The sequence below is a fragment of the Equus quagga genome, chromosome 7 (assembly GCF_021613505.1).
Source record: "Equus quagga isolate Etosha38 chromosome 7, UCLA_HA_Equagga_1.0, whole genome shotgun sequence".
Classification (NCBI taxonomy): domain Eukaryota; kingdom Metazoa; phylum Chordata; class Mammalia; order Perissodactyla; family Equidae; genus Equus; species Equus quagga.
The window spans coordinates 128,104,057-128,248,235 of NC_060273.1; the positions used below are offsets into that span (position 1 = coordinate 128,104,057).

The following is a 144,179-nucleotide window of genomic DNA, read 5'->3' on the forward strand; positions in this document are numbered from 1 at the left end:
CCTTTGGCACGGCCAGTGTTTTTTACAAGTTGACTGTGAACTCCTTCTGTGGCGCCTTCCTGTTTGCCAGTCTGCCCCCTGCCCCCCGCCAGCTATCCTGCACTCTTCTGGTTCACATCTCCACCTTACCCTGCAGGCATTTGAGTGGTCACCTTCTGCCTTACGTAGAAGGCATGTTTGGGGGTATCAGATGCCTGTGGGATGTCCTTTGCTCTGAGTTCTCCCAAATAGCCCCCAGAATGAAGGTTTCACTCTCCTTGTATTTTCCCATTGCCTCTAATCCCAGTTATTTTTTGTTGCCACTGCCCGGGATCATAATAAAGGGATGGCGGAGATGGACTTTTCATCTCAAACCCTCTTCTCTGGCTGTGCAGCCTATCCTCAGTTTATCTTTTCTGGTAGTCCTTTGTCCCCTCTGGCCATTACAGTGGCCACACCCCACATTTATCCCAACACCCCAGGCACATCAAGCCACATCACACAATTACTCCCCTTTTAAGGGCCTTGGTTTCCTCAGAAGTAAAATTCAAGTTGAAGCTAGGTGACTTTTCAGATTTTTTTGCAGTTGGTTTGGCATAAACTCAGACCATAAAATAGCCTTTTCTGAGGGTGCTCTCTTTGTCTTCTCCTTGTGTCAGCAAGCTCTTCCTTAGGCTGTCTTAGAGAGTACCTCTGGCTCCTGTTTGTGCCTCTAACTTCTGCTCACTCCTAGTTCCTGGAGAAACAGCATCTGAGCTTCCTTCCACCACAGGTAAAAATGCTTCCATCAGAGCTCGCACATCTGCCAGCTGTGCAGTCTCCTGGATCCCACAGGAAAGTCCTCTAGCCAATGTTCCTGTGAATTCTGGATGCCTCCGGTTTCCCAGCATGGTAACTGCATCTCGAGTTCTCTTTCCAGCGCTGAAATTTTCTCTCCTCCTTCAGCCTTTCCTTTAATGCTCTCTAACAGGATAATTAGCCTGTCTGCTGCAGTCCTGGGTCCTTTTGCTTCTTTTCTTTAAAAAACATCAGATAACTCTAACTTTATGAACAGAGCATGTGGAGTTTGCTAAGGGCTTCATTGACATTATGTAATCCTCACAGTAACCCTAGGAGGTAGGGACTTTGCCGTCCCCATTGCAAGGATGACAGTACTGAGGCACACAGATTAAATGATAACTTTCCTAAGATCACTTCGATAGGAAGAACAGAGCTGAGCATAGGAATTCATCCCAGCCTGAGTGAAACCGGAGAGCACGCTCTTTAGAGCTACTTGATAATTCATTTTCAGTCTACCATTTTTCTAAGAAAACTTCCCAAACTCATTATAACCTTATCCAACTCATGGCCCCTCCCACTCACCTGGCCCAACACAGAGGTCCCTTCTCCTGGTCAGGAGAAGTTCAGATTCACTGGACATACAATTGTTTACTAACAGGACACAGTCTTCCCCCTTCCAAGTCATCGCCCACCACATGTGCCGGGACTGTTGTGTTGTGTGTAACCCCTGGGTTGTCCAGTCATTCTGAAACTCTGTAGTTGTTTTAAATGGGTATTGGAAAAGAAAAGCCATCAATTTCTGGGATAGCTAATCAAACCTTGCTTTCCCTTATCTTTGTGAGCTGCTGATAGATGAACCAAGACAGCTGTTGCTTCTTTGAATGGGAAAAGGTGGAGTAGAGGCTAAAGATCCCCTTTTTCCCATGGGGCCAGCGCATGATGTCCATGGGATCCATCAGCTCTGGTGTGTAGCTCCTGATATGGGGAGTCATACCCCACAGACAACCCCGTGTCCTGGTCTGGAACCTACCTGCAGGGGAAATACACACCGTGTTGGTGGGTGTGTGGTGTGAGACGGGGGAGGTGGAGACATAAAGAACAGACCAATGGCAGCTGAGGAGCACCTGGTTATGCTGGGTGAGGTGTGGTTTCCAGCCAGGGAACGTCAGACACGAGCGCTACATCGAGAAGCGTACATGTGATGGGAAACTCACTATTAGGCTGGAACTAAAGATTCCTCCTCCTCTTTTTCTTTCTCACAAAAAACTTGCTGTTTTCTCATTTCTGTTTCCTGTTGGTCTGCACATAACTGTTTTCCCAGTCAGCTGCATCTGAGGAGTGTTTATGGAGGGCTTTTAGTTTTTTGATGATGGTAGAAACCTTTGTCCATGTGAAGCATTTCCTGGGGGTGGGCTGGTATATGACTTTAGTACTTTAAGATTATTACCAGTGCACAGCCCTCAGTGACTTAGAAAAGTAATAACACGTTTATAAGCAGCAAAACTGGCAACATCCACCAGCTTCTAAACCTCAAGAATATAGGAACATTTATATTTTTCAAGTTAATATGTGCATATAATAAGAACCCGAAAGAGTGAAAAAGGGATACATAAAAAATAAGGTTCTCTCTTGAGGCCGGCCCTGTGGCCGACTGGTTAAGTTCGCGTGCTCTGCTTCGGTGGCCCAGGGTTTCGCCGGTTCAGATCCTGGGCACGGACATGGTGCCGCTCATCAAGCCATGCTGAGGCGGCAGCCCCTGTGCCACAACTAGAAGGACCCACAACTAGAATATATGACTATGTACTAGGGAGATTTGGGGAGAAAAAGCAGAAAAAAAAAATAAGGTTCTCTCTAACTTCCACTTCCCCAGTTTCAACTTTTTTTGGTATTTATAATCTACCCAGCTTATAGAATTTCTGAAAGAAGTTGTACTTTCAGAAACCAGCTGCCAGTGATACGCTACATGTCCCCCAGGGTAACTAAGATGAAAAATATGAAATGTTGGGGATGTTGGGGAGCAACTGGAACTCCCTTGCTGCTGGCAGGAGCGTAAATTAGTGCAACTGTTTGGAAAAAACTATTTGGCAGTATCTTCTAGAGTTGCACATATCTGTCTGAAGCAATTCCGCTTGCGGGTGGAAACGTGTTCCTCAAGAGACATATACAAGGATGTTCACTGCAGCCCATTCATAAATGGCCCAAACTGGAAACTACCCATATGCCCATCAACAAGAGAATGGATAAATGCACTGTGACATATTTACACAATGGAATGCTGTGAACAATGCGAATGATTGACATTTGACTGCATGTAACACTATGGATGAATCTCACAGTGTTGAGTCAAAGCAGCCAGACATGAAAGGGCAACACTAAGATTTCATTTCTATAACGTACAAAAACACGCAAACTAAGCTATGCTCTTAGAAGTCACAACATTGATTACCCTAGGGGGAGGAGGGAGTGACAAGAAAGGAATGGGGGGCTTGAGGGGTGCCTCGAATGTTCTATTTCTTAGAGCTGTGTGCATGCATGTATTCAGTGTATGAATGTCCACCAAGCTTCCCATTTACAATGCATGTATTTTTTGTATATATCTTATACTCAAAAAATTAAAAACAAAAATAAAAATGACATAAAACAGCTTCTTCCAATGAATTAAAGTAAAAAAACTGAAATAAGCCAGTCTAGATTTTGGATACAGTCCTTTCACTGGTCGTAAGGAATGATTTAGGTAGACAGTGTTAACTCTAATAGCTTCCTTGTTATAAAAGTAATCCATTTTGAAAAATAAATTCCATACTTAACCCATACATAAGGTACTCAAAATTCAAAAGGTCGTGAATTGTTAATGAGATTAACTGTAAAATCGTGATCTAGAATAAGCAATAAAAATGAAAAATTAAAACTCTATTTCAGGATGTCAGTTGCAATTTAATTTTAAATGACTGTTAGACCGGGGCTGGCTCCATGGCCGAGTGGTTAAGTTCGAGGGCTCTGCTGCGGCAGCCCAGGGTTCAGATCCCGGGCGCGGACATGGCACTGCTCGTCAGGTCACGTTGAGGCAGCGTCCCACATCCCACAACTAGAAGGACCTGCAACTAAGATATGCAACTATGTACAGGGGAAAGATTGGGGAGATAAAGCAGAAAAAAAAATTTCCTTTAAAAAGAAAAATGACTGTTAGATCAGCATTGCACAATGTGTGGAAGATCCATTTTTTTTAAAGTTAATTAATGTCATTTAAATTAGTTAATAATTAATTAAAATAGGTAAGACATTTATTTGGTTCAAAATTCAAAAGTTGAAAGAGTATCCTGTCTCTCAGGCACCCAATTCCTCCAGTCAACCAATATTCCAGTTATTTTGTGTCCCTTCAGAAATATTTTATGCACATACAACAAATATGTATGAACATTCTTTGCCCCTCGTTTAACCAAGTAGTAGTGCACTGTGGACACTATCTTGTTTTTTAACTTAATAATACATCTTTGCAGTCATTTCATATTAACAGACAAGGAGCTTCCTCTTTTTTTTTCTTTTCTGAAGAAGATTCACCCTGAATCTGATCTTAATCTGTGCCAGTCTTCCTCTATTTTGTATGTGGGTCACCACCACAACATGGTTGCTGCCAAGTGGTGTAGGTCCACACCTGGGAACTGAGCCCGGGCTGCTGAAGCAGAGTGCACCAAGCTTAACCACTAGGCCATGGGGCTGGCCCAAGATGCCTCATTTTTTTGAATGGCTTAATAATATTTCATTGTATAATATGCCAGGATTTATTTAGCCTGTCCCTGCTAATGGACAGTAATATTATTTCCATGCTTTGCCGCTTCAATAAGGCTGAAATGAATAGCTTTCCACACACGTTATTTTGTACATTTAGATAGATGTCTGTCTGGTAAATGTGGAAGACTAGTTAACTTTGTGTTAGACATACATTTGCTTCTCCACTGGGTCATTTTAGTTTTGAACTTGGAACAATCGAAGTGAGTTTCAGAGTTACAAGTCGTAAAGATTTTCAGGTGGAAGAGAGTGAGTGATCTGTGCATTCATTTATTCCTTTAGCAAATACTTGCTGAGCCCCAGCTTGCTCCCCGCAGTGAACAAAAGAGACAAAATTCCCTGCTCTCATGTTTTTACATTCTGGTGGGGTGGGGTGGTGGGGTGAGGAGAGGAGACAGACAATACACAAAGTAAATATGTAAATTGTATACGTGTTAGGAAAGATTAAATGGTCTGGAGGAATGTAAAGCAGGGGTGGGGGACACGTCGTTCCAGGAAGAGTGTTGCAACTTTAAATAGGGCCACGGGCAGCTGTAAGGATTTGGCAATGATCCCGCATGAGCTGGGGCTATGGAGAGTTTTCCCTCCATTGTGTTTTCTTTTCCTTTCTTTTAAAAATAACATTTTTATTTGAAATAGTTTCAGGTTTATAGAAAAGTTGCAAAGATAGCACACATCATTCAGTTTCTCACCCGATATAGGTCCTAGCATGAGCACACAGCTCTTTATAACCTGACGATGAGGACTTCTAGAAGTTGTTGGCCTCACCCCGTTTGCTTCCTTGATGTGGCCTTCTGACATGACTGTGGTACAGCTCTCAAAACTAGGAAACCAACATTGGTGTACTCCTATTAACTAAACTCCAGACTTTAAAAAGTTTTTGCCAGTTTTTCCATTAATGTCCTTTTTCTGTTCCAGAATCCAATCCAGTCTACCAGATGGCACTTATTTCTTATGTCTCCTTAGTCTCTTCTCATCTGTGACAGTTTCTCTGTATTTCCTTGTTTTTTCATGGCCTTGACAGTCTTGAGGAGTACTGATCAGGTATTTGGTACCATGTTCCTCAGTCTAGATTTGTCTGACATTTTCCTTACGGTTAGAGTGGAGAGATGGATTTTTGGGAAGAATATTACAGAAGTGAAGTGCCATCTCGTTACATCATATCAGGGCCGTATGACATCCACCTGAGAAGGTGACGTTAACCTGAGCACTTGGTTCAGGTGGATCTGCCAGGCCTCTCCACTCTAAAGTTAATATATCCCCTTTCGGTTCTCCATTCTTTGGAAGGCAGTCACCAAGTCCAGCCCACATTCAACTGACACATTTTAGAAGCTGTCCTCTGCCTGTTGGGTTGAGATGAGATCATAGGAGGACGAGAGCAAAAGCAATAAGCCAGGTGAGTCGATGGAGGCTGGAACAGTGTAGCCACAAAGGAGGTGATGAGAAAAGCTGGTTTCCGTTTCCAACTTCCAAGCTGGGGAGCCTGAGCCAATTCTGTAGGGATGTGGGATAAACATGGACGTAGCAACAGACCGCGTGAAATCACTTCATCCTTGCCCCTCGGGGCTGGGCTTGGGGTTTTATTTCCTTCTCTTTGCAAGTTACCTGAGGAAGGTTTTGGCTGTAGATGAAAAGAGGGGAAGTTTGGTTTACTCACTAAATTAGACAATTTATATAAAGTGCAGGGGTATAGAAGTTCTAAATACGGGTTACTTTTGTACTTGTTACTAGTTTTCATTTGTTGTGCAACAATTATGAATTGAGTCTATTATCTATTTCTAGATGTAAGTAAATAACAATTCTTAGAGGAAAACATAGCACAGTGTCTGGCTCTCAGTAATTACTTGTTGAATTAGCCAGAAGAAACTAGGCAGCAAGTGAGTTACGAAAGAATGGCCATGCCCACCTAGTGACCCTAGGGGGCCATGAGAGCTGGTTTTCTACCCCTCTCCAGGCCACCACTTGGAATTTCCCCTCTTCCTTCTCTTTTTTTTGTTTTTTGTCTTTCGTGAGGAAGATTGTCCCTGAGCTGTGCCAAGCCTCCTCTATTTTGTGTGTGGGGCGCTGTCACAGCATGGCTTGATAAGCGGTGCGTAGATCCGTGCCCAGGGTCTGAATCTGTGAAAGCCTGGCTGCCCAATCAGAGCGCATAAACTTACCCACTGGGCAGTGGGGCCAGCCCCCCATCTTCCTTCTCTTTCTCCTTCCAATAGCTGCTTTCTGGGGCCATCCCTTCCCCTCACCTTCGCCCCATGCAGGTCAGCTTGTTCAGCCACAGAAAGCAAAAAGCCCTGGAGAAGTTAAACCTCCATACAGCTTCCCCCAGCCAGTCTTATTTCTTCTGAAAGATGTGAGAAGCTGAGACTATGCTGTTCCTTCCACCTGCAGTGTGCTTCTTGTCCTTGCGTTCTTGGTTATTCTTTCAGATTCAGGTCAGAGTTTTCCCTGGTGAATCCTTCTCTGACTACCCTTTCCCACTTCACCCCAGAGGAGGAACTTTGTGCTGGCTTGGGAACCCAATCACCTTCCAAAGTAGGAAAACGTGTTTCGAGTCTCAAAACATTTACAAAAGTGTAAACATACTTGAGAACACAACTCTGAACTGCTTATGTCTAAAGAAAAAATTTAAGCTATACAATATGAAAGAAATTAATATAAAATTCAGAATCATAACGTCTTTAACTGGGTTTCCAGAGATCTGGGTTTGGTTTCAGGTAGATCATCTGGGACGTGGCTCCAGGAAGCCAGAGTGAAGAAGTGGATAGAGTAAGACAGGGAAGGGGTGAAGTCCACAGGTGGTGCCCTAGAGAGGGTGCTAGCTGTAGGCAATGAGGTTGCATTGCCTCTGCTGTGGGACCCTGTGAGGATTATCCAGAATGTCTACTGGAATTGTCTACTTGGAAGGACAGGATGCTGGAGCATTAATCTACCGGGTCTGTCCTCCATTGAACAGGGCTGCCCTGAGGACGTTAACTCCCTCACACTTTCTGTTGTTTGCCTGTGGGGAGAGAGGTCTGCAGCTGCACAGGAGAGGGCCCTGGGTCAGCAAGCAGGGTGACTCGGGTGGCACTAGAGGAGGGCACTGTTGGTGCCAGGTGAGTCTGAGCCGCAGGGAACTGGCCTCTGCAGCCATGGGTGAATTGCCGTCAGAGCTGTGGAGGGAATGGGACACGGGGCACCTGAGCTCTCTGCTCTAGTTATACGATGAATTGAGTAGATAAAACGGTGGGCACTGCTGTGGTGTGAAATTCTGGTCTGGAGCTTCTTATAAAATCAAATAGGGGAACTAGTTCTGGGTGCTTATTACTATTGACTTATTTGTACAAGGCCTCAAATTTGATTGCATAACAACTCCGTGAGATAGTCCAGGCAGATATTACAGTCGTGCCTCCGTATCTGGTAACCAAGGGGGTTGGTTCCAGGATGTCTGCAGGTACCAAAATCCATGGATGCTCAAGTCCCTTATGTAAAATGGTGCAGTATTTGCATGTAACCTACGCACATCCTCCCACATACTTTGTCATCTCTGGATTACTTATAATACCTAATACAATGGAAATGCTATGTAAATAGTGGTTATACTATATTGCTTAGGGAATAACGGCATGAAAAAAAAAGTCTGTACATGTTCAGTACAGATTCAGCCCTCATAGGCCTTTGAATCCGTGGTTGGTCGAATCCGAGGATGCAGAACCAGGGACCCAGGGGGCCTACTGGATTCTCCTGACTCTTTTTTTTCTTTTATGGTGGTAACACTTTTAGCCATTTCCACGTGCACAGTTCAGTGGCATTAAATGCGTTCACATTATTGTGTAACCATCATCACCATCCATTTCTAGAACTTTTTTTAACTCCCCAAACTGAAACTCAGTACCTGTTAAACACTGACTGCCCATTCTGCCCTTCCTCCCTTTCCTGGAAACCACCATTCTACTTTCTGCCTCCGTGACTTTGACTACTGTGGGTACCTTGTACAAATGGAATCCATACAGTACCTGTCCTTTTATGACTGGCTTATTTCCATTAGCATAATGTCTTCAAGGTTCATTCATATGTAGCATATGTCAGAATTTCCTTCCCTTTTAAGTCTAATAATATTCCATTGTACGTATATACCACCTTTTGTTCATCCATCCATCTGTTGACTTACCCTTGGGTTACCTCTACTTTTTGTCTGATGTGAATAATGTTGCTATGAATATGGGAGTACAAATATCCGTTCGAGAGACTGCTTTCAACTCTTTTGGGGTATAAGAAGTGAAATCATATGATAATTCTATTTTTATTTTTGTAAGGAACCACTATATTGTTTTCTGCAGGGCCTATACCATTTTACATTCCCATCGAGTGACCAGGGTATCAATTTCACTACATCCTCACCGACACTTATTTGTAATGTGTGTGAGTTGATATCTCATTATGATTTTGATTTGTTTCCCTGGTGATTAGTGATGTTGAGCATCTTTTCATATGCTTGTTGACCATTTGTATATCTTCTCTGGATAAATGTCTATTCAAGTCCTTTGCCCATTTTATGTTTTGTTTTTTTGTTGTTGAGTTGTAGGAGTTCTTTATATATTCTGAATATTAACCCTAATCAGATATATGATATACAGATATTTTCTCCCATTCCGTAGTTTGCCTTTTTTCTTGACTCTTTGTTTGCTTTTAAGATGTGGGGGTTAGAGTGATTTAGTGACTTGTGAATATCACAAATATCTTAACTGGGGCCTCTGGGACTTGAATACTGGTCTCCTGCTCTGTACCCAGTCTCTTTTTTTTTTCACTATCTCGTCGTACTCCTTAACGTCTGGTCACATCAACATAAAAAGTAGTTTGTCCTACGGCAACTGATGCTGAAAAGGCAGGGTACCAGGTAATGGAACTGTACCTGGTCCTTCGGATGGCCCGGGCCCTCGCTGCTTTCCGCTCTTAGCTCTCCTCTGCCGTCATCCAGTGCTGACGCTTACAGAGACACAAGAAGCACCTGGGTGCCTTCAGTTACATTAATTAGCTAACTTATTTATTTAATTAATTTTCTCCATCATATCCTCCTTAAAATGTTCTATTCTGTTCCTCGAAATGTCTTTAAGAATCAGAATGTGTTTTCCAAAGGCTGTTTACTCCAACAACTGCTCGCTATTTTATGGTGATGAGAGCTGATGGGTTTTTCTACCACGTTTTAAAGAAGAGACTCTTGTTAGATGGAGCAAGCTTCCTTGCTCTCCACATTTGTCCTAAAGCGCTGATGCTAATGGGTGCAAGCCACTCCCTGGTGTAATGCCTGACACAGAGCAGGCCTCAAGGAATATTCATCAAATGAATGCTGTGATGCCACAACGAAGGCAGAGGATTTGTAGGGAGAGCCGGCTCAGTGGTTTGATTTAGCAGGGAAAAAGGAACGGTGTTTCTACATCATGACCTCTGTGGAAATTGGTTTTATTTGTCTCGTTCTTCATGTCTGAGGCTTCGGGACACAGCATACCAGGGAGAGGGCGGGAATAAATCTCTCTGGAAGAATGCAGCAAGCTGAACTATGCTTTCTGGCTGGATGTTGAAGGGAGTGAAGACTTGGGTCCTTTTGATCAAAGCGCGCTGCTCCCCCACTGTACTGTGGGAGGCTCTGAAAAGGACTCTTGGAAAAACAATGAAACTATTTGGCCTTTCAGCGTGACTTCTTTTCAACAGTGACCCCTTGAGTAAGTCACTGAACTTTCCTGAGCCTCCATTTCCTCTCATCAATAACAATAGAATTGAACCAGAAGAGTTCTTCTCCTTGGGCTTGAAAATGCTATATTTCTATGTTAGTATTCAATTTGAAAGAAAATCTGGAGAAATAAATTGAGCGGGTCTAAGAGTTAATATGAATACTCTATTTTAAAACTTCACGGTCATTAAAGTTCCTGAAAAACTTAAACAGATTTTTTCCCCTCTTTGTAGTTTTCATTTCAATTATTATCTCTAACTTGAAATCTCAACTTATAACCTCAATTATGCATTAAGTATCATGTATATCTCATTCATGTGATTAGATTCTAATATGATGGCACCATAGGGGTATTTCTAGTCAATTGAATATTTTATTTCTGTTTGTTAATGTGGTCATGTTCTCTGGCTGTCTCGTAATCTTTGAGTGTCCTTCTTATGTTTTGGGACAATTTCCCATTCTAGGAGTCTTGCCTTCCCAACGTAGAAGTCCCCAAACTCACTTTCCCGGCTTTGCTGACAGCTGGGATGCGGTAGGCCTGTGATATCCTTGGGGCAACCCTGTTCAATCTTCTCCAATTTCACGATTTTGAAGAGGCCAGCTCATCTGGATCCATATCATGAGAAATACAACTTTCATTGCCACTTTTCTCCTTTCTGCTTTGGCCAACCAACAGAATGAAATGAAGTGTGACTGCCAGAGTACCAGCAATGCCGCGGTCAGCATGCCCCATCCACTTTGCTCAAGATTCTTTAATAAAATGACTCTGACGTCAGGCAAAATCGCACCCTGCTGAAACTCTTCTCAGCTGTTTTGTTATTGGTTAAACAAAACATGTGCTCGTCTTCAAGGCAGCTGACTACACAGCCAAAATGGGTTGCTTAACTTTGCTTATGATTTTGCATAAGGTATCAAATCATGGCTGTGTTCATTGCAGAGCCAGAATTGTTTTTCCACCTGAACTTCGCCCTTTAGTTTCAGCATGGCTCTTCGATCCCTTTCGCTGGTTTCCATGCCAGCTATTTGCTGGTCTGCATTGCTGATTCTGCACACAGCACAGCAGAGTTTATCAGAGGGCCATCTACTCTTGCTACCTCCCTAGTACAGTAAACACCCGCTGTGGAACTGGAAAGAGCTGGTTCAAACTAGTTTTTCTTAGTTTCACTGATCATTCCCAACTTTTTACAATCACCTTTTTCTCAATTTTCCCCTACCAAATCAGGACCTGTAGAAATTTTGCTTTTTAAGAAAATCCTCATTTTTATATGTTAAAATATTTAAAGTAAATTATAAATAGCAATTTAACATTTTAGTATGCATATAGAAAATTTGTATACATCTCTAAAAAGAAAGGACATTTTCCTACATATCCAAAATTAATTCTGATTCCTTAATACCCAGTCTATATTCAAATTCTTCCAATTTGTACCCAAAAAGGTTTTTTTTTAATGGTATTTTTGGCAGGTTTGTCAAAACTAGGATCTGATCCAGGACCATTCATTGCATCAGTTTGTTATACACAGATGAGCAATCTGAAGTCACTGACCTGTGGAATGGACCAGGCCAGCTGTCCTGTAGAATATGTGATTCTCTTGATTGCTTCCTTGTGGTGATGTTAATACCGAACCTGAAGTGAGTTCGCTCACCCGTTGCGCAGCAAGCCAATCTCTGACACCGGGGGTGGTGGAAGAAAGTAGGAATTTTATTTTTGCACAGCGCTGAGCAAGGAGAGAGGTCAGCTAACGATGAAATCCCAAACTCCCCGAAAAGCTAAAAGGAAGAGTTTTTATTCGGTTTTAGGTAGGGGAGGGGGAGCATATGGCCTTGCTGGTCGGAGCTTTCCCACCAGCCTGTGTTTGGCCTTGAGACTACTTGCAGAGAGGAGGGAGGCCGTGACCTTGCTGGTCAGCAGCTTTCCCACCAGCCTGTATCTCTTTGCAGGGTGGAGATGATCCAGGTGCTTGTCCTTGACGGTGTCTGTCTCCATGGAGGGTAGTGGATTCTGGGGCCAGGAAGCCAGAGAGTAAGCAGGAAATGAGCGTTTTGGTTTTAACCCCATATATGCTGGGTTTAATGTGGGGAAACTGATATCAGGGCCTGTATCAATGTGTACCTGGTTCCTATGTCACTTGTATTTCCTCTAAATTGGAAGTGAAATCTAAAGGCTTGATTAGATTCCACTCAAGCACTTTTGGCTGGTCTGTACCATTGGTGATGCAGTGTTTGTTATTGTGTATCACCACGGGAAAATCATAATATCTGATTTTCCCTCTTGCAATCAGAAATCTTGATGTAAAATTTAAAACTAATTTATTTCATTGAAAAAGTAATAACTATGCATATTAATACATTTACATGCCAAAAAAGATATCAGAGAAAAAGAAGTCTTCCTTCCACACCAAACTTTCAATCACTCGTCTCCATTTCAAAGGAGGGAGGCATTCCTCCTGGAAATACTCTATGCACACACAAAGGGAGCATACTTTCATTTAACAACATGTGTAGGAGGTCCTTCTGTTTCAGTACATGTTGATCTATTTTTTTTAGTGGCTCCATGGTTTATCATCCTGTAGACATTCCATAATTCACTTAACTAATCTTTCATTGATGGATATTTTGCTGGCTTCCAGACATGTACTTTTGCACAAATAACAAAATACTTGGGGCCGGACCCATGGCCAAGTGGTTAAGTTTGCATGCTCTGCTTTGGCGGCCCAGGGTTTCTCCAGTTCGGATCCTGGGCATGGACATGGCATCCCTCGCCAGGCCACACTGAGGTGGCGTCCCACACGCCACAACTAGAAGGACCCACAACTAAAATATACAACTATGTACTGGGGGAATTTGGGGGGGGAAAGCAGAAAAAAAAAAAGAAGATTGGCAACAGTTGTTAGTCCAGGTGCTAATCTTTAAGAAAAAAAAAAGGATTGCTTAGCTTTAAAAAACAAAGAAAATACTTATAGGTTACATCTCTAGAAATGACATTGCTTGTTGAAGGGTGTGTGATTTTTAAATTTGGTAGTTACAGCCAAATTGCTTTCCAAACAGCTTGTGCTCATTTACACCCCTACAAAAAGAATATGGATGATGCTATCTTTTCCCTACACCCTCGGCATATAAAGTATTATCAATTTTTTGGTTTTCGTCAATGATAGGTAAAAAAAGGTATCTCGTTGGTTTGATATGCATTTACCTAATTCTAAATGTGTTGCTTATCTTTTCCTATATTTAATAGATTAAGGAAATCTATTTCCTAATTTATAGGTGAGGAAAGTCTCCTTTAGTTTATCAAATGTATGTAAATTTTGTGGCAGGATATTAGCATTCAGATTACTTTAATCTGTAAATTTATTATTCTTTCCCTCTCTTTTTTCCGCACTGGAAAGATAAAAAGCAAATATTTTCCCCACTTCCAATAAAGGTGCCTTTTAGGAAAGTGGATCTCATTTTTTCATTGCTTTGGCCTAAAGTCCTGCTACAACAACAGAGCAAGAGGAAAAGAGGGTTTTTCAGAAAGTCTTAAAAGGTTGTGGGCATTGGGGGAAGTGAGGGAGGAGGCAGTATGAGGTGCATGTAGGGGACCCAGAAGTCACCCAAGAAGGGAGAGGACCCGCTGCCTGGAAAGGGAAAAATCAAATTGGGCCTGGCAGGTACCACATTAAGGGGTAATGTGCCCCAGAAGCTGCCTGAACTCTCTGTCAGTGCCTGCAGACCTGCTACCCAGCACCTCAGGTCATCTCTACCAGGTGCACTGTGCTTCCTGGAGCACTGATTCACAGCATCACATCCTACAGTGGATTAGTGACTGTCAAGCAGGGGTGATGATGCTAGTGCTCACCCCAAGGCTTTGCTTGGTCCCCAGCTGAGTATATGTCTCTCTCGCAACTCCTGTAAGCACAAGAAAATGGGGTATAGTGGAATTCTGAATGCCAGGCACATACATGAGCTCCCCTCACAACATCTGCACAGGTGGGAGGAGGGTTGAACTAAAACAGATCCAGATTCTTTTGCCGGAATAGTGGTTACTAACCCTCATTACACATCACTGCTGTTTTACCTAACCTCTGTTCAGAGTATTTTGGGTTTTGTGCATGTATTAAAATTTTTTATATGGTAAAATTTATCAGTTTTTTCTTTTATGGCTTTTCTTTTATGGATTTACGTTTAAAACTTTGATCAACTTTGAACTTATTCTAAGAGATCCAACTTTTTCTTGCTAGAGGATTGACCAAATGTCCATCACAATTAAACAATCCAACTTTTCCTCACGGACCTGAACTGCCCCTTTATCATACTTTAACTTCATGTATATATCTATTCATTCTCTCTGGTGAAGTCATACTTTCCTCACTAGCCCTCTTTCTAGTTTTCCTATAAGCCCTACAGTTTTTTCCCTCATATTCCCAAATTTAAGGGTTTGCATGTCTATTTTCCCTCGATCCTGATGATATTTTTCATTGGGATTATATTACATCTATTAATCAATTTAGAGCAACTTTGCATCTTAAAATATTGTCTTTTTCTCTATAAACACATGTGTAGATTTGTCTTATTCTGCATCCTACAATAGCATCTTCAAATTTCCTTCAACAGCTCTCATGCATTTCTTGTTCATTTTATTTCTAGATATTTAATCATTTTGCTGAAAATGTAAAATAGAGCTTTTCTTCCATCATACTTTCAAAATAGTTGTCGAGTGCTTATAGAAAAGCAACGACTTTTGTGTGTAACAATTTGAACCAGCCACTTTACTGAATACAATAGGGGTATTTCCAGAATAACTTCTTGGGATTTCCAGCTACATAACCATTTCATCTGCATAAAATGATAATTTTATCATTGCTTTTCAAATTTTTCATTTATCTAACTGTATTTTCTAGTATTGTCAGACCAAGGTAAGTAAGATTGGGGGTACTGAGCGTACTTTCCTGACTTTATTTTGGGACACAATTAATTAAACTGGAGTTAGAACTACATGATTTGAAATACTTTCCCCCAATTTGTTTTTATTATTATCTAAAATGAGATCCAATCTCTACATGAATTTTGGAGTCTTTCAATGCAGGAAATCTTTCTCTTAAAGACTTTCCTTTATTGGTTACCTGCTTGTCTCCTGAAAGTTTTACCAGCTTCCATCTCATGAACATTCTATTCCAGGCATTGCACTTATGACACACAAAGTGAAACCTGTGTGTTTAACAAATCTAAGGCGACTTTTGTCTTATCAATAGTACTCAGAACACAAGTCATCAAAGCAAAGCAGCACATACGACGAAGCTATTAAGCACTCTTCTTGCACACAACCTTCAGCGGCCGCGCACTGCTTCAGTACGTGGACGTGCCCTGAATTGCTCAGGCCAGTCTTTAAGCCGTCTCATCTTCTCTTCCTGCTCTCAGTCTGCGTATTGTCTTCAGATTAATTTTTCCGTGTTATTTTCCTTATTCACATCTTTCAATCCATGTCATTCCTGCGCCTAACAAAATCTGAAGAACATATTTTAATTTTTTCTTGGGTGTCACAACTGGTAATCTGAAAAGATGAATACCTTTCCTCTTTCTAAAAGTCTAAAGGAGCTGCTCTTAGCTAATGTGGACCTCAAGTGATTTTCAGTTTTTATGGGCCGAGGGATCTGGATTTAAAAACACTTCTTTATACCTACCATGTGTAATTCATGTTTGTTACACCACTTCTAAACTGTATGGTATGAAACAGGATGGGGGTTTCAGTTCGTGCTCGTGCAGACCCAAGAAAAGGATTCAGAGTGAAGGACAGCTCTCTCTCCACTGCAGCCTCTTAGCTCTTGCTCTTTGCCCAATGCCATGCACTGCTCTTTTCACATAATCTTAATCTACTAAGCAAGCTGTTATTATACAAGCATCCACTCCTGGAGTGGGGCATCCAGGACCAGGCACTAGACTTCAACAGAGGATTTGATGCTGGAGTGTGGCCAGAAGAGCATCACCGTGAGGGTGAGGGGATTGAAAACCAAGTCTCAGTGCCTCCTATATGCCAGGCACTATTCCCAAGCACCTCGTTATCTCATTTAATCCTCAGAGTGCCCCAGTGAGGATGGTTCTGTTATGGCTTCATTTTGCAGATGAGGAAATTAAGATGAAAATTAACTGTCTAATGTCACACAGCTAGTATATGGCCAAGCACATCTTAAAAGCCTATGCCTTCGGCTGGAGGAAATGACGAAGAGAAAGTACAGGGAAGCCATAACACCCATCTTTAAATTTCTGAAGAGCTGTCATATGGAAGAAATGATAAATTTGTTCTACAGATGCTTGGAGTGTACTATTTGGATCAATAGGTGAAAGTTATTGATAAGATTTCTGGTTAATATATAGAATAACTTTCAAAGAATGAGATGTATCTTAAAAAAAGAATAAGTGATCTTCAGAGGTAGGGAGTTACTATTGGAAAAGTCTAAACAGAGACTAGATGGCCCTGGTTGGGGATGCTGGCAAACATATTCAGGCATTTACTTAGTGGTTTGCATTAATCATTCTCAGGACCCCTAAGGCCTTGAGATGATGGTAAATGATTTACTCTAATTGCCAGCAGTGTGGAATTGTGTATTATGGGTAAAGTGGCAACATTTAATGAATTCCAGGTTGTCTACATTAAGAAACAAACATATCAGGATTGAAGGGTTGATTTATATAAAGCAAAGTTGATAAAAATACCTTAAACCCTGCAACAGAAAAATCTGGATAGACTCTGATAGAAGCAGCAGCTGTGTACATAATAGAGGTCACGCAGTATAGAGGTTGTGAACACGGATTCCAGAGCCAGACCATGTGGGTTCAAATCCCAGTTCTACCATTTACTAATTGTGTGACCTCAGGCGACTGACTTAGCTTCATCATACCTCAGTTCCCTCATATGTAACCTACTATGTTAAAAACTATCTCATTTTTAATCCCTGTGAGGATCAAATGTGTGTGTGTGTGTCTCTCTCTCGAGGAAATTAAGAGAGAAGAAAGAGCCTGGAACATAGGTAATAAATATTTGTTATTCCAAAGAATTTCCTTGAAATTTTAAATATTCAAACACTATAAAAGGTAAATTACTTTTAATTTTATTAATTGTCACAAATTGATACATTGTTTTGAAAAGACAGAGAAATCAGCTCTAGCAAATAACATAAACACAGGTTAAGAAATTATTAGGCCAAGATAGATTTGAACTCTGACCTGTATAATGGTCTTCTAAAACTGTTTATCTATTTTTATTTATTTTAAACAATCAACAATAAGTATTTCATTGAGCATCTATTATTATACCTAGCACAATACTAAATACTTGAGAGAAAAATATAAGCAGCACATCGCATGGTCCTTGTCCTTAAATAGCTTATAATCTAGTTGTGATTATAAAGACACATTTAAAAAATTCTAGGACCTAACACCTTTATGTAAAATCACTTTTGAAAGTAATCACTTTGGAAAGTTATACCCTTATTTCAATAATCCTGCCATTGCTCAAAACATTCTTTGCATCGTTTCCTTTGGGATTGCTTTGGAGTCATTACAAAAATCACTTAAGGAAATTGGACTCCTTTTGGTTTAGAACGCCGCTCCGTCTTAAGCACGTGGGTTAGTTACCCGAACTAAGTCACCTGGTGCTCAGTGACTGCTGGTTGTTTTAAAATCTCAGATGCACCCTAAAAGACAAAGTTTGCTATTCTTAATGACTTCAAAAGAATGTACTGCAGCATTACCGCACAGTGAGTATCCAGAACAAGGGGCCTTTCTCATCATCTTTGCTCCTCCCGCAGCCTCCGCTTTCGGTGCTCAACCGCAGCAGGAGGGCTGTGCCCTGTGCCATGTGCTCACTGAACTGAAGGGCCAGCAGCACGGTAGCTGTTCAGCAGCTGGAGATCTCAGGGTGGGCAGAGGACAAAGGCGAGGAAGAGTTCCAGAAGGGCTCGAGGGGGATTTCTTCCTGTTCTATTATTCTAGGGTTTTCTTTCACGACTTCTTAGGCGTCTGGCTTTGACAGTGCAGGACAGAAAGGTCTGCCCGAAGCTGGCAGCAGGTTCTCCCAATACTCCCTTCTAGCCCTGCATTTAAAAAAATATATAGTCAATTAATTAAAAGACACACCTATCTTATAAGTCCAATACATTATATATATATTTGCTAAAATATACATAAGTTTGGTGGAAAATCAGGCTAAAGTAGAACTTGAGTTTCAACATATGGACAGAAAAACTACGTCCGTATCTATTAATGCCAGGGGTCTTTCTCATATTCCTATCCTCCATGACAATCACTGGGTTTCATACCACCTTTCAGAAAAACACAATGTGTTTGAATTTTACATGTTTTTGTGAATTACATTCATTCTGCAATTTCTAGCAGTCCTTCTAGCTATCCTCAATATTTTAACATAAGGACAAATATATGAAGGTAGTTGTAATGAGAGCAAAAAAGTAACTATAAACAGAATACAAATTACTTCGTAAGTGTTTGTTCCTTGTTTATAGACAAAGGAGACTACAAAAGTTTCTGGTCACAGACTTTTGCGTTAAATATATTTTTACAGTTTCTTCCACTTTACTATGAAAATGAATAAACCAATATTTTTGGATGATGAAAATGTCAGAAATCTGGGGTGTCTACAGGTTTCTGTGTAATCACTAATTTTTGTGAACATCAGTGTGTTTGGGAGCCCAGAGAGGAAGGAATGTTTGGTTTTATTGTACAAAACAATGTTCTATCTTTAATTGCTGATGCATTTTAAGGCTCTCTAAAAAATGATAATTAAAATAAGCCATTTCTCACTTATTTGAACCATTTTAATCAGCACCAAAGTATACTTTCCTTACCTTTTAATTATTATATTTATTTTTAATACCTTCTTTCTACGCATGACACCCATAAAAACCATCTTCTCTGATTAATATCCATATGTCCCAGAAGAAATGTTTGGCTAAATGATTTCTTGCCTACTTTCACAGTCTAAATAAATTTACATTAGGAAAGTTGTTCCAGTTGAAAGTTGTTCCAGAATGAAGACTGTTCTCACTATAAAATGGGTTAAATACATAACAGATAACAGCACTGAACAGAGAAGAGGAGAAAGCAGAGGCTGGAACTGGTTTCTAGAAGATGGAAAAGGGATGGCATTGTATTGACAGACGAGAGAGAGAGAGAAAGAGAGGCAATGATTCAAAACAGAACAGTCATTTAAGAGGCTCCCAGAAAAATGTCTTCAACAGTAAAGTGATTGATCATAACAAACACAGTCACACGTTGCAGAACGACAGGCATACTTTCTGAGAAATGTGTCATTAGGTGATTTCGTCATTGTGGGAACGTCATAGAGTGCGCTTACACAAACCTAGATGGGATAGCCCACCACACACCCAGGCTACATGGTACTAATCTTATGTGACCACCAAAGTATATGTGGTCCCTCGTTGATGGAAATGCCGTTATGAGACTCATGACTGCAGTATAATGTAGATACTGGGAGACTTTAGAGTAGGCCTGTTCTTCTTTCAACAATGTAAAAAGAAATTAATTAGAAATTCCTAGAAAACCAAACGTTGTACAAAGAAAGTCACAGTCAAGTATGAGGCAAATGAAAATATGGCATGAGTTTGGACTAAGGATGAAATGTAAGAAAAGAGAATCAATTTGACCTTATTGCTTGGAACATTCTCCTATAAGTAGCTCAAGTTTTTAAAAATAGGATTATTTCTCTTTCTCCATAGTTCCATGCTTACCACTTGGTTCTGCAGTGAATAATGTTTAGAAAATCCTTACCAGGTACCAGGATATTACATTGGAAATTTTATCGAAGGCACCAAGATATGATAGATATCAGGTATCAAAGCAAGACGACACTGCAGTTTCAAAGTAGGTGGGCAAGAGCTGGTCAGACGACTCAGCTGAATGTACACTGGAAAATCTAGACCCCAGAGACCAATGGGCCAGCTACTGTGCTTGTGAGTGAAGAGGGTGCAGTTAAACTGGGGTCAGAGCACACTCTCAGAGTTTGTCTGCATGAAGGAAGGGTGAAAGGTCCTCTAGCCAGTTTTCAGCCTAATAAGAGAGAGAGCGCCAGCCTGGAGGTATTCAAAATCTGGAGGGTATTTAGAATCACCAGGAAGGACAATGGGACCCCCCAAATAGGGGATATCTTGAGTGATCTGCTGAAAAAGCCAGGATCTGAGGTGGAAGCAGCAGTCAGAGAAAAATGCAATGCCTGTGACATGAGAAGTATGGACAAAAGTTTTCAGTGGCAACCTCTGAAGAACCATGACAGTCCCTGTTAAGACCTGCCAGGCCTAGAGAGTGCCATCTTCCTATTAGGGAGCCTGTCAAGTAATAACATTTTACTCCCTTTTCCATCTTCTCTCCTCTCACTCTGAATCTGAAGGGGTAAGAAACCACGGTTAGCAAGAAGGGAAGGGAGGGCTGGAAGCATCAGACAGAGAAAGAAAAGGATCAGGCTGGCCTTCCCACCATGAAAGGAATCTACTGGAAAACAGGAGAAGATTTAAGTGGGAAACGTTCTAAGTTTTGATTTCACATGGAACTGAACACTTTTAACTACTGAATTAAGACTGTGTTTGCTAAGTCAACTGTTCACGGGGCTTTCTATTGCCTAAGAGTACCCGAAGAAGTTCTGGGGCATGTCAGTATTTTCAAACAAGGACAGAGGAAAGGATTCACTCATTGGGCAGGTTTAAACAGACAGAGGAGACAAAAATAAAGTTGCATTCCGATTATACTTCACGAGTCTTGCTTGTTTAGTACGACAATTAAAATAATATTGTAAATGTTATTTACTAGCTTTACATTTTTATAACAAACCTACAGACAAGCTTGGAAGATCGAATTATAATTACAGAGCAGAACACAATGGTTATAAACCTTGATGATGGAAAAGTAATGGTATAACTTAAAGACGCCGAGAGGCAGATGGGGGAGGAAAAGCAGAGGGAGTCAGCTTTTATATTAAAGAGTCGAATGAAGAGATACTGCCTCATATCGATGGAATAAGAAACAGTGGTTACACGTGAAATTCAAACTTAGAAAAATAACCAACAGAAGAAATAAAAATGTAATAAAATTGGGAGAAGGAGAACGGGGGGAAAAGGGGAAGATTACGTGATTTAAATCCGTCAGCTTTCATAAAGGATTATCAATAATTCCTGCTTAAAATTGATAAACAAGAAATGGAGGAACGAGACTTCAAAACACAAAAGCAAACAGATAATTCCCTCTGGGAATGGGACGGGTGTCAGGAGGGGCAAGTTGCATGCTTCATTTTACACACTTTTCTACTGTTTGAGTTTTTATTGCCATGTCCACGCACAGTGTTTATAAAAAATAAGTAAACTGAGATTAGAGGAAAACAGTCATGTGAATTAAAAATTCCTACCTGGCTCGAATCCAGGGTTTGGTGTGCATATTGAGGCCACTTCCCCAGCTGCCATGTTTGTCTGAAGCCGGAGGCCAAAAGCCCCTTTCTGGGGCCAGCTCCTCTGCAATCGCCCTGATGTGGTAGGGCTCAAATCCACAGCACCCGCCAATGTACCTGACCCCCAGGTTGTAGGCCTCTCTGGCGTAGTTTTGAATGTCCCATCTCGTTGCAAGTCTGGGCTCCAGTGCTGTAACAGCAATTACGGCGTTTCTATTACCATCCCCATTTTCAAATGAGGGGTGCTCTGATGGGCATTTTTTAAAATTTAAAAACAATGAACTTTAGATTAAGTGTTCTTCGGATAGCTCAGTTTTGGTTAACCTTGAACGTTTTTGTCTTATGCAGTCTCCTATTGGAAGACTGGACCATAATTGTTCACGACAGGCGTTTCCATTTTGTCACAACCAGAAATCACAAGGACCTTGGATACACGCCGGATCTTACCAAAGGGATATTCTGGGAGATCCACAAACCCTCCTTTGCCGCAGTCGGGCGTGTGGAACCCCAGGGACTGCACCATCAGGTGCGCCGTCAACCCGGCCGCCTGCAGGCCCTCCTTCATGAGCGTCATCGTCTTCAAGCTGGTCCCGGGCCCAAACCGGCAGTTCACGCCGACGATTGCAGCCCCTACACAGAGAAATCAAGAACGCTTACATTTTATTCACTTACTTGTTTATTTTATTTTTTAATAGTTGGAAGGTGCCTTAGAGGTTAGCTGTCCCCCTCTACCTCCCTAGTTTTAGGAATAATGAAACTGATTCCAGTTCATTCTTTTATTTCTAAACTGCTCTCACGATATTAAGCAAACGTTGCTAAATTTCATAAAAAGTAACGGAAGTACTTATCACATTATGGGTGCCAATCACCTGCTCTCACCAGCTTCGCAGCGCACTCTCCAGGGGGCACATCATGCATGTCTCCCTCCGGGCCTATGCACATGGTAGCTGCCACGGGTTTGCCAGATTCTTTTAAGACTTCCACAGCCCACACAGCTTCCTCAGCGTGCTCAAAATACTAAGAGAAATTTCATTTTTCTTATTGGTCCAAATATAAAGCAGATTTTAAGTGGTAGAACGCACATAGTTGTGAAACAGTTATAAAAATAACCGAATATATAATATGTGGTAGAACTTGCTGAGGAATGTGTCTCTATCCGTCTGACCACAGAGGACCATTCTGAGTAAATATTTTAGTTCCTTTAACAATAACACATAGATTTTCACTCAGAGATCATCAATTCGGTGAGACTATGGCTGTTAAAAAGTAATTGAGTATTTAAAATCATAATTTTGAAGGAACAGAAGTTTTGCTAATAAATTTTGGCCTCATCTTTTATGGGCCTGGGTAACCTCTGAAAAATAAGGAGTAGTTTATCATGCTTTATACTTCAGAGTTCCTTTATATCCACTTCTAGTTGGTATTCATAAGGGCTCATAAAGTAGGAAGAAATATGATTATTTCCCCAGATGAGAACACTGACACCCGGGGTGGAAGGGAGAGCTACTCAGCTTCTTTGCTGATCGCGGCCAGGACTCTTGTCTGGTAAACCCGTGCTATTTGCAGGGGTGCTTCCCAGGAACCCCCTTAAGTACCACAATTAAAAGCAGAACTTAAAGAAGTGGAGAAAAGTCAGCAGAAATCTCCCTGTTTCTTTCCTTCTTGACTTAGATTCTGCAGAAGCAGTGTGTGAGGAATGACGACGGAGTCAAAAGAGAGGTTCTTAAAAAACAGACGTGTGTTCTCGTCCATCTGGAGGACACATAGGGTGGCGTCTGTGCTCATCTCTGCAGGTGAGTGTTCCCCGGTGAGCTAGCCAGGCTTGGGTGGCCCTCAGTCTCGGGAGGGTGGATGGAGCAAGCTTTTCAACAGGTTCAGTGGAATGACTGGGGAAACGGCAGTTGCAAGGCTTGTACTTGTTCAGGGTAAAGACTTGGGTTGAGGGCTCAACTCCAGGTGGCAGCAATTGTGATGGGAAAAGGGGAATGAGGGCTTTTTAATTCTTGAAAGTGGAAGGAAGAGAATGTTCTGGGCCTTCATGTCCAATCAGCGACCAATTCTTACTGACTCTTCAAAATAGCACTCACATGTTACAGCTTGAGTGAAAGCACAGTGGCAGGAGTGAGCAAGGCATGCACGGAAGAGAGCAAGGAACAACTCGGGACTGAGTATATTGGTGGGGCCTGGACGGGCCTGAACAGCCACCTGTGTCCTAGGCTTTGCTCCCTCAAGTCTCTAACCCAGACAAGCAGCTCCTTCTAGCCTGACCCTCCCAGAGGAAAGGATGCTCCCTGAATCATTGTCCCTTTCCTCCCACCCCACATTGTAGGGGGCCCCAGAGTCTGCACCCACCCAGACCTTAGAAACCCACAGGCAACAGTCGGGTCTCTCCTGGGTCTGTCCTTTGGCTTCACAGAGAATCTTGCGTACAAGTGAGAGGATGTTGGCCTTGACTAGAGTGCATTCAAATAAACCTCTGACCATCTACGTGGAGGAACAAGGGCATAAGGCAGTCCAACACTGTCGCGAAAGCTGAAAACTATGCAGTTAGACTTGTCAAAGTAAGTTTATTCCTTTCCCTATGGTGCTACGCTTACCTCTGCAATCAAGAAGTCCACATTTTTCCTGGCAAAGACCTCTAATTGTTGTCGAAAAAGTTTTTTAATTCTAGCTTCATCCTTGAGGTGTTTGTACATTGATGTCTGGCAGATTCCCCCTGCTACCAAAGCATCACCTTTGCCAGCCACTTCCCTGGCGAGGTCACAGGCAGCGGCGTTTACATCTTCCCACTGGGGTTAGAGAGCAAGAGTTCAGATGGTGGCATTTTAAAGGTAAAATGTGAGAGAAAACAGGGAGCAGTGAGCAAGTAAGATGAGTACAAGTCACTGGTTTAAACTGCAATTCGAGGAGACCAGCAGAGCTGGGTGCCATCTCCCCTACTACCTGTGAGCTTCTATTTCCATTATTGTACTCACCACTGGGTTTTAGTAAAGGTTTATTTGTTGGCCCCCCACACTTGACCATGACCCACTTCAGAATAGGGTCAATGCCTTTGTGTCCCCTTTGTATCCAGCACAGAGAACGGACTATAACTGGTACTCGGTAAAGGTTGGTTGGTTGAATGAACAAATGGGCATTAATATTCACGAGTATTAATGCTTTACATTTGCAGAATATCTCACAATACTTCCACATCCTTCACCTTTACTACTTTTCTCAACACCCCTATGTGTCTCAAGCATAAGTTGTCTCCATTTTGCAGAGAAGACCAATGGTCCATGCAGGTACGTGTCTTGCACAAAGTCACACAGCTAATAGGCTGCAAGGTTGGGTATCAGACCCAATTCTTCTCATTCCTAGGCCAGTGCTGTGTTCCCTAGGACCGCTCTGTCTCCAGATGGGCAAGTCAGAAAAGAAGAACGCGAAATGAGAAAGTAAAAAACACATCTCTAAAGTGTTCTTTCTCTACGAAAAAATAGTACAGGATGGCTGTGCACTTCCAACGGCCTGTTCTTTCCTCGTTCTATCCCCGCCCCCTCCCCTAGCTAAAAAGACAGAAAAAGCTCATTTATTTAGTATATACACATTTACATAATCATTAACTACTTAATAGATATTTTATGTGGAGTTTGTAATAGAGTGTAGTCACACATCCGGTCAATAGCATAGCTTCCCATCAGGAGGTTGTTTTTCTTGTAGATGATCCTTGCCCACCCTCAAGACGCCCCACCAGACTGCCATTACAGCTTACCTTGCTTTCCATATTTTCCTCACTCGCAGAAAAGGTGAAAGTCTGCATGACATTTGATCCTGCTCTCAAGAATTCCATGTGAAGCTGACGGACTACAAAGTAGTTGTTTTTTTAATTGAAATTAAAAAATTAAAAACCACAGAAGCTATCATTTTCAGCAGCAGCAGCTCACTCACTCACATCTCTTTCAGTCATACACAATTTCTTTTTTTGTTTTTTGAAGGTATGCTTTTTTTTTTTTTGGTGAAGAAGATTGGCCCTGAGCTAACGTCTGTTGCCAACCTTCCTATTTTTTTCCCTATTTTCTCCCCAAAGCCCCAGTACATAGTGTATATCCTAGTTGTAAGTCATTCTAGATCTTCTATGTGGGGTGCTGCCACAGCATGGCTTGATGAGCAGTGTGTAGGTCCGCACCCAGGATCCAAACCAACAAACCCCGGGCTGCTGAAGGGGAGTGCGTGAACTTAACCTCTTGGCCATGGGGCCGGCCCCTCATACACAATTTCAAACCTAGTACTTAAAAAAAATTGCAGATTAAGGTCTTTAGCATTCAAGGACAGGACACGGCAGAGTCCACACCAAATTGGGACTGTTTAGAGTTGCCTCATATCATCCCGCTGACGGGCCTCATGGCCTGGTGCAGTCACATGCAGAGATTAAGGCCTGGCTGGCCAACTGTCCTTTGGTCTCTTGGTCTAGAGGGTTTATTCACTTGCCAGTGTAGTGAAGGATGTACCGGGTCTGCATGCAGTCAGCATGGGGAGCCCTCAGAGCAGAAGGAGGAAATTCTCCTCGCGGGCAGAATGTACAGGGGTGGTACCCCCAGCAGACGGATTCAACAGCAAGCAGCTGGGAGACAGTCAGCGGGCTTCCCTGGCCTATCAGAAAATCCTTCTTCTCTCTCCCCTCTCCCCCCGACCCCAACCCTTAGCCTTGCTGTTTCAACACTTTCTTCCTGGTTTAGCCAAAAGGTCTTCTCAAATTAACAACAAGTTCTTCTCAGGCCGGAAGAAAACTTCCTGCTAAGCACCAGAGAGACAGAACTTTGTCCCTACCACATAACTGTGGGAGTCCGATGCAACAATAGCACCAGCCATCGGGGACTTCTGCAATGTGGGCATTTCATGCGGGTTAACTCACGCATCCTCACAAAACGCCCGGGTCACGCCCCATGTGACAGATGGAGAAACTGACCCTCGGAGAAGTCAAATGACTTGTCCAGGGTCACACTGCCGGTCAGTGCAAAACCGAGACAGGATCCCAGGCTTCTGGGGTACACTGTGCATACACGAGTAAAATCTGAGTGAATCAAAAGTTCCATCCATGTCTTGTACCCTGTTTCATCCACTTCGTTCTTGGCTGTCTTTCCCACTTTAACTTAGGAGAACACACACAAGAAAGAGTAAAAACAGAGTTAAAGTTCCAAATTGATGTTACTAACCAATCCCATCACAGTTTCTGCCTCCACCTCTTTTTTTTTCAGCCAGAAGGATGAGGTAAAACCATGTTTAGTTCTTCATCCCTCCCCTTCCGGCAACAGAACATAGTCTATCATCTATGCTCCGTTAAGCTGGTGGTTCCCATTAGTCACCCTTACCAAACACACTGTTATAATTGAATACGCAAATTAGCCAGAAGGATGAATCTGAAGCAATTACAGTTTTACTATGTTAAGGAAACTCTTCAACATCCACAAGGGAAATATTCATGGAACAAGTATTAGGATGTATATTTTAGCACTCCCTGAGTATGAAGATGCAAGTGTCTGTGTGTGTGTGTGTAGGCAGGGGGAGATAGGCCATTTTCTTCTATTCGCTTCAGCCCATGTACAGTCACTGTCACCACACTTTGGCAAGTGATAGTCCTTAGAAAACACTCACTAGGGGCCAGCCCTATAGCCGAGTGGTTAAGTTTGCACGCTCCGCTTTGGTGGCACCAGTTTTGCTGGTTCAGATCCTGGGCGCGGATCTAGCGCCGCTCGTCAAGCCATGCTGAGGCGGCATCCCACACAGCAGAACTAGACAGACCTACAAATAGAATACACTAGTATGTACTGGGGGACTTTGGGGAGAAAAAGAAGAAGAAAAAAAAAAAAGATTGGTAACAGATGCTAGCTCAGAGCCAATCTTGAAGAAAAAGAAAACACTTGCTATTATTTTTTTTTTATCGTCTCTCAGATTTAAGCAAACCATCACCCAGACAAACCCTCGCGGGATGCGGGCACCAACCGGCATCCGGGTGCTCAGCAACGGCTTCTGGAGTCCAGAGTCCAGCTTTCACGCAGCCCCTCTTCTCCAGAGTTATGAGAAAGCTGCCGTCTCCAACCACAATCTCCCCACTCTCCAGACGTTCCAGAATACCCTAGAGAAACGAAAGAACAACCACCTAAGACCCCTCTTTTCTTTTCCTAAAAGCAGTTTGTAATTTTAGGAAAGGGGGGCTATGTTCTTACAGCTCCAGTTCTGTCAAAATCGTCAGCGTCTAACAGCGTTTGAGCAAGATTGAGTACGTGTTTCTTGCACAATCCAGGTACTTGTTTTGTGCAAAGTGCTGTGACTGTTTTAACAACATTTAATCTGAATCAAATTAGAGAGAAAGTGCTGATTCTATGATAGTTATTTTGGTTTTTCCACATGTTTGTGGCAGACACTGCTAGTTGCCTAACTAATAGGGATTTTCTCTCTTCTTCTTTGCTAGTGGATTTTGTTTGGGGAAAAGACGTCCTCAGCTTACAAAAAAATTTCTCAGGCTCTCTTGCAGCTGGAGGTGGCCATGTGACACAGTGCTGGCCAATGACACATAGGTGGAAGTCTGCTGAAGATTTCTGGAAGAGTTTTGCTTTCCTGATACAGATGCTCATTCCCTTCCATCTTGGCACTCTTTCTCCTTCCATGACTGGAATGTCAACATAAGCCCTGGAGGTTTAGCAGTCATCCTGCAGCCATGCCATTGAAAGCCACATGCTAAGGTTGGGGAAGCCGACTGATAACAGCAGCCTGGTGTCTTAATGACATCCTTGAGTGGCTGCAGCAGCCATGGACCGCTAGACCTCTTGCTAGGAGAGAAAAATAAACCTCATCTTTGCATAAACCATTGAACATAATGGCCACAACGTTTCATAATTATGCCCTACACTTTCCAGCATGTTCATGTACAAGTTATCATTTGGCACTCTCAACAACTCTGTGAGCTAGGCAGGACAGCGAGATTTTATTCCCATTTTATAAGTGAGAAAACTGAGGTTCAGAGAGGCCAAGTGACTTGACCAAGATCACAGAGCTAAGTGGTAAAAAAGCAGGGTTCAGATCTTCTAAATTCCAAGTCTCTTTCTATTTTACCACCTTTCTATTCAGCCCAACCATAACTTCAATAAACGTTGTATCCAGAGCAGTTACCCAAGGGCTACGGTTTCCGTCCCCCGTCGTCTAAAACGGGCCTCCCCCGGGTCCCTGCATGGCACACCCTCTCACTTCCTTCAGGTCTCTGGTCAAGTGTCATCTTTTCAGAGGCCTTCCCTGATGACCTCATAAAAAACTGCACACACCCCATGGCAATCCCTGTCTCTCTTGGATAGACTGCATTCGTTGAAGATACAAGCTTTTATTGAAAATACAAAGCCAGTTCAGTCCAGCCCTGCGTACAGCTGGACACAGAGCAATGCACAAACGGGGGAGAAAGCCTCCAGCAGCCCCCTCTAACCAGTCGTATCCGCAGTCCCGGAAGGTGCACAAGAAGGGGTTGCACTGGAGGCTAAGTACCGGGCCACCACAGGTGCAGCATCTCCATTTTCCTGGCGAGGGACATTTTCATCTGTTCTCTAGATGCTTGTCCAACATTTTAAATTTGCCAATTTTCTAAACAGCCATTGGCAACATATCTGTTATCAAGCTTTGAATTCAGAGCATGTTTTAGCCCCTCCTTCACTGCTATACTTACCACCTGCATTAAGGGCTACCCCAGGTGATCTAAAGACCATTCCAGAATGACAGAGGACTGTGTAAGGTAAAGGGTGCTGTAAGCTAATTTGCAGTACCTTTATATTTCCATCCCATCCTCCCTTTCGGTCTGCCAGTGAGTCCACCTAGGATCTGGCAGTGAGCTCTGAGAGGCATTTGTGCCCCCCTTTTGCAGATCCCAGTAATCAGATCTCTAGATTTAAGATCTGGCTTCAGGGCACCTCTATCCACACGGAGGGGAGAATGACTGCAGGCATGGCAGAAGGCAGCCCGACATCCAGGCTGCCTACAGTCTCTCCCCACCTGCCTGGAATTGCCGCCTGGACTGCTCTCTGGATTCAAGAAGCAATTAGAGGTGTTGTCTGCGGCAATTAAAGGAATTCTTAAAATGTAGCGTAGCTGAGAAGGGAGGCAGATCGGCTCCTTGCCGCTGACGTTTACCCTCCCAGGTGCACAGTAACAGGGCTAGTGGACGATGATCTCCGTGTGGCAAGAGGAGAGAGAGTGAAGAAGCTGAACAGGGGCAGCAAATTTTAAAGGCCTTTTAAAAAAAATGAACTTGTAACAGTGAACACAGTATTAGAGAAAGTTAGAGAAAGAAATCAGCACAATGTTCTTTATCTTTTTATTACACTCATTTTCTTCAACGTCTATATTTTACTTTTATGGTCAGAAAAACATGTCCCAAAGTATTTTTTCTTGTTTTTGAATCCATTTTCCTATCTTATGTAACTACTACCATTATTGTGTCCTCCCTTACAGCATGTATATAAATATTGTCATATGGTTGGGATCAGTCTGTGATGTACTCTATCTCCTTTTCTAACTGAACATGGCCAAAGCACTTTGCCTGTTCCCATACTTAGCTTCCTAATAACTTATTAAGCGGATGAACCTTAACTTATTCAGGGATCCCACTATTGTGGCCATCTTGGTCGGTCCTTTTTACTACAGATAAATCGGTGGTGCTCATTTCCATGTCTCTACCGCCCCTTCCTTCCCAACCCTCTCTTCTGAATTATGGGACGCAGGTGGGTTGCTCTAAGGGGTCCGGGAGGAGTCCCACGTCCAAGTTCATGCCCTTCCTGATTTTGTTTCGTCACTTCTTCTCCCCACCACGCACGCACCCGGCGTAGAAATGGGGGACGAAGCCGACTGCTGGCGACCAAATGGGGAAAGGAACCCAGAGAAGGAGCCAGGTCACGGGGACTGCCAAGTGGAATGAGGCAGAGGGGTCCCCGCGCACCGTCCACCCTCCGCTGCGGGACCAGCAGTGTCCGCGCCGGGGACTGGTTTCGGGCCAGACTGCGGCCCTTCCCAAAACACGAGAGAACCGATTGGCGGGGCGGGATGAGCCGGAGGGCTGTGGGTGCGCGTCGGTGAGGGTGCAAAGTGTGAGCGCAGCCTCTGAGTCCGAAGGCTAGACTTCAAATCCCCGCTCCCCCGGACTAGATCGGTGACTCTGAGCCACTCGCCAGACTCTCTGAGCCTCAGTTTCCCCATCTGTGAAATGGGGATAACTGTGAAGAGGAGAGAATTTGCGTAAAGCCCTCGCGCAGTGCTGGGCACCGAGTCAGGGCTCAATAAACGGGACGCAAGATTATCTGATCCTCCCAGCGAGGCAGTGTCGTCCTCCCGGCTCCTCGCGCTCGGGTAAACCGAAGCCCAGAGCTCCTCGGGACTGAGGCGGGATCCGGACGCCGGCGCGGGGAGCCCAGGGCCGGGCCGGCTGCCTGGGGACCCGCGCGCCCCGCACACTCACCTTCTTGGCCCCGGGGCCTCCTGCCGCTGCCATCGCGCCGCGGGTGTGCGGACGCCGACCCGGGGGCGCGCCGGCCAGGAGCCCGCCCCTCGCCGGGGGAGGGCCCAGTGCCCCGGCCCGCGCCGTCGGTGGCCTAGCGCCGGGACTGCGCCCTCGGCTGCGCCTCGCCATGCTCCGCGCGGGCGCGCAGCGGCTGCGGGGCCTCCCGCTGCCCGGTCTCCCGCTGCCCGGCCTCCTCGGGCGCCCGCGCTCCGCCTGCAGCCGAGGGTGAGTGGGGCCCGGCCTGTGGCTGCGGAGCTGCGAGCCAGGGCCGGAGGGTCTTGGGGTGAGGGGCGCTGCGGCCTCCGAGAAATGGGCGCTCGGATTTCTTCTTGATTATCTGTGTTTTCTTTTCCATGCACAACCGTACAAAATGAACCAGTGTCAAGGGGTTCCCGGTGCAGTCTTTCCCGCCCCAATCCCTTCCCTGCACCTGTCGCTACTGTCTTCTGTATCTATCCAGAGATGGCCTGTGTGTAGGCAAACACAGGGGTGTGTGTGTGTTCTTTTTTGCCTGACTTACACGTTGCTCTTTACAATATGTCTCGGAGAAGCTCACGGTCCAGCTGGGAAGACAGCCATGCAAGTAATATATTCAACCGCTGTGTAATAATTATAATCAGAGAAGCATCTCCACCGTGAGAGGAAGAACAGGTTACTCCATCTGGCTCTCTTCAGCCTGGAAAACGTTGGAGGGAGGAGATGATCCAAGATTTATAGATACTAAACTTGAGGATGATTATGGTTTTTCAGGTGGTGTTCTTTAAGTAGATTGAGAAAAATTATTCTCTAGATTCTTTGAAAAAAGAAGTCACCTGTTCAGTTCTTTAGCTATGTTAGTTATCAACAATGGAGCAGAATTCATGGAAAGGGACTCCCAGGCCTCCTCCTTCTTCCTGGGACCAGGTTGCCTAAGTCAAGGTTTAGAAGCCCCAAATGATTGCATCAGCCTCATGCACATCCCACAGGCACTGCGTGTTAAGTATGAGAGAAACAAGGACAAGCACATTAGTCAGAAAAAAACTATGACTGCTATAGCCTAGTAAAGCTACCGTTTTAAAAAAAATTGTCTTCCAGAGAGGAAAACCCACCCTTATCTGCAGAAACAAGATGGAAAGACAGAGCGGAAACAGTGATCATTGGAGGTGGCTGCGTTGGTGTGAGTCTGGCTTATCACCTGGCCAAAGCAGGGATGAAGGATGTGGTCCTCCTGGAGAAATTGGAGCTCACCGCTGGATCCACCTGGCATGCAGTAAGAAAAGCACCTCAGAACTGTCAGATGCACTGACTGGTGCAGGAGCACCATCAGTTTCCTTCCCATTCGCAACTCCACACTGTGAGCTCTTTAGGTTGAGTTCCCTTTGAATAGTGTTGGAAAGTGCCATTTCCCCTTGGTTAGTGACTTCTTCGCCGTGATCAACATTTATGATGTCTTTATCTTGAACCTATGGCTTCTGGATTCAGATCCTTCCTCTGCCATTTTCTGTCTGTGTGACTTCTGGCAAGTTAAGTTTCCATTTCCTGATGTATCAAATGGGAATATTAATAGCACCTACCTGCTAGGGTTGTGATGAAAATTGAGTTAATATGTGTAAAGTTGTTAAACACATGGTAAGTATTTGGTCTGTTAGCTCTGTTGGAAGGATAGTGGCTGGGTGATCCTGATGCTGCCCCAGCCCGTCGCCTGTACTCTCCCATCTGCTTTTAGTGGTCCTTTTACATTTATTTATTTCTGATTTTAATTTTGTGCTGTGAGACAACAGCTTGGCTTCATGAAGACTTAACTATGAGAACTGAGAACATGTGACACAGCCTGCATCTTGTGTTAAATAAAACACACCACCAAGTCAATCTCGCATATTTAACGGTATATGTAATTGTTCCAGTGCTGCACAATGATTGGGCTTCAGTGGAAGGCTGCTCAGGTAAATGAGGTGATTGACACTGCTTTCATACTGCCAAGCCAGTTATTTCTGAAGTCTGCTAAGGACGGGAGAGGAAATTTTCATGACTGTCGGTACACATTTCTCTTGGAGGAAGAGTTGGGCATCGTTAGCCATGGCTCATCATCCGTTTCCTTCATTCGCTTTCCTCTATTGGGACAAGAGGAAACCCCGCTGTTAGGGGCCTTTGGACATCCAGAACCTGCTCAAGGTATGGGGTGGAGGGTCGAGCGCTAAAAGGGCTGCCTGCCTCCAGCTGAGTGTGTGGGAGGGTGTGGCCCAGACTTAAGCCCAGTTGGTTCCAGAGTCCCAGTGGTCAAGTAGTCAGACCACACACACCGATTGGGTGGATGGAGGCTCCTAGGAGAGTTGCACCAAGCCCAGCTCCTCTTGCCTCTTTCCTCTCCCTCCAACCTACTCACCCCTCAGCCTGGGAGGGAGGCCAGGGTCCCTGGTCCTCCCTGGGTGTAATTTCAGAGTCTTTGCAGGCACACTTGCCTCTTGTTTCACCAGTTCTCTCTCAGCTTGCTTCCTCCTACCTGGAGAGAGCAGTGAGAGAAGCCACCAACACTCCTGGCTCTCCTCCCCTCCCTGAACTAGATTTTCTACACAGGTTTCCCATTATCCTGTCAAACAAAGCCTGCCTGTCTCCTATAGCTTCTCCTTAGTGGACGCTCAGGCACACTGTCAGCAAATACTTACTAGGGCCCTATTTTGTGTCCGGCCAGCACCATTCTAAGAGGTGAGCACATTGCAGCGAACAAAATGATGTCCCTGCCCTCATGAAGCCACATTCTGGTGGAGTAGACAGAAAACACACAAACAATGCCAGGGTCGTCAGTGCCCTGAAGAAGAGCCAGGCGGGGTAAAGGGATGAAGAATGAGGGGGATGGAGGAGTCAGGGGGCTGTTTTAAAGAGGTCACACATGAGCGGAGACTGGGCAGAGGTGAGGGAGCAAGGGGGCCACGAGGCTGTCCAGGTCAGAGCCTGGAGGCAGAGGGCAGTTTAGGCAAGTGGGACAATCCCCAGAGGGAGGCCTTACATCCTTTCAACACTTCCAGGCTGTTGAGGAGGGTATACACTTTGACATTTTAACGACTTTTTTGCTCATTTATGTTTGATTGATTTGATGTGGTCTGCATATTAGAATAATTACTGGATTCCCTGCAATATTACTGCTTAGACATCCCATGAATTAAAAAAAAAAAAAGATGCAACATACCCTTAACCCAAGTTCTTTTAAGAAAAATGGGCAAAGTTCTTAAGATGATAGCTCTTTGTTAAAGGTGCACAGTAATTTTCCCTTAAGCAAAGATACCAAAGGGAGTGGAAAAGGCATTCTCCTGCTCTATGCACAAGGTACGAAACTTTTAGATGAGATCCACACAGGGGGAGCCCAAGATGGACTCAGGCGGCAGAAGCTGGGTTATTTGGCCTCCTATGAATAAAGGAAAAGAAAAGAAGGTTGCCCTAGGAAGCTGATTCTAGGACTTTTTGCAAGTCAAGGAGGCCTCCCTCTGAGGAGCAACGTGAAGAAATTCCACATATGAGGAATTTTTAACACAGAGAAATTTTTGGAGCATATATGAGAACGTGGAAGCTTGGGGAGCCAGTTGAAGGAGCAGACTGCAAAAACAAAGGCAGTCTCACTGGAGTATAACACGTGCTCAGGGTTCAATGTGTCTGGAGAGGGCAGGAATCAAGTGCGTGGGGAGGAAGGCACTGCTTGCAAAGTGAATATTCAAAATGGAGTCACTAATCCCTAAATCTTGAGGTTTTGCTGCATTTTAATGAGACTCCTTTGTCAGCACTCGACACTACTGCTGATATAGACCACGTCATGCAGGATGGAGGAACAGGGGAGAGGGTGGAGTGAGAAGCAGTTTTGGAGCATGAGGTTCCCAGGGGATGCTGCCCCTGGGGATGGTGCAAAGTGGATGTTTTGGAGGGCTGAGGACTAAAGATGCAAGATGATCCATTTGAGGTGTAGGAAGACAATATTAGAACTTTTAATTTGTTTTTACCCGAAAACATGAGACAGAGATTAAGCTTTCCTAATCTTGATAAATAGCCTTCCCCTTTGATGTGGGTGACGTAGTGGGCAGGACTCCACTGTTGAGTAAGGGGCAGGTGGCGCCCTCCAAGGGGTGAGTCCTCGTTCTTTCTTTGTCTTCAGTCGTCTATCATGACATGTTGCAGATCACATGTTGGAGGATATCATTGTTGTGACTGACTTTATAGAACCGGGGCTTTAAATAATATAACTTGTGATGAAAGGGAGAGGGAATGGCCTAGAGAGTGTTGTGCTACATGGAAGTTTGTTGGTTATCTCGTAACAATAATTAAAAGAGTTGTGAAAAGTTTTTCCTTTGCAAAAAGACAAGCATCCCAAATTTGGTGACCTGTGTAGTGGTGGAAATGGCTACCAGTCATTTCCAAATGGCAAATACAAATAAAAAAATAGATGCAACCTATCTCTTCAAAGTAAAGGTGATGCTTAGAATAAGTGAGAAGTAATTGTTTTTTGCAAAATAGTCCTGTTGGGAAGAGAGCGTTTTGAAAAGGGATGTTTAGATATGTCGGTATCATTATTAGATTTTTCTGGCCAAAATGATATGTATGTAGAAAAACTCTCATATATGCAAGAGAGAAATTTTTTAACTCATTTAAAATTTTTCCAAATGAGGATTTTTGGTGGGATTTGTACCTATTTATTTAAAATATAAAAATGCAGTATCTTTCAATTGTCTTGTAACAATAACTGATGGACACTAGAACAGGAAACGTTAATAGGCAAATTTCAGCAGAACCCTTTCCGCAGGTGGTGGCTGGGATGGAGGCAAGGGTGTCAAGACACAGAGAGTGCAGCCACGAGACCACACTGCTCCCACCTAGATCTTTGTGTCAGTGACGGGCAGCTTCTTCAGCTGTCACAGCCACTCCAACTGCTCTCAAAATAAGACAAACCTAGAGTCAGGCCTTCAAACTGCTGTTTTACCAAGGTTAATCCAATATATATATTGTAGTAAGAAAGTATGTTAATCTCATAGCCCTTGCTAAAATATTAATCAGCTTAACATTCAAAAGCTTTTCTACACAATAAATAAAAATTATTTAAAGTATTTAATTCATTTCAAGTCATTTTTGTATGTTTTATCTCTGTTAATATACTAATGCATATTTATATATCGTGAAAATAAAGAAATACACGTATTTTAGAGGATATGCTCACACGTCTTTATTGTATGTGAGTGCATGGAGCCACTGGGACGTAGGATGGCTGGAGGTCAGTCACTGGGCTTTTTGAAGCTGTAGAGGCTCATGAAAGAGGAAGAATGATTATTGGGGGGAGAGGGAGAACATCACTAACTTCAGCATCAATTGATGACTTTTCTAACTCCATCGTTCCTTTCATACTTATTAATTGTCAATCTGCTTTAAGGAAGAGCTTTCCCTTCTCCCTATTTATTTATCTATATCAGCAAGGATTCATAAATTCTTATTTTATTCAAAGGGTTATAATTCTTAATGATGATTCATGTCTCTGTTTCATCTTCCCTCTTTTATCTTCTCCGCCAACTATAATCATTTTCTTTCTTCAAAGCAAAGGTGAGCCCCTTCCTGATCCTCCTTGAAGATGTCTTTGACCCTCCAAGCATCTTCTCTTCTCTCAGTTCCCTTAGTGCTTATCTTTTTCTATATGCTCTGGCACTTAATCGTAGGCTCTTGATTTCATTGTTTCATGTATGAAAGTTTCATGACCTCAGTCAGACTATAAAATCTTGAAAGGTAGGAACAGTGTTTTCTCCTTCTTCAAACTTCTCATTTAATATATACCTCCTGAAGCCCAGGGCAGAAAAACAAGGTAACCTTCCTACATCCCACACCACAAGACTGGCTTATAACAATAAATACCATGCCAGATAGTACAATAGAAGCACAGATATGGTTGACCTCAACTTTTAAACACAAATTAAAAGATGAAAACTAGTTGATAAAAAATACATAGGATACAAAAAAAATAAATAGCATAATTTTGTACCTCACTTCTGACTGTCCTAGCAGCAAGGAATCTAGGGTAGTATGAATCGGTCTGTGGAAATAAGTGTACTCTTTCAGGAAGGGAGGCTAGCTTTTCCCTAACCAGGAATTCCTAGAAGAGTTTCTTCCCTAAACAATGGACATTGGGCTAAATGTTTTGAATAACAGTTTTACAAAAATGAACCATGTGACTCTTTCAGATGAAAGACCATTAACTCATTCTATGAAAATAGCTTTCTGGGGTAGGGAGGAAGGGGTTGATGCAGTGTGTGTTTATAACTTTCTGGTGGTCTGGTTCAGCCTAGGTTAAGCTTAGGGGATCTTGTGGAGTGAATGGTGAACAGAAGCCTAGGCCAGTGCTCGTGGCTCTCAATCTTCTCATCTGACAGGAGATATGTGGAAGATCAATTGAGTTCCCTGTCAGATACCTGAAGGCCAGGGATTCTCTAGAAAAGTTGCCATGCACACGAGATACCAAGCATGTAAAGGAGAATGGGATGTTTGCTTGAAAGTTAGGGAGCCTGACTTGCAGTTCTGTTGTAATGGGGCTGCACTATGAGAGGACCTAAAAGCTGGGCCAGGATTTTTCTGGCGTGTGTCCAACCGCTTGACCACATAGTTGATGGAAATCCGAGGATTCCAGTCCATCAAGGATGATTGATGAACTTTAAATGGAATTGTTTGAGTTCAGGAGAATCAAATACCCACTACTACCATAGAAGAACCTTATAAATCCTCCTAAACAGATTTTATTTTGAACATGTTGTGTTCTGATGAGCTTTCCAGGATAAATTAGCTGCAAAATGGGTCCTCAGGCGCTTCATTGAGAGAACCTGCTTCATGTACTTGCTTAGAATTCTTTATCTGGATACTACATTGCATCTTTCAGAGTTGATAAAAGGGGTTTGGGCATGCTAATATTTAGATATTTTTCCTGAGAGTAATTATTCAATATTTACACAGCAGATATTTGTGGGGTACAATTTATGTGCTCATCACACAGGTTAAGCTACCACAGAAGTCTGTTCACCAATTCGTCAGGCTCTAATTCCCAGGTATTTTCCAATTCCTGAATTTTGGAAGTTTTAGGAAAGGGGAATGGAGGGCTGCTCCCCTGAAGGGAATGGTGGGGATTGGGTCAAGGAAAACTCTTTGCTAGTCCATACCCCTGCTTAAGGAAACACACCTGATTTGCTGGTTTGAGTCCACATAAGCCATACCTACATAGTCTTGCTATTACTAGCATATTTTCTTAAACTTCCCATCTAAATATTCCCATTTCTGAATCTGCAAACAACCCTTTCCCTAATAACTTTTAGGGACTTGATGTGTATATTCGTTGGCCGGCTCTCTCATTACTTGTATGGTTCAAATTGGTTCCTATAACTTATGCTCAGGCTGGTGCTGATGTGTTCTCATCCCAAAGGACTGGCCGCTGCTTCTCTGTTTCCTGCCAGCAGTAAATTACAGCTTAACAGATAAACTGGCAATATTTTGAGAATGTTAACTTTTCTTAATATTTTCTTTCCTCCCCACTTTTAAGGCAGGTTTAACAACTTACTTTCATCCTGGAATAAACTTGAAGAAAATACATTATTATAGCATCAAACTTTATGAGAAACTGGAGGAAGAAACTGGACAGGTAAATGTGTTTAATTTGAAATTATCTTTTGGTCAGTTTCTCAGAAATATGTAAGGTTTCCCCAGGATTTTGATATCGTCGTGTACAGCTGTGTGTAGAGACATCAGTCACTTGTGAACTGTTTAATGTGGTAGAGAAATCTGATGAGAGTTTAAGGAAAGAACCCCCAGAGTTTGCTTTATAATCAATTTAATTTCTTGAAGTGTATCACCCATGTAATCACCTGCTCTTCTTGATTTTTTAAACGAAAAAAGAATAAATAGCAACTTTAAAAATATCTTTTTTGGGGGCTGGCCCCATAGCCGAGTGGTTGGGTTCGCGCCTCCGCTGCAGGTGGCCCAGTGTTTCGTTGGTTCGAGTCCTGGGCGCGGACATGGCACTGCTCGTCGAGCCACGCTGGGGCAGCGTCCCACATGCCACAGCTAGAGGGACCCATGATGAGGAATATACAACCATGTACGGGGGTGCTTTGGGGAGAAAAAGGAAATAAAATAAAATCTTTAAAAAAATATATCTTTTTTGTCAGTTATTATATCTAGAAACCAGGAAATCAGAGGCTTTCAGCCACTGGGTTGCAAAGGATCTGATAATGTGCGTGCCATATTGTCACATGCCTTGGAAAAGTACTTCACTCAAAGCCCCTCACTTTTATTTTTATCTCTTCTCATATTTATTAGTACTTTCAAAATAGAGTGGCAGGCAAAGAGTATCCATAGGCTAAGACTGAAGTGTACTGTGAGCAATCTGAGGGCAAAGGCTGCCGGCTGGATCTCTGTAACCCAGGGCTGACCTGAGGGCTTGGCCAACTGAAGGACTTCAATACATGTCAAATGCATGTTTATTTCAATTCACACTTAGTCTCATCACTTCAGCATTCTGATCCTTCCTATTCCCTCCTCAAATCCTTTGTCCTTCTCTTTTTCACATAATTTTATTTCCCTCTGTACATTAACACTATTGCATGTTATTGTAATGATGCGTTTAACTGTCTGCCTTCACTGTAGACTGTGCACTCCATCCAGGCAGGGGCTTTGCCTCTCTTTCACTACAGCATCCCTGGGGCTTAGCATCCCTGGGCACAGAGGAAACACTTAGTAGACAGTTGCTGAATGAATGTCTTTTCATAAGATGCAAATACGTTATTTAGTTATCTCTTTCACTGCATAGTAAATCTCTTTTCTTGTACACCTGCATTTTCGTTGTGCTGGAGAAGAACCATGTTTGAGTGCCAAATAATGATTTGTTTATGTGTTTTTATTGACATTATTGTCACAGGTGGTGGGATTCCATCAGCCAGGTAGTATCAGAATTGCTACAACTCCTGTAAGGGTCGATGAATTTAAATATCAGATGACTCGGACGGGCTGGCATGCCACGGAACAGTATATTATTGAGCCTGAAAAAATTCAAGAGATGTTCCCTTTACTCAACATGAGTAAGGTATTTATCTTAAGGGCATTTCCACCATGTGCTAACTTGAATTAAGATTAGAAAAAGTTATTTTAAAAAGTTAATTAAAAATAGAAAAATTTTGTGCACACATTTCAAATGGCAAAATCAGATGATTAATGCTGGAATTTGGGTAAATTACAAGGTGGGCTTTTGTGTATGCTAAATGAAATATGAAAAGCTGATTAAAAATCTGATTAGTTTTCCACTTATGACCAATGAGGAAACATTATCAATACCTTTCTGTTGCTGTGCCCCCAGAATTAGGGATTCCCATACATAAACCTTTGTATGAGAACTGCAGAGAAAACAATAACCTATACGATAAATATGTGTATAGAAAGACTGTGTTATTGAATGGTGCTCAGTAGATTTTTGTTGAATGAGTGACGCCTAACTAGACTCCTTCCTATTGCTCTCTCCTTGTCTCATCTGAGTCCCATCATTCTCTCTTCCCCCCCAGGACCTAGCCTCAATCCCTAGCACAAAGCAGATACTATTCAAGAATTAGTTGTTGAATGACTAAATCAAGTACGTACACATTTACCTGACACCAGATATATATTTCACATATGAATTTGTTAACAGTATTAAACAATTAAATATAAATAATTGATCAGTTAGTATTAGATTTCTGACTGCAAATGTCAGAAACCAAAATAATAACGCTTAAATAAGATAGAAGTTTCTTTCTCTTTCATTTAGGCAGTCCAGGTCTTGGGTGGTGGCTCATTTCCAGGAAGACTTCAGAAATCCAGTCACCTTCTAGATCATTGCTCTGTTGTTTCTAGAGTGTGACTCTTGTATTCTTATTCCAAGATGGCAGCTAGAGTCCAACCATCATGTCTGCATTCCAGACAGCAGGATGGAGGAAGGGACAAAGATGAAGGGACAAAGGGCATATGCCAGTTATCTTTTTAAAATGGTTCATGGAAGCTGCCACATGACACTTTCATTTGAATTTCATTGACTAGAACTAAGTCATAGTTTTAGCTACCAGCTGGAACTAATAGCTGCCAAGTACTGGAAACTCTTTGTTCTTAGTGGCCATGTGTCTAAATTAACATTCGGTTTCCATTGCTCTGCAGGGGAGGGGAGAATGGATGTTGGAGGCAGTTGGAAGCCTCTATCAAATAGTCTGTCCACTTAACTCTCAGTGTGAGTCCTGCCTAAGTTTGAGCTTTGATACAGGAAAAATAAGTGCAGACTGATCAATCTGATGCCGGGATGCGCTTTTAATGGCCAATTTTATTAAACATCTGCTGGTAGGATGCAGTTATACTCTGTACTGAGTATATACTCTTTTGAATGCTGACTCTCTTATGATGGATTTAGGTTTTAGCTGGACTGTATAATCCTGGAGATGGTCACATTGATCCTTACTCTCTAACCATGGCCCTAGCTGCTGGGGCTAGGAAATATGGTGCCCTTTTAAAATATCCTGCACCGGTGACTTCTCTGAAACCCAGGTCAGATGGAACATGGGATGTTGAAACACCACAGGGATCTATGAGAGCAAATCGAGTTGTGAATGCTGCAGGTAAGCATCACGTCTTTTTTTTAAATTAGTGAGCTTTTCTTAAGTGGCAAAGAAATAAGGTATTTAGCCATGAAGTAACGTTATACACTATGAACAATGTTGTGAAACACTGTGATGCTCCCAAGGAGGATGTTTTATCTGTTTCTAAGCTACAGAGTCCTCCCTCCATTACTCTGCTCTGAGTGTGACATTCCACTCCGTCCTTGGTTATCTGTAGAAAGGTGGTATTTTTCTCCATGCTGTTTCTTCTCATGATCTGCTCCAGACCATGTTTTGCCAAATTATGCTTCTTTTTCCTTCCTATGTTCATTCTTTCTTTATTCTAATAACCAAATTCTAGTGTTCAAATTCATGAGCATCCTCTTTGTTCTCAATTTGCTTTTTAGAGCAGATTTGATCATTTGGGTTCTCTCTCATCCATTTCTGATTACTTGACTCTAGTCAAAACACTTTTAGCCCTTTTCCTTTCAGAACATTATTAAACCTGTTTCATAGTCTTTTCTTTAGTTTGCTCTGCTACAATTTAGACTCAGAGTAATGAAGCCAAAAGGGATATTGGAGATAATCCAATGAGCCACTCATTTTCCGATTGTGGACCAATGTCCAGAAAGGTCGTGGTTCTTGGCAAAGTGACATCGTTATGCCAGAGCCAGGAGTTGGACCTGGGTCTCTTGATTCTTGGGTCAATACGCTTTCTAACAGGTCATTTGCCTGTGAAGTTGTTTTCAACTGTCACACACACAAAAATAAATTCTTGTGCAAATGAGAATGCTTGTGCAGTCTAAACTGGGCTAATAATTAATTTTTACCTATAGTTTGTAATGGTTAATTTAAACCCTAAAATAAGCGTGAAGCAGTAACTGATTTTCTTGGGGTCTGTTCTTTGAGGCATTGCTTAAATTATAAAATGAAAACAATCTTTATTATTTATTAGATTAAATCGCATGCCGTAAGGACATACCAGAAACATGTACTCTTAAGATTCTTTCCTCCAAATTGTGACTTCTGATTGATGTTATTTTTTAACAAAATATTGTTTAGTGGTCCCAGAAAAAGTCATGTCTTCAGTATTTAAGAATTTAAATTAGTATTTCTGAATCTTTCTCACCCATGCTTTACATTTCAAAAGCATAGATACGTCATATCTTCTTTGATATCATTTAAAATTTAAAATAATGTAAAATGACTTTCCTAAAAAATAAAAGCAAAGGCATAAAACATGGCTTAGTTTTTGAACTTCACTGGCCCCCCCACCTCCCCATCTGATTCCCCCCACCCCTCGCTGTCTTGGGGTACCCCTGGTCTAAATTTTGTTAGGTCTAAAGAAATGATATTGTTCAGCCTTTTTTTCCAAGTAGCAAGGATTCTTTGTAATCTTTCAAATTTCTTTCCGATCTCATGAATTCCGCCTGTAAAAACATTTGACTGTTTTCACAGTGATAGTGATGACCAAGTAAACATCTCTGGCTTCCATATCCAGCGCTGGTGGCAGACATTGCCAGTCAACCGCTGCCCTCATTGCAGAGGGGCTTGCAGGAACGCCATTTTTCTCAACACCGTGCTTCAGGCAGCCACACACTCCCAACTGGTATTTTGAGAAATAACATAGACGACCTTAATTTAACACATTTGTCTATCGTTTTCCTAAAATGGATAAACTTTTATTTGCATAATTTATTGCCATTATCATAATTTTTTTCCTAAACCACAAACTGTGAGGTATAAGGAATCGCTGAAGACAAAGAATAATTTCCGAGGAGCTCTGACCTAAACCCAGGACATTGGTTACCAGAGAAATATTCTCTGCAGCTGTGAAGTCTGGCCGGGTGATGGGGCCAGGGAGGCCAGGGGCAGGAGGCCCAGGGCAACAGGTTTCCTGGTGCTGGCCTGGGAAAACGAATCCTAATTTAACGGAATTCCTGGGATTTGTTGGCCCAGGCCAGCACCAGGCAAACTGCTCTCCAGGGCGTCCTTCTACGTCCTTTGTTCCTAGGCCTTTTCCCCAGCCAGAGGGACTCCCTTTCCCACCCTCAGCGCTTGGTAGCTGCAGGCAGCTCCTTGTTGAAAGTTGTGTGAAGAACTATGCTCTCTCAGCCCTCAGTTCTATATCTCCTTCAGATCAGATCTCTGGCACATATCTTTTTCTTTCTTCTCCTCCTCTATCTCTTCTCTTCCACTGGGCAAAAGTTACTAGAGAAAAACCTAACTGATTACATATTAGTACTCCGTGGAAGGTGTGGAGGGCTGTGTGGTGAATTATTTGTAAGTCTGTTTTCTAAAAAACCTCATTTAAAGTGTAGGCGCTCCTCCAAAAATAAGCTTCAGTAACTGGGGGCAAAGTTTTGGATATGCCCCCTTCTAGAATTAAAGCTAACAAAAATCAGTTTTATGAATAAAAGCAACCTCTGCAGAAGGCGTCAGGCTAACATGCTTTGGGAATGTGTGTCTGATGGGATGTTTCCCAGGGTGACTCAGTGAGACCCGACGCCTCACAAATTCAGGCAAGGCCCTCAGACCAGCTCTGAAATCCACTTAAAGTAACCAGGATACAGACTTGGACATATCACCAAAATGTAAAAGACGTCAAGGCCACTATTACCTACTCAACTGTACCATAACCTGCTAGGAGTTCCTTATGCGGAGCCATAACAGAAGGCTGCTGAGTTTTCCGGATATCCGTGAAAAGGAAAGTCTGAAAGTAGAAACTTGTCAGTCTGCTGATGTGTCTCCGGGGTTGTGCAGGGCAGTGGGGCTCTCCTACCAGACACACATGTATTGCCAACCTCATTACCTGGGCAAATTACTCATTTGTAACATGGAGATAATAGTGCCCATCTCAAAAAGTTATTAAGGGGGCTTGTCCAGTGGCATAATGATTAAGTTTGCACGCTTTGCTTCAGTGGCCTAGAGTTTGTGGGTTCTGATCCCTGGTGAGGACCTACACACCACTCATCAAGCCATGCTGTGGTGGCATCCCATGCATAAAATAGAGGAAGATTGGCACAGATGTTAGCTCAGGGCCAATCTTCCTCACCATAAAAATAAATAAATTTTTAAAAAGTTGTTATGATCAGTAAATGCTCTAATAATATAAAGTACCCAAAACAGGGCTAATACCACAGAAAGCACTAAAAAAATTAAGTTTAATGATAATAATAATTATTATGATTATTATAAATTATTTCCTTGAAAGTCTATGCCCCAGTCTTGGAAACACTAGCATCGGGTTACCACAGCATCTTGGTACCAGCCTTAAGATTACCCAACTCCTTTCAATTGCTCTATAGTCATCCAGCACCTGTTCGGCTGGTAAATTGACTTCTTAAAGAGCTTGGTTCTCAAGCTAGTGTGCATAGAGTCATCATGGGAAGTTTCCCAGACTTCAAAAAGATTCTCATTCTGGTGGTCTGGGTGGGAGCTGTATTTTAAACAAGTACTCCAGGTACTATACTGTCTGTACCAGATGGTCTGCAAAATGTCTTTTGAGAAACACTCCTGTGTAGGTGTTCCTACAGGAGAGAGAACGTAGTAGCCTTATTCTTGAGCAAGCAGAGCAGAGGAGTGTTCCTGACCCTCCTGGCTCTTGGTGGGCAGGGGGCTGGCGTGCTTTCAGTGCTGCTTCATTGTACCCTCCTTCTCCCCTCCCCTCAGGTGCCCCGCAGGGACTCGGGCAGGGGCTGTTTATCACGATCCAAGCTTTTTCTTTGCATGGTGATGAATGTTTCTCTTGACCTCATTTCCAATTGACTCATTAAGCCTGAGATAACTTTGTAAACTTCACTTGAGAATTTTCCTAATATGGTAAATCAGAAATGTGATCGGATCATGCCAACATGAAGCCCAGTGTTCAGCCAAAAAGAATTGCTTAATTTTGCCTGATACTCTGGGTCAGAGAATGTCACTGTGTAAACCATCATTGTCACAGTATAAACCATCTAGTAGAAGTAAACTTGTCCACAAACCTGCATCCTTCATTTTAACTCCATTTCTATTAATTACCCCATTTTCTGTTTTAAAAAAATGGAAGACATTTCCAATGATCATTTTTATTGACTCTTCTCTTCAGTGTTTTTCAGCTAACAGTGGTAGATTGTAGATGATTTCTCCACATTTGTCTCTCTTCCCTTTGAACTTGGAGGGTGGGTGATCTAGCAGGGGTTGAAGTGTAATCCTGGCTAGCTTTAGGTTGACTTGATTGACACTTAGAGGAAGAGAATGCCCACGAACACCACCACCATAGGGTAAAATGGTATAGAGCTTGCTTTGGGGTTTGGAGTAATTTAGTTACATGATCCTTATGTATATGTTTCCACTTTATTTTAATGATGAAGTGCATTAATAAGAAAACAATTAGACTCAGAAATGCATAAATATGTTTGAATAGGACAGAATTTATTTTCTTCAATTTATGTTTTTAATTGAAACAAGTATATTGAGGATACTGCAGTGGTTTGAATTGCTAGGCTAAATATTTGGGCTTTTTAAATTTTAAGACTGCTCTAGTGCATATAATTAGAAAAAGTAGCGTTTCTATATTTTCCTACAAAGTCCCGACATTGGTAATTCACATCTTCCTACCAGAAAGAATAAATTCTCTAAATTATTAAAGGACCAACAGACGGCTCTAGTGCCCACAGGTAAGATTTTGGGTTTGCAAATGAGCACCAATTTCTGGGGCTATTGTACTAGTGTGACTAACTTAGCCTTTAGGTCAAAACAAAACAACAAACACAAGAGTGATGTGTAGATGGTTAAAATAGAAATAAACTTTGGCACGCAGGCGCACGCAATCTGGGTCTGAGGACTGACTACTTAATGATTCTGTGTCCAGCTCTGACAGAGACTTCTGGACTCCTTGTTAGATTCTGAGAAATGCAGAAACAGATATGGTGAAAAATTTGGAGAACACAACCTCTAAAGAAATAACTTAAATAAGATTCTCTAATCATTTGAATGATTGCTCAAAATTATTGTGAGACAAACAAGCAAATAGCATCTCTTCCCCCCGAATAATCCATTAGCGGGGCGGGCCATACCACATCCCTGCCAAATAATCATTTTCATCATTTTGGGTTCTAATATATCTCTATACACGTGAATGAGCCTTAGATTTTTAAAATAAAGTCTTTCTGCAGCAAGAAAACCAATGAGATGTGACGATTCCAGCATCTCCAATGTGCCCTTGGGCACGTTTCTTTCCCTCTCTGGACTTTAACTCCACGTCTATAGGCCAAAGAGTCTCCTGGTAGAGAATCAAGGGTCCTTTCAACCCAAGTTATCTGGTTCCATCTTTGCAAAGGAGAAAATAACGTTCATTCCCACCAATCAGACAGTGCCCGTGCACACCGTGAAGTGACAGTACTGGTCATGGGAACCCCCACACCTATTTACGGTCCCCTCCCCTTCGCTGTGGCAGCTCTTCCCTCCTGCTCTGGACTCTTGGTGCCTTCACGCCCTTCGCAAGAAAGCATCTTACAAACATATTCAAGCTAAACTTTTTAAATAACAGAGAAAACTTAATGTGTTCTCTCTCCAAAAGTATATACATTTTCAATTTTCAAGTTAACAGAACCACTCCGTATTTGTGGAATTTTCAACATTGACAGTTTGTGGGGAGGAGGGCCTGGGGACGGAGGGACTGACTTATAGGGCTTCACGATGGACGGCTGTTCTGTGCTACGTGAATCACATCTACATGGGGCCGCTTCCACTGCCCGATCATCCCTGTTCCGCAAGTAGAGCCAGCCTGTTATTGTCTTTCTTACCAACACTTGTATATTTTACATATTTGAATTATTTCTTTTTTCCTTCAAATAAATTGTTTGGGTTTTTTCCTGCCCACCTTTGCTTATGGGCAAAATACTCTCCCAGGAATGGAGTTCTCTTAGATTATAGATATCTTCAAAACTCTGGGACGACGTAAAATATTGTCTTGTCTTCTCTTCCCCCATTCAATTTTGCAATGACAAAAAATTTAAAGTTGTTATGACATTCTTTAGACTTTGCCATGGGTACTGAAGTCTTCTCAATATTTTATTGTAACATAAGTTGCTTTATCAGTGTCAGATGTGGTGTGTTTATATATGTGGTGACATTTTTAAATGATTTTATATTTAAGGATTTTGGGCCCGTGAAGTTGGTAAGATGATCGGACTAGAACATCCTCTCATCCCGGTCCAGCATCAATATCTTGTCACATCCACTATACCTGAAGTGAAAGCTTTGAAACGAGAACTCCCTGTGCTCCGTGACCTGGAAGGATCTTTTTACCTCCGACAGGAAAGGGATGGGCTTTTGTTTGGTCCATATGAAAGTCAGGAGAAAATGAAAGTTCAGGACTCCTGGGTCACCACTGGAGTCCCTCCAGGTAGGTTCAGGAAATGGAAGTGTGTGCATGTCAGATATAGGCATTTTATCCTCCCTGTGGCTGGGGGCTGGCTACAGGATAAGATGGCACCATAATACTGACCAGCAGAAGCCTGGGACATTGGAGGCAAGGGGTTTGAGGGAAGCTCTGTTCTCACGTCCCTTTGAACAATGACAGCAGGGAGTAAGAGAAAAGAGAGAAGAGGCAGTTGGTGGTGGAGAAGCTGAAGAAACATATTCCCCCCGCTTTGGAAGTTTCCAGGTAATGTTTACCTGCCCACACCAACCTCCTGCCTCCTCCCCGTTTCCTCACTCCCCACCTGCTTGGTCTGGTTTCCAGATTTGGGTAGAGCTGCTATTGTGCTTTGGCAGTTGGAAACAGGACAGGATATCCAGCCTGCTAAGAAGGCAAGCCTGAGGGTCTATCACAGGGCAGGGTAGGTTGGCGCTGCAAACGGAAGCCATCCCCCACTACGTAAATGGATGTGGAAAGGGTGTAGGCCTCTCTGCTAAAGCAGGAGGTACTATCGTTTCTCTTCCAAGTTCTGTAAGGGAGAAGGACCTGTTTCTGTTTTTCATGAAACATTTCCGCAGAGCCAGATTAAAGATTGGGTCACATAAGGAGGTACCTCAGGTTTTAATCTATAAAAGGAGCTGAAATGTTCTTGGGACACTGAAATATTATAGAGGATATAAAGAAAAGTAGGAAATTGTACTTTCCAGAATTATTCTTTGATGAGCTACTTGGGATAGGGACGGAATCCCTCCGTCCTTCCCCTCAAGGAACATCTCTGCCCACGTCACAACAGATGATCACTCAAGTGCCTTCCACGGAAGCTGCGTCAGCCAGCTGAGGGCTTTAGTTCTGCTGAGTGGACTCTGCACATTTGGGCCTGAGCGAAACAGCTCCTGATGTCAGAGGGAGGGCTGATCTGCCACCTCAGAGCCTCCCTCTCTGCTCTTCCCCTTTGCTGGCAGCCTTTCCTCCAAATAAATGTTGAACAAATATTTAAATGATTCCAGTTGGAGGGAGAGCCAGATGGTTGGCTGGCCCTGGGCGCCCATATGTCCTCGTCCAACCCTGCTGATCTGCAGGCCTCCGTGCCACTGACCCAGCGCGCAGGCCACAGGAGGAACAAGAAGCAGCTGGCTGGCTGCTGGGTGGGAAAATCACATGTATAGGCAGAGACATTCTTCTAGAAGCTCATCTGTGGCCCTGCCTTCAATCATGGTGCCTTTTAGGACTGAGAAGATGGTTGTACTCCAAGACCCCGAATCTTTTCACAGAATTCTAGCCCTCCGATATGTGTGGGAGCAGTCTTGAGGAAGGATGCCTCTGTGCCATTCCTTCCCTGCTGAGAATTAAGAGGTGTCTGGAATCCATCATCCTAGATCCTAGAGGAGTTTTCCGTTTATGCCCAATGTCCTGACATGACTTTGTAAACTGCCATTTGCCCCCGCCTGGGAGGATGAAGCAGACTTGTACAGTTAATTGAAGGACAAAAGATCTCTCTTGACAAACCAAATTATTGTTGTTTGCTTTTTAAAATTGCGATTGGGTTAAATATTGGGAACTGTTAATATGCATAAATTTAAATGTTCTATTAATTAAAAAGGTTAACTTTCATGATTTTATTCTTTCAAGAGATAGCATTGCTGTCACTAATATAATGGGTACCATCTATTGATGGTGAATATTAAGTTTGAACTTAAAAAAGACAAGAGGAAGTACCTTTATGACGTCCATCTTTAAAGGCCATCTTTAAATGTCTGCTGATTCAGAGGGTTAAGTCACTCCAGAGTACTTGTCAGTGCAGATGTGGCGTCCTGACCAGAAGGGTGTGTCTTTTCAGGTTTTGGAAAGGAACTCTTTGAGTCTGATCTAGACCGAATCACGGAACACGTTGAAGCTGCTATGGAATTGGTTCCAGTCTTGAAAAAGGCGGACATCATCACTATTGTTAATGGTCCTATCACCTACTCTCCTGACATTCTGCCTATGGTGGGGCCCCATCAGGGGGTCAGAAACTACTGGGTGGCTGTAGGCTTTGGGTGAGTATTTCCATGTAATTCAACATTTGTTGAAGAGTCACATATTTTAGATAAGTATTGTCCCATTTTTCAGACCAAAAATGGAAAATGGGGGGGGGTAGAAACTGTTCTCCTTTTCATGACCCATGAAATTGGCGGAATGAAAAATTTCAGTCTTACAACCCAGGCTATATAATGCTTTAATCACTTGTATAGGTTTTAATGAGTCACACAAAGTAGGGCAATGATGTCCTGAAACTCTCTTTGCATATTTCTTGCCATTTCATTATTTGTGTCTCTTTTCATGCTGTGTATGTTCAGACAGGTCAATTTGCTGCAATTTTACAAGGATGTTTTCACAACACAATGTGACAAAGATAATTCAAAATATCAAATGTGTAACATATCTGATGCAGTTTTCACCATAATTTCTGTTTGTCTAACATGATTTGCTTCTTTGTGATTCCTTGGGTTGCTTACTATTTATGATTTCATTACCCATTTGATGTTTCATCTCTAATATTTGTGCCATTAACTTGGTGAATATTAATATCAAGCCCACTTTACTATCATGTCACAGCTTCTAATATTCTATTTTTGTTCCACACTTTATTTGGCCATTTATTCAGCTCATATTTAATGATTGCCAGCTCTGTGGCAGGTCTAGTGGTAGGCACTGGGCTACAGCTGGGAATAAGGCAGTGAGGTCTGACTGGAGGCGCAAGGCTGGTTGGGGTGCTCTTCTGCCAAAACAGTAGAGAGGCTAGGGTCTGAACTAAGGAAGCAGCAGTGGGGTCTGAGAGAAGGAGGTAAAATTATTTAGATTTGGTGATCGATTGCATTAGGTCTTGAGGGAGAGACAAAAATGGCAAAAGATGGCAACCTTTCTAACTTGACCCCTGGTTGGATGCTGGGGCCATGGGGAGAAAGAACCAGGAAAATAATGAGTTCCATTTATGACAGGTTGGGTTTGAAGCGTTGAGTTTAGGTCTGTAGGACATCTAGAGGGAGAAAACCAGATGGAGACAAGGGGCTGGAAGGTATAATGTAACTGAGGGCTTACGTAATCACCTACAGAGTCCACATGTCATCATGTGCACGTGGGAGTGTTTGTCTTGTACATCACTTGTATATCTTCTTTGAATAGTGTCTATTTGTATCCTTTGTCCATGTTAAAAATTGGATTATTTGTCTTTTTATTGTTACGTTTAGGAGTTTTTTATATTTTCTAGATAAAAGATCCTTATCAGATACATGATTTGCAAAATTTTCCTCGCATTTTGTTGGTTTTTTCGCTTTCTTGATGGTGTCCATTGAAGCAAAAAAGTTTTAAATTTTGATGAAGTGTAGAATGTGTATTTTTTCTTTTTTTATGTAGTTTTGGTGTAATATATAAGAAACCATTGCCTAATACAAGTTCATGAAGATTTCCACCTATGTTTTCCTCTAAGAGTTTTATAGTTTTAACTCTTACATTTAGGTCTTTGATCAGTTGTGAATTAATCTTTGTATATGGTGTGAGGTAGGTGTTCAACTTTATTCGGTTGTCCCGGCACCATTTGTTGAAGACTATTCTTTCCTCATTGAATTGTGTTGACATCTGTGATTTTTTTTCTGGCACCGCTTCTGATACCAACATCCAATTCTCCAATTCTCTGACACCACCTGAGTGTCCAACAATTCAATTCAATTCTGATACTAACTCCCAGAGTTAGTGCAGACTCCACTGGTTAAGGACTCAGTCCCACAAACTGCCCCAACTTTGGACACCAGTTGCAACTTCCAGGGATCACCTGTACTTCTAACTGACCAGCTGTAAGTTTGGGGGTTCCTACAACCTCCTCCTGAGATTTGCTAATTCAGTAGAATGGAACTCAGGAAAACACTACTTATGTTTCCTGGTTTATTATAAAGGTTACAACTCAAGAACAGCCAAATGGAAGAGACGCATAAGCCAACGTGTGGCGGAGGGTTGTGGTGCAGAGCTTCTGCGCCCTCTCTGGCACACTACCTTCCTAGCATATCAATGGGTTCACCAACCTAAAAGCTCTTTGAACCCTGTTGTTCAGGAGTTTTTATGGAGGTTTCATTACATAGGCACAATTGATTAAATCATTGACCATTGGTGATTGGACTTCTGGTGACCAGCCCCCATTCTGAAGCTAGCTAGCCCCCCTCCATTCCTCTCCCATTGAGCCATCTCATTAGCATACAAAAGACTATAAATTCCAAAAGTTTTAGGAGCTCTGTGCTAGGAACTGAGGACAGACACCAAATATTTATTTACTTTTATTATACCACAGCATCCTTGTCAAAAATCAATTCACTATGTGTTTATGGGTTTATTTCTGGACTCACAATTCTATTCCATTGATCTATTAGTCTATCCTTATGCCAGCACCACACTGCCTTGATTACTATAGCTTTATATTAAGTTCTGAAATTGGGGAGTGTGAATTCTCTAACTTTGTTCTTTTTCAAGATTGTTTTTGCTATTCTGGGTCCCTTAAATTTTCATGTAAATTTTAGGACCAATTTGTCAATTTCTGCAAAGAAGCCAGCTGGGATTTTAACAGGGATTGCATTGAATCTGTAGATCAACTTGGGGATTATTGCCATCTTAACAATATTAAGTCTTCCAATTCATGAACATGGGATGTCTTTCCATTTATTTAGGTCTTTTAAAATTTCTTTCAACAATGATTTGTAATTTTCAGAGTATAAGTTTTGTGCTTCTCTTGCTAAATTTATTTCTAAGGATTTTATTTTTGATTCTGCAATTGACTTAATCACAGAATTATTGACTTAGTAAACAAAGATTTGTGAATCATTGACCGTAAGCCATGTTCTGACCTGTGAACAAGCAGACAGTATCCCTGGCCTCATGATATTTATACTTTAATGGAACACCTGTTACTAATTGCTGAGGAAATTAGGAAGCTGCTTTCTTTAGAACACCAATTATTTATTACCTAGAAATTGTATCTATTTGCACAGGGCTGATATCGGACTTCTGCTCTGATCGCTCTGGGTAATTTTCCCAGGTTGTAGACATTGGAAGGGGAATGGGGAAGATGACAGGTGTGGGGTGGGCAAAGTGCCTCACTCCCTTTGACCGAAAAGGCCTTCTTGTTATCTAAAAGTTGAGATTGCTAAAATACTTCTTATGTAAGTTGATGGAATGCTCACATTGGCTGCCCCTCCCGGCTTGTAACAGTGATCCATTGCATGGTTCTGAAGGCCAGTGGCTCCCATACCTGGCTGAGCACCAGAGTCGCCTGATGGGGATGTTAAAAAGCAGACTCTCAGCTTTGGGGTTAGTCACTTGTGTGTGTTTCATTCTCCTTGACATCTTACCTGCGAAATTCCCATTATTTGTCACTGGGACCCGTGAAAGATTTGTTGAGTTGGAAAACCAACAAGCAAACAGATTCGCAGATACCAGGCCTGTGGATTCTGATTCAGTCGTCTGGAGAGGGGCCCAGCAATCTGCATTTCCACGTTGTCTGTTATTCTGGTACAACCAGTCCAGGGAATAGGTGTTTGCAAACTGTCGATATATGCACCAGTGCTCATTTATCTTACTCACAGATCACCCGCAGTCAAAGCTGGTTCACTTTTGTTTTGTCACAGTTCTAACAAGTTTTTCTGCTTTGAAGTGACTAACACAATACCCCCCAAAATGTTCAATGATTTCTATTGACTTGAATCTAGTTTTCTTGGGTTATAACAGATTATAAACAGCAAATTTCAAGAGGGGAGAGTACAAAAGATGTAACGTCTGACAGTTTAACAGAGTTATCTTAAACAGCAGATGCAAACACTCAAAAAGACAGCAGCTGGGCCGTTCAGAAGAAGCGGGGTCTGCAGATTAAGGGTAGACATAGAAGAAGAACCTGACTGTCCCCTCCTCAAGTTCCCTTCCACTTCCGCTTCACACATGGCTTCCTTGCGAAAATCTTATCGACTGGGCACAGGCAGACTCTGTTGGTTATACAAGGGCCCAGCCGCCACCAGGTATTGCTTGTCTACTATGGGCCTTTAAATGCTGTGTCCATTAATTCTCCTCCAGCACTATAAAGAAAGTGTGCACAAGAGAATACTAAAGCTCAGGGTGGTTACACGACTTGTCCAAGGTCACATAGCTCGTAATGGCAGAACAAAAGTCGCACCCAGATCTCTCTTACTCCGTGCTTCCATAGTTTTAGCTACTAAACCAGAGGCTCTCGATAGATGTTTCATAACACTCAGCTGTGTGGCATTTTACATATAACTTGTTAAAGGTTAGAGAGCTGAAGTTTGTAAAACATTTACTTTTTAAAAATAAATTAGATTTGATTCAGGATTATCCTCAAATAACAATACTCTGCCCCATGCATTTGCTCGTGTGCATTGTTGAAAGGGAAAGAATGTGGTGGTGTAGCAGTGAGACCACAGAAAACGGAAGTACAACCCTGGCTATGCCCAAGGAGTCTGCCAAGGATGTGAATTCTATCTGTCATGTGTGTCTACACTGAAAAAAGATTGAGAACCTTTGAAGAAGTAAGGTCCAATAACAGGGAGTGTACACTGGGGTCAGATGACTGAGTTTGTATCCTGACTCTGCTCTTTACTGCTGTGTGACCTCATTTTACCCCTGTGTGCGGGTTGGTGTTCTCACTGGTGAAACAGAATTGCTAAAGAATGTCAGCTGGTACATGTTAGATAGAAACAATGCCTGGTAAGTGGTATGCACTCAATAAATGTCAGTAAAACTTTATACAGTTTCAAGTCTTGTAAACAATATTCCTGCTCTCAAAAATGGCAGCTGTTGTATGTCATGTGTTGGGCTTCGTTAAGTGAATAAATATTTTAAGCATATATTTCAAATTATTTTAAGCATACATTTAGTAATTTTTCTTGCTTTCTTGAAACTTAGATTATTGGTGGGTAATTTGGATGACCCATGTCTTTTTTTAAATAAATTAACCAGAGACGTGTAAGTTGCTGGCTTTTTATTCTGCTTGAGTAATATCCTTGTAACAAATTTAGGCGTTTACTTTTATAAAATATCAAAACTGGTATCTTGTTGTGGGAAAAGTTAGTTAACATTTCCAGGCTTTGCTAAGGTCCTCCAAGCTCTTAGAACCTGTGATTCTGGCTGTTAAGCTGCTGTCATTTGGGGTACTAGAATTTCTTGCATTTTGAGGCCTGCTCACGTAGCTCCTTTTCTTGGTCATCTTGCCTTGACTTCCTGCTCATCCAGTTCCTCAGAAGCTTCTCTTGACTTAGCACAGATAAACCCACAGTAAAGTCCTTCATTAGACAAAAGTGGGTGGACAGAACTACATATGGCCAGTGTTAAACTGTGACCCCTTCATCTGATATCAAATTATTTGCCACAATCATGTTTTTGGTTTTAAATCATCTTCATATGGAAATAGAAAATAAGCTCACCCTCCCCACCAAGTGACCCATTAATTGCAAAATATGGGGGCCAGTGTTCCTTTCCCCCGCCTCCCCACAAGTTCCTAGGTGAGTGCCTCTTTGTCTGAATGCTTCTAAGATAATGGCCCAAGATCCTTGCATGAAGGCCATCGCCTAAGGGGACCTGAACTAAAGTGAGTCTGAGAAGAGATGGGCGTGCCCCTCTACAGTGTCCATATTTCTCCTGCAAGGCTCCTATCAGTCAGGATCATCGTAGCTCAAGAGGGCTGATAAGGTGCCAACCAAAACTGCCTGTTTAGTTCCTTTCTCCCATTTTCCTAAAGTGAGCATCCTTACTAGCTAAGAGTCATAGGCTATTTTGCAGGTATGTATCTCTTGAAGCTGTGGGAAGAGACTAGCTATCAAGTCAGGCACATTTAATTTGGATGCCTAAACATGTATTTTTTTGAGGGAAAAAATCATAAAGATTATGTTGATTGTGTATTCTGAATAGCACAGAACGCTCCAACTTCGAGGGCCTGTAAAGTGCTTGGATGTATTTCATTATTTGAAAACAACACATGTCAGTAACAGGATATTTTATCTCTGTATTTGAAAGATACGGCATAGTCCACGCTGGTGGGGTAGGGAAATATCTCAGTGACTGGATCCTACATGGAGAGCCTCCTTTTGATCTGATAGAATTGGATCCCAATCGCTATGGCAAATGGACAACAACTGAGTACACTGAGGCCAAAGCAAGAGAGTCATATGGATTCAACAATATTGGTAAAGTGCAAATTTACTGCTGTCTACAAAGTGTGCACAGAATTGACTGGCAGCGCCTCTGACTTTAGCTGCTTTTTATTCTGTACGTGGTGGTGGGAGTGGTTAGGGATTCTGAAAAGCATTGTTCCTCTAAGGCACAACCGGGAATGTATATATTTAGTGTGTGGCGTGCATCAGTGATTTTAAGTTTTAAATCTACTTTTACTTTACCATTTGATGATCAATATAAATGACAGCTTTGGGTTTTTTTTTTTTACATAAATTTAATACATATATATGCTTCTGGATTTTAAGTACTATGTTTTCCATTGTCTGAATCCCTTCAAAGTATCTTCAGTTTGGTTAGATGCTCATTAGAGCACCGGTTTTGCTTTTCTAGTTGGTTATCCTAAAGAAGAACGGTTTGCCGGGAGGCCAACTCAGCGAGTCAGTGGCCTTTATAAAATTCTGCAGTCTAAGTGTTCCATGGGGTTCCATGCGGGCTGGGAGCAGCCACACTGGTTCTACAAACCCGGCCAGGACACTCAGTACAGGTAAGTGAATGACTTAAGCTGCCGGTGGCTCTGACTGCAGAATGAAGTTCCGGACCTGGAATGGAGGGACATGAGGGGAGTGCTGGTTCCCCTGCCGCCCCATCGCACCACCCCATTCCAAAGAGCATTGAGCCTTTTCCTACGAAAACTATTTTCTGGCAGGAGAGGCATTAGTCTATCCCACATGACATTGGCCCATATCTAGGAACCACATGGCCCTGATAGTCCTACAACCAGCCCAGGTGAAGCCTCTGTTTGGTATTTTCCGGGAGCTCAGAGGAACCTTCCCCACCCCTCCAAATCCACACATGGCTGCCATTGGCTCCAAAAGATTTGTCCTGGTTTAGGGTGCCTAGTTGAATCCCCAAATATGGAAATAGTAAAAAAAATATGGATTTTTTAATCAAGGAATAGCTCAAAGCAACTGCTTTGTAGTGTGTGTGCACTGAGTGATGCAAATTAAATGCACTGTTGATACATTAGGGGAAAAGATCATTTACTTAACGTTTTAGGTTCAGCTGAAACATAAAGCGTGTCAGTAAAACAACTCTGAATTGTCTAAATTTATTGCCATTGTTGTACTTGGATTACATGCCATTGTTGTACTTGGGATTAATAATGATTATATGTTTTCTCCTGAGAATCCATAAACCAAGAGAAAACAAATCAGAAATCTAGAAATTGAGTTACCTTCTTTTTGACCTGTCATTTTGCTTATTTAAACAGGTTGTTATGTCTACTTTAAGACCCTATCTAAATGGTGCAAAGTCTCGTAGAGGGCCAGTTGTTGATTGATGTATTTGGGCTCTGCAGGTAGCCAGTCTGGATTATCTGGGGGCAGCATATGGGTTTGGTTTTCCTAAATGACTCGGATAAATGCCAGACCTAGTCTTCACCTTGTGCTCTTTGGATCTGGCCTGTTTATCCTACTATTTTAATCATTAAACTACTGAAAACTCATTTCACTGACTTAGCATCCTGCTCTAAAGTTCAAATACCACATTAGCAGCCCGCTTGGTAAAGTAGAAAGGACCCTGCAAATGAGGCAGGAGACCTTTGTGCCAGGCCCGGCTCCATCGTTAACTAATGCAAAGGCCTTGTAAGTCACTTTGTGCCTTTTCTCTAAAAAATGAAGCTGTTAGACCAGTTCTTGCTTACCCAGGAATGGGCCACAGCATGAGCATCACCTGGGAGCCTGTGAGAAGGCAGGATACAGGGCCCCACCGGAGACCTGCTGCATCAGAGCCTGCATTTTAAGAAATGCAAGTGACTCATATTTGCGTTACTGTTTCAGGAGTACTGAACACGATAGCTCCACCTCCTTCTATTCTGATTTAATTAGGTTCCAAAAGACTGGTATTTTTTAAATGCTCCTTGGGTGATTCTAATTTGCAACCAAAGTTGAAACCCATATGACTGGTTGACTTCTAAGCTCTTCAGATCTGAGTGCCCATGCGTCCTATCTTATTTTCTAGTTAATTAATACTTCACTCACTATAAAGTGGGTCAAAGAGATAGATAAGTAACTTTAAAAAATCAGATTCCAACATATATGTATGATTTACAGAACAGAATTTTAGGTTGCGTTCCCCCCCCCCCGATAATGGGATTTTCTACATGAATAGGGCTTATGAAGATATCCTTATTCTATAATTTTCTGAAACTATTCAAATGACAGTTGTTTTATGACAAACATTGTGTTTCAGGCCAAGTTTTCGCCGCACAAACTGGTTTGAGCCTGTGGGCTCTGAGTATAAACAGGTTATGCAAAGGGTAGGGGTGATTGACCTGTCGCCATTTGGCAAGTTCAACATCAAAGGCCAGGACTCTATTAGACTGTTGGACCATCTCTTTGCAAATGTCATTCCAAAGGTAAATAATCTTACAGGGATAAAAGGTCCAGGATTCTGGCCTGCTTAATTCTCTATCCTCTCATTATTTTTAAAACACCAATGTGTTATTTTCGTCTACCTAAAGATTTCTGTATGAACACTAGAACTATTCATCTGACCAAGAGTATTCTGCTAATTTTCAAATTTAAATTTTTGGTGAATGACTTATCCTCCCATGACCTTACAACTTTGCTTAATTGTGTCAATAGGAACTGCAAAATTGGAGTGTAATTTTTATGACAAATAATTGTAATGACCATTTAATCTGAGAACTTCAGAATCAATCTTGGGTTTAGGTTTATAGATAGTTTATACAATTGATATAAATGATAAGATTCAGATGTTTTTCATTGTTGGCACCCATATTTTAATTTCCATGTTGTGTTAAAAGGATACAAAAGATTTTTACTCTATCCTGAGGTCATTTTAAATTCTTTTGTGTAGGTGGGTTTTACAAATATAAGTCACATGTTAACACCCAAAGGTCGGGTGTATGCTGAGTTGACTGTTTCCCATCAGTCTCCTGGGGAGTTTCTGTTAATAACTGGTTCTGGATCAGAACTTCATGATCTTAGGTAAGTGCACACCTAGTCAGAAAATTTTATATGGACTATGTTGACTCAATCTTGCACTGAGTTTTTCTTTTACCAGTAGTTGAAAGTACAACTTTAATTCTTAAACCTTATTGTTTCAAATAAACATCATGTCTTTTATAGGAAATTATTGGAAGTGAGGGGCCCTGTCCCCACTCCCCTCAACAAGGTAATCCATCCATAGGTTTTACTAACTCCCACTTATTAGGCATCATCGATATGTCAGAACCCTTTTTATACATTATCTCAATTTATTCTCTTAAAAGATATATCTGCGAGGTATATATTATTCCCATTTTCAGATAGGAAACTGGAGTTTGGGTTAAAGTAAGTTGCTCGAGCCAGTCTTCTGACTCTGATGCCGTCATCCGGTCCACTTCAGTGAGCTGCCTTCCTGGGCGTCTTCTCCGTTTTCCATGCTTTGTGCTCTCTGTCCCACAGCTAGATCTAAGCCATTGACCTACCGAGTCAATCCTTCACATGAGCCTTTAGTCTACCATCTCGTCTCCTGTAAAGTCTGTAGTCTTTGGTCTACTATTCCAAAAATATTTGAAATATTATTGTTTAATCAATGTCTTACTCTGATAAATTCTCACTCTGGTTGTAAAACAATGTAAATAATGTGCTCCAAATAATATGACTGCAAGTGTTGGGAGTGAGCTTAGCTTAGCCTTGTGAAAATCCAGAAGGTCATTTTATGTTAGACTTATGTACCTCCAGGGACTGCTCAATAAATTATAAACAAACCCTATAACTGGGTTCCAATGATTCATCAAGACTTAGAAATTGATACTTGTCATTAGAATTTTTATCTTTTCCTTATGATTGTCAAAGCAATTGTGTGACTGGTGGCAGGCACACTACTAACCTTTAGCCACACAAGTGTGCCTCCTATGTACAGGTATTAGAGAAAATTGGGGTTTAAATTAATTTTTGAACATTGAATCATTAGTTTAAATGCAATGGGTCTGTCACTATTTAAAAGAATTGTGTGGTAGAGCCCGTTTAAATAGAAGGATCCTTCTGTACTGTGAACAATTATCCCCAAATTTATAAGGGGGAGGTTAAAGAGGATCACTTAATGTCTCTGGGACTCAGTTTCCTCAACCTTAAAAATTAGGTGATTATATGAAATAGCACTCTGGGGACTTTCGGGTAATTCTAGACACAGAGAATGTCTTCAGAGAGATAATATGTTACCAACATGCATTATTCAAGAAAGATTTAACACAATGTTTATGACTCAAATGCAGATGGATTGAAGAAGTGGCAGTCAGAGGCGGATATGATGTTGAAATTAAGAACGTAACCGATGAGCTTGGAGTCCTTGGAGTTGCAGGGCCACAGGCAAGAAAGGTCCTTCAGAAACTGACCTCTGAAGATCTTAGTGATGATGTCTTCAAGTTTCTTCAAACCAAGTCTTTACAGGTTTCCAACATTCCTGTCACTGCTATTAGGATATCTTATACTGGTAAGAATTGGAAAACAACCTAGAGTAAGTCTCTAAAATTTAAAATAAGCGACTAGAAATGCAGGCATGTGCATACACCCACACACAGCTGCTTCTGTCAATGCAACTTTGGAGGGAGATTTCTCCTGCCCAACACTTAGGACAAGTCTGTCTATTCGCTCCTACTCTGAGAGAGTCATTCCATAGACTGTTGTTCCAGTCCCAGAGCTGCCTATCATTTGGAAGCGTGGATAAGAAAGTGGGAAGAGGATGCCTGTTGGAATAGTTGGAAGCGTTGACAGAATATTCAGGCCAGCTGACTTTGAATGGGAACATTCAAGATGGTCTCCCAGAGGTAGAGTCTCCCACAGAGACCATCTTGAATTTATCAGGCACCTCTTCAAGCATTACCACTGTCCATCTTTCCTTCTAGATTCTAAGTGCTTTAGAGAAGTCTTCATATAGCACCTAACCTTCTGCATAGGAGGTATTCAAAACAGAGATGCATGAATGCTCTTCAGTCCCCCGTTGGTGCTCTGGGCTTCTAACTCCGTCTAGATCTAGCTGTCCCTCCACAGAAGGAGTACTTGGTGCCCAGGCATTCATTCAATCACATGTTGCCCATGTTCTGGTGGTGTCCTGGAAAAACATCACCAGCAGCCCTCGACACTGGGGAACAAGGAGAACACACAGGATGAAGGCCACAGCTCTTCCCTGGGCCTCTGCTGTGCCTCTTCCCACCCTTCTTCCACCTTCCACCTTCTTCCACCTTGGCAAAATGGTGACCAGAATAAAACATAAGCAGAAGAAAAAATAAGAAGACTATTTGGGTTGGGTTACACTTTCTTTGGTTTTGGCCCACAGCTCTAATGGTGAATGATATGATCAAGTGGGGAAGAAGTGAGGAGTAGGGGGGCATTACAGACTATGGCTATCCCACAATGAAGATCATTTAAATAATTGTGAGTTGTCCATATTTTTAAGCCTTGTGATTTTGGGGCAAAGAGTTGCGGGTTGAGGTGTCTAAACCTTGAACCCCTTATCTTGGTAAACTATGGCATGCTAATTACTCATCTAACGTTATGAAGCTGAGGTTAGGGGTCAAGATTAACTTCTGCATTACAGTCTTTCTGTGTCATTAGAAGAGGTGTCTTCCTTACCAGCCCCTGTGTGGGAGACAGGATTGGGCACGAATGCGTCTGTGATATGGCGGGCTGCTTTGCAGTGGGTTTGGTTGCAACTTTTTTGTGAATTGGTCTTTTAAAACTCAACAATGTCTCTGTTGCATAAATGGAATCTCTCCCTTTATTTATGTGTTTTAGCTGATGCACATTAGACCTGGTCATCATTGCTCTTAATCTGGCATGGCACTTGTGGGTTTTTTTCAGGTGAGCTGGGTTGGGAGCTGTACCACAGACGAGAAGATTCCGCCGCACTTTATGATGTTATCATGAATGCGGGCCAGGAAGAGGGAATTGACAATTTTGGAACATATGCCCTGAATGCCTTAAGACTGGAGAAAGCTTTCAGAGCCTGGGGGTCAGAGGTTTGAAATGCTAGCATCTTCGTTAAAATTTTGTGTTTATTGTATCTGATTTTTATATAAGGGCTAGTTTTAAGTGTATTAACATTGGTTCTGGCTGTAAGAGAAATTGTGTATTATTAGATAACTTTACTTAATTAGGGGAAGAGGTTTTTCCCCTCAATTTCCCAGTTGAAAGTTCAGTGGAATTATGACATAATGTTTATTCTGCCTTAACTCCTCCTGCTTGGCAAGGAGCCCTGGACATCCGTCTCTGACTGTGTGGGGAGCTGTGACTGCTCCAAGGGAGCCTGCCTAGCACAGGATTGGAGGACCACCTTTCAGATTCTTCCTCCCACTCTGTCGTGCTGTCTATCCTCATTTCCTTCTTATAACGCACCTTTTGGCGAAATAACAATAAAAGGTGTCTTTCTGAGGGGCAGGGTGGATGGTGTGGGCTGTGTTGGTCCAGCCTACTCTCACCATTAATAATGAGAACTAAGGGTTTCTATTTGTATGATTGCACACCATTTTCATATGCCTGATTTCATGTACCCTCTCAACTCTCCCTGGAGAAGGTCTTGGTGATTCTTGCTCAAGGGGTTGGGAGTAGGGGCATCTAAATTATTCCTATTCTAGACACAGTTACATTAAGAAACAGTGAGCAACTTGGTCCAAATTACACAGAAGTGGCCAACTCTGTTCTCCTGTTTTATCTCCAAAGTGGCAGGGTATCTCAAGACCTCTTAATTTTTTCGGATTTGCTAGTTGTTTCTTGGAAGACTTTGAGGTTTTAGGCCTGGAGGTGAGATGAGGGGTAGTGGTAAAGGCGGACTTCGGAGTGGGGACTCCTGGATTTGAATTTATCTTCTACCACAAAGTAGCTACATGGCCTTAACCCTCCAGAGCCTCCGTTTACTTTCCTCTGAAATAGAGATAGTCTTTATCCTACAGAATTATCATAGATGTTAAATAAGGCGCCTCGCACATAGTAGAATGAAGTTAATTGGAGGGCAAAGTGTGTTTGAAAGCGCAGGCAGGGCCCCTTGGGGAGAAGCTTAAATGGGCTTTGAGCTGGATGGGCAGCCTCCTTGGGCAAGCCATCATTTTGCAGGGGAGGTGGTGCTCTGTTGAGGGATTCTCAGCCTCCAATGGGCACCTTAGACGAGGCTGCTGCAGGGAGAAAAACAGAGGACGGCTGTGTCCACATCCCACAGGAAGGCAGGGCAGGAGCAGCCTTTGGGAACGAGGCCCTCTCCACCCTCCTGCCTTTCGTTTTCTCGCACCTCCTCTCCGGGAGCCTCCTCTTCAGAGCTTTTCTCCATCTCTGGTCCCTCTGATTTCCCAGCAGTGCCAGCACGCCCTCTGGTGTTATTACAGCAATCAATCTTCTGTGCTTTGTTTTAATTTTTTTTTCATGGAGAAATTCTGAAACTTTGAGCAGATAAAAATAATATTGGAGTTACTCAAATTGATTAGGAAATATGAGACCAAATTTTATATCTTGTAAAACAAGTTCATGTTACTCATCTTGTTTATACAAGGGCTGTGATGTCTTTTTTTGAAAAGACTTTGGCTACTTTGTATGGGATTTAGACCAATTCTCTTGGAGCCAAAGAGACCAATAACAACAAAATAGACAAACAAACAAAAACCATTAACTTCAGGGCTAGTCCCAAATAGTGGCTTTAGCTCCGACTTGAAGTATATTGTAAACCTCAACTGTATTTGACAAGATTTTCAACCTCTATTTTTTCCTTTTCTCTCTTCTGAACTCTGTAGAAGCCATTTTCCTACCATCTGCTTTCTCCTCTACTTATCCTGATCCCTGGATAATTGTGAGATATGTAGATTACTTAATAACTTTTCAAAACCTAACTATGTAAAATTATTGCATAAAAACATATGAAAGTCTTGTTTCTGAAAGGAACTTCATGTTGTGGTATCCCTCGCATGTTTATTATAATAAAAGAGCCATGGAAACAACTGTGAATTTTAGTTTCTAATTTGCTATTCAAATAGCAGTATTTGCTGAAAGGCTACATTTGAATTTTAGATTTAAAAAATTACTTCAGAGACCAGTCTATAATTTTCCTTTTTCAGATTCTATATTCAAACTCAAAAAGTGTTCTCTTCTCTAAAAAAATAATATATGAAAGCGATGTTACTGAAATGATTTGCACTCGTCCAAGATTTAAAATATGTGTTTCCCTTTTAGATGAACTGTGATACAAATCCCTTGGAAGCTGGACTGGAATATTTTGTAAAGCTAAATAAGGTACGTTTACATTCCAAAGTATACTTGAAGTAAATCTGAAAATTATGCTGTTCCACGACACAACCATGCTTTAAAATGTAACTAAGTGTGATCGCAGGACAAATGAGTTGAACGTCAATAGTAAGCCTTGCTGAAGGGCTTCATATAAAGCTTTGTCAAAATTTGATATCAGTTCAGGCCATTGCAGTGTGCTTGTAGATATAAGATAGCAGAATCCAGCAGCTTTAAAGACTAAATCTAAATTCTAAGATAAAAATTAGTAGGGGTAAGATGTCAGCGGACATCCTTGTAAATCCTGGTGACTTGTGAAGTCACACATTAGCTCATGAAACATACTGCAGTAATTGACTCTCCCTGGGGGCTCACAGCAGGAGGCGGCCTTGCCTCAGCAGATCTTTCCATCTGCTTATTAAGCATCTTTGTGTGTTACTGCAACATCTGAGTATAACCAAATGACATATTTCAAATGTGTTCAGCATCAAATGGGTATTTACTGACAAGCCAATACAGGCCCATGAATCGTAACCGATACTAACATTCCAAAGGGAACCCCTCCATCAGTGGTTCTCAAAGTGTGGCTCTCAGCCAGCATCAGCATCACCTGGGAGCCAGTTAGGAATGCGAATTCCAGGTCCCCCCCTGAACCTACTAAACCAGAGTCTCTGGGGGTCGGGCCAAGAAATCTATGTTTTAACAAGCTGCAGGGGATTCTGATGCGCCTAAAGTTTGAGAAGCACCAACTGATGTAATTATTGTGGAAAAGCATATTATGAAGCCAATTTATTACAGCTAGCTCATCTATACAGTCCTACAAATATAAATGAGGTTACCCCATTGTTGTGGATTGAATGCTTGTGCCCCTCCCCAGACTCCTATGTTGAAGCCCGAACCCCTACTACCTCCTCTTTGGAGGTGGGCCCTTGGGAGGTGATCAGGTTTAGATGAGGTCATGAGGTGGGGCCCCATGTGCTCTCGTGAGAAGAAGAGAAACCAGAGCTCTCTCTCAGTCCACCATGTGAGGTCACGGTGAGAAGGCAGCCGTCTGCAAGCCAGGAAGAGAAGACTCATGGGGGAACCGAATTGGCTGGCATCTTGATCTTAGACTTCCCAGCCTCCAGAAGTGTGAGAAATAGATTCCTGCTGTTGAAGCCACCCAGCCTGTGGTGCTTCGTTGCAGCCCGAGCTGACTCAGACACCCACTGGGCGGTGTCATCGTTACCATGAGAGGCTTGATAGAGGTGCGGTTAGTGGCAGTACCGAAGGATAAGGACAGCGGCTGCTGCTCTTCAGGATTCTCGTTAGAATTCCAGAAATAAACTGGCCTGCCTTAGGGCTAAGAAGCTAAAGCAAAGGCTGTTTTCCCATCCTATGGAAGTATGTGAACACAGGCACATGAATCAGCCTAAGAAAAATTTTTAATGCCCCTGCATCAGTTCCCAAAATTCTAAGCTAAGATAGTAACATAAACATGTATATTTATAGTATTAGATTTTAGGAAAAAGAACCTCCTAAAGGGTTTTAAAGGGAATATCTTTCTGCACATTTTCCCCATGACTTTTATTTTTATGATGTGCCATCTGCCTCCAGACCAGAGACAGCAGGTGCTTGGAATTTGGGCAGACCCTAGCAGCAGACTGCTCCTTCTGATAGCAGAAGTCCTAGCTGAGCAGTTTAAAATAAGGATGAAAATGGCCAGACTCTTGAAAGCACTAAAGTTCTGTTGTTGGTCACCAGTAGGTAAATAGATGACTGACTCTTGCTTCAGTGTTTGGCTATTATTGTTTGGGGATAAGGCGTGATAAATGATCTCTTCATATTGACAATGGATTTTTAAAACTCCCTTTATGATTATAAGCAGGTGTGGATTGTGCATTTATTAGTTCCTTGCAATTATTTCAATAACCAAAGCTCAGCTCAGAAGTAAGTTGTTTATTAGATAATGACTTTGATTTACGGTATGTTTTTATGATTTCTGAATCATTGGTTCTCGTTCTGGTGTCACACGGTTAATTCTTCATGCTTTTATCGGGTGAACGTTGATGTAGCACAAGGACCTGGCCCTAACCGAGCCAGTCTTTTTCAATCACGTTGACTCGGTGGTTAGTGGGGATCAGCCTAACCCTAGGGTTGCTTGCTAATTTCCAAAACAGGTGAACAGGATGGATCAACTTTGTCCAGATCCTATTTGGTGGTTTCACAGCAACTTAACCTGGTTTTGTAGCAGTAACGTGGCAACTATATAACTGTAGCTATAATGTGAAACTGATTCCTGAAAAACTTACGTACATTACAAACTAAATTCTGTAACTTGATAGTTCAAGTTCTATGCATACGAACCAAAGTGTTACCCAAGCTGGCTCCATAGAACATTTTAAAGAATAATATAATGCAAGTCCATATTGCTTTGGAAAATTGATGGGATATGAAAAGCGAAGCAGCAGCTAATACAGAAGATTATTTCTATTCGATACAAATAAAAACAAAACAAAAAACCCCCCAAAATCCTGGCATTTTACAACTGTTTAAAATCCACTCTTTCTTTCCCTTCAAAGCAGATATGTAGAGTCCCTGCTTGGCCTGGGAGAGTTAACGCAGTGATGGTATAAGCCATAACATGAAGAAAATACAGAGATGCGGGCTGTGTCCCAGCTCGGAGGGCCCTGGAGTGCTCAGCACCGCCCCCTCATTTGAGGGCGAGAGGGGGAAGCACAAAGAGGTCAAGTGAGCTGGCTGCAGTGCTTTGGGTAGCCAGGTTGAACTCTGACCTCACTGTGCTTTCTCACTCACTGCTTTCCCAGCAAGGTCCTTTCCCATAATGGCTTTATCAGCCTTGAATAACTGCTCCGGAATTTCTTTTCTGGCAACATATAGCGTAGAATTTGCATGGACTATGTTTTATTAATTGATACCTCCCACAGTCATGTTTCTGTTACAACTAACTTTGTGTCCTATGGTAAGATCAGAATAGCTGCTTTGCCCATTTTGAGAAGGAAAACCCGTGGGTGAGGAGATGGGCCACCAGGCCCCATTAGGGTGAACTATTTTCTTGTCAAAACCGGTACAAAAGTAGGGAAAAGAAAAATGGAATATTGAAGAAATCCTAGGTGGCAAAGGAAGGTGGCGTGATGGCACTTGCTCTTCCTGATTTCTTAGGGCTGTGGGAGCCTCGTCCCTCCATGGTGCTGGCTCATGTGCAGTAGATACACCTGTGCATGCATTCATTTGTCCAGTCAACATTTGTTAAGTATCATTTGTTAAACATCTTGCTAGGCCACAGGACTAAGAGGTAAAGATATAACTTCTGATGGCTGTGAGATCTCAGAAAGCTTGAAATAAATGGTATTTCAGGAACTAAAGCTGTAGGAAACATTCTTAAGGTTAATTCTGAAGACGTTCTGCGTTAAGGAGAGTTGTCTAGAGGTACACAACAGTGCCATCTTGTGGAGAGTGAGCAGAGGGCCGGAAGAGAGAGGAAGCCTTGACCAGAACTGTGATGCAGGTAAAAATAGCTGAACATCGACTTCTAAATCTCCTGAACTAAAACGACTTTACCTGAAACAACTCATATCATTGTTATTAATGGCGTTATAATTTGTTCCAAGGAAAATTCCTTTTTGGGAAAAAAATTAGTGGCATTTTTTTTTTTACTTGGAAATGAAAGAATTGCATCAATTAAGAGTAAAGGAAAATCAGCTGCCTTGAGATGGAGTCGTGAGTATTCTTGGAATTTTCCTCTTGGAATTACTGAGTCCTTTTCCATTTATGGAGGACCCCAACCAAGATTCACAGAGAATCGAGTACTAAGTGTAAAATGTTTAAGCAGATCAGAAGAATTATTTTTTTTTATAAGATCTCTCTCCCGACCCTCCTCTTCCTTTCTCTCCATCTCTTTTCCTGTCTTGGGCTTGTAACCAGCAGAAACAGGATAAATGTGATCCATATTAGCCACAAGTTAGAAGACAATGTTCATTCTAGAAAATACAGTTTCTCCCTTGGAGAAAGGATTTTTTAAAGCATAACTATTCAGGAAGCAAAACAAAACCAAAAAAACGGAGTACTCACCACCAGGCCACTACATCCAAGAATACAAAAATGCTAGCATCATTAAAACATCGAAGTGGAAATAAATCATTGTGTATGGATGGCAAGATAGAAAGGAACTTCTGATATGTCACAGTGGCAAAAGTACCCAACTCCATTGGAGTAATAAGAATCGAGGAGGCAGAAGATTTTCACTGACTCTCCGTCTCAGCTGCACGTTGCAATAATCTGGAGTGTGAGTCTTTTAAATCATATGATGCTTCAAAAAATCCCAAGGCTCAGGCTGCATCTCAGGGCAATTTAAAAAGAATCTCTGGGATAGGGACTCAGGCATTAGTATTTTTTTTTTTAATTCCCCAGGTGACTCCAGAAAAGATTGCAAATGATTGCTTTAGACCAATGCTTTTCGACAACTTGGAGAACTTATATTACCCAAAGCCCTCCCTGGAATGGTTCTCAAAGTGTGTTCACAGACCAGCAGCATCAATGTTACTTCAGGATTTGTTAGAAATACAAGTTGTTGAGTACCGTCCCAGACCCCAAAAATCAGAAACTCTGGGGCCCAATAATCTGGGGGGTTTTTTTGAGGAAGATTAGCCTTGGGCTAACATTTAGCGCGAATCCTCCTCCTTTTTGCTGAGGAAGATTGGCTCTGAGCTAACACCCGTGCCCATCTTCCTCTTCTTATGTGTGGGACGCCTGCCACAGCGTGGCTTGGTAGGTGGTGCCTATGTCCACACCCAGGATCAGAATCAGCAGCCCGCCGAAGTGGAATGCGCGAACTTAACCGTTGCACCACTGGGCTGGCCCCCGAGACAGTCTGTTTTAACAAGCCCTCCAGGTGATTCTGAGGCACGCTCAAGTTTGAGAACACTGACCTAAGCAATTTGATCAACTGGGGAGCGGGGGCCTGGGATTCTTGATTTTATTACACAATGAAGATCGAGAACCACTGTCTTATTTCTAATCTCATGCCTGTTGTGGTCCTGTGAATAAACAGGAAAGCAGAAGAACAGGTGGGCTGGTCAGAGGATGGTGCTATGGCGTCTGTGGTGGATTGGAAGTGAATCAGTAGATGTGTGACCTCTTCCGGCTACGCTACTGATTATATTCTGCCCCAAATCTCTCTTTTTTTTTTTTTTTGAACTGGGCAGTAAGTGAATTAAAAAAAAAAAGTCATGAAATTCTAGCCGTGTGGCCTCGAGAAAGCTACTTAACTTCATTTTGCTCCTGAGATTGCTAATCTGTAAAATGAGGGCTCCCTTGCATGTCTACAATCCTATGAAATACCACCTAGCAGAGTGCTTGAAGACATTGGTACTATGTATAACTGGGTCATTTTAATTAAGCTATCCTTATTCTCTTACCTGTTTCTGTTGCTGAATGATAAAAAAAGAAAAGAAAAAGGAAAGTAAAACCTAGGCTGAGACATAGTTTATCATTCCTGAAACATCTGTCAGAGTATATTAAACTAACAGCCATTGAACCATTATCCTCAAATATATCCAATTTCTGTTAAGAAATAATACTCTAATTCCAGCCTAAAAGCTCAAGTGTGCTGTTTAGCTGACTGCTTTATAATTTGTAAGTCCGTGGAAACCCTGGCCCAGGCATGAAGTGAAGTAATTCTTTAGATTGCTTGTACTTTATTTTTATTTTAAGAGCTTACCTAAAAAGTGCAATAAATTGACATGTTTAAAGTGAACCACGTGATAAGTTTTAATGCACGCGTACACCCATGAAACCATCACAGGGGTTTCACGATGAAGATTGTGAGCATAACCCACACCCTCAGGAGTTTGTTCCTGCCCCTTTGCAATCCCTACCTGCCAACCTTCCCTGGACTCCCACCTGCCGCCAAGGAACTTTTGCTCACTAAAGACTATTTAATATTTTCTAGAGTTTTATATAAATGGAGTCATACTATACATTCTGGGGTTTTTGTCTGGATTCTTTCACTCAGCATAATTAGCTCGAGACTCATCTGCAGTGTTATGTGCACCAATAGTTCATTCCTTTTTATACTAAGTAGGATTCCATTGTATGTATTTACCACAATTTGTTTAAATACTCCTTGAGTTTTGGGTTGTTTCCAGCCTAGGGCTATTGCAAATAAAATGGCTGTGAACATTTGTGTACAAGTATCTGTATGGACACATGCCTTCTTTTCTCTTGGGTAAATACCTAGGAGTGGAATGGCTGGGTGAAATGGCACATATTTATTAACTTTTTAAGAAACTGTTTTACAAAGTGGTGTACCATTTTATGTTTCACATTCCCACCAGCAGTATATGAGGGTTCCACTTCCTCCACGTCCTCACCAAACACTTGTCATGGTCAGTCTTTTTAACTTTAGTTGTTCTAAGAGGTATGTAGTGATATCTCATCATGGTTTTAATTTATTTCCTTAATGACGTGATGTTGAATATACTTTTATATGCCTGTCTATAATTCCTACCTCTTCTTTTGTGAAGCGTCTGGTCAACTCTTTCACTCATTTTTGTGTTTCTTTCCCCTTGTCTTTGAGTTTTGAAAGTTCTTTTCTTACTGAGGTCACATTAGTTTATAAGATTATATAGGTTTCAGATATACATCATTATATTTTGACTTCTGTATAGACTGCATCATGTTCACCACCAAAAGTCTAGTTGCCATCCATCACCATACACATGTGCCCCTTTACCCCTTTCATGCTCCCGCCACCCCCTTCCCGCCTGGTAACCTCCAATCTGTTCTCCATATCTATGTGTTTGTTTATCTTCCACATAAGAGTGAAGTTATGTGGTAATTGTCTTTCTCCATCCGATTTATTTTGCTTAGTATAATACCCTCAAGGTCCATCCATGTTGTCACAAATGGCAAGATTTCATCTTTTTTTTATAGCTGAGTGGTCTTCCGTTGTATATATATTCGTCCCTTATTGGATATATGATTTGCAAATATTTTCTCCAAGTTGGTGGCTTGTCTTTTCATTTTCTGGATGGTTTCCTTTGCTGTGCAGAAACTTTTTAGTTTGACATAGTCCCATTTGTTTATTTTTCTTTTGTTTCCCTTGCCTGAGGAGACATGATATTCAAAAAGATACTGCTAAGACCAATGTCAAAGAGCATACTGCCTATGTTTTCTTCTAGGGCTTTTACGGTTTCAGGTCTTATATTCAAGTCTTTAATATATTTTGAGTTAATTTTTGTGTAAGGTGTAAGAGAGTAGTCTACTTTTATTCTTTTGCATGTGGCTGTCCAGTTTTCCCAACACCATTTATTGAAGAGACTTTCCTTTCTCCATTGTATGTTCTTGGCTCCTTTATCAAAGTTTAGCTGTTCACAGATATGTGGGTTTATTTCTGGGCTCTTGATTCTGTGCCATTGATCTGTGTGTCTGTTTTATACTACTGTAGCTTGGTAGTATATTTTGAAACCAAGGAGTGTGATGCTTCCAGCTTTGTTCTTTTTTCTCAGGATTGCTTTGGCTATTCAAGGTCTTTTGTTGTTCCATATAAATTTTAGGATTTTTTGTTCTATTTCCATGAAATGTATCATTGGGATTCTGATTGGAATTTCACTGAATTTGTAGATTGCTCTAGGTAATATGGACATTTTAACTATGTCAATTCTTCCAATCCACGGGCATGGAATATCTTTCCATTTCTTTATGTCTTCTTCAATTTCTTTCAATAATGTCTTGTAGTTTCCAATGTAGAAGTCTTTTACCTCCTTGGTTAAATTTATTCCCAGGTATTTTATTCCTTTTGTTGTGGTTGTAATTGGGATTGTATTCTTGATTTCTCTTTTTGCTAGTTCATTGTTAATGTATAGAAATGCAACTGATTTTTGTATGTTGATTTTGTACCCTGCAATTTGACTGTATTCATTAATTATTTCTAATGGTTTTTGGTGAATTCTTTAGGGTTGTCTATATATAGAATTGTGCCATCTGCAAATAGTGACAGTTTTACCTCTTCCTTTCCAATTTGGATACTTTTTATTTCTTTTTCTTGCCTGATTCCTCTGGCTAGGACTTCCAATACTATGTTAAATAAGAGTGGTGACAGTGGACATCCTTGTCTTTTTCCTGCTCTTACAGGGATAGCTTTGAATTTTCATCATTGAGTAATGATGACTGTGGATTTGTTGTATGTGGCCTTTATTATATTGAGGTACTTTCCTTCTGTACCCATTTTATTGAGAGTTTTTATCATAGGTGGGTGCTGTATCTTGTCAAATGTTTTCTCTGCATCTATTGAGATGATCATGTGATTTTTATTCTTCATTTTGTTAATGAGGTGTATCACATTGATTGATTGGTGGATACTGAACCATCCCTGCATCCCTGGAATAAATCCCACTTGATCATGGTGTATGATCCTTTTAATGTATTGTATTTGATGTTAATATTTTGTTGAGGATCTTTGTATCTATCTTCATCAGTGATATTGGCCTGTAATTTTCCTTTTTGGTGTTGATCTTGTCCAGTTTTGGTATTAGGGTAATGTTGGCCTTGTAGGGTGAGTCAAGAAGTGTCTCCTTCTCTTCAATTTTTTTGGAAGAGTTTGAGAAGGATAACTATTTGATCTTCTTTGAATGTTTATTAGAATTCACCAGGGATGTCATCTGGTCCTGGACTTTTGTTTTTTGAGAGGTTTTTGATTACTGTATCAATCTCCTTACCAGTGATTGGTCTATTCAGATTCTCTATTTCTTCTTGATTCAATTTTGAAAGGTTGTATAATTCTAAGAATTTATCCACTTCTAGATTATCCAATTTGTTGGGATGTAGCTTTTCATAGTATTCTCTTGTAATCCTTTGTATTTCTGTGTTATTCATTGTAATTTCTCTTCTTTCATTTCTGATTTTATTTACTTGAGCCTTCTCTCTTTTTTAATTGGTGAGTCTATCTAAAGATTTGTCAATTTTGTTTATCTTTTCAAAGAACGAGCTTTTGGTTTCATTGATCTTTCTATTGTCTTTTTATCTCTATTTCATTTACTTCCACTCTGATTTTAATTATTTTCTTCCTTCTACTGATTTTGGACTTTGTTCTTCTTTTTCTAATTATTTTAGGTGTATTGTTAGATTGTTTATTTGAGATTTTTCTTGTTTCTTGAAGTAGGCCTGTATTGCTATATACTTCCCTACTAATATGCTTTTGTTGTATCTCATAAAAGTTGGCATGTTGTGTTTTCATTTTTCATTGGTCTCCAGGTATTTTTTGATTTCTCCTCTGATTTCTTCTTTGATCCAATAGTTGTTCAGTAGCATGTTGTTTAGTCTCCAAATATTTGTGACTTTTCCAGCTTTCTTCTTGTGGTTGATTTCTAGTTTTACCACATTGTGATTGGAAAAGATGCTTGATATGATTTTAATCTTAAAATTATTGAGAATTGTTTGTTTCCCAACATATGGTCTGTTTTTGAGAAGTTCTATGTTATGAGAAGAACGTATATTCTGTGACTTTTGGCTGGAATGTTCTATACATATCTAGTCAGTACATTTGGTCTAGTGTTTCATTTAAGGCTAGTGTTTCCTTGTTGACTCTCTGTCTGAATGATCTATCCATTGATGTTAATGGAGTATTAAAGTTCCCTACCGCTATTGTGTTGCTGTCAATTTCTCTTTTTAGGTCTGTTAATAGTTGCTTTATATACGTTGGTGCTCCTACGTTAGGTGCATATATATTAACAGATGTTATGTCTTCTTGGTGGAATGCCCCTTTTATCATTATATAATGTCCATCTTTGTCGCTTATCTTTTTTGGCTTAAAGTCTATTTTGTCTGATATAAGTATGACTAGACTAGCTTTCTTTTGGTTGCCCTTTGCTTGGAGTATCATCTTCCACTCCTTCACTCTGAACCTATGTTTGTCTTTTGAGCTGAGATGGGTCTCCTGGAGGCAGCATATTGTTGGGTCTTGTTTTTTAACCACTCTTTGTCTTTTGATTGGTGACTTCAATTCATTTCCATTTAGAGTGATTACTGATATATGAAGGCTTAATACTGCCATTTTATCTTGCGTTTTCTGGTTGTTCTATTTTTCCTTTTTTTTTCCCTTTTGTTTCTGTCTACCATTTTAGTTTGGTGGTTTTCTGTGATGTGTTTCTCAGTTTCCTCTTTATTTATGTTCGGTGACTCTGCTCTGAATTTTTTGTTTTGTAGTTACCTTGAGGTTTGTATAAAAGCTCTCGTAGATGAGAGTCCTTTTTCTGCTGATAGTGTCTTATCTCCATTAGCCTATGCAGGTTCTGTCCTTTTCCTCTTCTCCTTCTATATTTTTGTTGTCACAAATTACCCCTTTTTGTATTGTATCTTTGTTACCAAATTGAAGTGATTATAGTTATTTTTGATGCCTTCTTTTCTTTTAGCCTTTATGGTATAATTGTTTACTAACCTATTCTAATATAGAGTTGCAATTTTCTGGTTCTGTCTATTTATCACCTTGCTCAAAGCTTTGTATATCTTTGCCTTTTTGTTTCAGGTAGGAGGGCTCCTTTCAACATTTCTTGTAAGTCAGGGCTAGTGTTGATGAACTCCCTCAGTTTTTGTTTGTCTGACAAAGCCTTTATTTCTCCTTTATATCTAAAGGATAACTTTGCTGGATAGAGTATTCTTGGCTGATAGTCTTTATCTTTCAGTATTTTGAATGTCATTCCACTCTTTCCTAGCCTGTAGAGTTTCTGCTGAGAAATCTGCTGATAGCCTAACAGCTGTTCCCTGATAAGTTATTTTCTTTTCTCTGGCCTCCCTGTGTATTCTTTCTTTGTCATCAACTTTTGACAGTTTAAATATACTGTGCCTTGGAGAAGATCTTTTTGTGTTGAGATAATTAGGTGTTCTATTAGCTTCATGTACTTGTATATCCAGTTCTTTCCCCAGGTTTGAGATGTTCTCAGCTATTATATTTTTGAGTAAGCTCTCTGCTCTTTTCTCCATCTCTCCTCCTTCTGGGATACTCATTATCCTTATGTTGTTTTTCTTAATTGAGTCAGATGTTTCTCATAGAATTTCTCCATTTTTAAAGAATCTTAGTTCTCTTTCCTCTTCCACCTGAATCATTTCTAGATTTCTGTTTTCAAGCTTGTTAGCTCTCTCTTCCATATCGTCTGCTCTATTTCCAGTGCTTTGTACTTTATTTTTCATTTCATTAATTGTGTTCTTCAGCTCCAGAATTTCTGTTTGGGGTTTTTGTTTTGTCTTTTTAGAGTTTCAATCTCTTTGGTGAAGTACTCCTTCTATTCATTAATTTTATTCCTGGCCTCATTGAACTGTCTTTCTTTGTCTTCTTTTAACTTGATGAATTTTTCATGGCAGCTATTTTGAATTCTCTGTCAGTTACATCACAATCTTTCATGCCTTCAAGTTTGGTTTCTGGAGAGTTGTCGTTTTCTTTTTGTGCTACCATGTTACTATAGTTCTTCATGGTGCTTGATGAGTTGTTCCTCTGCTAGCAGATTTGTAGTAGTAAACACTTTCTTATTTGGGTAAGGCTTTGGTTGTTTTAAAATTCTGAGCTGCTTCTGGTTGTATTTAAGAGCCTGCTCTTTCCACCTTCTACTGCATCTGCCAGAGGCATCATCAGTGTCCTCCTTGTGCTGCTTATGCCTCTGAGCTTGCTGGTACCTTGCTGCTTATGATGTCACTGCAGTCATGGGTTTTGCCACTGGGGTCACCAGGTTGCGAGCACCTCAGCTGCTCCCAGGGTCACCTGGGTCTTGTGTTCACCACTGGCTTTCTGTGGGCTCTCCATGGGCTTGGGTGCTGCTGCTGTGTGCACTAACTGTCCTGGGGCTCCTGGGTTATCTGGGGGTGCTGGCAGCACCACTGCCAGGAGCATTGGGTTCACAGGTGTTGCTATTGCTGCCAGGGGCCCAGGATCTTGTATGCAGCCCCTACTACTAGTAGGGCCAGTGTCAGGGGTGCCACCACTGGGGGCTGGGTTACAGGTATTATTGTAGCCCCTGAAGTCTTAGGTCACAGGCACCACCTGTCACTGCTAGGGGAGGAGGGGGGACGGAGCTGTGAGTCCATTGCTCCTTCTGCAGCCTCTGGTGTCCATTGCCCATACCATTTGAAACCTCAGTTCACGGGCATTGCTGCCACTGCTAGGGAGAGATTCGTGTCTTGGATGCAGCCCCCACTGCTGGATGGGCTGGTGTCAGGGGCTCTGCCACTGAGAAAGAGTGAGGGGCCTGGGTCACAGATATCTCACGGTTCCCAGAATCTCTGGTCACGGGCCCACAGTGTTCCTGAGACCTCTAGAAGTGTGGGCTGCCTGGATTCTTGGGGCCTCTGTTCACAGGGCTTACCTCAGTTCCTGGGGCCTCTGTTCATGGGAACAGCTACAGATCCTGGAACCTCTGGTCTCAGGAGCTGCTGCCGCTGCTCCCCTAGTCCTACCACCTCCAGGAGGTCCAGTCCACCCACCTTCAGATGTATAGGTGTATGGATCTCTCAGGCATTCTCATGTACTGTGCAGGGACTCCTCTGTTGGTCAATGAATGTCCTAGTATTTGTAACTTAGAGGAGAGAGACAATGGAAACAACCCACTCTGCCATGATGCTAATGTCACTCTCCTGAATACATTCTAGGTACAAGTCCTTTATCAGATACATGCTTTGCAAATATTTTTTCCCAGTTTGTATCTTGTCTTTTCATTTGTCTAATAGTGTCTTTCAAAGAGCAGAAGTTTTTAATTGAAAAAATTTTAAAGTCCTTATCAATTTGTTCTTTTGCAGATGATGCTTTTGGTATTATGTCTAAGAAATCTCTGCCTAGCCCAAAGTCACAAAGATTTTCTGCTGTTTTCTCCTAGAAGTTTTACCATCTTTTTACATTTAGGCCTATGATTCATTTTTATTTAGTTTTTGTATCTGGTGTGAGGTATGGATTGAAGTTTACGTTTTAGCATGTAGACATCCAGTTGTTTCCAGCACCATTTGTAGAAAAGACTATCCATTCTGAACTGGATTGCCTTTGTGCCACTGTGAAAAGTCAGTCGTCCATGTATGTTTAGGTCTATTTATGGACTCTGTTGTGTTGTGTTGGTCTATTTGTCTTTTCTGACACCAAAACCATACTGTCTTGATCACTGCAGCTTAAATCAGGTTGTGATAGCCCTGAAACTTTGTTCTTCTTTTTCAAAGTTGTTTTAGCTATTCTAGCTTTTTTGAATTTTCATGATTTAAAATTTTTTTTAATTATTTATATTTTTGCTGAGGAAGATTTGCCCTGAGCTAACATCTGTGCCAGTCTTCCTCTATTTTTCATGTGGGTTGCTGCCAGAGCATGGCTGCTGACAAGTGGTGTAGTTCTGTGCCCGGGAACTAAACCTGGGCTGCTGAAGCAGAGTGTGCTGATCTTAACCATTAGGCCATGGGGCCAGCCCCATAATTTTCATGAATTTCTAGAATCAGCTCATTGGTTTATACAAAAAACGTCTGCTGAGATTTTGATTGGAATTGCATTATATCTTTGGGTCACTTCAAGTCTTCCAACTCATGAACAAGGTGTATCTCTCTATTTTTTTAGGTAGTCTTTAATTTCAAAAGTGTTTTGTAGTTTACAGGTTTTGCATATATTTTTACAGATTTATCCTTAAGTATTTCATATTTTGATGCTATTGTAAACAGTATTTTTTATTTCAATTTTCAGTTGTTTATTGCTAGTATATAGAAAACAATTGGGTTTTGTATATTGGTTTCATATTCTGCAACTTTGCTAAATTCACACAGTAACTCTAGTACTTTTTTGTAGATTCCATTTCAATTTTCTGTATGGACGATCATGTTGTGTAAAAATAAGTTTTTAGTAAATAAGTATATAAATATGTTTTTCTTTGTCTTTTGTAATCTGGATGCCTTTTCTTTCTTTCTTTCTTTTTTTTTTTTTTTGCCATTATTGTACTGCCTGGAACCTCCCCTGAGTGAATCTTCAGCAAAGTTAAACAGAAGCAATGAGAGCTCTTGTTCCTGATCTTAGGTGGAAAGCAGTCAGTCTGTCATCATTAAGTATGATGTTAGCTATAGTTTTTTCAGAGATGGTGTTTATCAGGATGAGGACAATCCTTTCTACTCCTAGTGCTAAAAATTTGTTTTGTTTTTAATCAGGAACATTAGATTTTGGCAAATGCTTTTTCTGCATCTACTGAGATAATCATATGGTTTTTCTTTTTTATTTTGTTATATGGTGAATTAAATTTATTAATTTTCAAATGTTAACCCAACTTTTCAGTTTTGGGATAAAACCCATTTAGTAATGATGTATTATTTTTTTCTATGTTGTTGGATTTTATTAGATAATTTCTCAAAGAAATTTTGTAGCTACATCCTCCTTATAGGATGTGTTACAGCTTGCAATTATTTTGGTTTTTTTTCTTTTGAATGGAATGTAAGCATCTTGAGTACAGCTTCTGGAAATACAAAATATGTTTTGTTTACTATTTTATCCCCAACACCTAGTTCAGGACTGGCACATAGCAGATGCCAGCAAATACTCTGTTGTTGAAGGCAGTGTCAAGAGATGATGCTGGAGAGGTACTGGGATCTCGTGACAAAGGGACTCATCCGCCAGGTTAAGGAATTTCGAGTGTATCCTAGAGACATCAGGATGCCATTGAAAGATTTTGAGGAAGGAGTGATACTCTGGTGATGGAAAACAGATTAAAAGGGAATCAGTCTGGTGACTGGGAGATCACCTTCCTGATTATTGAAGAAATCCAACAGAGAGATGTCGAGAACTTCAACTAAGGCAGCGGCCACAGGATGGAGAAGAAAAAGGTGTAAGTGATACTAAGAAGGCAGAATGGAGACCACACGAGGGACTGTATGTGAAGGGAGCAGAAAGGAGGATCTAGGGTACTGTTGATGAACTAAGAGGGTTGTGATTAGGAGGTTGGAAGGACTTGTGGGCTATAGGACAGCCAAGTGGGGAGTCTCAGACAGCAGCTAAGCACATGGGTGTGGAGACATGTGTTCTGAAAGTATGAATTTGGATCATTCACATAATGGTGGTAATTAACGCTAGGGAGTGTTGGGAGCCCCTCTTCTACTATGGTGCTTATTGTACCCCACAATACTGGCTGCCTCAGCAGCCAGGCACTGAGCTCCTTGAGGACAGAGGCTAAGAATCCTTAGGACCTTCACTATGTCTGATAATTAGTAGGGACTTGGTAAGTATTTGTTGAAGGATTTGAGTCGTGGCTCTGCCACTTACTGATCCTAAAAGTAAACAAGTTGCTTAACCTATAAACACTTCAATTTTCTCTTCTATAAAGTGAAGAAAATATCCACCTCTGAGTTTGTTATAAGTATTAGATGAGATAAAGAACATTTGATACCTCAATAAATGGTAATTCCCTTCCATCTTACTGAATTGAATCTAAAATCTTTTAGGGGGAAACTGCTATAGGTAAAATCCTTTCAGTTTTTTGAAGACCCCAGCAAAAGAGATCATGGGTCCTATTGAGGCCTCATTTCTTCCTGTTTTTCTTATTTCCTTTAATAATTATTTACTCTGCATTTGGGCTTGCATGCCCTATTTAAAACATCAAATGGGCAATTGTTCTTCCCTCCAGTCTAGAGATGGAAACTATTAATGAAAAGTCTATATTGCAATTGTTGCCAATGCACTTAAACATGACAGTACATCTGACAAAGCTGTGGGTCCATTCCACCGTTTTCCTTTGAATCATTAGACTCAAAAACTGAAAACTAAATATTCCCTTTAATATTGAATCCAGTGAAAGTCACAAAACACATGTAATGGAGGTTATTCTAGTTTTGAAAAATCTAGTTTAGTTTGAATGCTAATTAACCAAATTATTGGCCTGGCTTAGGAATAATATTTTAAATATTTTCTCCAGGTTTCTATTTATCCCTGCCTTTCTTTTGGTTAATAGAGTCCCTTTTTCTAGTTATATTAAAGACTTTTTTTGAGAAGGAATACTTAAGTGATTGGTAATTTTGGTTAGAAAAATGCTAGATGAATTGTTTCTTTTAAGTTGCCAAGAGAGGCTGGCCCCATGGCCAAATGGTTAAGTTCGCGCCTTCTGCTTCAGCGGCCCAGGGTTTCGCCAGTTTGGATCCTGGGCACAGATGTGGCACTGTTCATCAAGCCATGCTGAGGCAGTGTCCCCTATGCCACAACTGGAAGGACCCACAACTAGGTACTAGGGGGCTTTTGGGAAAAGTAGGGAAAAATAAAATCTTTAAATTACCAAGAAAACAAATATGACCTCAATAAAAAAAAGAATCAGATTAAAAAATATTAATAATAAATAAATAATAAATTGCTGAGAGCAGAGAATGAAAATTATGTGTATGTGGGAGTATTCATTTCCAGCCAATAAGAACAGTGTTGAGTTGCTGAACCGGTAATTTAAAGTTTTGCTAATAAAGAGATACTGAAATTGTGGTTATTATAAACTTTTGTGGAGTGTTATGAAGCTCTGCGCAGTGGAAAAGGAAGCGACAGTTGAGAAGCCTGGGTTTGAGGTTTGGTGCTAACCCACTGTCACTTCAGGCAAGACCTTATCTATGAGACTTAATTTTCTCATATGAAAAGTGAGATTGGACTACATTTGTCTGCCTGCTTAAAAACTTCCGATTCTAGTTACGTGACTGTGAAATGAATGATGGTGTAATTTGTCTTGATGGGCTGGCAGGTCAGTCGATGCATTCCCCATAATGAACCAATCCCGTCTATGGCTTTATCAGTGTGGCTGTGAGACGAGCACGGAAGCGCTTGGCATTCACAGCTGAGTGGAGAAAGTTGAGATTTACGTAGACCGTAGACCATAGGTTAGGAACGGCCACATGCTTTACAACGGGATTCCCATCAGGATTGTTTTTAAATGATGATCCCTGAGCCCCATTTTAGATGCGGAACTTTTCAGGAAGGTATTGAGGGACAGTGGCAGAAGTCTGTCACCTGGATTTTCATCTCTGCTCTGCCTCTTGCGGTAACTGGTGGCCAGTGGGTCTCTCTGGACCTCTCTCCATGCCTGTAAATGCAGGAGCACGACTCCGCAACCAGCGCTGCACCTGGTTTCTAAGGGGCTTTCTTGGGACCCAGGATATTATGCTGATTCTCTTATGCCTTTGGAAACGTTTGATATTTAGGTTAAAAGGATTATGGCTAAACCATTAAATCAAACTGATGACTTCCTTGAATTTTCTGATGGGTTATGACTCCAAATATATGGAACAGAAAAGGTCAAAACCTGGGTTTTTATAGTTTCTCTCCTGGTCTGAGTCCATTACCCTGACTCTCCGTATCAGGACCTTCCTTCCTCCCAGTGCTGCTGTCAAATTCGGCTTTAGCTACACATCTGAGAACTCTCCATTGCCCTGAGAATCACAACCAAAAATATACTGGTTTAATTTATTTCATTTCCATGGGCTTTTAGCTAATGTATGTGCTTTTAATAGGGCTAATAAGAGATGAGTAATTACATTTCACTTAATGTTTTCATCTATGTGGATGTTATCGTTGGTATGTATTCCAGGTGGCTGTTTTAATGGCTCTTACTGCTTTATAAAATTAATAAATTAAAAAAATATAAGCCAAGACTATTTTTAAGCTGTAGTCTCAGTGCCCAGAAATTTTGTGTTTCTCAAAGACATTAATAGCTATCTATATAGTTAATTTGGCAGTGACTCATTAAAGAAATATATTTCTGTTCTCAAGTCATCCTGAAAGCACTAATTTTAATCACAGCACTTACCTTCAGACACATTTTCCTTTCTCATTATTAATTAATAACTGTATAATAAGGTAAAAGCTACAGTCTTGGGAGGACAGCCAAGTAAAACGAGAATGAAATGCCATCACCCCACTTTACGTCTTCCCGTCGGGCATAGGGCTAGCTTGGGGAGGGGGAGCTGTCTCAAGGGGCAGGTGTCGCCCCTTGCCTGTGTTGTAAGTTTGTGCTCCTTACTTTAATGAGGTTTTTGTTGTCACTTGTTAGAGTATTATTTTCATTCATGTTTGAGGACAATATTGCTGACAAGATCACTTCCTAATTCAAGGATATCCAGATATGTCAAATTTCATTAACATTAACCTGTGGTGTGTTTTCAAATTTTTTGACATAGTACAAAAATATTGTGTAGTGAATGTCATTCAAAATAGGTTCAGCCTACCTAGAAATGATTTAAGAGAAACCATCTTTAGAGTGTTTACATCAGCTGTGCCTTCCAATGATGGACTCCAGGTACAGTCATTTAAGAACATACATGGATAAATCTAAAGGTGCTGACTTACTTCACCATGTAACTGAGCCTTAGTTACTGGGCCTTTCTCGTCCACAAACTGGGGATAAAATTGTCTATCTCATAGGAATGTCATGAGGATTAAATGAGCTCATGAATGTAAAGCCCTCACCATAGTGTCTGGCACATAGCAAGTGCCCAATAAATTGTAAATACTACGACTACTTTTTATTTTGTAATGAATTTATTACTTTAATTTTTCTCTCCTCAAGGAAGTTTTCTGGGGTCCTCTCCTTTTCTTATTGCTTGTGATTAGCTGATACCTTATGTTCCTGCTTAGACTTTGGTAAAATTGTGAATTTGGTGAAGATAGAGCTGGCTCCCTTTCCAGCACATCTTATCCCCCTTGCCCCTCTAGCTCCTTCCCCAGGAGTTCTCATCCAGCACCCCAAAAAGACCCATTTCTGAAAGCTTTGGTCGTGCCCAGCTTCCCCGCAGCCCCTCCAAAGGTGTAGCAGATACTGGCTGCAGTGGCTCAGGGAAGGCAGCTCAAAGTAGGCGGGGCTGGGACTCTGAGATTTGGGTTCTTACCAGTTTGTTGGTTGTCTTTGGCTAAGTTCTTTTAGACTCAAATCCACCATCTATGAGTTGTTGTGAAGGTCAAATTATAATATAAGTGCAAGGGCTTTTGGAAAAGGCCATGCAGACAATAGTTAGTATGAAACTCATCTTTCACAACTCAGTTCCGGCTGCTTCCTCTATAAAATTGCTGCCACAGAACACTGCCCCAGCCCCACTCTCCCGCCCCAGAGAGAATCCATCACACTCTTTCTTGAGCCTCCTCTGTATATATCCCATCATAGGATCTGTTTGTTTGCATTTCTGCCTCCGCACATTAGACAGTGTCTGTTTTAAATTTAGAAAATGTCATGTTTACACTCTCATAGAACCAACTTTGAGTCATGTTTCACATTGGTATAGCTAATTTTTATGTTGTCATGTGTCGTGTTCTACCATGTTTCCAGTCATCTCACATTATTCTCTTTTCCTCTGCTCTGTTAAGACATTGAGGAGATAGAATAATGTCAGGACTCGGTGTGTTGTGATGTGTTATGACTCTTGTTATCATGAATTTATCCTACATATGAACTCAAATGTATCAAGCTCTTTCTGTGGGTTTTTTGTTTTGTTTTTTCCCAGTAGTCCTGTCTTAAATAATGTGGGTCCGGTCTTCTTTGAATTTTTCTTGGGCTTCATACTAAAACTTTGTTGTTGGTTCTCACCATCTGGATCAAACTGAGGAAGGGGAAAGAATTGGACTTTCATTTTCCAATTGTTTTAACTTTGGCCAGTGGGAACTTTCTTTAGCTTCCTGTGTAGGTCAGCAATTGAAAGTTGCAATATCCGTAGAAATTGTACTTCATTGTGGGCTTATCCTAGAAGTTCTGAATCAGTCAAGGAGTGAACTGGTGGGGGGTGAGGGGGCGTGGATCAGGCAGAAGGTATGTGAGGACCCCTCCTGCTGCAACACTGAGAGGTTAAGGGGACGTATTACACCCAATCCTAAATGTTTTGTGTGCAGAAAGAGCTGCATAAATCCTAAATGGTGACAGCAGAGGACATTTTTGGCATGAAATACTGTCTTCTTTCTTCTTTGGCCAGTGAAGAAATTAAAGTTATTTCCTTTCTTTCAGAGAATAGTTCCTCTGTACGTACATGAGAACTGTTTTGAGAATTTTGTTTCCCACATTGTAATCACTAATGAAATCTCATTCACAGAGATGTGGCTTATATATCACAAGTTCCCCTCTTCCCGCCTAAGATAAGAGGTGCTTGTTTGGGCACACTTACATAGAAGCCTTGTCCCACCGTCCCACCCGGGGCAGCCTTCCTCCCCTGCCCTCACTACTCGTAGCCCCTGACCAGTTTCTCACACTTGTCAAGTGTCCCTGGCCTTCTGGTTGGGTAGAATTGTATCTCCTCCATAGGCTAAGTGTCTCCACTGGGGAGTCATTGCTCCCCTCTTTGCTGGAAGGTGTGTTACTAATAAATGTGAAAGGCCTGAAGTGGGCATGGTTCCTTTTTTTTAACATGTAAGAATGGATTCAAGTTTATGCCGTCACTGTGTCGCTCTCACTCACTTGCATCGCATTGAGAATAACCCTGAGTGTGCCCAGGGGACTGTATGAGGAATAGAAAGGTCATCTGTCATGTGCTACATGGCAGGAGAAAAAGAGGTTGAAAAGCAGTATTAGAGCATAAGCTCTTTGATCAAAATCTCTGCGTCTGACTAATTTTATAACCCACACGGGGCCTAGCATGATGCCTCACACAGAGCAGGGGCTCGATCCATTTCCTGACTGAACGAATGAGTGTGACCCAATAGGTTAATACATTCCCCAGACCATTATTCTGAAGAAAGAAAAAACCGTGTGGCATTTTGGGGTTGTTTTGGCATCACATTTCAAAGAAGTGAATTTCCTTCTTGTGAAAGGCTCACTGTAGGTAGAAACTGAGTAGCACTTTGCCCACTACCAGCCAGTACCACTGTCTAGCACCACGAGATGCAGGGTCCCTTTCATAATCCATCACTGCAATACCATGTCTTACACTGTTCTGCCCCGGTGGTTCTGGTAACATTGTTATCCCAAGTTATTACCCTGAAGTCCAACCTATTCTGAAGGAATAGGTGGCTGATATTGTCATTTGAGGACTAAGAAATATTTGTCTAGACATTTGATCCAATCTGTATTTTTATTTAATGTGTAATTGGTGAGAAAATAGCAAAGACAAATTTAAATGCTTGCATCTCTAACCTTGTCACAGTGTCTGAGCATTCATTCATCTTCATTATCTTGGCTTCCTGCAGCCAGCAGACTTCATAGGAAAGCAAGCACTGAAACAGATTAAAGCCGAGGGGCTGAAACGGAGACTGGTCTGCCTCACCTTGGCAACCGATGATGTTGATCCAGAGGGAAATGAAAGCATCTGGTACGATGGCAAGGTGAGTGCTGAGGACCTCGTGGCCAGGGGCCACTGCAACTTCTCTGCCACAGAAACTCTCCTTGTCTCTATCGGTTTCCTTTTAGAGTTTTTTGCTGTTTCTTTGTCTATGGTGGGATGACACACTTTTGATTTCTGAGCTGACATTCAAGAAACAGAATTAATTAACTGAAAGGAAAATGAAATGCTGCTCATGTTTGAAAACATAAAATTCTATATGCTTTGATTAAGGAAATAAACCCAAGGACTTGAAATACCTTGGGCAATGGGGGAAGTTTGATTTAGAGGGTAAAATGATCTATTTGCTCACCAGATTCCTATCTGTGAATGCAAGAGATGGATTTTATAAAGAATTTGGCATTCTGATTTAGCTTCTTGGGGATCTTCTGGAAGGAGGCAAATCTAACCTGAGCACATTAGCAGAAAAAAATTTCTGAATGAAAACGTCTATGACAATAGAGGGTAGAACCTTAGAAAGAAAGCAAAAAGTAGAAACCATTTGGTTATTCAGAAAAAAATGACCTTCTCACTGTGGAATGTTGCATTTCATTGTCTCTATAGGTAATCAGTAAAACCAGATATCTTACCGATAGAACTTCATTTCCTCTGCTTTTTACAAGTGTTTGTAAAACTCAATTTGGTAAAGATTTTGCCGTGTTTTGGCTGGTGTTACCAGGCAGGTGTGGGACACTCAGTTTAGACCTTGGGGCTGGCTCAGGGCCTTCCGGGCTTATCTAAACAGCTGTTCCATGTTGAATAGGGTCTGCTTGGTCAATACCCAGAGACTCAGAGATTCCGTGCCTGGGCTTTTCTCTTGCGCTGCAGCCTACTTGTTATTTGTTTCCATTTCCCCCCTCTCTTCATTGACACAAAGAACCCTGGAGGTGGGGAAAGCCAGTGGTGTCAAATCTTAGCCTTTGGATCACTAAAGGAATGGCCCTTTGGGCTGAGGCATGGGTCAGTTTGATGTAGAACTAACATCTACAGACTTCCTACTATGTGCTGGCTATTTTTCATGTGCTCTCTCATCTAATTTTACAACACCCCTCCCAGATAAGTATGACCAACCCCATTTTAAAGATGAGGCTTTGGGGCTCAGAGAGGTGAAGTAATTTGCTTGACATTACACAGCTAGTGATCGATGGAGTTGATTTCTGACCCAGGTATAGGTGGATTTTGAATTGCTTCTCCTTTCTTCTAAGCCTCGCTAAATACTCCAATTCACTTTTCTCAGTCTCTGCTGATGTCCCACTGTATCCTCTTTAGCATTTAATTATCTAGCCACAGTTCTTGTACATCTGAGTAGCAGGTGGATACTATTAGACACTAGGAAGCCAACAGGCTTCTCTCCGATCTCCACTTCTTAGACGTCTCACCTTTAATTGTGCTGAGCTCGCTCCTCTGTTTGAACCATTCCTACTCTTACCCCACTGTCTCCTGTTCCTCTTTCTGCTCTAAATCTCTGGTTCAGCCCTCTTTTCTTGACAGGCTCTTCCTCCAGTTTCGTATTTGCCCACGATTTCCACTGATACCCACCTCTGCCATTAACTAACTGCTTGTCCAGATCTTAGCCTCTCTGGCCTCAGTCGTCTCATCTATATAGTGAAACCATTGGATGAGATCACGTCTAAGGTTCTTTCCACCTCTAATTAAGTTTTTCCCGGTCATTATTTTTCCCCCACCTCATCTTTCTTTTGTTTTGCTTTTCTCACTTCATTCCCATCCAGCTTCCTCAGTCTTCCTAGTGTGGTCCATGCCCATCCTTCCACCAACATTCTGTTTTATGTGGTCATGGAGTGAAAGAGAGATTATGCTGTAATATTCTGTATGCAACCCCACATCAACCATGATCAACTGGTTGATCAAATGATCATATTTAAGATGGCAGATTTTTAGCCGTCTTAAATATGGCCATACCCAAATTAGAGTTTAAAAACTTGGAAACCTGTACCTGAACTTATACAGTATTATATGTTAATTATATCCCAACGCTGGATGGAAACCCAAGTTCCATTTTTGAATTTTATTTCCCTTGCCATATCTGTGCACTGAGATTATGTGCTATATTTTTCGTCTTTCCTACTACATGCCATCTGCTTAGAGAGCTGCTAATCCAATTGTAGTTTCTCTTATTAATATCTCTTGAATTTCCTGATATCAGTTTGTCTGCTCTTTGCTGTTTGGTAGGGTCATCCTTTTATCGTGCCCATGACCCTCTTTGATCCTCTTCATGCTCTGGAATGCACTGAATTATCTTTTGCTTTTCATTCCTGACGTTGTCTTGACTTACACTGCCTTTAGCACTTGGTATTCTATTCTTGCAAATATTTCTAGTGCTAGAGATAGGGTACAGAGTTATTCATTTATTCAACAAATATGAGTTTCTACTATGTGGCAGCAATATTCTAGATACTAGGATACAGCAGTGAAGAAAACAGACAAGAATCTGCCCCCACGGAGCTTATATTCCAGGGGTGGGAGGGAGACACAATGAACAAGATAAATAAAATAAATGGCATGTCAGAGAGTGATTAGTGCCCTGGGGAAAAGTAAAGTCCAGCTGGGAGATGGGCGTGTTGGAGGGAGGGATTGTGATTTTAAATAAGGTTTAATTTTTAAAATTCAAGGCGTAAGGGTGGACATGAGAAGGGCTTTCATTAATTATCAAGGCAGCTTTGCTGGGAAGTAAGTTTTGAAGAGGAGGTTTTGGAGAAAGGAAGTTTGGAGAGTTTAGAAAATTTTCTTTACCATTATTTATAAACTAACACACACAGGGATAGCCAAAGAAACACAATACATCATCCAGCATAAATTATGTTGCCTCCTTCAAAGGCCATTCGCCCTGCTACCTTCTTTAGATCAGTTAGAGGTGTCTTTAGCCTCGTCGTTAGGGGAGGCATGAGAGAAGGCTAAAAAGAAATGAGGTTGTTTACATCGGTAAGATGAAAGCGAATGTTTGACTTCACAAAGAACATGAGAATCTACGAGGCAGAGCATGGGGACAGGTGGTTCTTGCAATTTACTGAGCAAAAGGAAGGAATGGATTTAATTGAATCCAGAAGATTTTGAGGTAGAACAATATAAAATTGATGCCAGGAGAAGCCTTTCCCTGGAAATGAAGAAGTAAGATAAAAGGAAAGGTCAGACTTCTGAAATACTCTGGGCTGCTAACCCCTGGGCTAGAGAGAAATTAAAGGAGAAATGAAAGTAATCTAGCGGAAAGCAAAGCATTCAATAAATATTTTTAAAATGGCACTCACAAAATAAATAAAGTTACTAAAGCAGAACTAACTGCAGGCGAATGACTGGGGGTTTGAAGGGATGGGTGGACCTGAGGAAAGGGCGCGCACAGGCTCTGAAAAGGGACTGTGGGTTCTTGACCCAGTGAGTTAGGGGTTCTGGCCAAGAGCTTGTGCAGGCCTCTTCCTGGTCCCTTAAAACCCGAGCAAATCACTTTAACTTTCCCAGGGCTCCAAGCGCAGATCTCTGTTTTACAGACTGGGAACTGAAACCAAAGTTACCAAGAAAGTCTTTTGAAGAACAATGACTAAAACCCCAACTTCCCTCACCAAAATCCCGGCCTTCCACCACATCGCTGTGATCTGAGGGAGAAAGGCCGTTCTGAAACGCGTGTGAGCGCTGCAGCACCTCGGCAGTTAATCATCTGCCAGAGAGAAGCTTTTACTAATGAATGCATTCACATTGGGTTTTTTTTTTCTTTAATCAACCAGTTCTTCACCATAATAACCTCAGAAATTATACGGAGAGCTTCTGATTTGGGGTTTCAATGAGATAATTAAAAACTGGAGCTGCAGAGATGGGAGTCTGTATTTAATGACACAAGTGTGTTAGCATTGAAAAGACTAGAAATGCTATAATAAGACTGTTGACTGTAGCGGGCTTTCTGCTGAGGCAGCTGAAAGATCCCCAGGCTGGTTCAAGTCCGGGAATGTTGGTGAGCACCAGCGCGAGCAGCCGGCTGTGCTAGAGCGAGGCTGCACGGATTCATGCAACCTTGTGTAGCCGGGAGAAGCCATTCTGAGTAGGGCTATCGATCATATTTTGCTCCTATTGTCTTCCTTTATTTTAGAATGTAGCGTTTAACCTGACATTTCTGTATCGTAGTTTTTGCCATTTTACTCTGCTTTTCCTTCTCTTTCATCCTTTCCTTTAGATCTGGTTTCTTCTAATCCTCTTTTCCTCTAATCAGCCTTGTTACATGGATAGTTTTCGTAGCATAAAGCCTTTGTTTCCATCTCTTAAGTTTTGATTCCTGGTTTGCAGTCTTTAGATCTGGTTTGCCCTCCCAAGTTATCCTGTTTCATCCTCCTTAATTTTGGTCATTCACGCCTAACTCCATGTGTCCACCCATTGTGGAAAGTTTCATTCCCTTCTCTGCCCCCCTCATTCCCCCGCCTTCAAAACATGGAAAAATGCTGCCTTCCTCACGTTTATTGCCTTGGCTTCCTGGTTATCTTGTTTTGTCTCTCCACGTTAATTCCTCAACTAGGCTGGAAGCTCCTGAGGGTGGGGACCCGGCCTCTACTCATTCTCCTGAGTGTCTAGCAAAATGTTTAGTGCGTGGTAGAGTTAGCGAGAGTAAAGTTAACGTTCATTTAAGTGCCTAGCAATTGTCAGGAATTCTTAAATGCTCTATGTGTTCATATAGACTGTCCAGTCACACTGACTATTGATATATTAATAAATGGTTCAATTCAGCACGATTTTGGCAGGCCATTTATCTATACCCCAACAGAAACGGTTGACTACATTTGCATTTGGACTTTTAAATTTTTCTCCCTTGTACCTGTTATTGCGATGCTAGTTTGATGATAGAAGAGAATTTTTTTTGGTTTAAAATGAAAATATTTGATTCTCCTTCCTATCAGAGCTCTTGGCACAAAACTGAGCAAAATAGTGCCAGGTATTAAGAAACTACCTGTTATTATTTAAAACTGAGAAATTTCAGAGTAATCTAGGTATGTATTTTGAAAATTATTTTTCATTAATTTATCAATTTTCATTCATCTTCTCACAAAAGTGAAGTTTCTTTTCCTGGTGTTATCCCCACAGGTAGTGTATCATAAAACTTTCGGATTGTAAGTTGAGTCTATAGCTTGAGTGTCTCCCTCTGGGGAGGGAGGAGGACACCCAGCTGTGACCAAGATGCTGAGGATTGTTGGGTCTGGCCTTTCAGGTGGTTGGCAACACGACCTCCGGAAGCTACAGTTACAGCATCCAGAGGAGCCTGGCCTTTGCGTATGTCCCTGTGGAGCTCGGGAAAGTAGGACAGCAAGTGGAAGTTGAACTCCTCGGCAAAAATTACCCAGCAGTCGTCATACAAGAGCCCTTGGTATTGACAGAACCAACCAGAAACCGGCTTAAGAAAAAAGGTGGGAAGGACAAAATTTGAAAAAGACCTTCAGCAGGCAACTGACTGACGATTGCACTGTGCCTGTGCTCGAAATGACGGTTGATTCCTGAGGGAGTATGGGAAAACAAGAATTCACTTCAAGATCATCGAAATCTAGATTTAGAATCGGAATAAAACCTTTCTCTTAATTCTTCTCTAAGCAAAATAGAATAATGGATTAGTGATTTACATTGTTCTTTCAAATGGAGAAATTTGAAATGAATGTTTTTATTACCCTATATTGGTGTTTGTGGATCTCAATTGCAAAACTTTTAAGTTTTTGCTAATACACAATCATTATTACAGCTGAATTAGAGGATGTTATACAATTTTACGATCATATGCATATGGTTCTCGATATGTTTTACATAAAAACAAATGCAATATTGCTGATGGACTTACTTCACTGAGAAAGATTAGTCGAATAGGGGATAGTTTTAATTTTTCACAATAAATCTATGATAAAAACAGGAAAGTTTAATATTGATATATAACATTTTTATTCAATTCTCTGAAATATTTATCTTCAGTGGCTTTCCTGAAAGCAGTTTTATGGGACATCATTATTGTCCTTTCAAAGGTTGTCTTAGGAAAAAAATAGCAAAAAAGAACAGTCTTCTAAAGGAAGCAGTGGTTGCAAACCTTCTGAAATGAAGCGGAAACATAAATAGATTGTGCCAGTACAAACACAATGTGAATACTGAACACTTCTCTTTGGGAAAGAATTAATGCAAGTTGACATCACGTCATGCCGTTCCGAGTACCACTTCACAAAGCATTTGACAAAGCAGGTCAAACAAGAGCTTAAGAGCTGACAGGATTGCCCTTAGCACTGTGTACAGCAAGAAAAAAATCCATTTAGAAATAATTCTTTGATATACTTCTTGAAATTATTAGGGTTTAGTTGAGTGAATAAATCAAATGTTTTGTAAAAGGTAGTTTGTCATTTATAATTTATGTTATACAAGCATTTGTTACACATTTATTGAGTTTTTCCTAGGTATTAAAGCTAAATGTGAAGCACAATAAGATTCTGTAATTAGAAAACATTTTAAAATAATGTCTTGTAAGTTTTGCAAAGGTGCCAAATTTACATTTTAAATGTTTGATAAAAGTAATCACATATTAGGACTCTTCAACATGCCGTTCACTTCTTTTTGGTATATCCTTTTACAGGAGAAAAGGGGGAAATCCTCTTGGTAACAAACCTTTCCTAATTACCAAGAATGTACCAGACCCTCCATCTCCGTTCTGGTATCAGGTGCTGGTTAAAGCCTTAGGCTGGGGCTCGGAGATCTCGCTTCTCATTCTCTGCCTCTCTGTAGCCCCTTGACCTTAGGATACTTATTTACCATCTCTGGATTCCTCCTCTGCAAAATAGACTCTTCCAGGTTTTTTTGATACTATAATAACAAGAAGCCATAATGAAAGTGCAACATTGAATTCATGTCATACAGTTAAGATAGCACTAAAACATCAATAAAAAGAATAGAACATTTAGATGAATATTAAATGTTTAAAGAAATCCTACCCACAGTATAAAAGAAGTCAACTTCCTGATTTCCTTGCGAAGTTTCCCTCATTCCTTCTTTTCTGGTATACTGGGTGCTATCAGGTCACCCCAGCCCTCCCACTGCCACCCAGCCAGTGGTCCTGGCCTAGGTACCAGGTTTGGCATCAGCCAGTCCATAGGCTGACTGATGATCCACAACACCACTTGGCCGCGGGAAGATGGGCCGAGTTAATCGGATTTCCTCCTGTGGGAATTTGACCTGAGCCATCAGAGAGTAAACTGATTCATACTAAAAATTGGAGCTGAGAAGACGCATAGATGTAAGAGAAGCTTTGAGGCCTTGGGGCGATGAGAGCTCCTGACGAGGAGAGAGGCTCTGAGGCAGAGACTGAGAGTAAAAGACCAGTTCCTGAAGCTCTCAGTTCCTGATGGCCCATCGCCCAGTTCTCAGGTGAAAACTTTGGGATACTACCGGCTGCTGGAAAGTGGACTCTGCACTGAGGGAGGCCTCAAAGGAATGAGCTGAGGGTGAGCATCAGCCGTGAACAGCAAACACCAGCAGGCTTGAAAAGTACCCTAGAGATGTACAGAGGCCGTGTCTGCAGCTTAGAAAAAAGTGTGCTCAAGAAAGTGGTGGTGAATGACAGGCACTTTCTTCCCTCGAGCCAGGAAAGCCTCTCAGAGTTGCAAAAGCACTTTGCATCAACACTTTACATGATGTTTATGGATTTGGGTTGGATGTGACTGATCTGTGTCTTTCTCCTTTTCTACTGATTGGAAACGTGAGAGGAAAACAATGTTTAAGTATGCTGTGTGGATCATTAAATAGCAGACAGATTATTCTAGAATTTTACTGAGAGGATTTTGTGTATATTTGAATTGAACAAAAAGAAAGGTTGACATTATTGGGACTGTGAAAAGAAGAAAGTTTGAGATACACGAATGGCATCCTTTAACCAAGTTCTCAAAAAAGCAGAAAACCAAAAAATCAAGTTAGCTAAAAACCAAGTTAATTATACCCTTCTTCTGATGAATCTTCATGTAAAAATAAAAATTATCATCCTGCCTTTACTTATGTCCCTGCTAGAATCTTTCCCTAGAATAGTCCAGTAGCCTATAGAAGCTACATCATGAATTATAAAAGGGCAACACATATTTCCTCCAGGTATGGGTTTTGGAGGTATTACCATGTCGTGAGGCATAGAGGTGCTGGGGTGGTCAGAGGCCGCTGGGCTGAAAACCAGACTTGCTTTTCTCAGCTCTGTTGTCAGTCAAGCACAGACTACATAAGCATCTACAAAAGTCCTTTCCTGTATTTAAAGTTCTGTGAGTAATTGCTTTCCTTACTAAAGTGTTGCTGGTCTACACGTGTTTGGTGAGTACTTACTATAGGCCAGGCCTAGAAAAGTAGGGAATAGACACGGTGCCTGCCTTTGTGGAGTTCAAAGACCAGAGAGGTCAAGCATTTAACTAAAAAAAAGCAGGTTTATATTGAGCTACAAACTGAGGTGTCATGAAAGCCGAAGGGAGGGAAGATTTTGAGGAGAGGATGGCAAACAGTGTCAGAAGATAAAAGACGTCAGGTAGGATTAAAGGCTTACCCCTCAGGGTAAGCAGCAGAGTGTCACTGGTGCCACTGGCATGAACTACTGCAGGGGACCAGTGAGGGCAAAAGCCACAGTGCATCAAAAAATGATGGAAGGTAGGGAGTCGGAGACAAGGAGAGGAACCTCACTATCCAGGAGCAGATCCTAAAAAGATCGGTCGTAAACGGTATCATTTCAGAAGCTTTCAGCCGCAGGTAAGAAAATACCCCACTAACAGCAGTGCGAGCCATTATTTATTTTTATTAAATCACATAGCGAGAAGTCTGGAGGAAGCTTAATAGCATCATTAAACATCTCAGTTCTCTTTTTTACATGCTGTCAAATCCTTCTCCCCCTAAAAACACTTTTAGTCTAAATCTTTTGTTGTAGCAATTATTGATGTTTTGATCATCTATCATCTATCTATCTATCTATCTACTTCAAATTAGCACATTTTTATTACTTCCTTTAATATAGTCTACATGGGAATTAATTTGGAAAACTCCTAGTTATACCATAGGCCCCTGCTGCTCACAGACCCAGCCACACGTGTTCATTTCGAGAGGAGGTTCTTCACTGCTGGAATCATTCAAGTCTACTTTGGGCAATCCCTGTGGAACTAATTATCCTACGTTTAAACAGTAGGTTTGAAATAAACAAGGATAGCAGAGTGATTGTAAATACAAAGAAGCAGAAGTTGAGTTTCTTCAGTTCTGTCGTTCTATGTGGTCATTTAGTTTCTATTTATGTTTATTATAAATATTATGAAACAGGGCAAATTGTGACGTATAATATTGTGTTCACTAAGTGCAAATTTTAGGTCATACATGAAATATCTTACTGATTTTGAATGGTATCTTTAAAATTCAAATGTCTTCTTTTTAAATTGTTAATTGTGTTAAAACTAAAGAAAGAATTAAGAAACTATAATTCTATATCAGTGGTACCTACGTTATAACATTTCAGTAACTTATTAGTTACTGGACAAATTATTCACATAAAATATTATATCAGACTCTAATCAAAGGAGCAGTACACAGAAATTGTGAAGAAGGCAATTAACTATGCAATAACGAAATCTAAGGAAATGGTCATCTATTCAGAATAAATAATCAAATTTCAAAGAATGCCAGAAGCAACAAAAGATGCTGGTCTTACATTGCTAGTCGAAATCAGTAGAGCAGTATTTGAATGCCTTGATCTTCTTCACCAGTAATTGGGCACTTGCTCTAAAGCAATAGATCAAATAATGTCAAAGTTTGTTATCATTCAGCCATTTCCTCCAATTTTAGCAGATGGAGAAAAACTTCAGAAGTTTTTACTGTATATGATAGAAATGTATGATGAATTTTCTGATGAAGTTATTTTAGTAGAAAATTTTCAAATACAGAGGTATTTGAAAGCCACTATAATTGTTCCTAAAGAAACAAAGATAGTATTGCAGTTTCTGGAGTTTTTTTGAAAGGAGAGTTCTATACTGTCTATTAAACCTTAATATGTGAAGATTAATTTCAGTGAAGTCACTGCAAAGCTTAAGACTTAAAAACAGAAAAGGTGACTTCATTACTTACAGACAACAGACCAATTTATTACAACAGACCAATATATAGGTCTAAATGTTTTCCTTTTGCAAAAATACAATAATTTTAAAATATTAACTCCTTGCTTTTTTATACTATAACATTTATTTAACTTCTATTTTTCTTATTTGTTTCTAGCTGGCATGATTATATATGCAAAGTCATTATTATTCATTTTATCTCATGATTACTACTAAAAAGTAATTTTGTCATATAAAATAGTCAGGGTTTTTTTAAAAAAATGACTCTCACTGGTTGGTCATCCAAGATGGCTTCTTCACTCACATGTTTGGCACCTCACCGAGGATGACTGTAATGGCTGGGGCTGGCAGGGGATCCTTCTCCAGGTGGCTTCTCCATGTGACTAACTTGCTAGGTAGTTCAAAAGAGGGAACTTAACATGGAGAACCAGTGAGGGAGGCCCTGAGGGGGCTGCCAAGCTAACACTAGGACGATACAAGGAGGGGCTGCCAGTGGGAGCTGGAACCCCACAGGAGATACAGCCATGCTGCTGAAGATGCTACCCAAAGCAGAGAGAAGGGAAGAAACACCTAGCTTCTCTCTTCTTCCCACCCTCCGGTATCTCACCAGTGGCTCCATTGGCTGACCCTAGCTGGGAGCCAAGTAGGTAAAGGAGCCTGGGATATGTAGTTTGTAGGGTTTGACCTCCCTGTGTAACAGAGCAGAGCAGAGGAAGATCATGAAATAGATCGCATTGTAATAGACAATGAATGGCATACAACACCAATGTAATCTGTCCAGACCTGGTAAAAGGGGCCGGGTCAAGAGATGCAGACACAGCTACTAGGATGGAGGGAGGCTGTGGGATGGGCTAACACATTTAGAAGGACTAATTACATTATTATTTAAAAAAATTATGGTGTATTACAATATGCAGTGTGCTATGATTTAGGTTCAAATAGGACAATTTAAATATTTAAATTGTATTTATATATGAATAGACTATCTCTGGAAAAGTAACATTAGTATTTCTGGAGAGAGGTTGACATTACTTCTCACAGTGTGCCTTTTTAACTTAACTTTATTTTTTTTAAACTATATACATGTTTCACTTTTTAAAAGACTAATAAATATACATGTATATATGTATATGTATGCTAATATATATATTGAACTTTCTTATAAGAGTAGGTTCTTATTTTTTGTCATACAATATGACTATTTTTATTTTTTAACATGATGTTCACCTTGATTTCAGATATTTAAGCAAGGTTGGAAAGAGTTGGCTTAGAACTGCTTAAGAAATTGGTATACGGGGCTGGCCCCGTGGCTGAGTGGTTAAGGTCACCTGTCTGCTGCAGGTGGCCCAGTGTTTTGTTGGTTCGAATCCTGGGCGCAGACATGGCACTGCTCATCAAACCACGCTGAGGCAGCGTCCCACATGCCACAACTAGAAGGACCCACAACGAAGAATATACAACTATGTACTGGGGGGCTTTGGGGAGAAAAAGGAAAAAAATAAAATCTTTAAAAAATAATAATAAATCAATATGCACTAAGTAATTAAAAAAAAAGAAATTGGTATACAATGTAAAAAGTTCAGTACAGAAAAAGCGAATGCAATTCAGTTGTTGTATATAATGAATATTGTGTGAACACTAAGGCTCAGGCTGTGTGAAAGGCAAGAGAAAGGAAAGAAGAAATGAGACAAAAGGCAATAACAACATCCTGTTTCTTTACGTGGGTGGTGGTTACATGGGTGTTGTTCACTTTGTAAGAATTCACTGACCTGTGTACACTTTGTCTGCTATCTTATGCACAAAAAATGCTATGCAAAAATCTTTGTACATGAATGGTACTATTTTCCACTCTGTACTCTCATCCAGTTGGTTTTGAGGAGGTAGGAGGTGGTAGTGGGAAGGATGAGGGGATCGAGGGAGTTTCATTTTGAGTTGGCTATAGCCGTTCTTATCCAGATTACCAATTTCAGAAGTTTGGAGAGTTTTAGAGCTGAGAGAAATCTTTCTTCCTCTTTTTTTAATCTGATCATTTTCCTCTCAATACACACACGTAAATAACACACAAAACAAATCAACAATAAACTGAAGATAGTTCTTATAAAGAATTCCCTTCCTATATGCTTGGAAACTTGATGATTCTAAAGATTTTATTTTTTTCCTTTTTCTCCCTAAAGCCCCACAATACATAGTTGTATATTCTTCGTTGTGGGTCCTTCTAGTTGTGGCATGTGGGACGCTGCCTCAGCGTGGTTTGATGAGCAGTGCCATGTCTGCGCCCAGGATTCGAACCAACGAAACACTGGGCCACCTGCAGCGGAGCGCGCGAACTTAACCACTCGGCCATGGGGCCAGCCCCCCTTGATGATTCTTAATGCAGTGAGAGTAGTCAGCCCTGAAAGAAGTTAATGCATGTAACTTGTGCATGTAACCACTGGCAATAGAAGGAGGGTAAAAGAACCTTAGGACCACCACCTGTAAGTCCATACAGGAACTCCCAGGCCTTTAGAAGACCCCCCTCCCTCACTTAGACATGGCAGAAACAAATCCATCCCAGATCAATTTCCAGGACTAAATATTTGTGAAAATAATTTAATAGCTGACATCTAAAGTAACAAAGTTTGGATATTCTTTCTGATGTTCAAGTCTATCTCCTTCTGGACTATTCACGGTAGTAACGGGGCAATGAGTAACACCAACCACAGCTTACCACATTTAGTGAGTGAACTTCAGGTTTCCTCTCTGAAGAAAGACCTCTGCCACTCTTATCTCTATCCCAACGGTTAAACTGTGAGATAAAGTGTTCAAAACTGCTTAACCTTTATGTGCATTATTTATTATATCCAAAGGCATTGAAACAAAACAGGTAGAGAGAAGCATTGAAACACAGGTAGTCTGACTTCTGAGCATAGTTTATAGCCAGCTAGCATCAGGCCCAGAACCAGGGGCTCTGCAAACCAGAGAAATCATAGGCCAGAGCATCTATGTGACTTTCTTAGTGCACGGCCTTTGGGCTTTACAAACATGGTCATTGGGGGTATTTATTCTCAGCACTCTGCCCTCACTTATGATGAATTTCACTTTTTGTTTAAACACTTATTTTATTACTATTATTATTAATAATTATGTTATGTTATTACAATTATTATTAATAATAATACCCTTAGAAATAGATACTATATGCACAGAGTTTACAATTTAGAAGACATAAAAGATATAAGGTGAAAAGTTAGTCTCTCTCCCATCCCTGTCCACAGTCAACCAGGCTATCCGGAGACCACCAGTGCTATCATTTCTTCTGTGCCCCTCTTGAGATACTCTATAAATATGTAAGCATCTGTCTCTCAAATATGAATATAAATATATATATGCACATATATACATATACTTTTAAGCAAATGAAAGCATACCAAGCATAATATTATTTGCCTTTTAAAAACTAATGGTATATCTTGGAGATTATTTCATATCCTTTTAAATGACTCCATAGTTAATTAGTATTAATTAACTTAGTATTCCATAATTAATTTGACCAGGCCCTATTGTTCACTTTTTTCTAATAAAAATAAGGCTAAAGTGAGTATCTTGAGGCTTATGATATTTCTCAGACAGAATACTTCTGAAGGATAAATTCCTACAGCTGGAATTGCTGGATTAAAGCCTATGTGCATTTTGACAGATATGCACAATCGTTCCCCTTAGAGGTTGTACCAAATTTCACTTCTGTGATTAATGTATGAGAAGGCTTGTTTCTTTATACTATTAAAAACAAAGACAAAAGGCCCAAAATGGAGTCACTTGTTCTAAGGCCCATGTCACCAAACCAAGACTGAATCCCTAACTTAATTGCAGCTTCAACCTCACCCAGGAATGCAAACTCAAGCCAGTCAATCTGAAATCTCCTGGGCAGCACAGGTGGGGTCATCTGCCTGAAAGACCCCTGCTGTCCCCTAAAGGAAGGTGACCTTGCCACAAACAATCCTCTCTTTGCCAGTATAACTTCGTTATCCCGCCACCTTCTGCCTATAAAAGTCTTTCATTTTGTACAGCTCCTCGGAGCTCCTTTCTATCTGCTAGAAGAGATGCCGCCTGACTCATGAATCATTGAATAAAGCCAATAAGATCTTTGAAATTTACTCAGTTGAATTTCTTTTTAACAGAATTGATGGCAGCGATGGGATCTGAAGGAAACTTCTGATGGCTTCAGGGACAATGAGAAACACAGGCGCTGGTACCCTTGGAGTTCTCTGTCTCGCCATTTCCGAGGGCTGTGGGTAAGTTCCTCTCAGTTCTGAGCTCTGCTGTCTTTGCATCAAGCTCCTGACCTAACTGGCTTTCCAGTCCAGGGTTAACGGGTGAGTCTAGACTGAGAGGAGTCTTTAAGAGAATACCAGTCCCTAGCCCTTGGTTAGTCCAAGGTCCCCAGTCCAGGGCTTAGTGGGTCAGCCTGAGCTGGCAGATGGTTCCGCCTGGACCCCAAGTTCTTAGCTCTTGGTTAGTCCACAGTCCACATTTGTCAGGGTCTGCTGGTTCAGTCCATAGTTCCATGTCACAGAGTGCTGGTGGTGCGTACCTAAATCCTTCTTGGCCGGGCTGCAGTACCATCTCTTTCATTACTGCTGGTGTCCACAGTCTCATCTCCTTGGTTGCTGTTGGTTTCTGTTAATGTGCACATGAGCTAAGGAATAACAGATCTATTGCTAATGGGAATCTTGGAAATCTAAGCTGAAAAATTGGCGGGCTAGGGTGGAACCCTGAAAAACCATCAGAGTGCTCGCCACTTAAATTTCAGATTTCTGCACAGGATAAGTTGGTCATGGAATGGGTTAGATTGACTCTAGGTCACCTGTCAACATCAAGAAAATTTCTGTGCAACAAGGTAGACTATAAAACACCACACAACCTCCAAACCAGTGGCACTTCCCTCTTAGGCATTAATTGGGCTCCGAGAGACCCAAGGCTTTAAAGAAATGGGGTCCTTAAGTTCCAAAGAGTTGAGTGTGCCACCTTCCGGCACACCTGCTTATTATATGTCTAAGAACCACGGTCCTGGAAGCTCTAGGTATCTAGAAAAATGGCGCAATCTTGCTAGAGACAACCAAGAATCACAGCGGCCACTGTGGGGACCGTTCCAATTATGTAAGATCATTTAAGAAGTGACTTCAAAGCAAGGGCTCTCGGATCAAACAGAATGGATACCTGTTTTCACTGGCTTCTGCCTCCAAAAGGCTTCCAAGTTCCAAATTAGCTTCATTGAAAAATTCATTACAAAAGGCTAATGAAAAATTAAAGACATAAGAGTTACCTAAAACAGAAGACGATAAGACTGACGTGACCCTGACTGCTCCCCTCTCCTCCTTTACCTGAGTACTCACATTGTGCTAATTCTCTGACTGAATTGCCTTTCCACTCTGAAGACACGTAAACAGCTACCTTTTAAAATAAGACACTCAAGACTGCAGGCGATTCTCTTCAGGTATCTTCACTCCTTGGCCAAAGACCAAACTAAGGGCCGTAGTTAAAGAATGTCCTAAATTCAGGGAGCATCCCCAAAAGTTTTCTGAAAAATTTAGAGTCCTGTGGGCCCTATGATCCCTGACTGCCAGATCTTTATCACCTGGTGTACAAGCTGGTAGGACCTGGTGAAACCCAAGATGGATGCAGGAAGCAGAATGGCTTAACCCTAAGGATATTTGAGATCTCAGTCTTCAACATAGTCCCCTTATGGACCAGGAAAAGTTTGCAAAATAGCAACCGATATTTTAAAAGCTATTCCTACAGTCTTCCCTGCCCACACTGACTGGTCTATCATTCAAACACAGAAATAGGGGCCGGCCTGGTGGCGCAGCAGTTAAGTGCGCACGTTCCGCTTCCACGGCCTGGGGTTCGCTGGTTCGGATCTCAGGTGCGGACATGGCACTGCTTGGCAAGTCATGCTGTGGCAGGCGTCCCACATATAAAGGAGAGGAAGATGGGCACGGATGTGAGCTCAGGGCCAGTCTTTCTCAGCAAAAACAGGATTGGCAGCAGTTAGCTCAGGGCTAATCTTCCTCAAAAAAACCCCCAAAAACCACAGAAACAAAAGAAAGATGAATCTGTGGTCAACTTTGAAGCCCGTCTGGAAGCTCTCTTCCTACAGCATTCTGGGTTTCACACAATAAATGATGTCACGCAACCTGCTCTAGCCGCCCTATATGTAAATGGATTATCTCTTGAGAGCAGTGGATTGAGTAAAAGGCAAAAAATAGGAGGGGAAGTCACCAGTCTGACTGAACTCGTTCGTAACCATAACTAGCACTTGGCATGGACTTTGGAACAAGACCGTAAACAAGAGTCCATCAAGCTATTAGCCTCACAGCTGCAACAGCTCTGAGGCCAAAAACCTAAAATAATACCTGGGTCTCCCCCATTCCACCCTCCTGGGGGTCCATCATCAAAGTGCTGGCTCAGCAATCAGTGTCTCATTCGTAATCAAGTGGGATATGGGAAAAAAAGATTGTTCTCAAAGGTTTTATGCAAATTCTTTAATATCAATCCAGACACCCCCATACCTACCTTCAAAGGAGGGACCCTGTATAAGCCCCTCCCAGAGCTGATGGGGCTCTTGTTACAGGCTGTTACTTAATACTGGCCCTGATATCCATTCCCCTACACTGAACCCAGCATGTATAGGGTTAAAACTAGAAGCATTCATCCTCTTCCCGGCTTCTTTAGTTACACTCATATGTAAATATCTGTTTCTTTAACCTTTGACTCCCTGAGCTTTACAACCAAACAGAAGTTACAAATTGTTAAAGCCAATGGCCTCACGCTCACACGAAAGTTGTGGCTAATCATGGGCCTCCAAGTTTATTACAGGGAAGCCGATGTCCAGAGAATATCAAGACACTGAAGTTTCACAGGGCCAACTCCTCAGCTTCCTGGCGCCAGGGTCTACCACGGAGACAGACAGCCAAGGACATCCCGGAATCCTTTATCTCCCTGTGCCAGCCAACAAGGTCACAGGCTTCCTGCTCCCCACATCCCTCACAAGCCTTTAAAACCCTTCACCTATTTCTTAATGCAGAGCTAGCAATTCTTAAGGCATTAGCCGTTGCTTTGCTCCCTCTGCCTGACAGAGAAAGTAAAGCTGTTTTCCTTTTTACCCAAGACTCTGTTCTCGTTATTTGGATTGGCACTGGGTTCAGAGACCGAACTTTCGGTTACACTCAGGGATTTTTCAGGTAAACTGCTATGGTATTCCCTTAAAATTAAAATTAATGGAAAACCTTACCAAGTTCTGGTAGATACCAGAGCCTGCAGATGGGACCCTGGGAAAACTGGCAAAGGGTGAGAATTCTTACTACTGTCAGCTCTCCCAAATCTCTATCTACAGTGCCCAGTCACAAGAGGAAAATAAAATTTCACGTTGTCCCTTCCTTTCCAAAGCCAGAGCCATTGGTTATTGATCCTTTCTCTCCCAGGGACAGCTGTTACTTTCTTGTTTGTCTTCTTTTGTATCCCGAGAACTTGGCTTGGTAATCATCAGGTTTGGGAGCCCCAAAATATGGCTGGACAGAAATGTGGGTTGAACTGTGTTTGTGGCGAGGGTCTACTGCCAGCCCGAGGAGACCTGTCAACCAAAAAGAGGAAGATTGGCAACAGACGTTAGCTCAGGGCCAATCTTCCTCATCAAAAAAAAAAAAAAAGTCCTTATGTATTAAATATTCCTAAAACTCAGAAATATATAAACTAACCCAAATATTTTTTATGTTCACATGATCTGGGATAATCTTCGATAAATAAAAGCTAGTTTAAGCTTGTTGGCTTAATTAAAATAGACATATCTTTAAAATTAGTATTAAATATAACACAGACATACAACGCTTATTCTACTGGGGCTTACTAGTCAAGTAAGATATTTTAACTCTGTTACAAAACTTCTCAGCAAGAAAAGTAGCTTGGGATGATGGCTACTTTAATGTCTGATGAATAAATGAAAAGCAATAGGATATACTGGAGTATATAAGGAAGCCATAATTTGGCCTGACCTTGCTTTTCCAGAAGGGCCTGATGTGGTCTGTTGAGCACGCTGCGTACCTCTACTTTAAACATTTACAATGTCCCAAAGGCAAGAATGATGTCCTTAAAGAGAGACATATATGCCTCCCCTCATATCAGCATTTCTTTAAGGATCAGCCTGTCTTCCCAGAACCTAAGGATTAATTACTGACCTGCTTTAACTCACCTTGTGACCACTGACCCACTGACCACTGACCTGCTGGGCTCACCTTGTGACCACTGACCTGCTGTGCTAGCAAAGCATCTTGCGACAGTAGAAAAAGAGATATTCCTGTCCTTTGTGATGGATGCTCTTTGTTCCAAGACAGTGTCTAACCACTCTGTACATCCCACTTCTTTGGAGAGCTCCCTTCCTTGGTGGAAAAGTTCTCCTGCGTTAGTCCTCAAATTGGCTCATAATAAGCTCACCCAAATTTTGATTTATAGATTTATTATGGACTGTTTATGTCAGCATGTCTCACAAAGTTTTTATGAGCAGTCTAAACATAATTGTTGAGAACAAGCAAATTAAATAGATATAAATGGGTATGTCTACTTAAAAAAGTATCCCAAATCTCTGGTAACTTCTACTCTGAGAATTTTACTAAGTTAAATTAAGTGATGGAAATTCATTTAATGTTTGGATGACTTCCAAATAAAATAAAATACTGAAACATTAATTGCTAAATCAGTCTTTATCTACTTTTGAACTCTTATTATAGAGGAACTAAAGATATTTGGGTCTGTTAGAAAACCCATCTTGAGCCATATTGAAAAAGTGAGCTTTGAGGAAATGTGTGTTTCTAGAAATTATGAAATGTATTCGTAAGTCTGCCAGTCCATAGACTGCCAGTGTAAGAGACAGTCCACAACCGCTTACTTAGTTTTCGCTAGGAATTAAGAATTCTAAACATTAAGAATTCTAATCAATATAAACAATTAAAACTACTTAGAAGTAATAAAGGTGAAAGGAAACAATTGTGTATGAGAAATAGATAAGGAAAGTAAAATGATTGAATGTTCCAAAATGAGAAAGAGGGAAAAAAAAACACAGGACAAAATTGTAGGTTTGTGGAAAAGCAATTTTGGTAAAAGAATTTTACTTGTGACCAAGCTGGTTAAGGTTGGAATGAATTTATTTAAGTTTTTAAAAATATAAGTTTTAATACAATAAGTACATTGGTGCAAAATTATAATCGGTTTTCTCTTTGTTAAAAGGATGAAGTTCTCTTTTTGGTCTAGTAGATTTTTGGTCTACTTTTGATAACAGATTGCAAACATTTCTTTACCTTTTAAATAATCTGCCTGGACAGTAAAGATTTTGTGTCTTACCAAAATAATTTACTGTGCTTCACATTGTCTTTATCAGGTCTTTGATTACTCAAGAAAATCCAATCTTATCAATATTAAAGGAGCTAAGTTTAGCTTACAACCATGTAACCTTCTGTATTTTATCTTTTACACCTTCTATTGTCACTTTGGTTAAATAGATTTATTTTTTTATCTTTTGGTGAGGAAGATCGTCGCTGAGCTAACATCTGTGCCAATCCTCCTCCACTTTGTATGTGGGATGCTGCCACAGCATGGCTTGATGAGTGGTACATAGGGGCACACCTGAGATCTGAACCAGCAAACCATGGGCTGCCGAAGCAGAGCACACAGATTCAACCACTACGCCACCAGGCTGTCCCCTTAAATGGATATTTTTGACAAACTTCCCAAAAATCAAATTCTAAATGAAGTCTTTTGGATCTTGAACTAACTTTGGGATTTTTCAGAGACCCCTGTAACATCTCAAAAGATTTGTTCTCTCTCCTTATAAAAAAAGAGATGTATTGAACTAATCAGGCTTATTTGATATGTTAGATTACATGAGAAGTATTGTGAATAAGAATACTAAACCTTCTTTATGTTGTATTTGGATAGGTATTTAAGAGTTCCAAAAATTGTATCAAATTCCTGGAAATCTAACATGTTCTGGTATAATGTCATCAGTCATAATTCCAGTTATTATCTTAAAATGTTGTATATCACAGAAATAACTAAATTTCTTTATCAAATTAACTCTCATCAGATCTCTAACAATGGACATTCTTAAGTCTTTCGTCATTTACAGACAGTTACTGTTTTACTCTGATGTTTTTGGAGAAGTGAGACTCAGAGAGAGGAACTTACCAAGTGCTCCTGACACTGACACTGCTATGAAACTAGAAGGCACTGAACCCTGGGTACACATCTCACAGCTGAGGAAGGTTCCACCTGACATCTGGTCCTACGCAAATGCTGGAGACCTCCACACCACATTGACCAGGAAGAGAAGCCGCTGATGTTAAGATAGACTGCTTTCACCCAAGATGCCAGCTCAAGACTTCATACTTTAACTAAACAGGAAATCCTTTCTTCTTTTTCTTTCCTTTACTCTGGCACTGACCTGGAAAGATAACACCATCATTCGTATCTCCCAGACCATTGCTAAAGGGGGTAATCTGCTGCTGGATTTGTCATCAAAAACTCTGATGTGTCCATAATTCTAGAGACCCCTGGTCCTCCTTGTGACCAACTTCTCTTCTATTCCCAATGTCCTCATAAACTACAATTGACCCGCCTTAGAAGTCACTTACAGAGTCCAACTTTTACACCTGGAACATCCAATGCCTTGTTTTCACCTTTCTCCAATTATAATTGTACTTGCTCAATTAGACACAAATGCCAAGGCAAATTATAGAACATTTGCACCCCCAAGTTCTTATGATTATCTAAATCAGATCTGCCCCCAATCACAAAAAGATCTCATCAGCAGCATGCATCTTTGCAAGGAATTTAGAACAACTTTTTATTTCAGGCTAGAAGATTTACTTCCAGAATTCACTAAAAAACTAACTGACTCCTGGCTTGAATGGACAAAAGCAACAATCCCTGGAAATGAATCCATTAACAGTGCTACCTTAGCAGGAGTGGTTTGTTCCTGACAGGATTTATCTTTGTCTGTGGTGGTTATCATTCTCCTTGGGCCTATGAATGCCTAGTTGGCTGTTGCATAACTAGGCAATGCCTCTTAGGTTACCTAACTGTGTCCCTAACTGTTCACAAACTGAGACACCTCATTGGTTAACTTGAATTTACATCACTGAGTTAGAAAGGACCTACTAGGAGGCATTCATGATTCAAGATTTGCTTCCTTTGGCAGGTCCCTACCTCCCTGGGTAGGAGTGAGTACAAATGAGGATATGATCAGGAACTTGTCCTTAACTCTTGAAGATATTGCAGAATCTGCTGCTAAAGCAATAGATGCCCGACAAAAATCCTTAGACTCTCTGGCCAAGGTTGTTCTTGATAATAGTATAGCCCTTGATTATCTTTTAGCTGCACAAGGAGGTGTCTATGCTGTGGCCAACACCACTTGTTGCACCTGGATTAACACTTCTGGGGAAGTTGAAACTCAGCTACATAAGATCATTGAACGAGCCATTTGGCTTAAGAAAGTGATTCCTTCAACAAGGTCTTTCTCTGGCTTATTTGATGTTGATTGATTTGGGTCTTGTGGACTATGACTCTGAAGCACCCTCCAGATATTGGGAATTATCTTGCTTATAACATCATAATAGTCTCTCTGGTGCAATGTATTGTCTCAAAGCTTTAAATGCATGTTCGCAGCCACTAACCACCATGCAAATGATCTCCCTAAGACTGGAACTTCAGAAAAGGAATGAAGAGAATGACTGACTTAAAAAATGTGAAGCTGAAGTTGTGACCTGTGAATACCACACAGAAGATCAACAAAAACGGCAAGAACTTCAGAGTGGTAGCTAGGAGTTGTGCTAATGCCTTAAATTTTGATTACATCTTTCAGTTAGGCTGAGAGTTTGATCAAAAGGGGTGAATTGTTAACAAAAGAGACAACAGGTCCCAAAATGGAGTCACTTGTGCTAAGCCCCATGTCACGAAAACCAAGACTCAATGCCTAACTTACAGTTTCAACCTCTCCCAGAAATAGAATCTTACACCAGTCAACCTGAAATTACCTGGTCAGCACTAGTGGGGTCATCTGCCTGAAAGACCCCTGCTGTCCCCGAAAGGAAGGTGACCTTGCCACAAACAATCCTCTCTTTGCCAATATAATTTCCTTGTCCCATCCCCTTGTGCCTATAACATCTTTCATTTTGTACAGCTCCTCGGAGCTCCTTTCTATCTGCTAGAAGAGATGCCGCCTGACTCATGAATCATTGAATAAAGCCAATAAGATCTTTGAAATTTACTCAGTTGAATTTTTTTTTAACAATACTGTGATAACTAGTATCAGTGGTATGTTATTGAAGTTTCAATTTGTATTTCTCCTTTTGAGTGAGGTTGAACATCTATTCATATATTTAATAAACACGTATTTCCTTTTCTGTAAAATATTATGTTCCTATATTTTGCCCATTTAAAAATGGATTGCTGGTCTTTTTCTTATTGACTTTAGGAGTTGATAGATTTTAACTATGGGTTAAATAGGTTTTGTGGGGATTAGAATGCAAACCAGGTGATGATATATAACATCTTTTCTACGGAAAAATTTTGTCCCAAGTTCTAAGCACCCCATCTACCAAAGAATTAACTTTTAAACCTATTTGTAAGTTGGGAGCTGCCTTTATTTCAGTCCTAATTTTTTCATCTTCTAACTGATTGGAATAGTTTTTATTAAAATGATTATGTACTGGGAAAACCCTAAAAAAATCAATGATTAACTCAAACAATAAAATAATTCAGTATTTGGCAAACAGAAATTAACATACAGAGATCAGTAGCCTTCACGTCCACAAATAATAACCCATCATAGAGAAATGATAGAGAAAGCCCCATTTCAATAGTGACAGAGAAGATAAAATACTTAAGAACAAATTTAACAAGAAAATGCAAAACCAACAGGAGGAAAATTTTAAAACACCTCTAAAAGACACCAAAGTAGACCTTAATAAATGGAAGATAACTTTTGTTTTTAGATAGGACAACTTAGTAGCATAAAGACTTCAGTTGTCCCTGAATTAATTTATAAAGTTAATGGAATTCCAATAAAAATACCAACACACATTTTTATAGAACTGGACATGTTGATATTAAAGTTCATATAAAAAAAATAAACATGCAGGAATAGCCAGGAAAACATTAAAAATTAAACATTATGAGGAGTCACTATCCTTATCATATATTAAAACATCTTGTAAAGCTTTGACAACTGAAACACTGTGGTACTGCTGCATGAGTCAACAGAGAGACCAGTGACATAGAACAGAAAACCCCAAAATAGACCCAAACATATACAGAAATTAAGCACATGATAAAGGTGGCATTTCATATCACTGGGCAAAGATAGACTTCTTTATTTTCTTTATGAATGGTGCTGAGATAACTGAGTAACCATTTAGAAAAAGATAAAGTTGGGTCCATATCTCACATCCTACACAAAAATAAATGCCAATGGGTCAGAGATCTAAACGTGAAAACTGAAACCATAGAAGTACTAGAAGAAAACATGGTGAATTTTACTTTAACTTTGGTATAATGAAAGCCTAAGTATGACTCAAAATCCACATGCAATACAAGAAAATCTTGATAAATTTGACAACATAAAGGAAATAACTTTCACACGTCAAAAAACACCACAATGAAATATTTGACAATTGACAAACTGGGAGAAAATATTTGGGATACATATCACAGTTAAAAAGGTTATCTTTAGTATATAAAGAACTCTTAAAATTGAGGGGGAAAAAAGGCCAAAAACCCAATCAAAAATGACACAGACAATTAACAAAAATGATGTAAAAATGTCCCTTCAACATATGAAAATATGCTTAACCTTACTCATAATAAGAGAAATGCAAAAACAAAAACAATCTTGAGGTACCATTTGTCATATCAGATTGCTCAAAGTTAAAAAATATAGTACTTTTTAGTATCTGATGATAATGAAAATTGGTACAACCCATTTGCATATGGAAATGGGGGAAACAGAATTGGAAGTATTTACTGTGATTTCATGGTTTGATATCTATACATATGCATTAATATAGTATGTGGGTGTGTATATATACATACTTACAAATGTGTGCATCTGTATACATACATTTAGTTCCTATCTTTGTCTAGTGAGTGATCCTAGAAACAATGACAGCCCAGAAGCAATAAGCACACCAAAAGCACAGATTTTGGTTTCTAGATGCCATCCTCCACTAAGAGAAATCAGGGCTCCTTGGAGAAATGGCTGATTCCAGGGTTGGGGAAGGAAAGTACAAGATAAACCTAGAGTGTCTTCTTGTACCAAAAGGTAAGGGAGTGCTCAAAGATTGAAGGGGTCATGCCAAAAGAAACAAGAGCCAGACTGAAGGGGCTCCTGCTGGCCAAATCAGAGGAAACTGAGCACTTAAGTAATTATCGTAAACTACTATAGCATATTGATTAAACAAGAATCCATGAGTTCATAGTGATATAAATAAACAGACAAATAAATGGGGAAGAAGGCAAAGTTCTTCCTTACAGTAGAAAGACAACTAATAAATATAGAAGGAATGATGGAATTAGAAAATCACCATTTGGCAACCATCCTAATAATAATGGATTAAAGCAAGAAGCATCAGTAGGCACTAAAACTAATAAGCAAAAGTTTTAGGAGTAACAATATATACATATTCTCGAAGTATCTCCTCATAAAATAATTACTAATTACAAGGGGAAAATAGTAACTTTGCAGTGAAGAAATGGCTGCCTTAACAAGGTGATCAATAATAAAGCAAACAACAGCATATGCCTCTTAATATGAAGCATTGAGAAGGATAAAACATCACTTTTATGGTATTTCTGCACAAAACCATAACCCAAGTCTAATCATTAGGAAACATCAGACAAACTCCAATGGAGAGATTTTACAATAATTAGCCTGTACTGCACATCACAGGTGTTCAATACATAGATGAAAAATAGAATTAACTCTTTAATTAACTCACTTGCACATTTCCAGAGCACGACTAGCATAAGCTTTTATTTGAAAATGCAGGACGTGAGAAGACTGTGCAAGTTTAGCCAGTTTCTGGAGCAGTTGGCCAAAGAAGGAACTGTTCCTGCAGGTTAGCAGCTATCATTTAGATAATTTGATTTCTATCAATCAAGAAGACTAGAGAGAAATAGTTATGAGAGAAGGACATGCAAGGGCCACCTTGGAAAATTCTCAGGCCTTGAAGGTCTCTTACAAGGTCTTTAAATGAAATTTTCAAGCCTTACCATAATGATAGTCAAAGAGCTCCTCAAAATTATTCTTTTTGATTTAATGCTAAATTTTTAATTTTTCTTGCTGAATTTCATTGACTCCACCAGAGATGAAAAGCAGATGTAACATAAATTAATCTACTTCACCCAAAGGAAAAAAAAATTATATGTATGTAAGAGGGAAACAGTCTATGTGTTAAAGGATACTTTTCAAAAAAAGATAAAATCATGACTCTTATGCAGATATAAAAACGAATACATGTTAAAGATTTTGTTTAACACATTAATGAGGAAACTGGTAAGGTGTTAAAACCAGTTCCAAGAACAATCCAAGGAACAGATCAGGAATGTGGACTGAAATAAAGAATCTGGGCAAAGGTTGATTAAAGGAGTTTATTTGATAATCAAAGTGAGGAACTCAAGTCCAGGAAAACAGGCCAACAGAGTATTCTGAGGAACTGCTCTGAGGTCTACAGATCTGAGCGCAGTTTTTATACCTTTTAATAGAGCAGTGTATGTGCAAGAAAGGGCTGACACATCTAATAGGCATATACTTCAAGAATAACAAGAACTTCCTGGTTACATGTCAAACAAGGCTTGTCATGTTGGTGTTATCCTTGTGCGAAGGGAGGCAAGGACCAGGGTCATTACTTTTCCCCTCAATCTCTAAGAAATGTAGTTGGGAAATGTGAGAGTGAGGTACCCATCTCTCTTCCTGTTGCTGATTCATCCTGCTGGTGTCTTCAGTGATGAGGTGAGGGGTTGCAAGGTCATTTAGACACAGGCTTATGAGGCCTGCGTGGCTGCCTCACACTACGGCTTGGATTTTCCTATTGACTTTAAGTCTATGAAGCCTGCTTGCTAGATTCGCCTGTTAGAACAGGGAGAGGCGGTCTCACTTTCATTTACACTCCTCCTTTGGTCATCATCAACCCATGGTTGCATTTATGACCAATGAGGCATTTCTTTTATTTTTCTCTGAGAACCAACAAACTTAAATAAGCTTTTATTTACCAAAGATTATTTTATATCATGTTAACTTGAAAAACATTTAGGTTAGTTCCTATTACATTTAGAAATAATTTATATAAGCACTCACTTTAAGCCAATTAAATAGAGCTCTTTTAGAAATTATACCAACTGGAGGCAGACAAATATATAGAGACATACAGACATTCAGATAGACATAAACAGAGATCTTTAAAAATTTTAGCCATGTCTCAGGTACGAAACTCAAAAGAACAGTTGGATTCAAAGTGTGCTTCTGACAGATGGACTAAATTAATGTTATCTGCTCAGAGGGCTAAAGATTTTTACTAAAGATTCTTTTTTTTTTCTTGTAATGATTCTTTTTAGAGCTGCCTTTTTTTTGAAGAAGAAGATGATTAGCCCTGAGCTAACATCTGCTGTCAATCCTCCTCTTTTTGCTGACAAAGACTGGCCCTGAGCTAATACCCGAGCCCATCTTCCTCTACGTTTTATATGTGGGATGCTGACCACAGCATGGCTTGCCAAGTGGTGCCATGTCCGCACCTGGAATCCAGAACCAGCGAACCCAGGGCTGCCTGCCGGAGCAGAATGTGTGCACTTAACCGCTGCACCACCCGGCTGGCCCCAGAGCTGTTTTTGAAGCCACTTTGTCTTTTAGAAGCTCTGCATATCAATCAAAGGATGCATTGTATTGTCTCTGAGAGATTCTGAATCCTCTCTTTTAAGGGTGACCCTTAAGGTGTACTTATCTGAAAAAGTTCCCCAGAGTGGGCATTATAATTTCAAATTATCTTGAAAGTTTACCTATTTCCACTTGCTTAGTCTTAGACCTGGAATTTCAGGGGAGTTGAAGTAGAGGAGCTCAGCGAGAGACGAGACAGAAACAGCAGATTTGTTTTCATTTTTGCTAGTGCAGCTGTTATTCTCCAATTTGGCATGTCTCTCATTTAATTATTTTCTTTTAAAGAGGGAATAAGGGATTCTCGATTTTGTTTAGAAGCCTCAAAAATTAAAATAAGCTTCCCATTGGTTGTTTAATTTTATAGCTGGCTTTCTCCAATTGCGTACGCAAATACACCAGTTTGGGTAAATTGAAACTGCTCCATTTTGCCATTTTACAGTGAGATCTCCTTTAGTGATATCCTCCCATTTAGCGAGCCACTTGCAAGCACGTGCTCCATAAAATTTGTCAGAGTACTAGCAGGCAGCTGGCTGTTGGATGTCCCATAGTTTCCAGGTTTTGAAGTTTTATTTCCTACTCTGGTTTAGCACTAGCTGAACCAGTTGTCAGTTTTTAAGGAGGCATATAGGGGAAAACTCCAACTCAAGCCACCAGTTATTTTCCTAATTTTTCTTGGCTCAAAAAGCCAGAAACCCTGAGTACCAAGTTTGGAATTCCCTTCTCTGTGAACACCGAGGATAACCTGTCTCACTAAGACAAACACAAAAAATTATCAAATAAACTCAAGAACGTTCAAACATGGATCAGAAGATCCGAGACCCAGGAAAGACTCACCATGCTGCAGCTGGAACTTCGGGGAGCCAGTTGGGCTCAAAGGTCCCTGCTGGTACCATGGCACTGAGGCCTCTTGATGCTCCAGGGGGTCTCAGGCAGTCTCTCTGGGTCCCTTCACGGTCACCAATTTGTGAACTGAAATAAAGAATCTGGTTGAAGGTTGATTAAAGGAGTTTATTTGATAATCGAGGTGAGGAACCCGAGTCCAGGAAAACAGGCCAACAGAGTATTCTGAGGAACTGCTCTGAGGTCTACAGATCTGAGTGCAGTTTTTACACCTTTTAACAAAGCAGTGTATGTGCAAGAAAGGGCTTATACATTTAACAGTCATATACTTCAAGGATAACAAGAACTTTTTGGTCACATGTCAAATAAGGCTTGCAATGGTGTTATCCACGTGCGAAGGGAGGCAAGGACCAGGGTGGTTACTTTTCCCCTCAATCTCTAAGAAATGTAGTTGGGAAATGTGAGAGTGAGGTACCCATATCTCTTCCTGTTGCTGACTCATCCTGCTGGTGTCTTCAGTCACGAGGTGAGGGGTTGCTTAAAGGTCATTTAGACACCGGGTTATGAGGCCTGCGTGGCTGCTCCACAGCACAACATGGATTTTTGTACCGACTTTAAGCCTATGCAGCTTGCTTGCTAGATTTGCCTTTAGACCAGGGAGAGGGACCCCAGTTTCACTTATGTATATATATATATATTTTTTTTTTTTTTTTGAGGAAGATTAGCCCTCAGCTAACTACTGCCAGTCCTCCTCTTTTTGCTGAGGAAGCCTGGCCCTGAGCTAACATCCTGCCCATCTTCCTCTACTTTATATGTGGGACGCCTACCACAGCATGGTGTGCCAAGCGGTGACATGTCTGCACCTAGGATCTGAACCAGTGAACCCCGGGCTGCGGAATGTGCCAACTTAACCGCTGCGCCATCAGGCTGGCCCCTCACTTACAGATATATTAAAATAAATGTGCAAGTGGAGGCAAAACTGTTTTTTTCATGATGGGGAGGGATGTCACTCTACTGGATAAAATTCATTTGCAGATGTATAAACAAAAATTAATTTCCATTGCTATCAGTTGCTAGAAGTTTACAACTTATAAAGCTGTAAAATAATTCCCACGGAATCAGACTCAGAGGACCCGAAAGGATGGGGTGCATAATTTTTTCCCCTTCTATCTCCAGACATAGAATTGGCAGATAGTCTTGGGTGGCAATGGGAATACTGGTCATGAGGTTAACTTCCCAGTTCGGGGAGCATGTGGTTAAGGGAATTTTTCCTTCCATCCACAGATTATTTCAGGTAAATGAGATATTATACTTCTTTGGTTCAGTACTTGATTGTCAGAGGACCAGCTCTGAAATGAAATGTCGGACCTGGACAAGCTAATGAGCTACTCAATGGCCACACAACGCCCCAAACTCCCAGAGTAGTCGAAATACACCTGCACCTTCAAAAGGGGGCCACGCAGTGTGTATTTGGCCCCCTTTTCGCTAGTGGGGAAGAAGCGGCTTCACAGGCGCACACTATTCATAAATGAATCTGAAACGCCACCAAGACCTCTGCCTCTTCATTGTCCTCTCACCTGCAAGAGGCTGGGTTCTTTCGCTAGAAATAATTCTGCTGGAAATGGTTCTCCCACAACCTTTAAAACATCATAGCTCAGGATCTGGAGTGAGAACTGGGTTTGCGTTAGGCTCAACCTACTACAAGCTGTTTATTCTGAAAAAACAAAAGAAAAAGGATATTAATTATAATTCCTAGCTGCCAGGGTTGTTGGGAGATTTAAAGACACGAGGACTGTGAAAAATGCTGGTAAACTGTGAAGTTATTAAAAGAACAAATCTGCCCCTCTTTTAGGATGCCACGATGCAAAGTTCATCGCCGGAAAGATAAGAGGTCTCGGCTCCCGTCAAGCGTGAACGGAGCGGCCACGGAGCCGGGCGCAGGAGCTCCCCGAGCGCGCGGCTGGCTCCTCCCCCGGCACTCGGCCGGCCGGCGAGAGGCAGCGGGGGCTGGGGCGCCGGGCCTGTGCGGCCCGCGGCCCGCTGGGGTGCAGTCCCGTGCCGGGGCGGGGCAGGCGCGGCCGCCCAGTTCCTGATTCTCTGAGCGGGGCCGGGACTGGGGGCGCCACAGGCGCGGGGACGCGGGCGGCGAAGGATGGGCCCGTGCCGCGCGCCGAGCCTGCCCCGAGGCCCCGGCCTGCGGCTCCCGTTGCTGCTGCTCCTGCTGCTGCTGCAGGGCGCGGGCGCCGGGGCCGGCCGGCCGCCGCACCTCGTCTTCGTGCTGGCGGACGACCTGGGCTGGCACGACGTGGGCTTCCACGGCTCGCGCATCCGCACGCCGCGCCTGGACGCGCTGGCGGCCGGCGGGGTGCTGCTCGACAACTACTACACGCAGCCGCTCTGCACCCCGTCGCGGAGCCAGCTGCTCTCCGGCCGCTACCAGGTACGAGCGCCCCGCCTGCCGGCCACTTGGAGGGGGGCCCAGAGGCCGGGGCGGGCGCTGGCGAGCCGGCGACAGCACCCCGACCCGGGGCCGAGCGGGCGCCTCCTCGGCGGGGCAGCACCGCCCTTGCTCCTCCCAGGCCCGCCGCGGCCTCTGCGCATGCCCGGCTCCAGGGCGCCCCTGCGCTTCGGGGGCGTTTTCTGTCTTTCATTTTCTGAAGGTTGGGGTGAAGGATTTGTGGGGGAATGCCCGGTGCTGGGCTCTGCCATCGGGTGGGCCGAAGGGTCCGAAGGGACTGTGCCGAGCGTCCTGAGGTGGGAGGATGGAGCGAGAGCGGGCCGGGCGCCCCGGGGGGAGCCGTGAGCGGTGGGGAGGCAGGAAGGCAGGGCTGAGAGCTAAGATGAGAGTGCCCGCAGGGACTGCGACTTTGGTTCCCTGTGAACACAGGGGTCCTAGGTTAGGACTGTCCAACCAGAGCTGAAAGTAATTTTTCCAAGTTCTCAGCGGCCCTGGAATGAAACCCATCCAGATTGATTTTTCCTGGGCTGCTGACGTTCCTTTCAGATTTAATGTGTATTCAATGCCTCTGAGCATCTTCGTTATCTTTAAAAACTAATCTCTAGTTAACAGAGAAAAGTATATTTGTAGAGAGCGTGTGCGTATGTTAGATAACTAAGAATAGCAAGAATATTTGCATAGTTCTTTACTGTTTTTAAAGTTAATTCTTGAAATAGCGTAAAGGTAGCTGTTATTTTTAATCCCCTTTTACAGATGAGGAAATAAACCTGTGGAGGTTTGATTTGTTGAGAATCACACAGCTAGAAAGTGGTACAGCTGGGTGTTGTGCCTCCTGCATCCCCTAGCCATCTCAGGCCTCTAAAACTGGACTCCTTTTTTTTTTCTTAATCTGAATAACATTGACATTTTTATAAGATCCTGGCGTGCTTATGAGCATATGAAATGCAATCAGCAGGTGCAGTGTGAGAACACACGTGGACCTCTGTATGTATGTGCTGTTTATTCAACAAGCATACTTTGACATCTTACTGTGCAAGTCACGGGGGATGTGCTTGACCCCGGCCCTCCTGAATCTGTGTTCCTGGAGCCTTTCAGATCAACCTTAGCCTCGTGTTGTCCTGAGATCAAGAGAAGGGAGGATTCCCGTGCAGTAAAGATTTCCACTGTGGGCTGGGACTTTTGGAGACAGAAAAGATGGAGTTTTATAAGGGGCCTGAGAAGTAGCTGTAGCCAAGGTTTGCAGTGGAGATGAAGGATGGTTCCCCTTGCCATCACCCTGAGTACCTTCCACACTTTGAACTTTGGCTGCTCAGGGTAACCAGGAATCCCTACTCCGATACAGATCTCACCCTGGACAGTGTGTGGGACTAAAGGGATGTTGGAGTGAAGCAGGGGAAGGCGGGCAGGCAAGTCCTGCCCAGTGGTTCTGCATTTGCTCTGAAATAAGAGAACTCGAATTGCAGAAGAATGGGGGGGCCATTCATTTCTCTAACTTCCTCCCTTCCAACAGACTTGAGCAGGAGAGCAAATACCACACTTCAGAATGTTGTTCGTGCAATTATTTGCTTTTGTCCCCTATCGTCCTCTTCCACTGGTCACCAACATTCTGTCTTGGGAAAACCTGAGTATTTAGAGTAGCTGGTGGTTAAGATGTAAAGGCAAGGTAGAAGCTGGGTACTCCCAAACAGTTTAGAGACCAGTCGGCGTAGCCAGCCAGCCTCCCCAAACATCCTGCATGACTTTCCTCCCCTGTTTTATTCTGTTCGAGTTTGGGAGACTCAATTAGAAATCTCTTTGGGTTAGCGAGCATCCTTTTTTAAAGGAGCCGGTATTTCTGGGAGAGCTAGGGAGCCTCGTTGCCTTCAGATACTATATACGGGTACTATTCTGAGCATTTTACATGTACTAACTCCCTTAATTCTCACCGCAACCTGATGTGGTAGGTGCTACTGTTATCATCCTTATTCCTCAGCAAGGAAATCTAGGCTGGAAAAGGTTGAGAAACTTGCCCAGGGTCACAGGGCTAGTAAGTGGGGGACCAGGATTTGAACTGGTCGGTGTGGCTCCATAACCACCGCACTATGTTGCCTACTCGCAATTATTAAAAATATCATCACAAGAGCTGCTTCAGATTTACTAAATAGTCTCTCTGTTATTTTTGCGTGTTTAGGTAATTCCTAAACATCTCAACTAAAAAAGCACAGTTAACTGCTGCGCCACCATGCCGGCCCCTATATCTAAGTATTTTTAGGGGGAGTGCTAATATAAATGTTGTTGTTTTTAATTTCAAGTTCCAATTGTTTGGTGTTGGTGTATATGAAAACAATTTATCTTTCTATATCAATCTCATATCCTGCAAATTTGCCATAATTGCCTGTTAGTTCCACAAGGATTTTTTTATCAATTAACCCCCTACATTTCAAGTTAGGAATTGCCTGTGTTAAATGTAAAGTGAGAATAGAGAGTCATGTGTTCTGCATAATTTTACACAATAAAAGGAGGAAATTTGTTGACTATTTCAAAATTAGGTTCTTGAAAAAACTCCTAATCTGTGAATTTAGCAATCACACTCTAACAGAGACCTCCCTCCTGTCATCATCTAACTTTAGGTTGGGAAAGAAAAGTGTGAAGTGATAAACACACCTAGACTGACTGACTGAACTTTGTATTCCTAAGAAATTCTGCGTTTTTGTTTTTTAGTTCATAAAAGTATTTAGTAAAGACAACCAGTTAGAAATTATGAGACGTGGGTGTCAGTCTTCATCCTGTCTTCAGACTCGGACCTCGCTGGACATCATTTTCCACAGCTGGAAAATACAGGAGTTGGCTGAACTCGAAGGCTGACCTCTTTCTAGCTCTCAATTTCTTTGACTTTAAGGCTCTTGTGTCGGTTAAAGCAAGTTTCTAACTTGGCAGAAGCACGTTATGAGACCCACCATCTCCATCTGCTGGTGGAGAAGGAGATTACTCTTGCCCAGTGCTATGTGCCTCACAAGTTGCAGGAGCCGCTTATTCTGCGGCTGGGAACTTGTTTTACAGGAATGTGAATTCAACTTTTCATGTTGAGACATTTGATTGTTCAGAATCCTCACATATGAACCTTTTTAAACTTGTGTGCTTTGGGGAAAATGGCAAATCCGGGAACTAGAATTCAGATCTCTGTACACTTATGCTGGTGTTCCTCCCACAGCCCTATGACTCATTCACTCATTATTTTAAAAATCTTTTAAAAAAAAATCTATATTTTATTTATTTTTTGAATAGAAAATACATTCACATGGTTTAAAAATTAAAAAGTTACGGAAGGGCTTACCCTGAAAATCTCTCCCTATATACACACGCTCATACATTCTGTTCCTTAGGCATCCAGTTCCCCATCTTTGGAGGCCAACAGTGCTATCTGAATTGTGTATATCCTTCCGAAAGTATTTTATGCATGTACAAGCAAATATATAAGGAGATATTCCCCTCCTCTCTTTTTGTATGAATATTAGCATACTCTTCACACTGCTTTACACATGCTTTTTCCCTTAACATTTGAAATAATTCCATATTGTTCCATAAAAAGCATCCTCAGTTTTTAATGGCTGTATAATATTTTGTTAAATGGATATGTCATAGTTTATTTAACCAGTCACATAATGGTGGACATGTAGGTTGTTTCCAGCCTTTTGATATATCAAAGAATGCTGAAGTCAATATCTTGTCCATATGTCATTTTGCCCATGTTGGAATATGTCTGTAGGATAAATTCTTAGAAAGGAAGTTTTCTGGGTTTAAGGGTAGATGCTTTTGTAATTTTGATAAATAATGCAAAATTTCGCTTCAGTAGGTTGTATCAATCTACATTCCCACCAGCAACATATGATATTATTTTCCTATACTTTTTTTTTCTTGATGAGGAAGATTGGCCCTGAGCTAACATTCGTGCCAGTCTTCCTCTGTTTTGTATTTGGGATACCACCACAGCATGGCTTGATCAGCGATGTGTAGGTTAGCACCCAGGATCCGAACCCGTGAACCCCAGGCTGCTGAAGCATAGCATGCGAACTTAATCACTACGCCACTGGGCCAGCCCTGCCTATACTATATTTTTAAAGTTATATTTCACATACCATAAAATTCACTGTTTTAAGTGTATAATTTGTTGGGTTTTCATATATCCATGAGATAGGGCAACTATCACCACTATCTAGTTCCAGAACATTTCCGTCACCCCAAAAAGAAACCCATAACCATTAGCAGTCACTCCCCATTCTCCTCTTCTCTCAGCCTCTGGCAACCACGAATCTACTTTATATCTCTATGGATTTGCCTATTTGGGACATTTCGTAGAAATGGACTCATGCAGTAGATGTCCCTTCATCCATTTTGTGGCATGTTTGTTCCTTTTTATGGCCAAGTAATACCCCAATGTGTGGATATACCAACATTTTATTTAACCACTTATCAGTTGATGGCCATTGGGGTTGTTCCACTTTTTGACTATTATGAATAGTGCCACTGTGAACATCTATGTACAAATTTTTGTGTGAACATATTTTTTTCAGTTCTCTTGGGTGTATACCTAGGAGTGGAAGGCTAGATCTTATGTTTAACTTTTTGAGGAACTGCCAAACTGTTTCCACAGCAGCTGCACCATCTTACGTTCCCACCAACAATGCATGAGGGTTCCAATTTTTCCACATCCTTGCTAACACTTATTATCTGTCTTTTTGATTATAGCCTTCTAGTCATGCTAGTGGGTATTAAGTGATGTCTCACTGTACTTTTGATTTGGATTTCCCTAATGACTAAGGATATTGAGCATCTTTTCATGCCTTATTCGTCATTTGTATATTTCTTTGGAGAAATTTCTACTCAGATCCTTTGCTACTTTTAACTGGGTTATTTGCCTTTTTATTGTTGAGTTGTAAGAGTTCTTTATATGTGCTGGATACTAAACCCTTTTCAGGTATATGATTTGCAAATATTTTATCCTCTTCTGTGGGTTTTTTACTTTTTTGATGGTGTCCTTTAATGCACAAAAGCTTTAAATTGACGTTCAGTGTATTTACTTTTCTTTAGTTGTTTGTGCTTTTTGTGTCCTATCTAAGAAACCACTGTCTAATCCAAGATTACAAAGATTTACCTCTGTGAAGAGTTTTATACTCTTTGAAGAGTTTTATAGTTTCAGCTCTTACATTTAGGTCCTTGATCCACTTTTAATTAATTTTTGCATATTTTTTGAGGTGTGTGGATGCCCAGTTGTTCTAGCACCACTTGTTGGAAAGACTGTTCTTTCCCCATTGAATGGTCTTTGCACCCTTGTCAAAAATCAGTTGACCATATATATGGGTTTATTTCTGGACTCACATTTCTATTTCATTGATTTATGTGTCAGTCCTTATACCAGCACCACACTGTCTTCATTACTGGAGCTTTGTCGTAGGTTTCAGAATCAGAAAGCCTGAGTCGTCCAGTTTTGTTCTTTTTCAAGATTGTTTTGGCTATTCTGGGCCCTTTGCATTTCCCTATTTTCCATATTCCATTTTCCATATTCCAATTTTAGGATCAACTTGTCCATTTCTGTAAAAATGGCAGTTGGAATTTCGATAAGAATTGTGTTGATTTATTCATCCATTTGGGGAGTATAAATATCTTATCATAAATGGATACTATATCTTGTTCAATGCTTTCTCTGCATCTGTTGAGATGATTATGTGATTTTTATTCTTCATTTTGTTGATATGGTGTATCACGTTGATTGATTTGTGGATGTTGAACCATCCCTGTATCCTTGGAATAAATCCCACTTGATCATGGTGTATGATCTTTTTATGTATTGTTGTATTCGATTTGCTAGTATTTTGTTGAGGATTTTTGCATTGAAGTTCATCAGTGATATTAGCCTGTAATTTTCTTTTTTTGTGTTGTTTCTGTCTGGTTTTGGTATTAGGGTAATGTTGGCCTTATAGAATGAGTTAGGACGCTTCCCCTCTTCAATTTTTTGGAATAGTTGGAGAAGGATAGGTATTAAATCTTCTTTGAATGTTTTGTAGAATTCACCAGGGCAGCTATCTAGTCCTGGACTTTTGTTCTTTGGGAGGTTTTGATTGCTGTTTCGAGCTCCTTACTGGTGATTGGTCTATTCAAATTCTTTTTTTTTTTTTTAAAGATTTTATTTCTTTTCTTTTTCTCCCCAAAGCCCCCCGGTACATAGTTGTATATTCTTCATTGTGGGTCCTTCTAGTTGTGGCATGTGGGATGCTGCCTCAGCGTGGTTTGACAAGCAGTGCCACGTCCGCGCCCAGGATTCGAACCAACGAAACACTGGGCCGCCTGCAGCAGAGCACGCAAACTTAACCACTCGGCCTCGGGGCCAGCCCCTCTATTCAAATTCTTTATTTCTTCTTGATTCAGTTTTTTTTTAAAGTTTTATTGAGGTCATCATAGTTTACAACATTGTGAAATTTCAGTTGTACATTATTATTTGTCAGTCACCATATAAATGTGCCCCTTCACCCCTTAGGCCCACCCCCCAGCTCCCTTCCCCTCTGGTAACCACTAAACTGTTCTCTTTGTCCATGTGTTAGTTTGTCTTCCACATATGAGTGGAGTTATACGGTGTTTGTCTTTCTCTGTCTGGTTTATTTCACTTAACATAATACCCTCAAGGTCCATCTGTATTATTGCGAATGGGATGATTTTGTCTTTTTTAATGACTAAGTAGTATTCCATTGTATATGTATATATACCGCATCTTCTTTATCCAATCATCAGTCCATGGGCACTTGGATTGCTTCTACTTGGCTATTGTGAATAATGCTGTGATGAACATAGGGGTGCATAAGTCTCTTTGAATTGTTGGTTTCAAGTTCTTTGGATAAATACCCAGTAGTGGGATAGCTGGGTAGTATGGTATTCCTATTTTTAATTTTTTGAGAAATCTCCAGACTGTTCTTTGTAGTAGCTTCATCAGTTTGCTTTCCTACCAGCAGTATATGAGGATGTTAGTGTGCATGATGTTGTCCCAGAGGTCCCTTAGACTATCCTTGTTCTTTTTAATTCTTTTATCTGTTCAGCTTGGGTGATTTCTTCTACTCTTTCATCCAGTTCACAGACCCACTCTTCTGTGTTATCTATTCTGCTGTTAGTTCCCTCTAGTGAATTTTTATTTCCATTGTTGTATTCTTCATTTCTGATTGGTTCTTTTTTATCTTTTCCAGTTCTTTGTTGAAGTTCTCACTGTGTTCATCTGTTCTTCTCCCAAGATTAGTGAGCATCCTTATTTGTTTGTTTGTACTCTTTATCAGGTAGCTTATCTCTGTTGCTTTTAGTTATTTTTCTCAGGATTTGTCCTGTTCCCTTATTTGGACCATATTCCTTTGTCTCCTCATTTTGTCTACTTCTCTGTGCTTATATTTGTGTACTAGGTAGATCAGCTACATCTCCTGATCTTGGAGATGTGGCCTTATGGGGCCCATCAATGTTTTTCCCTCTTGTCACCAGTTCCAAATGTCCAAGGAGTATACCCTATATGGGCTCTGTGTGCCCTTCTGTTGTGGTGGGGCTGCTCTTGCTGCAGGCACACAGGTAGGCTAAGCTGGCTTTGGGGCTGGCTGGTTGTGGGGCTCAGCTGTGTGCGGCTGCTGTGGTCACTTTAGTCACTCTGTTGGGTGGAGCAAGCCCCAGCACCGCTGGCTGCAAAGTCTAATACTACACACCTGCTGCTGTTTTGCTGGTAAGTGAGTCAGGCCCCCAGGGTGGCTAGTTGTTAGGCTCAGGGGCTCACAGTTGCTGTAGGCCTCAGGCCTGCAAAGCTGTTGTCAGTTCTCTGAGGAGTGCAGCTGGGTGGGGCCAGCCCCAGGCAGGGCAGCACACAATCATTTCAGATCTTGGGAGGTGGGGCAGATCCCTTGTGTAGCTGTTTGAGTTGGCCAGTGGTACAAGTTGGCTTCAGCCAACATGCCCTACTGCCCATGGGATCACATACCCCACCAATGCGGTCCTTCCCCTCGTGCACTCCCCACTCCACCAGGGCAGACCCACTCACCCTGCTGCAGAGATCCCACACATCCTGCCTACCCACAAGTCCCCCCAAGGTGGGCCCACAAGTTTTCCGCAGGCTTGCTGGTGGGCGGGGCCAATCCCAAGGGCAGGCTGCCTGCCCTGGCTGAGCTGGATTAAATGCTCTAGTTGGCGGGGCAAACCCCTGTGCCAACAGGCTAGAGGAAGAACTCCAATGGCGTCTGCCAGCCTCTGTGTGAACATGCCTGTACTAGGTCACAATAATAGCTGCCACCAGTGTCTCAGTCCCTGGGGAGCTGGGCCCAGCTGCCTCCTGACTCCCTGAGATGCGCTCAGAGCTTAGCGAGTCAGTCTCTTTTACCAAAGGACTCTGCACCTTTCTTTCTGATGACTTTGTGTTGATTTCCAGAATGGGTGAATCTGTGCATGGGCCCTTTGAGAAGAGGCTTTGCTTTCTCTTATGTTTGATAGCTTTTCTGAGGGTGTATTCCCTGTTGGTTTTAATTGCCAGCAAAGCCCAGGTATTATGGCAGCCATCTCAGTTGTGCTGACTTCAAAGGCTGCTTATTGTGGCGTAGCTCTCCCACTCAGGTCCCCCGCTCCTCCTGGAACAGCTTCGTACTTTGATTTGTTCCCAGCCGTGAAGTCCTGCAGCTTGAATGTGGTTTTTTCCTCAGCAGAGGGTTATTTCTGCCTCTTCCATTTCTGTCAGTGTTGTCGTTTGCTGTGGGGGTTCTTTTTATCCAGTTTCCAGTTCTCTCTCAGTGGTAATTGTTCCACAGGTAGTTGTAGATTTGTTGTGTCCGTGGGAGGAGGTGGGTTCAGAGTCCTATACCGCTGTCTTCCCAGGAGTCTGAACTTATTAGTTCTAAAAGTGTGTGTGTGTGTGTGTGTGTGTGTGTGTGATCTTTAGGATATTCTATGTACAAGATGCTATCATCTGCAAGTAGAAATGGTTTTGCTTCTTCCTTTTCAATCTGTATGCCTTTCATTTCATTTTCTTGCCTCATTGCCCTGACTAGAACCTCCAGTACAATGTTGAACAGCAGTGGCAAGAGTGGACATCCTTCTTTTATTCCTGATCTTAGAGGGAAAGCTTTCAGTCTTTCACCATTAAGTCTAATGCTCCAATGCATTCATTCATTCAACAAATATTTCTTGAGCAACTATTTATGCCAGGCATTGTGCTGTACTCTGGGGATCTCCTGGTGCTTGTAGTCAGGTTGGGGTGAGGGGAGTGGAAGGAGTGACCAAGAAGGGGATGAAATAAATATATGAACGAATGAGTAAGTAAGATGAATTTAAATGGTATGGCAGTAAGTGTGGGGAAGAAAATAAAGTAGGTAAAGTGATAGTGACTCAGGAGGGTGTCTCCAAGAAGGTGATGTGGGCAGAGGCCTGAGTGAAGAGGAGTCAGCGTGCACAGATCCTGTGGAGGAGAGTTTGACATAGTGGGAGGGACAACTGAGTCAAGGCCCTGAGGCTGGAAGGAGCTCCAGTGGGGAGAAGGCCACCGTGGCGGAGCTGCGTGAAGACGGGTGTGGAAGCGCGTGAGAGCTCCAAGAGGGAGGCGGTGGCTTCCTGCTCCTAACACTGCCTCCCATGGGAGAATACTGAACCTCAGCTCCGCTTGCTTCTGGTTTCATAGGAATGTTACACCGAAGGCTACTAAGGGTATTCTAAATAAATAGATTTTAAGGAACCGCGATAAAGTACCATGTGGCATTCTTTGTATAAATGTAATTCTGGTTAGAATTCAATTTTGTATTTTCTTCTTTTTTAAGGAAAAAAAGTAAGTTTATTTTTTTAAAGATTGGCACCTGAGCCAACAACTGTTACCAATCTTCTTTTTTTTTTCCCCTGCTTTTTCTCCCTCAATTCCCCCAGTACATAGTTGTATATTTTTAGTTGTGGGTCCTTCTAGTTGTTGCATGTGGAGCGCTGCCTCAACATGGCTGGACGAGCGGTGCCATGTCTGCGCCCAGGATTCGAACCAGTGAAACCCTGGGCCGCCAAAGGTGGAGCACGCAAACTTAACCACTCCGCCATGGGGCCGGCCCCAAAAAGTAAGTTTATTTTTAAAATTGTCTTTAGGGAATACATTTAAAAGTTTCAAATATAAGGGATTTAAAAAGAGATGTATGTAAAAAAAAAAGTCTTTTCACCTCGTCCCCCCACTCCTTCCCCTAGGTGGCCCCTGTTATTAGTTTCTTGGTATCCTTTGGAGGCATGTTATGCACATAATTAAATAGATTTTATGTTCACTTTCCCCTTGTTTAAAATCTCAAGATTAAAAATATTAATTTAAAAATCCTCTCGGGGGTGTACCCCCGAGATGGGACACATGTTGTTTAAGGGTACAAACTTGCAATGAGTAGTAAATAAAGCCTAGAGATCTAATGCCCAGTATAGTGAACATAGACAACAGTATTGTCTTATAATCATCAAACTTGCCAAGAGATTAGAACTTTATTCTAACCACTAAAAAGAAAGAATAATTGTATAATGTGCTAGAGGTGCTAATTATCACTACAGTGGCAATTATAGCACAATGTCTGAACGTATCAAATTAGCAAATGGTGCATCTTAAATTTGCACGATGTTATATGTCAAATAAATTTGCACGATGTTATATGTCAAATATATTTCAATAAAAATATAATAAAGATGTTTATAAAAGTGATAAATAAATAAAATCCTTCAGCTTTTCTAATAGAATTTGTCTACTGCTTTTAGTTCAAATGGAAGACTTGAAATACTAAATTTTCATATTCTTACAAACTGACTTTATTCAATACAAAATATCTGGGGCCAGCCCGGTGGCATAGTGGTTAAGTTTGCATGCTTTGCTTCGGCAGCTAAGGGTTCGTGGGTTCAGATCCCAGGTGCAGACCTACCACCGCTCATCAAGCCGTGCTGCGACAGCATCCCACATAAAATAGGGGAAGATTGGCAACAGATGTTAGCTCAGGGTCAATCTTCCTCACCAAAAAAATCCCAGAAAAACCCCCTACACAACCTGTTATACCTCTGCACTCCTGGTCTACACATTTGAAGTGTGGTTGTTCTCAGTTCTGACTTCTGCATTAGATTGCCTGGCTGGCCTCTGGACCAGAGAAACACTCACACTGAACAACTAACTGAAAGAATGTACTGAGCACTTTCACACAGGAACGTTTCCTGAAAGAGCTCACCATCTTAACTGCTTAGAGGTAACACGTCATTTCTAGTGCCCTTGCTTCCTTTTTAAGAAATTAAAAAGATTAAAGAGTGACAATAAAGTGGTAGGCCTTCGTGGGAACACTTTCTTCTGGGAAGAAATAACTTCGGTCCTCACCTGGGACTGTTCTTACCTTGGGAACTGAGGGGGCCACTCCGCCAGAACTCTGTAAAGCTTGGCAAGGATAGAAGCAATGAAAGATGACTCCAAGGTTTCTTTCTTAAGGGTCCCAAGCCACATTTTTCTTCATCACATTGATAAACAGATAAGACATTTTCACAGCTTTCCACTCACCCCTGAAGCCGAACCTTGGACAGGAAATACAGGAAGGAGGCGGTGCAGGAGCTCTCGGGTAGTTTTTGACTTCAAGTCTGCTTTAAGAATGTGAGCCGGTGAGACCCATGGCTGCAGGCAGGACAGGGCATTGCGTGCTGTGGCGTGGGAAGAGGAAGGACTTCTGCCTGGGGATGCCCTCACCGCCCCGCTTATTCTCATTGCCCTCAGTATCCTGCTCGCCCATCCTTTACCATCCCCACACATGCTTGCCTCTCATTGAGCTCCTGTGCCTGGTCGCCTCTCCCTGGACTCTAAGATTAGAAGGGGCAAAGAGGAGTGTAGAGCTGGAAGAAATGGATGGAGTGCTTGGGGAAGGATGTATGAAACAAATTGGGAATGTTCACAGGACCCCTTGGCCGAGGCATCCAGAGAGTGAGAGATAAGAGGAGCATGTAGTCCAGAGGCCGGAGGGGCCTGCCCATGAAGACAAAGCACTTGTTATTCCTGTGCTCCTTTAGGGGAGGGACAAAGGATGCAGCAGCTCCCTCTGTAGTGATAAGCAGGATGGCCACCTACTGAAACTCATCAGGGCTCCAAGCAGGGAGTCTGGCTGGCTCTGTTGGGTCTTTTGTTTTTGCTAAAGCCAAGTGTCCTTCCTGAGCTAGCCAGAGCCAAGAAGCATTTTCCCAGAAGGCAAGGGGCCTCAGGACGCCTTATTCTGAAAGTATTAAAGATATTTTAAAGAAACAATTATATTTTTCTTTTACGTATTTTAGTTCCCAAGTAATTGAAGTGAGGAAATAAGGAAATAAGTTTGGCGCTGAGTGGAATATGACCCGTTGACTTCTGGGATTTTTTCGTTGATTGATTTTTGAGATTTGTTATTTCAAGTCTCACTCTGAGCATAAGCTGTTACTGTCTGGTAACTCTCTTTGTTTTTGTTTCCATAATCATATCACTTTACTAAAAATTTCTTTTCCTCCATATTTTCCTTCCTTTTCATTCTGGGCTTGCTGTTGGATTTATAATTTAAACAGAGGAAGGCACCGAAACAGTTTTTGCCTTGTTTATCCTTTTTACAAACAACATTCCTTTGTGGGTTTAGTCAGAGATTTACACTCTTTGCTAATCAACACCAAAATAAATAGACCTTTAAAACTGTCAGTGACACTGGCCAGTTCTGCAGCCTGAGTTCTGAAGGACCGGGCCAGATGGCAAAGCCAGGCCCCTGACACACATAATGTGTGTTCTGTAGCTCTTGGCTTCAGCAGCTTGGGCAGCTGACTGCTTTTTAGAAGGCTTCGGGGGGAGGGAGCAGATTCTCCACTATCCATTTGTTCTGTGGGGCATCTCCAGGAATAAACCCTAAGGTCACATGAGTGGTACTTGACCGTGGTTAAAACCTGCAGTGTACCGGCCAAGGCACAGGCTGGAAATTCTGAACTCCTGGCTGGCCGCCTGCATGTTCTGTGATTGTGTTCCAGTCATGAGGCTTTCCTCTAGGCTCTCTGGTGTGTAAGCTAGAGGGGGCGAACTGCCTGTGTTTCTGAATTTTCAAGTACTGTAGCAGGAGGCATTGCTCAAATACGTGGGTGCAGTGAGGATATGAGTTCATCTTGCACAGGGCTGACTGATGGGACAGAACCTTCCTTCTGTTCACCTGGATATTATCTCAACACTAGTGAGGTTAGGAGAGAGGTAGCGTTCATTGCCATATGTGTAGCTGTGGTTCATCTAGATCCTGAGAGAGTTTATTATGAATGTAGCTGAAACATTGTGCTCTGAGCTTTCACGTAGATAATTAACCAGTGGACCGCCTGGGCCTCTCAAAGGCGGATCGTGAGAGGTTCTGATGGGAGAGTGCCCTTCATCCCTCCCCTCCAGGAGATTGCTTTTCTTTCTTTTAAGCTCATGTGATTACACCGATGGTATATTCTAGGTCTACAGAGGACAGAATAACTCACAGGATCAAGTAAATTTTTACATGGAACAAAGCATGTAAACAAGGATTCCTCATCAGTTCTCTCATGGAAAGAGCCCAGGGACAAGCCAAGCACTTCACTGGATTTGCAGACCCTCTGCTTTTGTGGAGGGAATCCTTGATGGTCAAGTAAAATCTTAGGAGAAGCTGTATTTTGAGAGAGGACTTGAGTGAAGAAGAGACAGCTGCACACGGTGGAGACAGTGTGACCCCTTTGGACCCTCGCTGATTGTCTATAGGAGCCTCTCCATTCACTCATCCCTCTGAACGTTGAAGATGGCTGTTAGGATGGAATTGTTTGGATGCTCCTGTGTTTTCAAGGGACGCTTATTTTTCTTGTGATTCCTCTTGGTGCCCTGTGATCACACTGCCCCGACAGCAGTGTGACTCTGGATAGCTCTGTGCTGTACCCTGAGTGTGTAAACTAAAGTGCTGGGTTGGAACCAGCTCCGCGTTGGCCTGTTTACTACTTCTCTACACATTACAGCTTGCTTCCTTCAAATAGTGTTTGAAGAGACCAAAAACATGTTTGGCTGTCATCCAGAGCTTGGCTTCCGCTTCCGCAGCAATGCCATAAAAATGCTCTGTCAAATAAATCCTTGGGAACTGAAAAGAAGCAATTCCCTGCTCCATACGATTGTAGATAATAGAGGCGGGCTTCAGCTGACCACTTGGCTTGCCGCCTGCGGCCTAGGAAAACCGAATTGCACCGCATCCCTTGGCAGTGCTTTGTAGCGATCAGAGTTAATTCTCTGCTTGTGATGGATGAGCGTTCTGTTAAAAGAAGTTTGCACATAGCATTTAACTCCGCTGAGTCTTTTGAATTTCATTAAATGTTATCTTTCCTTATCCTGTACTGTCGCTGATTAGTATATATTCTGAAGTTTTTGAACCCAGGATTAATTCTCTGTTGAGTAAACTTCTAGTGTCAACCAGGGACAGAATCTTTCTATGATTTGGGGGGTGTGTATGTTTTCAGGGCAATGTTTCCCTTTCCCAGCCTGGATATTGTAACGTCCTTATTATTAAGGATCCCAGCTCGAAAGAGATGGAACATTCAAATTAGGATAATTTAGGGAAGTTTTTTTTTTTCACAAAGGGACTACTTAAAAAGGTGAGAATGTGTAGGGGAGACACGGGAGATAGTGTATAACCCAGTAGAGCTGTTACTCCCCCTAGACCAGAAGGGAGGAAAGGAGAGGGGCATTACCAGAAGCTAGAGAGAGAGAGCCGTGTAGAGAAGGCTGTCTCCTCAGGGGCCTGCAGTAGAGACAGCTTGGCAATCCAGGCCACTCACCTCCCCTCTTCCTCCAGTCTCCGACCATGGCTCCCCACTGGCTGACACAATCAGAAGCCAGAAGGCACAGGAGCCCTTTGATTTGGTCCCCACAGGTCAGCTTCCCAGGGTGGAGAGCAGAGCGTGGCTGTGGAGGGCAGCAGGGAGGCATCACGCATAGATCCCAGTGTAGGCGTCCAGTTATTTCAGGGAGGGGTGGGCATAAAAGTCTCAATAGAAAACTTAAACTCACTTTTATTTTTAAACAGTTTTATTGAGGTTTGATTGATATACAATAAACTGCACGTATTTAAAGTATAAAATTTGATGAGTTTTGATATGTGTACACCTGTGAAACCATCACCACAATCAAGAGAGCGAACATATTCACCTTCAGAATAAACCCACTTTAATTTAACATTGAAAATGTTCCATATGGTTCTTCTAGGGAGGCGTGGAAGGGTATCATGAAGTGAAGGAATGGCAGGTGCAATTCCAGAAGTGTTGGATCTGGAAAGACACACAAAAAAATGAAAGTCAAGGCAATGTCAAAGCCTGTGAGAACACTAATAGCAAGTAGCTTATAAGAAATTAGAAAAGAAATTGTGAGTTTGAAAGGGTGTTTTTTTTTGTCTCTACTTTGTATCTGTTTATTGCCATGTATTGAAAACAAAACGAGACAAAAATCTGTGAGTCTCTCCAGCCTGGGTAGTCAGTATTTGAATCTGACAAAATCAGTGATAAGTCAGTATTTATTAGAATCTCCAAGAAAACTGTAGATCGGTTGTTCCAATATGCATTTTATCTGATGTTCATATCATACAACACGCTCCTGGGGGCAGGTCCAGCCTTAGGTGGGTGTTCTCTGTAATGCCACCCCATCTCTGTGATGTGTTGTTGGTAACAACGCCTACAGTTATTAACTTGACGATTGATGAGGTTTTAGTATGTACTTAGTGACAGAGCCGGGATGGGATTTACTTCTCTGAGCTTTATGCTATTCTGCTTTAAATTATAAAAGCTAGTAAATCATTTGCAAACACATTTTTTACCATTTATTAATAATTGCTTGGTACCCCCCTGACAGCTTATGGAGGTACCAGAGAGTCATGGCCTGGGTTGAGAATGGGCACTGTCAACCTTGGGTGTCCCCGGAGTCCCATTTATTCTAGAGAAATCAGGAGTGCCCGGCGCCACAGAAAGCTGGTGTCCAGTGGAGAGTGGAATGTGAGACCTTAGCCCCACTTCATACGAAGAAGAGCACCTCCCTGGAGAAGCCGGGACAAAGGGTGGGCTGTGAAGTTTCAGGGAAGGAAGGGCCTGGCAGGCGAGGAGGGAAGCCTCTGGGGACCCTGTTGTGCCCCAGCAGGGGTGCAGTGGCATCCATTAGTACAGGAGCTGTGACAAGGGCCACACAGCTTGCATGCTGGCCTTCAAACTCGCCTGGCAAGTTCAGGTCCAGGGCCTTTGCACTGTTTATTTCTTATGCCTAGAGTGCTCTGCCCCAGACTTTTGCAAGACTCTCTCTCTCTCTCTCTCTCTCACTTTGCTTAGATTTCTGCCCAAATATCTCTTCCTCAGAGAAGCTTTCTTTTGCCACCGTCTCTAAAGTATCACCTCTGTCGTGATCTCCTTCTACTTTATTTTCTTTGTAGCAGTGATCACTATCAGACATTATAGCATCAGTTGTCAGACTTTTTGGTCTTAGGATCTCTGCACGTGCTTAAAAATTATTGAGGACCCCAAAGAACTTATGTTTATGTAGGTTATACCTTTTAAAATTTACTGTATCAGAAATTAAAATAGAAATTTAAAAATACTTTTTGTTCATTGAAAAATAGCAATATAAATCTATTACATGTTAGCGTAAATAACATGAAAAATAACTATATTTTCCAAAACCAGAGAATTATGTGGGAAGAGTGACATTGTTTTGTGGCTTGTACATGTCTGTGAACAGAAGGCGCTTGTTACATCTGCTTCTGCATTCGGTCTGTTGCGAGACACTGTTTTGGTAGAAGTTGATGAAGAACACCCAGCCTCAAACAGATATGTAGTTGGAGAAGGGAGGGCTATTTTAACAGCCTTTTCATATAGTTATGGATATTCTATTTTAATATGACACCAAGACTCAACAAGCGATCATTTCTTAAAGGCTAGTCGTTGTGTGGTCCTTGCACCCTGGACATACTTGTGTGAGCCACTCCCAACCTGTGGGTCAGATGGCTGCTTTTTTTTAAGGAAAAGTTCGTCACTGTCTTTTGAAATTATGGTTTATGTAAAGTGGAATAAGAAATACAAATCATCACTTTCATTATACTGTTGAATAACCGTTAAAAAAAAAATCACCAAGTCTTAAAAGATTACAGAAGCTCCTTCTAATCAAACATCAACTTCTTGTGTGCACAAAAATTGGAGCACTTTTTTTTGTAGATGTACACTTCATGTTATGGCTACTTTTTTGAGGTAGGAAGTGAAAAGTTACATTGATGGTTTCTAACATAGAGCCTTGATATATCTGTTGAAAATATCTAATGTTTGTTGGAGTGCTTTTATTCATTTTTTCAAGTCCTGTTTGTGTCCATTACCTTATTTGAACAAGAGAGAAAATTGCCTTTCAGAAATGTCCTTAAGTCCATCCAGGAATAGAATTAAGCATTCAAGTCGACAGATATGTCCAGTAAATTAGGGAACCACTTTATCTGCTCGTTCAGAATGTTTCAACATTATTAATCCATAATTTCATGTTTCTCTCTTTAAGATCCACACAGGTTTACAGCACCAAATAATCTGGCCCTGTCAGCCCAGCTGCCTTCCTCTGGATGAAAAACTCCTGCCCCAGCTTCTAAAAGAAGCAGGCTACACTACCCACATGGTCGGAAAATGGCACCTGGGAATGTACCGGAAAGAATGCCTTCCAACCCGCCGAGGATTTGATACCTACTTTGGTAATGGAAATACACATGTTTCTTTAACGACTCAGTCTAAGTGCAGCGGTCTCATAAAACACACCCAAGTGTGAGCAAATGAAATAAGTGGAAACTTGAACACAGGGTAGATCAGTCAGCACCGCCGTGGGGCCGCTTTCTAACGCGACTTCCATATACATGGCTCTGTGCTCAGCTCATGGGGGGCATGAGCCCACCGGGAGGCACATACCTTTGCCAGGTCCTAAATGCCATGTTGGGGACTTTGGGGAGTTTGCTGCTTGCACATCCGAGACCATTGTACTCTTAGAGAGCCTTATTACCAATAGGGGATATGGATTGATTTTTTTTTAAATTCCAGGCAAAACCCAATACGAGAATATTTACTTCACAAAGGTTCAGAATATGTTTTTCCCCATGGACTGGGTTCAAAGACTTTTTTTTCTGGAGATGGTGGAGAAGACTCTTTTCCATTGGCATCCTTCTCCCCTTCTGAAATCTGTTTTTGGAATCACTAGATTGGAGAAGATAAATCAGAAAAATAAAATCAGAGAGTAAATAGCAAATGGTAATAGGAAGGAGAATAAGAAATAATAAGAAGTATTTTATGGACTTGACAGCCCTATAAAAATAAATGTGGAACCTAAAGTTTGTTTTAGAACGTGCCCTCTTTTAACCTGTTACAAACCGTGTCTTACTTAACGACCTATTTATCTTGCCAGTGGCTGTATATCTTTCTGTCAAGTTCTTTTCACGTTGAGGTATCTTTCTGTCTAGTTATTTAGCTACCTATCTGCTTCCCATTTGTCTCTTCATTTATTTACAAACTGCCATATCCAAAAGGGAACACACATCAAATATAAGAAGTTTAAAAATAAATAAAGTGAAAAATCAGGATGAGTAGAAAAAGAGAATAGTTACATGACACCAAATTACAAAAAAACTGCATGGCTCTTGGCGGGCTTCACATTCAGCTCTGAGATTCGAGATTTCTTATGTTCAAATTAAAAAAAAAAAAGGAAAAGGCTGTAAGAGTCACATTATTTATAAGGTGAATGGAAACCAGATGTTCAGGAAGAGTAAGGCATTTTCTGGCTCTTAGACCTGAGAGAAATGTCTCCTTTGGGAGAAGGTGAGGTGGGCAGTGTCCTCAAAAACATCATTTAGTAATAAAGTGGTGGGTTTCTTGTAGATGTTTCTTGAGGCATCCCCTTTTATTCACGCTAGGGCCGAGCTCCAAAGTACATTTCAGGAAACGTGATTATACGGGGCCCAAACAGTGCAGTGGAGGCACACAGCTCTGTAGTGCCTTGTTGGATCCTGCTTAAGAATGGAGATGCAAGGACATCAGACGTGAGACCGTGTTCTCTGGCAGACCTCGCTAAGCAATCATGGCGTTCTTTCCTGATGAACCTGGATAGATCCTCAGTATGCTCAGATAGCTGTTAAAAGTTGGACTTGGGGGGCCGGCCCGGTGGCGCAGTGGTTAAGTGCGCACTTTCCGCTTCTCGGCCCAGGGTTCATGGTTCGGATCCCAGGTGTGGACATGGCACTGCTTGGTAAGCCATGCTGTGGCAGGCATCCCACATATAAAGCAGAGGAAGATGGGCACAGATGTTAGCTCAGGGCCAATCTTTCTCAAAAAATAAAATTAAAAAAAAAAAGTTGGACTTGGGTGTAAGACCTCTTTGTTATTTTGGAGTCTAGAGGGCTGCACAATCCTATACGTCCTTTGAAAAGTTTCAGTCAGGCCTTTGCTAAAAGATGGATTGATACCCAACTCTCACAAGAGGAAAGAAGGACTATGGATATTTTAAATTTTTTTGTTAAAAACCAAGTTATATATTTAAAAATTCAGCTGGACGGGAAGTCAATGATATCCTTTTATGAGAATTAAGAAGCCTAACCAGGGCTTAGATGAACAGACACTCCACATTCCTGTGGAATGGAGACTTGCAGACAAGGAGGGGATAATGACCATCAGCTGTTATCACTGTTCTGACTTAGACGTTCTGGTAAAAAGCAGTCAGATGATTGTGGGGCTGGTTGCACAACTCTGTGAATACACTAAAAACCATTGAGTTGTATGTTTTAAATAAGTGACTTGTATGGTATGTGAATTAAATCTCAAAGCTGTTAAATAAGGCAGTCAGAGATTTAGTTGTTCAAAAATTATTTTCTTATTTTCCCCAAAAAAGCATAGCCTGCCATCTTTAGACTTAGCATGTAAGTTTGGATTTGTGAATTACTGTTATAAAAAGCTCTGTGTGATTGTCACATGGTTCCTTGGTATCAGTTTGGCCAAGTGTGTCAATATATAGTTCTATTTGTGGAATCCTCCTATTTGTAATATCTTTTTAATATTAGTGGTTCATGTACCTTTTAATCAAGTGTATCCTATGTATATATTCTCCCCAATGATAGAAAACAGTTTACATTTACAGATAGAGAACCTGAGTGATTTCCTCAAGCTCTAATACCCAGGTGTTATTAAAAACCCCAAATAGAACCCCAGGGTCCTTCCCTCTGATCACCCATATAAGGGCTGAAGTTACTTTTATGGATACATTTCTTTCTCTGTTACATATTAATTAGGAAACACATTGGATTTCCCTTTCCTTTATATAGGAGAAAAGATTAGTGTTTAAAAAGTTATCTTAAGACCAAGGTATTCATCATATTCAGGACCTTGAGTTTAGTGAATCATGGAAAAGGAGAAAATTAATTAAAAATGAATTTATTTATTATGTAAGCTGTGTAGGGCTTTTAGTTGTGATTACAGGGAATGTTCAGGACTGGGGAAAGGGCTAGGCCATTTTTATCATCCTCATTTTAAGGTTAATAAGCACTATTTGTCACGAGAGAGCTCAGAGTCCAGCACAGCTTATTTTTTTTAATAGCTATATCGAGGTGTAATTCACATACCATGCAATTAACGAATAAAGTGTACAATTCAACGAGTTAATAAATTCACAGGGTTGTGCCACTGTCATCACAATCCAGTTGTAGAACATTCCATCACCCCAAAAGAGAAACCCCATCACCATTAGCTGTCACTCCCCATGTTCACCCAACCCCACCGGCCCTAGGCAACCACTAATGTACCTGTTGTCTCTATAGATTTGCCAACTGTAGACATTTCATATAAATGGAATCATATAATATACAGCACAGCTTATTTTAATATTCTAGGAATATATGGAACATTTGCAGAAACAACTTAGTTGTGAAAACCCATTTCCTTATATGTTTAAATTGTGGGATAGGCAATTGATGCCCTTTAAATTTGGGGTGAGATTGAGATCACCATTGGTGGAAAAATCTAATTTCAGTGCCTCATGTTGTTTTGATCTTTTGGCTCTGTTAGGTTATGTCGAGAGATCCTCTGTTTGAAAAGGTTTGTGTCTTTCGCCAGTGGGTGTCAGCATCTGACTGAAGATGATTTCTCCTAGAGCTGCTTCTATAAATAACCTTGAAGCCAGTCTCTCAAGGTCAATGTTAACATTATTTGAATCCTGCGTTCATTTATGTGATCACCTCAGAGTAAAATCTTGCAACAAATCACATTAACTATATACTGTTTTGGCCATTAGATAGCTTTAAGAGATTACAATGTTATCCCCTTTATTGACTTTGAACTCTGATTTTTTTAAACATATTTCTTTGGAATCACCCACTTTGAGAGTTACATGATAGAGCTTGTGTTGTAAGACTTGGTGAGGAATGGATTGGGATATTTTTACAATGGCATTTGAGTGCCTTCTGCTAGCAAATATAGAGATGTTAAGAAATGGTGCTCTCATGAGCCTTGTCATTTGATTTGCCTTGTCATGGGTAATCAATTGCATTAGGCAATTAAATGCTGAAACATGAGTTTACTTAACAAGTTTTATGCTATGCTACTTTATCTCCCCTTCTCGTTGTAGGGTATCTCCTAGGTAGTGAAGATTACTATTCCCATGAGCGCTGTACATTCATCAACGCTCTGAACGTCACACGATGTGCTCTCGATTTTCGAGATGGTGAAGAAGTTGCCACAGGATATAAAAATATGTATTCAACAAGTGTATTTACCGAAAGGGCGACAGCCCTCATAACTAACCATCCACCAGAGAAGGTAAGTCTTGCTTCTTTATTGATATCAAAATTGTGTTAAGATAGCATCTCTTCAGATAAATAGAAGAAAAAGCTGCTGTCATTTAGGGATAAATCTAATGAGTTCCAGGGGAGTAGTTTTAAAATTTTAGAGTACATCAGTATCAGCCTGGGAAGCTTGTTAAAAATAGAAATTCCTGGAGCCCACCTCTAAGAGTCTGATTCATTGGGTCCGAGGGCAATGCATACATCTGCATTTTAAAGAAACTCCTCAAGGGTGGTTCTGCTCCAAGTCATTCCCAGGTCACACTTTGAGGAGTACTGTGTCTATAGTGTTTTAGCAGAGATGTAGTCTTATTATTTTGGTGTATTATGTGCATGTGCTATAAGTAATTAGTAAATTGACTTTTTTTTAATGATAAGCTTATGCACAAGATGAGGCTTTATTATGGCAAACTTTCTGTTAGGAGATCAACAAACTTTAGGTTCAGGGTAAGACCTCTAACTTTGTAGTTCCCCCCCCAAGATTATTTTGGCTATTCTAGGTGTTTTATATTCCCACGTTAATTTTAGAATCAGCTTGTCAATTTCTACCAAAAAAAAAATTGCTTAGATTTAGGTTTTGTTGAATCTGTAGACCAACTTTGGGAGAATGGACATCTTAACAGAATTAAGTGTTCCGATCCATAAATGTGGTGTACTGATGAGTCTGTTTTTCACGTTTACCATGCTGAAGCTGTTGTGTATGTCATGTGCTGAAATCTTTTGACTTATCTATAGGTAAAAATAGAAAAGAGTCCAAATAGCCTTAAACATTTTTTTCTTAACCTAGAGTTAACCTCATAAGCTAAAGTTTAAGCTAAATTCTCTGGGTTTAGCTTATAAATGCCTTTAAAATTGGGTCAGATATTTGTGTTGTCAGATATTGGGTTCACAATATGGCCGCATTAAGAACTGCATCAGTACACCTAGGAAATTAATCTTTCAACAGGACCTGACATAGCAAATTACAGAACGTGCAGAGTTACGTGGTTCTTCCAGTTTCCTGCACTTGGCCTCTTTGAAAGTTGCTGAAGGTCCTCAGTGCAGATCACAGTTGAATTCTGGTTTATAGTGCTGTCCTGACTTGGTACCTGGCCGGTGACTCCCTTTCTGAGGTGGTTTCTTCCTGGCTTTGTCTTTGCCTCTCCAACTCAGGATTGGGGTGTCTGGTGTCTGTCCTCAGCTTTGCTCCACTTTTGGCTTTCTATCACTCTTACGTGCTGACATCTTGGAGTAGCCATGCTTGCTGTAGATCATGGAAGAAATTGAACATTCTCTCAAAGACATAGACATACGCAGATTTTAACTCTAGATCTAAGCCAATACTCAGATAGTCGGAAAGATAACTGCTTGGTAATTGGCTTACGTTCAGGTGTCTTCTGTATGCTTGACATCTTATAAATACAGCTAAAAACCCAAGAACAAGATAAAATCTAAGGGAACTGCAGTCGGTGTCCGGCCCTTTGAGGTAGGCACCATTTTACAGACAAGCAAACTGGCTTAGAGAAGTTAAGTAACTTGTTCAAGGTCACAGAGCTATTGAAAGTCAGAATCAGAATTTAAACCCATGCTGTTTGACTCCAGAGCTCAATGCACTTAACAAGCCTCCCTAGTTACAGTTAACATCCGAGACCAGAGATTGTGAGGCCCAGTGTATGATTCAGTGTGATGGTTCCAATCCTGACAGTATTCTGGGATCATCTGGAAAGCTTGTAAGACATACCAATTCCAATATTGTGATTTATCGGTCTGAGGTGGGACCTTGTCACTGGTGTTTAATTACCCCTCTGCCCTCACCTCTCAGCAGTGATTCTGATGTGCAACCACTGTTGACACCCCTCAAACACAGGCGGCAAGCAGAAGCCAGCTGCCTTTCACAGCTTGGGTCCGGGGGAAATCCATACATCTACATTTTAAAGAAACTCCTCAAGGGTTTCACTCCCTTAACCATGCAACAACTGTAATGTGCCTGCAATAAAAATTAGTTCCCATTACGGAATAATAGAGTATTCTCTCGCAGTGCCCAGAACATGAAGCGGATAAGAGGAAGCAGCTGGGGTGAAATCATTCTCTGTGGGTGGGCTGTCTTAATTGGTGTAGTAGGGAAAGCACAGGAACTGAGGAAAATGGTAGGCCCTAAGAGCTCGCAAGCCATCCAAACTAGAGTTATGGTAGGGTGTGGCTCATAGGTAACATTCTGGAAGCTTCCAGATGAGAGGTGGTCATTTTCCCACGATGTCTAAAATACTCCTAAGCAGTATCCAGCATTCCCAACATTCTCACAGTGAAGTTTCAAGCAGAGACATAAATGAATGAAATCATTAATAGCCAAGTAATAGCGCCAGAAAATTTAATACAGCAAGTGCGGATCTTTACATTTTCAATTCTCAGTAAAATGATGTGTCACACAGTTCCGGGAACTGCCCTTTTTTTCATCGTTTTATCCCAATGTTGAGTCTAATTCTGTGCTAATTTCTCAGGTGCTATAAATAGCCTGTAACAAAGGCAGCTTGTTCTAAGATGGAGATCATTAAAGAAGTTCACGCAAAGTATCCACAAGAAAGCTTAGAAATGTGCTTATTTTAAAGAGCATTGGAGGGGAAAAAGCACATGGAGCTGTTCTGTCACAGAAACACAGTTGGTGCTGGACTCGGGCAGATGCTGCTAATAACCATTGCACATGTGTCGGGAAGGAATGTCTTTCTCTCGTTCTCCAGGATGGTTCCCTTAGTACTGACACTGCAGTGTGAAAGTAGCATATTCGTAAAATATCTTTTGGTTAAAAATAGCCCCCTCAACACTGCAGGAAAAAAAATAAATGTTTTCTCACACACCTGATCTACTAGAAGCAAATGTGAATTTTTAGTGGTAGACTCTTGCTTTTCCCTGACACAGTTTGGAAAGAAATGTCTTAATTTGAAGTCAAAGATAGAATAACAATTTAAAAACGTGTCATGTGCTCTTAAAAAAATTTATACTTTTAATTAGGGATATATACTAAAGAAGTGAAAACAAGGCTTTCTTCTTCACTGAAATTAGATTTCTTAGCATGGTGAGGATATTTAGAGTATATATCTTAGGAGTCGAATGGTATAATAAGAAAGAGAAATGATCCCTTAGCATCTTATTAATATGCTAATAACTTCAGGTAATAATGTCATACTTTTTTCTTTTTTTTTTTTTTTGCTGAGGAAGGTTAGCCCTGAGCTAAAGTCTGTGCCAATTTTCCTCCACTTTATATGCAGGTTGCCTCCATGCCATGGCTGAGAGTAGTATATAGGTCCATGCCAGGGATCTGAACCTGCGAACCTGGGCCGCCGAAGCAGAGCACGCCAAACTTAACCACTACTCTACAGGGCCGGCACCCAATCATGTCATACTTTTATGTAATACTTAAACATTTGGTCATGGTTTACATCTAGGATTCCATTTCATATTCTTAAGAAACCTGAAAGGGTTACAGTTAGGGTTGGTGTAAAGGCAGTAGCTGTAATTGGGTTGGTCAGAGCAGGAATGGGGACCCAAGAAAGAGCAAGGGAGAGATCAGGGCGCAGCATAAAACCTGGAGATCCTCGGAGATCCAAGTCAGGTCTGGGACTCCCATGTTTCGAATCTGATGTGAGTAAGGTCAGTAGACAGTATAATAATAATGAGCCGTCCCCAGGATGGCGGCTGCTTGCTCAGGCCGACAGTGAGCTGAGGCCCTGGTGGGCAGGTGTGGGGAAATTGGCTGCTGCTGTGCACTGGGACGGTCATAGGACACGTGGCTGCAGGGGGGTCCTGAGTGTGGTTGGAGAACCTTAGGGCCCTAGTTAATTCTTTTGTCCACTGGGCCACCATGTAGTACTAAGAACAGCACTCTATTACTTTTTTTCCAATTTAAAAATAGTATAGAAATGCTTCACATCTAGCACTGTTGAGGAATTAGTTGTTTCATAAATACAGTTCACCTCGCGAGTGCTGAAACTTTATTATTACAATATTGAATGGAAATACTCTAAAATGTGTTACACTGGTCCTAACCTCTTTGAATGGACTGCACTGTCCATCATTGTGCCTCCTTCTCGTCACCTGGAGCCATCCTGATGTGCATTAGGCTGTTTGCCCCTACACTTGATGGCCCTAGATTACTGCTGATGAAAGGGGAAAAGAGATAACTTGTTTTGTTCAAGGAATAGCTTCATCCATACTTGCTAGTTATTAGGATCCAGTCCACAGGTCATGTGAGGCCTTTGCGTGGCCTGTGACAGTCACAGGACAGGCTGCGTGTCATCCTCAGAGGCTGTTTTCACTTCCTCTTCTCAGTTAGGCCCCTTCAGTTTGAACTAACGGAAGCCTGACCACTGGAAAAATGGAGGAATTGCTGTAGTTTTATCATTTTAAACCCTCCAGAATGGTGGTCATTCTTTTAGCCACTAAGGAATAATTATTGGAAAGATTTTCAGGTAATTTTTTACTATATTTGGCAAAGTGAGTAGAATGATTTCCATACTGAGTATTTATAAGATCCTTTAATGATGGTCCCAGAATCACTGTCTTTTTCCCTGGCATGGTTAGAAGGACTCACCCCTGCCACCCTCCTGGCCATTGCCTCTAGGAGTCACTGGCTGGTTGGAAATAACCTGCATCGTTTCCCCTTTCTCTCCTTCACGGTGTCGGTTGCCATGTTGCTGCTAATGACCTGATGAACACATCTCCTCCTTGAGCAGAGAGCTCCCTCTCCTTGCTCCACCCCTGCCCACAGCAGAGAACCCAGACCAGGGTCACAAACTCATGTGTGCAAGGATTAGGCTGCTGACCTAAGTAAGTGAAGCTGCTCAGTAGAACAGTGGGGAGACGCTAGAAAATTGGACAGCGTTTGGGAGTGGGGTCTCTCTTTCTCAAACTCTAGCCATTTGTTACCAGATGGAGTGTGGGTGTAGAGTTGTCAGAAGGTCTGGTTTTTCAAGCAAATTAAAACAAAACCAGATTTTTATGTGCTATTTCCTGATTTTTAAAACTTCATGTGGGCTACAAATTGTTGAGGCCTTTCATTTTTTAATGCTGTTTCCAACTAGACCTCAGCTGGTGGCTGGGGTTGGCTCAGTATAGTGTTGAAGGACCCAGACAGCTGCTCCCAGCGCAGACCCTCACTGCACTGTCGGTCCCGGATGCCCCCGTGCTTCCTTTCCCCTCTGACTGTCTCAGCCCGGGGTCCTTCCTCGCCACCGGGCAGAGCATCTGCTCGATTCCCTTCCCTATGGTCTGGGGGAACATGGAAGCTTCCATGTGACCTGTGTGTCTAGAGGAGAAAGTGTGTGTCGAGGGCGAGCAGAGGCAGAGCTAGAATAGTGTCAAAGCTTTTAGTCTCGAGTTTGGAGTTGGAATTTGGGATGTTTTCCTCTGGAAATAATGTACAAATGAAGCATAGGTTCTGCATTATTGTGGTTTTCATTCTGTCACCTACTTCCTTATTTAAATGGATTTTAAAGTGTGACTTTGATATTTAACAGCCATTTTTAACATTTTGATTTGAGGGGAAAAGGCATTTCTAATTCCGAAGATCTGAACCAAAAATAGTCTTTTGGAGCTCTTTCTATGAATGCTCCTTACTCTATCACAGGGAGGTATAATAGATAATTTTAAAACAATGTATAACAATGAAGAATGAAATATGAGCCCCCCCACCCACAGTCTGCTTTTAACTTTTCCTCATTCACTTATGAGATTTAAGTGTCTCGAATACTTTAACAGAAATATGTATTTATTCTTGGGTTGAACTGGTTGTTGTCTTTTTGGGGGTTTTCAACTCATTAAAGAATTCTGTACTATGGGGCTGGCCCAGTGGCATGGTGGTTAAGGTCACGCCCTCTGCCTCAGTAGCCTGGGGTTTGCCAGTTTGGATCCCAGGTTCGGACCTACGCACTGCTTACTAAGCCACACTGTGGCAGGCATCCCATGTATAAAGTGGAGGAGGATAGGCACAGATGTTAGCTCAGGGCCAGTCTTCCTCAAGAAAAAAAAAAAAAGAATTCTGTACAAGCACAATGAAGAGAGTACTTTCAGAAAAGCTCATCAGAAAGGAGAGGCTGACTTGGAATACCACTGATGTTAGATGCTGTA

The 144,179-nt window shown here is 41.5% G+C and overlaps 3 protein-coding genes across 3 annotated transcripts in view; 2 read left to right on the forward strand and 1 right to left on the reverse strand.

Annotated features, from left to right (window-relative positions):
• Positions 1–17,314: 17,314 nt before the first annotated feature.
• On the reverse strand, positions 17,315–31,350 carry LOC124243022 (S-methylmethionine--homocysteine S-methyltransferase BHMT2). Its single transcript, XM_046668570.1, has 8 exons — positions 31,165–31,350; positions 27,675–27,807; positions 25,447–25,538; positions 24,293–24,484; positions 22,565–22,712; positions 22,143–22,325; positions 21,657–21,885; positions 17,315–18,321 (listed from the first exon to the last, which is right to left on the reverse strand). The coding sequence occupies exons 1-8, from the start codon at positions 31,333–31,335 to the stop codon at positions 18,240–18,242; spliced, it is 1,230 nt and encodes a 409-aa protein (XP_046524526.1). The 5' UTR covers positions 31,336–31,350; the 3' UTR covers positions 17,315–18,239.
• Positions 31,311–93,890, forward strand: DMGDH (dimethylglycine dehydrogenase). Its single transcript, XM_046668569.1, has 16 exons — positions 31,311–31,431; positions 32,281–32,455; positions 38,732–38,830; positions 40,106–40,270; positions 41,615–41,819; positions 47,938–48,186; positions 50,039–50,237; positions 56,242–56,411; positions 56,791–56,944; positions 58,651–58,816; positions 59,281–59,411; positions 60,683–60,900; positions 62,268–62,425; positions 64,620–64,679; positions 85,795–85,929; positions 91,126–93,890. The coding sequence occupies exons 1-16, from the start codon at positions 31,334–31,336 to the stop codon at positions 91,339–91,341; spliced, it is 2,598 nt and encodes an 865-aa protein (XP_046524525.1). The 5' UTR covers positions 31,311–31,333; the 3' UTR covers positions 91,342–93,890.
• A 21,848-nt stretch (positions 93,891–115,738) lies between these two features.
• ARSB (arylsulfatase B) overlaps positions 115,739–144,179 on the forward strand; it is a 166,946-nt gene continuing 138,505 nt past the window's right edge. The window contains exons 1-3 of the mRNA XM_046667307.1: positions 115,739–116,232; positions 133,775–133,961; positions 137,867–138,057. Coding sequence (XP_046523263.1) covers positions 115,945–116,232; positions 133,775–133,961; positions 137,867–138,057 — 666 coding nt within the window. The 5' untranslated portion in view covers positions 115,739–115,944. The remainder of the gene's footprint in view (positions 116,233–133,774; positions 133,962–137,866; positions 138,058–144,179) is intronic.

Coding starts and splice junctions, on each gene's coding strand:
- DMGDH (XM_046668569.1), top strand. CDS start 31,334: ATGCTCCGCGCGGGCGCGCAGCGGCTGCGGGGCCTCCCGCTGCCCGGT. Junction 38,831..40,105: donor TGGAGGAAGAAACTGGACAG/GTAAATGTGTTT, acceptor TTATTGTCACAG/GTGGTGGGATTCCATCAGCC. Junction 56,945..58,650: donor GGCCAGGACACTCAGTACAG/GTAAGTGAATGA, acceptor ATTGTGTTTCAG/GCCAAGTTTTCGCCGCACAA.
- LOC124243022 (XM_046668570.1), bottom strand. CDS start 31,335: ATGGCGAGGCGCAGCCGAGGGCGCAGTCCCGGCGCTAGGCCACCGACG. Junction 24,485..25,446: donor AGGAAAATATGGAAAGCAAG/GTAAGCTGTAAT, acceptor CTCTAACCCCAG/TGGGAAGATGTAAACGCCGC. Junction 22,713..24,292: donor TGGACTTCTTGATTGCAGAG/GTAAGCGTAGCA, acceptor AATTTCTCTTAG/TATTTTGAGCACGCTGAGGA.